The following is a 144,179-nucleotide window of genomic DNA, read 5'->3' on the forward strand; positions in this document are numbered from 1 at the left end:
ACCATTCAAAGCCAAAATTCCAGATATTGCCAACATATCAAGACTTTTGAATGAAATTCCCGCATGCTTCAGGGTTACTTTACAAGGAAAGTTTGGCCAGATTTTGGATCTCCTCTCAATAGATGTTCAAACACCAGCCATCATCGCTTTGGCTCAGTTCTATGATCCTCCGCTTCGAAGTTTCTTATTCCAAGACTTTCAATTAACTCCAACCTTGGAGGCATTTGACCAACTCTTAGGATTTTCTATGAAAGGAAGGACACCGTATAATAGAATTGGTCAGGTACCTGAGGTAGAGAAGCTAGCCCTTGCACTCCACATCCCCATATCTGATGCATTGGCTAATTGGAAGAAAATGGAGAATCTCTTTGGTTTTTGGAGGGCTTACCTAAGAGAAGAAGTAGAAAGGATGTTTATGATACATCATTCGGATGCATTGGCAAACATATTAGCTCTTCTCATATATGGGCTAGTATTGTTCCCAACCCATGAAGGTTTCATAGATTCAGCTGCCATAAGCGTCTTTTGGGCCGTTTGGAAGGATAAACAAAGTTTGGTTCCTCCACTACTAGCAGACACTTTTCATACCTTGCATACTCGACATGAAAAGAAGAACGGAATGTTGATATGTTGCCTTCTATTTCTCTAGAATTAGCTTATCTCATATGTATTCAAGCCTAATGCTCACATCAGTGAAATGTCCAATGGGGATTGGGCAAGAACTCTGGTGTCTTTGTCTAGTAAGGATATCATTTGGTACTGACACAAGCTGAATGTTGAAGAAGTCATTGTTAGTTGTGGTAGTTTCCCAAATGTACCACTAATAGGATCTAAAGGTTGCATCAGCTACAACCCCATGTTAGCTCTGCGGCAATTTGGATACCCTATGCGTGGGAAATCCAATGATAAAGAGTTAGAAGATATGGTTTTGAATGATATGGGAACCAATGATCCAGTTCTACTCCATAAGATCGCCCGATCTTGGGAAAAGATGCATACCAAAGGAACATAATTAGCAAAGAAGAATGGTGCATCAAGGGTTCCTTATTAGCAATGGGTCTAGGAGAGGATCAAAGTTGTGAAGCTCCCTTTTTCTATAGAGATTTCTCTAAAGTCTACTTCACCAGAACCAGTCCTTGTTTCTCTTAAAGAGGTGGAAGAACTTAGAGCCATGGTAGTTAAACTTTGAAAGGAGAAGGAGGATCTGCAATCTAAACTCTACAAAGAAACTGAGGAAAATATGATTCTCAAGAGGAAGAGTAACCAAAGGAAGGAACTTTTGGAGGAGAGTCCTAAGAAGAACAGAATTGAGCAAGATCTCAAGGAAAGAGTCTTGGAGTTCCTAGATCAGGCTGATAGTGGATTAGGTTCACTCCATGATCAGTTAGCTAAGGCCAAAAGAGATGGACATGAGTGGAAGCGTTGGTGTGACCTAGCCACTAAGCAAAAGAAGGAGGTAAGGGAGGAGCTTGAAGCCCAAATCCAAGAGCTGAAGGAGCAACTTCGAAGCTCCGAAGCTGAAGTGGTGCGTGAAAAACGCCTTAAGGAACCAGCCCAAAGAGCCTCTCAAATATGTCCTAAAGCCTGGGAAGAGAAGTGTGATGAGCTGAATACCAACAAGGAGCTAGTTAATTATTGGAAGGAATAGTATAAGTCTCTAAAGAGCCAAATCATGGGTTGGCTAAATCATAGGAAGCATTTGAATGAGATATTGGATGAGTATGAACGCACCATGAACCTTCTGCAGCCAAGTGTTGTTGCATACCGTACGAAGTTGGCTAACCTCATAGAGTTTTGTAATGGCATGGCCATAAACTTACCGTGGAAATTAGAAAATGCTCTAGAGGACATGGATGAAAACAACACTCATCCTTTGGCTCGTGACCTTGTTTTGCTTTGCGAAAGGATGATGTGAAGATTCAAAGAAGAATTGAAGGCCCACAAAGAGCGAGTTGCTAAGAAGACTCTTTAAGTTGTTTGCTTTGTGTTATTTCCAATATTTGTATTTGGTTTAATATTTTGTACCCACTTTGACTATATACTCCGTACTTTTTAGCTTCATGGAATGAATGGGTATTGAGTTTTTGCATCAGCTTCTGACTGTTGTCTTTTGTTTCTATTCACATTACTTTCAAAGTGCATGCTCAACAACTGCAAAGTTTATAAGAATCCCTAAAAATAAATAAACATAAAATATCATAATGCGTTCGTACATACATTCATGCATTCTCCAAAATAAATAAATAAAAACTCATTCCATTTTATCTATCCAGTTGTTACACCCTGAGTCCTCAACACCACTACAACACCAGAGCCAGCGCTCGCCGAAGAATGGCAGATCAAGAGCAAGAGTTGGAGAGAGTAAGCTGAGAACTTGAGGACCTACGAGGAAACATGGGCCAGGTCATGGAGATGCTACAAGTCATTAAGGCCAAGTTGGACACCCAAACGACGGCCGTTTCATAAATCACCGACCCTACGATTGAACCCCAACATGCAAGGACAATACCTACTACTTGGACAGTATACAGTTTATCTTTCGATTTCACACCTTCAATTGAAGGATCCCCTGGTTTTGTATAATCCATTCAGCAGACGGTTCCTCTACCAACTGTCAATGAAACTCATCATGTGGTCCACACGTTTGCACCACCCTTTGTCCATGCACACGTGCAACCTTATTTTGAAGATCAACAACATGCTCCAGATTTTTCTGACGAAGATGATGAAAGGCATGAAGAAATAAGAGGAATGAAAGAGAATTTCCAGATTCTTGAGAAAAGGTTAAGGGCTATGGAAGGTGACGAAGTCTTTGGTGTTGCTGCTAGGGAGATGTGCTTAGTGTCTGGTCTTGTGATTCCCGCAAAATTCAAGACCCTAGATTTCAATAAGTACGAGGCCCAATCATGCCCTAAAAGTCACCTCATTATGTACTATCGAAAAATGGTTGCGCACGAAGAGGACGATAAAGTTATGATACATTGCTTCCAAGACAGCTTAAAGGGTGCCTCCTCTAAGTGGTACTTAAGCCTTGATCAAAGTAGAATTCGCTGTTTCTAAGAATTATCTGATGCTTTCATCCAACATTACAAGTATAACATGGATATGGCCCCAGATAGAAGGCAATTGCTCAGCATGTCCTAGAAAGATAACGAGTCTTTTAAGGAATATGCACAACGATGGAGAAAAGTGGTGTCGCAAGTCGAACCACCCCTTGTTGAGAAGGAGTTAGCAGATTAGTTCATGGATATGGTAAAACCTATGTTCTATGAAAGGATGGTGAGTAGTGTATCGACAAGCTTCTCTGACTTGGTTGTCGTGGGCATAAAAGTCGAGCTTGGATTGAAGAATGGAAAAATGATAACCACCACTGAAACATCTGGTAACAATGTCAAAAAGTTTTCCGAAGGTTTTCAAAGAAAGAAAGAGGGTGAAACAAACACAATGTCTACCAGTCAAAGAAGGAGTCACTCATGGAAGAAGCAACATCAATTTTCTCAACAACAACCAACTTATCCAATGCAGTATATTCAACAACCATATGTGGCAGCAGTCACACCAACTTTCAACCAATCACAAGCTCTTGTCTATCAACATGTTCAACAAGCACCAGTATACCAGCAAGCACCTACGAAACCCGCTTATCAACAGCCAAGGGCACAGGCTCCACGTCCACAAAATCTTCCAAATCAAAATAGGGTACAAAGAGGTAGACCTCATTTCGCTTCAATCCCTATGACGTACACTGAGTTATACCCATCGTTGTTGCAGAAAGGGTTGGTGACTCCCAGACCTTTGGGTCCTCCACCAAATCCTTTACCTCCATGGTACAATAAAGATGTCCATTGTCCTTTCTATGAGGGTTCCCCTGGGCATGATTTAGAGGGATGTGATGATTTGAAGCATATTGTGCGAGAGCTGGTTTAGAAGAAGATCCTTTCATTTCGAGATGTTGGACCCAACGTAAAAAGTAACCCTCTGCCGGCGCATGGTGATGTTAATGCCATTGAGGATGTTTCTGATGTTTGTATAATAAAAAATGTTGAAGATGTTAAAACTCCATTGTTAACACTCCATGCAAGATTGGTGGGAGCTAGTTTGATTGATACCTATCACGACAACTGTGAAGAATGTGTTGTTTATCCAAGAGGGTGTAAAGTGGTACGAACTGATATTCAGAACTTGATGGATCAGGGTGTTTTACAATTCTGTGGTCCTACAACAAACGAGGAAATTTCAATAATTGAAACTTTTTTCAATCTACCAGAACCTGTTGAGATAACTTATCAAAGAAAAGATGTTGTTCATCCATCACCCGTGGTAGTTTGTATGCCTGCCCCCTTTCCCTTCGAAAGCACCAAGGCGGTGCCTTGGAAATATGACATAACTGTGGTAGATGAAGAACCCAAAGATGTTAAAGGTGAGAAAAGCTTGGAGAATGTTGACACCAATATCATAAACATCGCAGGGACAAGCAGAATGACCCCCAATGGTCGGATTTATACTCTCGATTTCAATATAATCCCTAAAGAACCAACAATGGAAGCTACAACTGCAGTTCCTGCCCCAAAATATGGAGCGGTACAGTCAGCGGTGCAATCAGGTGAAGCAATTGAATTTTTGAAAATGATAAAGAAAAGCGACTACAAGATAGTCGATCAGTTACATCAAACATCGTCAAAAATATCTATCTTATCCTTGCTTTTGAATTCCCAAGCTCATAGGGAGGCTCTACTGAAAGTGCTTTCTCAAGCTCATGTTACCCAGGATATAACAGTTGGCCAATTCGATGGGGTGGTCGCCAATATCACAGCTTGCAACACTCTAAGTTTCAGCAATGAAGAGTTACCCAAGGAAGGGAAAAATCAGAACTGTGCCTTGCATGTATCCATAAAGTGCCAAGAAGATGCTCTGGCCAGGGTTTTAGTTGACACTGGATTGTCCCTAAATGTCTTACCAAAAAGGGCGCTTTCTAAATTTTCTTAACAAGGTTCGGGAGATGAAACCTAGTGCACTTATGGTAAAAGCATTTGACGGTTCCCGAAGGACAGTAGTTAGGGAGGTAGAGCTACCAATCCAAATCAGACCGAATGTATTCCCCATTAATTTCCAAGTCATGGACATAAATCCCGCTTATAGTGCCTTTTGGGACATCCGTGGATACATGTTGTTGGGGCAGTGACTTCTACTTTGCATCAGAAAATGATGTTTGTCGTCGATGACAAGCTCGTCATTGTCTCAGGTGAAGAAGCTTTTATCATTAGTCAACTCTCCTTTTTCCGTTATATCGAGGCTGATGAAGATGCCTTAGAGACTTTTTTCCAAGCACTTGAAATAGCCAATGCCACACTTGAGGAAGTAAAGGATCCTGTTGAGAAAACCAGTTTGCCATTCGCCTCTTTGAAGAGCGCGAGTCAGCAGTTGAAAGTGGAGGCCCTACAGGTTGGGGGCAAGTCATCAATGTCAGCGAGAAAAACGATCGTTTCGGTTTGGGGTACAAGCCTTCTGCTAAGGAAGGAGCCCTAGTCCCTACAAAGGACCGCATACAGAGCATACAAGAAATTTTCCTAAGCACAGGATTTATCCATGAGGATCAAGTTGGTGCAGTTGAACACGACACTGAAGATGAAGAAGCATCAAATTTGATATACCGTTGAGAAGCAGCCTTAACAAATTGGGAGGCAGTTGAGATTCCATAAGTTTTTCCTGTTCCAAAGTAATTGTGTTTCTTTTTGTTTTTCAAAATCCTTAGCTCTTCCCAAGGCTAACAAATCATTTGTAAAGCCACTTTAAATTTCAAAATCATTATGACAAATAAAGAGCATTTTTTTCAAATTCTTGTCGTTCATTTATTTGTTTTTCTTTCCTTAAAATGGCAATTCTTTCAAAAACTACAAAAATATTTTTCTTTCTTTTGCATTTTATTTCCACTTTCCAAAAAACCGTCATTTAAAAAACATGCAGAATAATCAATAAATCAGTTGAATCCGGTGACCCTACTACTTCCTATAACTTTGAATTCCCCATCTACCAAGCGGAAGAGGATACTGAGGAAGATTGTGATTTCCCCGAAGAAATGGCAAGGCTGCTCGAGCACGAGTCAAAGGCCCTTCAGTCGCATCAAGAACCAGTGGAGACAATCAACCTTGGCACCGAGAAAGAGAAGAAAGAGGTTAAAGACAGATTGATCAAGTTGTTATAAGAATATGTAGATGTATTTGCATGGTCATACAAGGATACGCCAGGTTTAGATACTGATATTGTTGTCCACAAGCTGCCACTATAGCCAGATTGCCCGCCGGTGAAGCAGAAGCTCCGAAGACCAAGACCTGACATGGCTCTAAAGATTTGTGACGAGGTGAAATGCCGTTTTGTTGCCGGTTTTCTAGTAGTTGTGAAGTACCCTTAATGGGTAGCTAATATCGTACCAGTACCAAAAAATGATGGCAAAGTTAGGATGTGTGTTGATTACAAGGATCTAAATAAAGCTAGTCCAAAGGACGATTTTCCCTTGCCACATATTGACACTTTGGTAGACAACACCGTTAAGTTCGAAGTATTCTCCTTCATGGATGGATTCTCGGGTTATAATCAAATTAAGATGGCTCCAAAAAACATGGAAAAGACCACATTCATCACCCCTTGAGGAACATTTTGCTACAAGGTAATGCCATTCGGTCTCAAAAATGTCGGGGCAACTTACCAAAGAGCAATGGTCACTCTTTTCCATGATATGATGCACAAGGAAATTGAGGTTTATGTCGATGATATGATCGCCAAATCCCAAAGTGAAGAGGATCATATGGATCACTTAAAAAAGCTATTTGAGCGTCTCCGAAAATTCCGACTACGGCTGAATCCTGCTAAATGCACCTTCGGTGTCCAATCTGGAAAGTTGCTTGGTTTCATTGTTAGTCAACAAGGAATTGAGGTAGATCCAAACAAGGTTAAAGAAATACAAGAAATTCCTGCTCCACGTATAGAGAAAGAAGTCAGAGGATTCATGGGAAGTTTGAACTATATCTCTAGGTTTATATCTCATATGACTGCTACGTGTGAACCTATATTCAAGTTGCTTAGAATAGATCAAGAAGTTGAATGGAACTATGACTGCCAAAGGGCTTTTGAGAAGATCAGACAATACCTGCAAGAGCCCCCTATTCTAATTCCACCTGTTCAGGGAAACCACTCTTTATGTCCTTAACTGTGCTTGGAAAGCCAATGGGATGCATGCTAGGACAACATGATGAAACCGGCCGAAAAGAACATGTCATCTACTATCTGAGCAAGAAGTTTACTGATTGTGAAACTCGATATTCACTCTTGGAGAAAACTTATTATGCTTTAGCATGGGCCGCTCGCTGTCTAAGGCAGTACATGATTTGTCACACTACTTTGTTGATCTTAAAAATGGATACAATAAAGTATATCTTTGAAAAGCCTTCTTTAACTAGAAGACTCGCTCGTTGGCAGATGCTACTATCTGAGTATGATACCCAATATGTATCCTAGAAAGCCATTAAAGGAAGTGTGTTGTCTGATTACTTGTCACACCAGCCTGTTGAAGACTACCAGTCGTTGAAATTCGACTTTCCTGATGAAGACATTATGGTAGTAAAAGATTGTGAAATCCCGGGACTTGATGAAGGACCTGAACCCGGATCTCGGTGGAAGCTCATGTTCGATGGTTCCTCCAATTACATGGGGCATGGCGTAGGAGCTGTTATATTGAGTCTGAATGGTGGATACACTCCTTTCACAGCAAGGTTGTGTTTTGATTTCATAAATAATATAGCAGAATATGAGGCGTGCATCCTAGGCATTGAAGCAACAATTGACCTCTGAATCAAAATCCTCGAAGTATGTGGAGACTCAGCCTTGGTGATATACCAAGTCAAAGGCGAATGAGAAGCCCGTGATACCAAGTTGATCCCATATCGTGCCTATGACATGGAACAAATAAGATACTTTGACGAAATCACTTTCCGTCATATCCCGAGAACTGAGAATCAAATTGCTGATGCTTTGGCTATGTTGGCTTCAATGTACCAAGTTAGATTCCATAATGAAGCGCCTCTCATTCAGATAGAGCGGAAAGTTGAGCCTGCCTACTTTCAGTTGGTTGAAGAGGAAGCCGATGGTAAACCTTGGTTTCACGACATCAAATGCTTTTTGCAAAACCAAGAATATCCAACAGATGCAACAACCCTTGGCAAGAAAACATTGAGGAAGTTAGCATTCAAATTCTTCTTAAGCAATGGTGTGTTATATAAGAGAAACCACGACATGATTCTGCTCAGATGCGTGGATGGACACGAATCACACATGTTGATCAAGGAGATTCATGAAGGATCCTTTGGAACTCATGCCAATGGGCATGCCATGGCCAAGAAGATTTTAAGAGCTGGTTACTACTGGTTGACCATGGAATCTAATTGCTTCAATTATGCCAGAAAATGTCATAAATGTCAAATCTATGATGACAAGGTACACGTGCCTCCGACCCTATTAAATGTTTTGACATCACCTTGGTTGTTCACAATGTGTGGCATCGACATGATTGACACCATCGAAACTAAAGCTTCCAATGGTTACCATTTCATCCTGGTTGCCATTGATTACTTTACCAAATGGGTAGAAGCCGCCTCTTATGCTAATGTGACAAAACAAGTGGTTTCACGGTTCCTCAAGAAAGAGATTATTTGTCGATATGGAGTTCCAAGACGGATCATTACAGATAATGGGACGAATCTGAACAATAAGACAATGAAAGAATTATGCGAAAGTTTCAAGATTGAGCATCATAACTCTTCACCATATCGTCCAAATATGAATGGTGTTGTTGAAGTCGCTAATAAAAACATTAAGAAGATCCTGCAGAAAATGGTGAAAACCTACAAGGATTGGCACGAAATGTTACCCTTCGCACTACATGGATACAGGACTTTCGTTCGCACTTCAATAGGGGCAAATCCATTTTATTTAGTATATGGGATGTAAGCAATTCTCCCAATTGAAGTGGAGATACCTTCAATGAGAATCTTGATGGAGACCAAGCTAGAAGAGGCTGAATGGATCCAAAACAGATTTGATCAGTTAAACCTCATAGATGAGAAGCGAATGACCTCTTTGTGCCATGGGCAATTATACCAGAAATGACTCAAGAGAGCTTTTGACAAGAAAGTACGTGTTCAGGAATTCATAGAAGGAGACCTCGTGCTCAAGAAAATCTTGCCAATACACAAGGAGTCGCGTGAGAAATGGACTCCCAATCATAAAGGCCCATATGTTGTAAAGAAAGCCTTCTCTGGAGGTGCCTTGATTCTTACAACTATGGATGATGAAGAGCTCTCACACCCCGTGAATTCTGATGTAGTTAAAAAATACTATGCCTAATAAAAACCTACTAAGTCAAAAACCTGAAAGGACGACTTAGGGAAAAAAGGTATCCCGGTGGATCGAAAACCCGAGAGAGCGATCCAGGAAAACGTTAGGGATAAATAAAAAATGATAGCTCGCTAAGTTGAAAACCCGAAAGGGCAACTTAGTCAAAAAAAAAAGTGTCCCAGTGGATTGAAAACCCGAAAGGGCGGTCCAGGCAAAAATTAGGGGCAAAAGGCATAAACTGCATCAGTTGTTACTGATCGACACAGAAGAATCTGAGGTGGAACATCAATCCAGTTACTCCCCTTAGAAGCAAGGTTTTGGGGAATCATATCTATTAGGGATGGTAGTAGTTATTGGATTCAATGTAAACTTTCCCTCATTTCCATTAAAAGAGTTATAATATTCCATGGAGCTACACCATTTGTGTGCTACCATTCTTAAATAAAATACAAGTTTTGCCTATCAATCATTGTTAATTGTGTTCTTCTATGTTCTTCTTCGTTATGCAAAGTGCCATTTATTTGTTAATAATGAAATTTTGAAACTTGAAAAGAATTAAAAAATAACGTATTGAAAAAAAGAAAAATTGCTTTGATATATGTGAAAACCAAGAGAAAATCATTTGTTTTCCCAAAAGTCTCAAGGTTGTAAAGCACTCCTAGATCACCAACAAGAATCTCCATGAAGCACAACCTATTAATCCCCTGGAAGGATGACCCTCTGGCTAGTTATAACTGTCAATCTTGATAATTCTCCTTTAGATACACCCATTACTTGTACTGATTGGAGTTATTGGTGTTAAGGAATTAGAATCTCTATAAACAGTCCCTATAAACTCCCAGTCTGCCTATCGTAATCATTACATATCATGATCATTCATATATCATGTATAAAACAAAAAAAATCAAATCATGCATGGTTCAAAATGTACTTTGTACTCATTTGTGTTTCCCATTTGGTCTCGTCATTGATTGTTATCCCTTGACCCAAAGTCCAGTTGTGACTGGAACTCCATCCAAAAATAAAAAACAATCATAATGGGAATCCTGAAGAGTTCAGTTGTGACTGGTGTTATTTCCAATCCGATTGTTATGGGTATGTTTGGTTCAGTTGTCACTGATATCTTGTCGGAAATCTAATTGTCATTTGATACCCTTAAAATCTAGTTGTCACTAGTATTATTTCAAGAGTTCAATCATCATCGACGTCTCTAAAATCCAGTTGTTAATGGCATTAACGTCAAAGATCCAGTTGTTACTAGCATCTTTTCAAAATCCCGTTGTCATCGGTATCTATTTAAAATCTAGTAGTAACTAGCGCTCTATTCTTAAAATCCAATTGTTGTTGGCTTTCTCTAAAAGTCCAGTTATAATTGGCACTCCGTTTAAAAATACGATCGTAGTTGGTACCTGATGTTTGGTTGTCGCCAACATCATTTAAAGTCTAGTTGAAGTTGTCACCAATCCGTTAGAAGCTGGTTGTAATCCATTTCTTACGATCCAAGTTCAATTGTTGTTGACACATACAAAGAGTTTAATTACCCTGTTTTTCCTGATGGTTCCTAGAAAGTCATGAGTGACTTTTCATTTTAAGGAATTCCCAGAAGCTTGGATGTTATTCTTGTTGAAAACTCCAATGATGTTGGTTTTGTTTGATTTCTTTGTAAAGAATCATTGTAGCCTTTTGCGTGGATGATCTACTTATAAGAAGACTCCCGTTTATCTTTGTTTTTCATAAATTCCCTGTTAGGTGATGCGTGCTTTTTTGTTGCTTTTCGCAAGTGTACGAACGCGTCAGAGTAATATAAAAGATTATCGAACCACAGAGACCAAGTGTCAATCTATCGTTATCTGTTGTTATGGTGTTTATCAAAGGCAATTAAAATAGGTGTTTTTGTAGTGTGCAATTGAAAAGTAAAGTTTTTAAAATAAATTTAATTAATAAAGACAGGGTCGAATGTAATTCACGTAATCAATTGATAATCCAAGTACTTGCTAATACAACTACTTATGGGCAGTGTTTCCTACTTTGAAAAGAACTAATTTAACAGGAACTATCGCTTTCGCGTATTCAAAACCGAGTTGTACTCCCTAATCAAACTCTCTTATTGTCACTTATAAAAAGGCGTGTATTGCGTTAGAGTAGTAAACCTATTTTTAAGAAATATAGTATCTTGACTAAGTTGAAAAGTATTATAACCTGGATCTCTTAACCAAAAGAGGTTCTTACGAACCAGACTCTAAACTTATAAACGCGTCCGAAAATAGTTTTAAAATCTCTTTTCTTCTTAATGTTAAAATCTCCTAATGAACTAGACAAAGCGCTTTCGCTGTTTTTGAAATAGTTAAAAACAATTAAGTTTAAAAAGACGTTGGACGACTTTCGATCTTACCCAACGGAATTGAAGTGCGGGAAAACTTAATTTGAAAGTTAAAATAGCCCTTAAGTGTTTCTACAAACATTTGTACGGATTACTGGTTTAATTACGATCCTTACATTCTAGCCTTATAAATTTAGCTAGACATGGTAAAGTAAAAGTGCATTAAAATAAATAAAAGTAGTGCGAGTGCGGAAAGTAAATAATTTAAAGCGAGTGCGAGGAAATAAATAAAGTAAAGCGAGCGCGGGAAATAAATATAGTAAAGCGAGTGCGGGAAATAAATAAAGTAAAGCGAGTGCGGGAAATAAATAAAGTAAAGCGAATGCGGGAAATAAATAAAGTAAAGGCGAGTGCGGGAAATAAATAAAGTAAAGCGAGTGCGGGAAATAAATAAATTAAAGCGAGTGCGGGAAATAAATAAAGTAAAGGCGAGTAATAAAAACCAGCTCCAATCGGAGGGCAGGGTAAATTGCAATGCGGAAAAGAAAATGGCGGCAGGATTAACTTCCTTCCAAAGTGCTCCAAACTCGAATACAGACTCTATCACAGACTCAATTACACAATTGTGGTAACACTCCAATGCGAAGCGATTACCACTTTATAAAACTGAATATATGCCTAAGTGAAACAAAGTTGCTTCTGATTTCGCCTTGTTCCAACGTTTGGATCTTTGTCTGCTCTAAGTTTGGGTGATTGTAAAACTGAATTCGCGTTTCTATTTATAGGCAAATAAAAAAGGTGGAATTGACTTGGATGCCCTTCAACTTGAAAATAGAGGAAACCGTTTCCTTCTTGTGGCGCCCGCCATAAGGCTATGGCGCCCGCCACAAGCACAAAGTGGGGCGCCTTAGTGGACGAAGTGGGGAAACGTGGGAGTTGAGGAAGTTGGACTTGGACACGTCATGGCTTGGTCTGTGGCGCCCGCCATTGGGTAGGCCATAAGCACAAAATGCTGAATTTTAGGGTTTTCAGCCCTTTTTCACTCCTTTTCTCGATCGGGGCTCCGATTAAAGTAAAAACCTGAAAACAAAGAAAAACACAGTAATAACACAATAAAATGATAATAAAACAACTAGAATGCATGTGAAATCGGAGTCGAAAATACGTAAATTTTAGTGTGATCAAACTCTCCCACACTTAAACCTTTGCTTGTCCTCAAGCAAAACATTGAAAAGCTCACAAAGGAAAATTTTGCGTAAACGAGTGCTTCAGGTAAAAATTTCAAGTTCAAGTCGGGATAGAGTGATAGGTACTAACTGAGTGAACTAAGGGTATCGTGATGACACTAATCCGCGAATACGGATATAAGCTTCATTCCTATATTAACCAACCCATATTATCCCACAATACCTAGGCCTGCCTCTTTATCTCTTTTGTGTCCTTTTCATTCAGGCGCAATCACATTAAGCCCTTTATCCGTACATGCTTCATAGTAGAGTGGCCTGTTAGTGATTATGATCAAAGCTTGGGATTTCTGGCACATAAACATGTGTAAACCCTTTTATTGGACCCAACCATAGTTGTGGGGGATCGGATCGTAATCCGCCCTACCGAGTTCAGTGCCAGATACCTCTGAACCAACTGGCAGTGAGTACTGCTTTTCTTTTTCTTTTTATTTTTCTTTTTGTAGCAATTTTTTACAATTCTTTGGTTTAAATGACTTTGTGAGGGTCACCTATACCGGAGTTGCCTTTTTGCTTTCTTTTATTTTTTTTGTTTTTCTGGATCATTCACTTATTTGCATCGGTCCCCTACGTAGAGGATGCGTAGGCCGGAGCTGACTGCTAGGATAAACTACTAAGGACTTATACGGAAATGATGATTAAGGCCATGGTATATGGGGTTTCGGAATGATTCCTATATTTACGAAGCTTATGGTGCTAAAACAGATACTGATGTTTCGCAAAGTTCTCCCAAGTCACCGCATCCTTACTCAAAACATATCCTTAAAACCTGAAAGACTTTCGAAATAACACTATTTTCTTTTGCAAAAAAAATTTGGTGGGGCTAAAGGCATGAGGAGGTAGGATTGTACTAAGGATCTACTATATTTGGTGACTCGTCAGACTCATGCATTATACTAAAAAGCAAAATAAACAACTAAAAGGAAATAAACTATCTAAAAACAGCAAATAAAAACGATAAAGGAAAAGCGAGAGAAACAATAAAGAAAAGATGATAGAGTCTCCTCCCACACTTAAATCGAACATTGTCCCCAATGTTTCGAAATAAGATAAGGAAGAGTTACCTGGCAACCTATTGATGACCACTAGTGCCCTCGCCATCCTGAGGCGGACGACGGGATCGGGTACGACGACGGTCTCTCTGATCCATCCTCGCCTGCAGAGCATCCTGAGCGGTCCTCACGTCTCGAAGGTGACCTAAAATGGTACCCTGAGTGTTTTCTACGAGAGCAATGTGTCGCTGGTGGTAATGTTGTTGACGGGCCTGTGAGTCTGTGATCACTTGCAGGGACTGTAGAACAGTGTCATAGGACCTGTCTGTCCTCCGTTGTGATTCTTGCATGAAGTTCATATTACCCGTTATTTGTTGCTGGAGGGTAGAGAGTAGGTCGTCACGCCTTTGCTCACTAGCCAGGTGGTCACGCCACATCTCCTCTGTAATATAGAAGCCAGGAGTGGTACCTGCAGAAGAAGAAGATGGTGCGGTGTGTGGTGGTGAAGGATGATGAGGGGACACATGTGGTACGGGAGATCTCTCTCTCCGATCATATTCATCATCGGTGTTTGGTTTCGCCTCATCAGGAATGTTAGGAGGAAGAGGACCCAAAACAGGTGGAGCATTTAAATCGTAGGTCCAATTCCTCTCATCACGTATATCTCTACGTCTAGTGCAAGGTAGAATAATAGATGGGATGGCTACACCATGAACCATAAGTGTATAACCTCCTTCTCTCCTTGAACGACACAATTTCATGTCTCTCAGAAATTTTAAATTAATTGTGCGAGGAGGTAAGGGGTTTAGGGTAGCCATCTCATTGTTCAGGTTAAGTGCCCGAGCAATAGACGTAATCAAGCCACCAAAAGAAATCGGTCCCGCCTTATTCAGAGTTAAAATCATATGGGCGAGCATAAACGGAACCGAATTAATTTTCCTATTTGTGAGGCTTCCTTGCAGATATAGAAGCTCTCTAGAGTTGACCTTATTTAGATTCTCCCGACCAAAAATAGTGCATGCCAACAGATATCTAAAAACTCTGATAGCCGGGTTATGGATAGTTGAGGCAAGTACTCCTTCAAAAGAGTTAATGGAAGTGTTTGATAAACGCTCCCAAAAGGAAAATACCTCAACAGACCATTCAGAATCCAAAGGGGCCTCACAAATAGCACCTTCCCCATGAGGGATCCCTAACAGACTGGCTAGTTCGTCGGTACTGAGTTGGTATTCAACAGCAAACATTCTAAATTTGACAGTACCGACTGTGCTAGCAGTGTTAGGGCTGACAATATAAATTAAGGAACTTAAAAATTCGATTGTCAACCGCTCATAGGTGGGTTCTTTGTTGATAAAGAAATTATGCAATCCTAAGATGTCTAATAAATGAAAAACGCTATGGTAGATACCTAAAGTATAGAGACAATCTTCGTCAACATACCTTGTCGGGAGGATTTCCCGATTCTGCAACCGTTCAATGATTTTTCTTTGTCTCTTCCCTGGTTTCCCTCCTCGAAGAATGAATCCGTTGAACTCCATTTGTATGCTCTTGAAATGTGGATGTGGTTGGTGAAAAGGTTGGATTTTTACAAAATTCGGTGGATGAAATCGAAAATGGAAAGTGGATTAATGATCTGTGTGGTATGATGGTTAGGAAAGTATGAGCTTTTTGGGGGTTTAAGGACTTTTTTCCAAGGTGAAAAAATGGGTTTTGGAGGTTGTAAGTTGCAAAAATGGTGAAGAAAAGTGGTCTGCCCCGACCATTTACAGACGCTGTGGCGGGCGCCACAGGTCCTATGGCGGGCGCCACAAGGCAAAATCTGGTTGGGCCGGATTTTGGTCCTTGGATTTGGGCTTCGCTTGTCTTTTGGCTTTGAGGGGTCTGGATAGCATTTGTCTTGTGATTCTCCTAGTTTCTTTGACTTGCATAATTTTATAAAAGTAAAGACGAAAATAAAAAATAAAACTGAAACAAAAACAAAAACAGAAATTAAATATAAATAAATAAATAACTGAAAAATTAAAATGCAAATAAAATAAATATAAAACATATATAGATAAAATAGAAATACTAATGTATAGTAGTAGATTTTATAATATCCAAATGCGATAATGTAAAATGAGTAATGCAAATACGATAAATATATAAAAGAGAAATAAAGTGAAATGAAATGGTGAAATCAGGTATTAGGGGTGTCGTCTACCTGAGTGGATTCACGGAGCGTGGGTATCTCCTGTCTGAGCTCTGCGATCTCCTGATATAGACAATCGGCTTCAGTAGTGTGGGTGAGATCAGACACTCCTATCTGTAAAGTTAAGTCCGCCACTTCCTATCTAAGCTCTGCAATCTCTCTACGGCACTCAGCAATCTGGGTGCGTATGTCAAGTGTCTGCAATGAATGATTATTAGAGAGAACTGTGATTCTAGGAGATGGTGGGGTAGGCATGTATTCAGCAACTGGGGGCGATCTCGGCTCCTCAACGGTCTCTCCCTGGCCCTCTAGAGCATAACTCAAATTCGCTGGATCATGCACACTGGTCATCATAGGGTCTGGCAACGTGAAGTAATGGATGGCCTCGCTGTCGACTAACAGTCGGAACTGACATGGATGGAAAGAGGCTCTCCTCATCAATCCTCTGGTCAGACAAAAATCGATGTCCATGGTCATGTATCCACAGTAGGTCCGAAGATGTAACAATTTGCGAGACAGACCTAAAGCGACAGCAATCTGTGTGATGATTCCACCAACATGGATGACTCCTTCGGTGGATCTAGAGATACCGCTGAGATTATTCAATAAAAAGTTCCCACATGCTACTGGACGAGACTGGGATGCGCAAAATAGTAGGAAGATCTCCTCTTCACTCAGTAGTGTCTCTGCATCCTGTCTTCCCAAGAAGGAATGTGCTAATATCATCTGAAAATACCTGAAGGCTGGGTTATGTATGACATAAGATAACTGTGTAGATGGATCCTGGCTTCCGCCACCTGATATATCACTCCAAAACTTCTCCACTTCCTTACCCAGGAAATATCCCAAAGGTGTCTCCGGGATAGCATCAGGAGTAGTCTGGAAACCCAACAGGTCGCCGAACTCTTTCTGGCTGAAGGAGTACTCAACTCCAAAAAGTCTGAAAGCGGCATTCCCATCTGGTCCAGAATATGGGTCGTAGTCGAATGAACTCAGGAACTCTAAAGTCAGGTTCCTATATGTGTTACTCAAGTCATCAGCAAATTCGTCCCAGTGGAGCTGGTGGCTAAGGAATTGGATACTAGGCTCGATACCCAATGCCTCCATACAATGCTGATCAGGGTAACGTGTGGGTGCCATAGGGCGCTGTTATAAAGCAATGTAGCGCTCCCTTTGAGCATTGTCTCTATAAGCAACATGCATGTCATCAAAACCCTGCATCCTGTAAAAGTTAGGAAAGTGATCCTGAAAATACAAACCATTCAAATCTTAGTCTCAATGCAAAATAAGATAAAATAAAAATAAAAAATAAAAATAAATGTAAATAAATGCGAAAGAAAAATGAAAAGAAAAACCATGGGTTGCCTCCCACGCAGCGCTTGTTTAACGTCATTAGCTTGACGGTTAGAATTTATACACCTGTAGTAGTATGAATCGGTGGGTCAATCAGGGTGTGGCGTGAGTAGTATGTTGGAATGTCTCCTCCTTCGTAGAGCTTCAGTCTTTGTCCATTTACAATGAATGGGATACCGATTTGGTTCTTGATTTCTACGGCTCCGGATCTCAGAATCTTGGATACTTTGAAAGGACCGGTCCATCTTGAACGTAGCCTTCCAGGGAAGAGTCGTAACCTAGTGTTGAAAAGGAGAACAAAATCGCCTATATTGAAGTTTTTCTTTACTATTCTTTTGTCGTGATAGGCTTTTGTCCTATCTTTATATATCTTTGCATTCTCGTAGGCAGATTGCCTAAGCTCTTCTAATTTATGAATGTCTAGGGTACGCTTTTCTCCAGCAGCTAAGTAGTCTAAATTCAAGGTTTTAATGGCCCAATAGGCCTTATGCTCTAACTCGAATGGTAAGTGACATGATTTTCCATAAACTAGTTGGTAAGGAGTAGTTCCTATAGGGGTTTTGAAAGCGGTTCTATAGGCCCATAGTGCTTCTTGAAGCTTCTGAGACCAGTCTCTCCTAGAAATAGAAACAGTTTTCTCTAGGATCTGTTTTATCTCCCTATTAGATACTTCTCCTTGGCCACTAGTTTGTGGGTGGTATGGTGTTGCTACTCTATGCCTAACTCCATATTTTCTTAAAAGTTTGTCAAATATTCTCGATATAAAGTGTGATCCTCCATCGCTTACGACTAAACGTGGTGTTCCAAATCTAGGGAATATATAGTTTTTAAATAATTTGATTACTACCCTAGTTGCTTTATTTAATTTTCTATAATCTATACACATCCGCCATCCTCCTTCTAAACGTTTTGCTACATGTTCGCCTTTATCGTTTTGCACGACTGTGATGCCTCCCTTTTTAGGTACTACATGCACAGGGCTTACCCACTTACTATCAGAGATCTGGTAGATTATACCTGCCTCAAGCAACTTAAGAACTTCCTTCTTAACAACATCACTCATTATAGGGTTTATTCTTCTCTGATGTTCCCTAGAGGGTTTTGAATCTTCTTCGAACGAAATCCGATGCATGCATACGGATGGGCTTATACCTTTCAGGTCAGAGATATTATATCCTAAGGCTGAGGGATGTCTTCGTAAAACGTCTAAAAGTTGGTTCGTCTCCTCTTGGCTCAAGGTAGCACTAACTATAACTGGACGGTTCATCTTTTCATCGAGGAACTCATATCTCAGGTTCTTAGGCAGTTCCTTAAGTTCTAAGGTTGGTTTCTTAGGGCATGGCATAGGATCTGGAGTAAGGGATAAACATTTGTAAAGGTTATCATCGATGTAAGGTTCTTTAAAGTCATCATCTTCCTTTATGGGGGTTGATGGTAACTTAATAATTTCTTTTTGTTCTAATTCTCTAACACATTCATCAATGATATCTAAGGCATAACACGAGTCTCCCATCACAGGTGCCATAAGAAATTTCGAAAGTATAAATTCTATTTTCTCGTCACCTACCTCAAACGTCAACTTTCCTTTCTTGACATCTATTATGGCTCCTGCAGTCGATAAGAACGGTCTACCTAGAAGAATTGGTATATCATTGTCCTCTTTGATGTCTGATGCGCTGTCGCGCGCGGATCAAAAACAAGTATTTTTGACAAAACGTAGTTAGCGACAAATTGACTCGGATTATCGTTCTCACAAGGATTCTTGAATGAATTAACCAATGATAGTAACGATTAATAGGGTTTTGGTTGGTTTAGGATTCAATTAAAAAAATAGATTAAAATAAGTGATTATTGAAATAAGCTGTAGCAACAATTTACTAATTCGGTCTTTGCCTATCATCGACTATCGTAATTCCAATCGCAGATTATCTATTCCTATTCGATTATAATATCAACTGATAAGCGCAATTGATAGTATAAGTTGTATGTTCCTATTATCTGAATTAACCAAACGGGATTAAGTTTCATGAATTAAACGGACTCGATAACGAATTAAGCAAACGAAATCGTGACTATAGTTAAGATCACACAATCAATCGGATTAAATCAATATAGCATATGTAAATCGGATTAAGCAAACAAAATACATATATTAATATTGAAAGGAATAAAAAACCTGAATAAGAATTACTAAAATCTTAAGGTATCGGAACCCGAATACATCAAATTGTTTTGATCGATTAGTTCTTCATGAGAATTCTTGCCAAAGCTTTCAAGTCTTTCGTTAATAGTTCTCCTCCTAATGTTATGCGGCTGCTAGGTATATGGAAAAAAAGGAATTTGGTTTACAACCCAACTGGATTGAAAACATAACCCAAGCCCAAAACAAATGACCCAAAACTTAAATATAACTAATGCTGCAACTTCAACGAATTTTCTGGCCCTGTTACAGGCCGAATCAGCTCTCGACTTCTGAATAAAAGTCGTAGATCTTTTTCTTAGCTTTCCATCGACTGGTAGCACGTCTCAATCCGATACTCCTAGCTCAAGATATACTTTTTCTCACGAAAGCTGCTAATGCTGAAAATTAAATACGAAAATTAAATAAGTGCAAAAATAACATAAATTATAAAAACATATTAAAACATGAAAATAAGGAAAGTAAACCGAAGAAATGCTTGAGTACAAACATGGAAGAACGTGCATCAAAATGCACTGATCAAATTCCCCCACACTTGAACTTTTGCACTCCGAGCAAAATGAAAAACAAAACAAAACACAGACACATCAACGGTTACTCATTCTATGCTACAAGTCATCTTCGGTTAAGTTTGCTTCGATAGGTACTAATCTTGCACACTAAGGACATTGTAAGAACACTAATCCATAATTGTGCAGTCATAAACCTCCTGAATACACAAATCAATTCGAATCATATTATTATGTTAAAGCCTAACTTACTCATCATTCTTTTTGCTCTTTTTCATTCAGGCGCAATCACATTAAGCCCGTTATCTCCACACCCTCATAGCAAGGCGACCGGTTAGTGACCCTGATCCTTTTCTGCACGGGGTTCTGGTACTTAAGTGGTCTAACCCTTTGCTTACTCAATTGTAGTTGCGGGGGATCGGACCGTAATCCGCCCTACCAAGTTCAGCACTAGAAACCGCTGAACCAACTACAAAAGAGTCTTATTTCCAACTTTTTTTTAAGGTTCCACAACCGTTGGGTTAAGTGACCGGGTGAGGGTCACCAAACTTAGAAGGTGCATTCCTTTATTTTTTCTCCTTTTTTTTTCCAGAACACTCACTTATATTCATCGACTTCCCTGCGTAGAGTGTGTGTGAGATGGTGCTGACTGCTGAAATAAACTACTCAAGAGCTGTCAGAGGATGAGAATGTAAGGCTAAAACATAATAAAAATTCAACTCAATTTCCATATGCAGGAGACTTACGGTGTTAAAACAATACCGATCTTGTGAATTTTTCCCAAGTCTCTACAAACCAACCTCAAATTATTCTATAGCCTAAAACTTTCAACAAAAATGCAAAAAAAATTTTTTTGAAAGAAAACAAAAATAAAACAAAACAAAGAAAATAAAGTATTGCCTCCCCCACACTTAAAATATGCATTGTCCTCAATGAAAGAAACAAACATAAAATATGAGAGAGAAGAGAGAGGAAAGAACACACCTGAGTAGTCAAGGAGGATAGGTAATCACATAAGCAGCCTTTCCCAAAGAGATATATTCTACATTTTCTTCTTCCAAAGTGGGGTTGTCTTGGAATAACTTTGGGTAATGTCCATTGAACTTGAAATTTTTATTAGTATCTTCGCCTTTTATTCCAGGATCAAAGAATCTTCTAAAAGTAAAAGTGTCAAATGGACACGTGAAGGTGACCTGATCTGGAATGTCAGCCAATGTCCAACCAAATGCCTTTTTATGCTTCCTTAAAACCTTCAAAAGCTTATTTTCTTGATCGAAATCAAGGTTAGAAGAAATTATAGCCGGTAGTTTTTCATTCATCTCTAAATAAGCATATTTCATATTTTCAGGAAGTTGCTTCAGCTCGAGGGAAGGTGGTTGCTCAATAGAAGGAGTGTTTGGGGCAGCCGGGATTTCAAGAGCTTTATCTACATGAACAACTTTATTTGCAACCTCATCTGCAATAAGAATATCAACTTGCAAGGAAACCTCAATTTCAGCACAAACAGAGCAAATTTTAGTTTCAGTACAAATATCACAAGAATAAACATCATCAAAACCTGACAATGATGGAAAATCATATGCAAACAAATCACTACAAGTATCATCAACAATTTCAGAAATCAAATCTATTTGAAAAACAGAATGTTCTTCCAAGGGTTGTTGGTTTGATCCTTGAGCTTGCTGCATGACATTCACCAAAGTGGCAAGCTGCCCAATCTGTGTTTGCAAAGTCTTTAAAGTAGAATCTACTTGTTGTTGAAACTGGAGATTATTTGCAGCCATTTGTTTGACAATATCTTCTAGTGAAGGTCCAGAAGGTGCAGAGCACACAACCTCAAATTCCTTCGGATGCTCATGCGGATCCTCACCTGCAAGACCACTAAACCTTGGAAACAAGTGTATTAAACCAGATTTCAATTCAAAAGGAACCGAAACATCAGAATATTCAATAAAAAATCATTATAATTAACATCAGGAGCAACAAACTGCCTTAATGTTCTTTGATCATCCATGTAATAAAAAAAAACACAGAAATACCAACTATGTCCGAAATAGACAAAAACAAATAGAAAGAAGAAAAACGATTAAAATAAATTCAGAAAAATACAAAAGCACCAAACTTAATCTAATGACGTGAAATAAAAAATTTGAGATTTTTTTTTGGATTTTTTCGACACTATGAAAACAGTAAAAAATTAATTAAAAATAGAAAAACAAGGAATTTGGCAAATTTGACGTCAGAGTATTGATCGCATGATTTTTCTGCTTCCAGTATGTAAAAAACTTATACAATCAAACACAAATTTTCCAAAAATCGGTTTTTTTCTGACTCTAGACGCAACTCCGAACACGAAACTGTAGAAAAATTCGGAAAAATAACATGAAATTGCAGAACAACAAAACACACAATACTTAAAACTAAACTATTGGCTAATTCGACAAGAATCCCCGACAACGGCGCCAATTTTGATCCGCTGTCGCGCGCGGATCAAAATAACGAGTATTTATGACAAAACGTAGTTAGCGACAAATTGACTCGGATTATCGTTCTCACAAGGATTCTTGAATGAATTAACCAATGATAGTAACGATTAATAGGGTTTTGGTTGGTTTAGGATTCAATTAAAAAAAATAGATTAAAATAAGTGATTATTGAAATACGTTGTAGCAACAATTTACTAATTCGGTCTTTGCCTATCATCGACTATCGTAATTCCAACCGCAGATTATCTATTCCTATTCGATTATAATATCAACTGACAAGCGCAATTGATAGTATAAGTTGTATGTTCCTATTATCCGAATTAAGCAAACGGGATTAAGTTTCATGAATTAAGCAAACATGAATTAAACGGACTCGATAACGAATTAAGCAAACGAAATCGTGACTATAGTTAGGATCACACAATTAATCGGATTAAATCAATATAGCATATGTAAATCGGATTAAGAAAACAAAATACATATATTAATATTGAAAGGAATAAAAAACCTGAATAAGAATTACTAAAATCTCAAGGTATCGGAACCCGAATACAGCAAATTGTTTGGATCGATTAGTTCTTCATGAGAATTCTTGCCAAAGCTTTCAAGTCTTTCGTGAATAGTGCTCCTCCTAATGTTATGCGGCTGCTAGGTATATGGAAAACAAGGAATTTGGTTTACAACCCAACTGGATTGAAAACATAACCCAAGCCCAAAACTAATGACCCAAAACTTAAATAAAACTAATGCTGCAACTTCAACGAATTTTCTGGCCCTGTTACCGGCCGAATCAGCTCTCGACTTCTGAAAAAAGTCGTAGATCTTTTTCTTAGCTTTCCATCAACTGGTAGCACGTCTCAATCCGATACTCCTAGCTCAAGATATAATTTTTCTCATGAAAGCTGCTAATGCTGAAAATTAAATACGAAAATTAAATAAGTGCAAAAATAACATAAATTATAAAAACATAAAAATAAGCAAAATAAACCGAAGAAATGCTTGAGTACAAACATGGAAGAACGTGCATCAAAATGCACTGATCAATGTCCATGACAACAAAATCAGTAGGGATAAATAGTTGACCTATCCTAACAGGAACATCTTCTAAAATGCCTATCGGATATTTAACAGATCTATCGGCTAACTGAAGTGACATCTTAGTGGGTTGTAATTCTCCTAAGTTTAATCTTTCACAAACTGCTAGAGGCATTAAGCTCACACTAGCTCCTAAGTCTAGAAAAGCTTTTTCGATGACATGATTACCCAAAAGGCAAGGAATGGAGAAGTTTCCAGGTTCTTTATCTTTCTTTGCTAATTTGTCCTCGGAAATAGCATTGCATCCCAAAGGCTTCGGATCGTCAAGTCTACGTTTGTTGGTAAGGATGTCTTTAAGAAACTTTGCATAAGAAGGTATTTGGGTGATGGCTTCTGTAAAAGGGATTTCTACATGAAGTTTTTCTATAACTTTAATAAATTTTTGATACTGTTTATTGATTTGGGTTTGTTTGAGTCTTTGCGGATATGGTATAGGTGGTTTATATGACGGGGGCGGTACGTAAATTTTATCTTTAGGTTCTTCTCCTTTCTCTCGACCTTCCTGGTTTTCAGATCCCTCTGGTTCCTTTACTTCGTCCGTGGGTTTGGTACATTCCTTAGAAGTTTCGAGTTCACTTAATCTAGAGTTTGGTGGCTCATCATAAGCGTTCCCACTTCGTAGGGTAATGGCATTGGCTTGTCCTCTCGGATTTTGTTGAGGTTGTCCAAGGAATTGTCCTCCAGGTGTAGTTTGAGGGGCTTGGTTTAAAGCTACCTGAGAGATCTGGGTTTCAAGCATCTTGGTATGAGTAACTATTTGGTCAACCTTGGTTCCTAACTGAGTAATCAATTCGTCAACATGAATGTTTTAATTCATGAACTCCTTGTTTTGTTGGGTTTGAGCAGTGATAAAATTTTCCATAATTTTCTCAAGGCTCGGTTTTGGTGGTACAGGTTGCATAGGTTGATTTGATCTAGGGGCTTGATAACTAGGTCTCAGAGGTGCATTATTTTGAATAGGGTTATTGTTTTTATAGGAGAAGTTAGGGTGATTCCTCCATCCAGGATTATAGGTAGTCGAATATGGGGTTCCCTTGGGTGTAGTTCACTTGCTCGGAGTGGGTTTCCTTTAATAGACTGCATTCTGCGGATTGGTGTCCTTGGGTTCCACATATCTCACAATCCGACGAAACTGCGGCTACAGTATTCGGGTTTATGCACATATGCTCTACCTTAAGGGCTAATGCGTCCATTTTAGCCTGCATCATGTCTATAGAGCTTAGTTCATGCACTCCTCCTTGGGCTTCCTTCTTCTCCACTGTCGCTCGTTCGACTCCCCATGATTGATGGTTTTGAGCCATATCCTCGATGAGGGCACTAGCTTCAGGGTAAGGTTTGTTCATCAGAGCACCGCCTGCGGCAGCGTCGATGGTCATCTTTGTGTTGTAATGAAGTCCATTATAGAAGGTTTGAATGATTAACTAATTTTCTAAACCATGATGTGGGCATGCTCGTAACAACTCATTATATCTCTCCCAAGCTTCGAACAGTGATTCTCCATGGTTTTGGGTAAATCTAGTAATATGGTTTCGAAGAACGGCGGTCTTACTCGGGTGAAAATATCTAGCAAGAAAAACTCTTCTAAGGTTATCCCAAGTCGTAATGGAATTGGGTGGAAGGGAATCTAACCATGATAGAGCTTTATCTCTGAGGGAAAAAGGAAATAATCTTAAACGTATTGCCTCAGGAGAAGCTCCATTAGTTTTAAAAGTATCTGCTAATTGAAGAAATATTTTTAAATGTTGGTTAGGGTTCTCGGTAGCGAGACCCGCGAATTGTCTCTGTTGCACTAGTTGCAACAAGGATGGTTTAAGTTCAAAATTATTGGTTGGTATAGTTGGGTTTACTATACTAGAACTAGGTTCTTCGTTAGATGGTTGAGCGAAATCTTTAAGAGGTCTTTGGTTTTGATCTTCGGCCATAGCTCTCTTAATTCTATGAAAGAATAAACGTGCGCGAGCGTAACGTTCAGATTCCACCAGAGGGTATACTAAGCTTAAACTTCCGGTGCTGCGAGTTCTTCGCATCGACCGGCGGGAAATAACCTAAGTCTAAACGATATAACAACAGGAAAATGAACTTTGACGAAATTGGTCCCCGGCAACAGCGCCAAAAACTTGATGCGTGCTTTTTTGTTGCTTTTCGCAAGTGTACGAACGCGTCAGAGTAATATAAAAGATTATCGAACCACAGAGACCAAGTGTCAATCTATCGTTATCTGTTGTTATGGTGTTTATCAAAGGCAATTAAAATAGGTATTTTTGTAGTGTGCAATTGAAAAGTAAAGTTTTTAAAATAAATTTAATTAATAAAGACAGGGTCGAATGTAATTCACGTAATCAATTGATAATCCAAGTACTTGCTAATAGAACTACTTATGGGCAGCGTTTCCTACTTTGAAAAGAACTAATTTAACAGGAACTGTCGCTTTCGCGTATTCAGAACCGAGTTGTACTCCCAAATCAAACCCTCTTATTGTCACTTATAAAAAGACGCGTATTGCGTTAGAGTAGTAAACCTATTTTTAAGAAATATAGTATCTTGACTAAGTTGAAAAGTATTATAACCTGGATCTCTTAACCAAAAGAGGTTCTTACGAACCAGACTCTAAACTTATAAACGCGTCCGAAAATAGTTTTAAAATCTCTTTTCTTCTTAATGTTAAAATCTCCTAATGAACTAGACAAAGCGCTTTCGCTGTTTTTGAAATAGTTAAAAACAATTAAGTTTAAAAAGACGTTGGACTTTCGATCTTACCCAACGGAATTGAAGTGCGGGAAAACTTAATTTGAAAGTTAAAATAGCCCTTAAGTGTTTCTACAAACATTTGTACGGATTACTGGTTTAATTACGATCCTTATATTTCTAGCCTTATAAATTTAGCTAGACATGGTAAAGTAAAAGTGCATTAAAATAAATAAAAGTAGTGCGAGTGCGGAAAGTAAATAATTTAAAGCGAGTGCGAGGAAATAAATAAAGTAAAGCGAGTGCGGGAAATAAATAAAGTAAAGCGAGTGCGGGAAATAAATAAAGTAAAGCGAGTGCGGGAAATAAATAAAGTAAAGGCGAGTGCGGGAAATAAATAAAGTAAAGCGAGTGCGGGAAATAAATAAAGTAAAGCGAGTGCGGGAAATAAATAAAGTAAAGGCGAGTAATAAAAACCAGCTCCAATCGGAGGGCAGGGTAAATTGCAATGCGGAAAAGAAAATGGCGGCAGGATTAACTTCCTTCCAAAGTGCTCCAAACTCGAATACAGACTCTATCACAAACTCAATTACACAATTGTGGTAACACTCCAATGCGAAGCGATTACCACTTTATAAAACTGAATATATGCCTAAGTGAAACAAAGTTGCTTCTGATTTCGCCTTGTTCCAACGTTTAGATCTTTGTCTGCTCTAAGTTTGGGTGATTGTAAAACTGAATTCGCGTTTCTATTTATAGGCAAATAAAAAAGGTGGAATTGACTTGGATGCCCTTCAACTTGAAAATAGAGGAAACCGTTTCCTTCTTGTGGCGCCCGCCACAAGGCTATGGCGCCCGCCACAAGCACAAAGTGGGGCGCCTTAGTGGACGAAGTGGGGAAACGTGGGAGTTGAGGAAGTTGGACTTGGACACGTCATGGCTTGGTCTGTGGCGCCCGCCATGGGGTAGGCCATAAGCACAAAATGCTGAATTTTAGGGTTTTCAACCCTTTTTCACTCCTTTTCTCGATCGGGGCTCCGACTAAAGTAAAAACCTGAAAACAAAGAAAAACACAATAATAACACAATAAAATGATAATAAAACAACTAGAATGCATGTGAAATCGGAGTCGAAAATACGTAAATTTTAGTGTGATCAAACTCTCCCACACTTAAACCTTTGCTTGTCCTCAAGCAAAACATTGAAAAGCTCACAAAGGAAATTTTTGCGTAAACGAGTGCTTCAGGTAAAAATTCCAAGTTCAAGTCGGGATGTAGTGATAGGTACTAACTGAGTGAACTAAGGGTATCGTGATGACACTAATCCGCGAATACGGACATAAGCTTCATTCCTATATTAACCAACCCATATTATCCCACAATACCTAGGCCTGCCTCTTCATCTCTTTTGTGTCATTTTCATTCAGGCGCAATCATATTAGTCTATATAAGTTTTTAAATTAGTACTAAAGAAGAAAGCAATGGTGGAAATTTATAAGTGAGGAAGGGAGTGACGCCGCTTGTAGAAAACGCGACGCATGAAGAAAAGGTTGCACACAAAGAACTAAAGAAGAAAGCTTATAAAGCCCTCTTTATGATTCATCAATCTGTTGATTGAGATAATTTCAAAAAGTCAGTGATGTTGAGTCAATGAAAGAAGCGTGATCACAAAAGAACCCATGAATAACTTCAGATGGAAGAAAGTGAAAGCATAACTGATTTTTTTACTATGGTTACGAAACTTGTGAATCAAATAAAGGTATGTGGAGAAATGTTGACATCAAGATCAGTTGTTGCAAAGATCTCGAGGTCATTGGCTCCAAAGTTCGACCACGTGGTAGTAGCCATAGAAAAGTCGAAATATTTGTCAATATTTATAAAGGAAGAACTTTAAAGGATGCTTGAATCTCACGAACAAAGAATGGTTGGAAGAGTAGCAAGAAAGTCGAAAAGTGATGTGTCTTTGTAGGTGCAATCAACAAGAGAAAATAAAGGCAAAGGGAAATGGTTCGACAACAAAGGTAGAAGAGGCTACAATAATTCGACTGATAGAGAAAACCAACAAGAAGGAAATTTGTCGAACTAGAGAAGACTCGCGTACCAAAGTAACCAAATAGGTGGTGTTACTGGTAGAGGAAGAGGAGAATCAAACAAATCGAAATGAGGTTCCATTATCTTCGAGAGTAAGTGGCAGAAGGGAAGCTAAACTTTAAATACTGCAGAATTGAGAATCAGATTGCAGATATCATGACAAAATGAGTGCAAGTCGAAGTGTTCAAGAAGTTAAGATCTATGATGAATGTAGATAACTTAGACACAATGAATTAGGTGGTGTGTTGATTTTTAATTCCTTGTGTCGAAATAGGTTGCTCGACAAAGGCAAGGAAATGTCAAAATGTCAAAGTATGTGGCAACAAAGATTTTGACTTAGGCTTATTTTATAAATTTAGCTGAATTAAGTTAGTTGGAGTTTTGCTTAGTGAGCAAGCAAACTCAACCTATAAATACGGAGTAACCCCCATAGTTGAAAAAGAGAGAAAAGAGAATACAGTTGCATATTTGAATAAAACTTAAATTTGAAATGCAGAGAGAAATTCTGCAGAAATATTCATTCTCTTCCCCTTTTCTCCAAAACCCTAATTCCCTTTCTTTCCCAATTCATCTTTTCGTTTTCTCTTTTATTATCAATTACGCAACAAAATTCTCTATAAATTTTGATAAATTTCCAATACAATAACGAAGGATGTCTATCCTAAACACACTAGAATTGTTAGCACTTATAAATTGGAATCTCATGATAATTATTCATCTCCAAAGTGACACATTTTTAATTTAAAATTTTTCTAATAAAACTGTCGTATGCATCCATATCATGAACTTTCTATTTTATTGGTCCTTTTCGCCGTAAGTTTAAGTTAGATATGACAGATATCTAGTTCACTTTTGCTACATAATTGCAACAAATAAGAGAACATTTTATACTATCTCAAGATAGTTTTAAAAGATTATTGTAACAAAAAGAAATTGTAGGTTGAAAAGCGTGTCATAGTCACGTTGAAACAGGCGAAGGGTGTGGGAAATAATACAGTATTTTTCTTAGGCGTGGCAATATTTGTTGGGTCATTATATATAATTTGACAACCAGAGGTTTTCGTCCTCAGCTCAACATGATCCAGATTTGTATTTAAAGATTATAAATAATTGTTAATAATTTTGGCATTTTGTTTAAATAAAAAACAAATAACATAGAAAAAAAATGAAGTAGAGGAGAAGGTGCTGAATGTCATGTGCTACCATCACATGTCCCCATGCTGGTGCAGTTGTAAGAAGGCATATAGTAGATATGGAATCATAGATTTGTCAGCAATGGGCTATCAGTTCGGATCGGTCATAGCTGTCTTTTAAGAATTGGGTCAAAGAAATTATGTGTCTCTCCGTTATTTTTTAAGTGTAATTTTTTTATTTGTTACATATTATCACAATAGTTAATCATTATTATTCCTTTTGAAATAATAATTCTCTTTTTTTCTTTAATATCTTTAATCTTTTATTATATTCATTTGACAAAAATATATTTAATACTATCTTAAATTTTACAAGTGACAATTAAATTTTTTTTCTTTAAGAAAGTGACATTTAAAAAAGAACGGAGAGAGTAGTAATATAAACTCGACTATGCATCCATAAACAAACATGTCTTTTCACTATTTCTTTTAGTGAAGACCACGTAACTTTATCTATGCAATCACAACACAACAAAAGTGTCACCACAATTACAATGGTTTAAAAATAACACTATCGAATTTTTAAATGGTGTAGGAAAATATCTAGTGTATTTAAATTTTTGAAACATCGATAAATCTTGTGTTACGCTTTAGATATTTCAATTAATTCGATAAAAAGTTATACTAAATTTTTTGAATAACCTACCCAATATTTTGTGACTCAGTGTATTTTGCAAAATGTGGATATTAAAAAATAAAAGAAGTATTTTTAATATTATGAAAATATGTTAGATTGTCATAAACAATTAATTGATTCAATGGTGATTAACGATGAACTTAATAAATAGGATCACAGTTTGATAATCCGCAACTGCGATTTTTGAAACCATTTAATGATAGAAATAACCCCGAACTGAAGGTTAGGGTGTCGAGTCCAATTGAAGGTTGTAAGAAAGATTCCTCCAAAAAAAATTCCAACTTGGGGACATGTGATGGCTTTGTCTTTAAAAACCCTAAATAATTGTCAATAATTTTGGCATATGTTTAAATAAATAAAAATATAGAAGAAGAAAATGAAATAGGAAGAGAAGGTGCTGAATGAGTTTTAACTATAAATCCACAAACACATGACTAGTTTAGAGATAACAAACCATTCTATCTTAGAGACAATGTCTTTTGCAGCAATAACAGTACTAGCTTTCCTTTTCATCACTTTGACATACTTCTTATTCACATTCTTCTCAAATCCAAAACAGAAAAACAGTAACCACAAAAAGCCACCAGGTCCACCAACTCTACCAATTATCGGAAATCTTCACATATTAGGTAAACTTCCACATCGAACACTTCAATCACTCTCTAGAAAATATGGTCCAATCATGTCCTTACAACTTGGTCAAGTACCAACTGTTGTCATTTCATCTTCAAAAGCAGCAGAATTATTCCTCAAAACTCACGACATAGTTTTTGCAAGCCGACCGAAGACTGTAGCATCTGATATCCTGTCTTATGGTTCCAAAGGGGTGGCTTTTTCTGAGTATGGTCCTTATTGGCGTAATATGAGGAAACTTCTCTCTTTGAAACTTGTTAGTCCTTCCAAAATTGAGAAGTTTGCTCCTATTAGAAAAGATGAGTTGGATGTTTTGGTTAAATCATTGGAGAAAGCTGCTTCAGTGGGTGAGGTTGTGAATGTTAGTGAAGCTGTAGAGAATGTTATAGAGGATATTATGTATAAGATGGTGTTGGGTAGGAGTAAGTATGAGGAATTTGACATTAAGGGGTTGGTTCAACAAGCAACGTCTTTGTTTGGAGCTTTTAATCTTGCTGATTATGTTCCATGGCTTGGCGTACTTGATATTCAGGTATGTATGTGTTTGTTATTAACGTCTATAAGAAAAGAAAGATTGAGTATTGACTTTATTTTATTTTTGAGTCTTCAAAGTATTGTGATTGTGTAATTTTAGTGGAAATTGTGAAGTGACATAAAGAACAAATCTCAAAACCTAAAATTAAGGTTTTAAATAGCAATACACCTTAGATTGTAGCATGATTTTAGATTGTAGTATGTGACTTAATTACATTACACAAATTATGTTGAAAATTAGATGTAGACCCGCTCTTTAATTAATTTTTATTTTTTTTTATCAAATTTTAATTATGTTATGAATTTTTATTTAGTAAATATGGGAAACAAATTTATATTATATTAATTTATTATGAGTTATAATTGAGATAATGATATGAGTTAATCATAAATAAAATAAAATAAAATTTAGGCAAATTTAAATAATTTTAAAAGCTATCACTAAGCGTTTATTTTTTATATTTTTTCTCTTATAGATATTTAATTATAAGTTGTTAAAGATATGTATTTATTTTTAGTTTTACATAAAAAAATTATTTTATTTTAAATTATTATCAAATAAAGTATTCAATAGCTTTACAAATTAATGTGTATAATGTCAAATTTTAGTTATATGTGAGAAATTTAAAAATTTATTATTTGGTTTTATATTTTTTGTTTGATATTATAAGAAAAATATAGAAAATAAATATATATATATTCGATAAAAAAATGTTGTATTCTCTATTATATTTCTAGATCAATTGAGAGTAATTTAATCCTGAAAAATTGCAAAATATATACGTTAGCATTAAAAGTATATTTCAATGATTTCTTTTGTTACTGTGATTTTAAGAAAATAAAACATATTCATTGAACATCTTTTACTTTTGAAATTTTGAAGAATATATTTTATTGCAGTAATCTTAAAGGATTGAACCCCAAACTATTTATCAATATGCAATAAAAGAATATATGTATTATATCATATTTAAAATTTTGCAATGTGATTTTAAATTTCAAATTTTAAAAAAAGTCAATACATATGTTTTAAAAAATATATTTTTTAATTATTTAATTTATATATTTAACTAAATATATATTTTCTAAATTTAATATAATTTTATTTACATCAAATTATATATTTTATATATTTTGTATGTTAAATATATATATTTTTAACTAAATTAAATATAAATTAATTTTATTTTATTTTTATTAATTTTACTTTTATCTCTTTTTATGCACTTGTCTCTTTTTATCTTATAATATAATATATTTTATATCTTTTTTTATTATATTTTAATTTATTAAATTTTTTTGAAAAATTAAATGTTAAACCGATAAAGTATTTAAATATTAGTATTATTTTTTTGTAAAATATATGATAAAGAAGTATCATACCATTTATTTTTTAAAAATTGAAAGATTCTGAAATTATTTTAGAGAGACTAAGTACAAAATAATCAAAATATATTTTTTTTCATTTTTATAATTAAGAAGTTATTTTAAGACAAATATAAATAATATTTTATAAAGTTTATGACAATAATAAATGAGAAAATTAGTTGTATGTCGAAAAACGATTTGTTGCAAGTTAATTAAAATTTAATTATATTTATCTTATAATGTATTTTATTAAAAGTAATAATATATTTTGACCATTTAAAGATTTAAGATAGATTAGTATGATATTTTTTGAAATAAACAAAATTAATAATCAAATATCAGATTATTGTATTTTGTATTTGTCAGGATTCGAATCCAAGATCTTTTTATAAAGGGTAATAATATGTTTTGACCATTTAAAGATTTAAGATAGATTTTGAGAGATGCAACATAGGAAAGTAAATGATATGGAAAAAAAAAGTTGAAATATCGCAAAATAGTTTGGTGCATTGAATTTAATAGATATAAATAGATAAATACCATAACTTTAAACTGCGGTTGTGGGTGCAGGTGTGGTTGCAGTTGCGGTTACAAGTGTTGTGATTAAGGTCATTACAGTTGTTATGATGCGCATTGCGGCCGTTGTGACGTGAGTTTTGATTGAGTGGTGTTTGAAATATATTGTTGAAAAGTACTTAATGTTTAAAAATGTTATTACATTGGAAAGTAAATAGGGTTACGAGGTTCTAAAATTTTGAGATTTTATAAAAACACTTAAATAAACATGGATAAAATTGTATGATTTAATTTCTAAAGCAAACGAAAGCGTGATCTTAAATCACACTGCAGTTGCTGTTTGATGTGGTTGCAGAGGCAACTGCATCCGCAATATTATGGCTAGATTACACCGCAATTGCGTTCGATGCGGTTACAGAGACAATTAAATATACAATATTGTGACTGCAATTAGAAATGCGGAGTGCATTTTAAAACTATGATGTATACTAATCCTTCCTTTCCTTATTAAAAACATATTTTGATTTTGTTTATGGTTTTTAATTATTATAAGATGTGTAATATAAATGAATTGAACTAACTAATAAAGTTCGGTTGGTAGGTGTACATGGACATCCGATATAGAGGTATGAGTTTGAATACGTGACATTCTTAGATCTACCTTTCGAAACACCTAGATAGGAGAAAATTGAAAAAAAAAAGACAATTTATTTAATAATTGAATCAAGTCTAAAATATTTCCCTGTTCACTTAAATATTTCTTTTATCAATTTTATCCTTAATTTTCATGTATGATTATGTTAAGTTCATTGAAAATATTCATTTTGTGTATAATTTTATTTATTAATTCATTTTTAGGGATTAACACGAGCTTGTAAGAAAGTCGGTAGAGCAATTGATGATGCACTAGAGGTGATAATAACAGACCATGAACAAGTTACTAATGTAGACAAAAATCGTCATGAAGATTTCATGGACATACTTCTTTCAATTTTATACCAAACTACTGATCATGAGAATGAATCAAATGATGTCATTGATCGAACTAACATCAAGGCTATTTTACTCGATTTGTTAATAGCAACACTTGATACATCTTCTACTACGATTGAGTGGACTTTATCTGAACTTGTCAGGCATCCAAGAGTCATGAAAATCTTGCAAAATGAAATACAAAATGAAGTGGGAAATAAAAGAATGGTTGAAGAAAAAGATTTGAAGAAATTGAATTACTTAGATATGGTGATTGATGAAGTCTTAAGACTTTATCCAATTGTACCCTTGCTACTCCCTCGTGAATCTAGAGAGAGCATAACAATTGATGATTATTTTATAAAAGAAAAGACACGAGTTCTAATAAATGCATGGGCAATAGGAAGAGATCCTAATGTTTGGTCCGAAAATGTTGAAGAATTCTATCCAGAGAGATTCATCAATAAGAAAATGAATTATCTAGGAAACGAGTTTGAATCAATACCATTTGGTTCTGGTCGTAGGGGTTGTTTTGGGATTCAAATGGGTTTAATTACTGTTAAATTTGTTATAGCCCAATTGGTGCATTGTTTTAATTGGGAACTTCCATATAATACGAATCCTTCTAATTTAAATATGGAGGAGAAGTTTGGAATCACCATACCAAGAGCTCAACATTTACTCGCAATACCAAGATATCGTTTGGTTGATGTTGAGCTTGAATAAGTCTAAGAATAGACTGTATCTGTATTCAACATGATTACTACTAAAAAAACATGCAATATTGTAGGCCTATTAATGAAATCAGTGTAAAATAAATTAATGAATATTGATTGTTTTCAATCTGTTAATGGTCAACGTTGAGTGGAATGAACTTATCTGTTAAATGCCTCGTCTTGTCTTTTACTCAAAGTATTTGTTTATTTTTGTACTACTATTATTACTAATTTCAAAGTTGATATGTGACATAAAAATCTAAAAATGAGATATACAACAAAATTTTAGTTCTAAATTCATAAGCCTTTTTGCATATAGGTTTCCTATTGAAAAAGTTTTTTTTTACAACCCAATCTGTAATTATGTTTTTTGGGATGAAGTAAGGGATTACATGGTCTTACTTTGAAAAAAGAAAATTCAATTGAAAAAATATATTTTTTTACATATTTTTTGGGTAAAATTTTTCAACTTTGTTGTATATCTCATTTTTAGATATGTAATACTAGATTTAAATATGAGTGACAAGTTACATCAGTAACAAATCCAAAGACATGTAATTTTTCAAATTGAAATTAAGATTCATAAAATAAAATTAGGATTACATAGATGAGTTCAACATAAAATGCAACATTACACTTTAATATCCTGGTGGACACTTCAACATCTTCAGAATATCTTCGAACGATCTTGAAATCATCGCTTCCGACTCGAGCGGAACTTTTGTTTCGAAACGGAAATACGTTTTCCACATAGCCATTACACCCACTTGCGTCTTGAGCTCAAATTTGATGAACTCAATCTTCCCTCTGTTGCCAATCGACGGTGAACGATACTCGAGCTTCACAATCTTTCGATTGTCTCCGTAAGGTAGGAGATAATAAATTTCATCTTTGATATCTTCGAGGGAGGTGAAACCGGTGAGCTTAAACGTGCACCCGAGTGTAGAGCTGGAGAAGGAGACATTTGCAACATACCAGTTGATGTTTATTTGTGACATTTGAGACATTTTCAGTTTGTGTAAAATATAACATAAGAACACCTTAATTTATAGAAGTCATAGATAAATATGGACTACTCAATAAGTGGCATGCGGATTCCAGAGATATATCTCCAGAACCACACCCTTTTATCTTGTCCCGAAGATGCATTTCCGGAAATTCTCTTGAACCAGTTTCAAAACAGAACCTATTTTTTTTATAAAAGAACAATTGTTGTTATGGGGAATATATAAAATGCATTAAGACACAATACGAACAATTGTTGAATATATTGCACTTCATTTATATTGAGACACGGTTAAATACACTTATTTCTTCGGCTACACAAGAAATTAAAAAGAATCAAAATATTGGTCGCCGACTAAATCTATGGGTGGTACCCCCTTGGACTTTTATCCATTTTATTATCTTTCAATGTTACTCAATTTCTCGAGCTCTTGCATCATTTCTATAAAATAATCCAGTCAAGTCTCAACTTTTGTTGTTGAGTGAGTCATCCATTTCGGTGATGTAAGTGGTATATGGCATCCCGGTTTCAAGTAAACTTAAACAAAATGACTTGATTTTGAGAGCCACCCAATACACATAATACGATCATTTGAATTTTGAGATGGGGCGATACACAGTGGAAAAAAAGTTTCAAAAAAATGTATTGTGTCAGATCAATACACACTCGATCATACACACATGCTATTAGGTGACCCATTTCAGAGAAGCACGTCCATTTTGTCCCCGGAGCCGGTCTGCTAAGGCAAGGAACACGAGTGTTGTCTTTAAATCTGTGTTCCAAGATTGTGATGCTCCGACCAAATGATTTATGTATCTCATTATGATGGTTTTGAGTCATGTGGTTCACTGAGTCCCAATCTCTACACAAATTTCCCTTACTATTTCTCAACCAATTTTTTAAAGTAGCACGGGCAGACCCAAGTCTGTTAGTTGTTGTATTTCCAAGGTGTCTAACAGTAACTCCATCCTCACACATTCGGTACCTAGACACATAACTGTTATAATCCAACATTTTCAAGAGTTGTTGCATTTCAGTTCTATCCCCCCCTAAACGCTTTGTTAGTTAGGTACCAAATATTATACACTTGCTTGATATTTGATATATTTTCGGGGGGTTTCCGTTTCAATGTTGCAAGTATATTTTTCGGTTGAACCAGATTCAATATCATGTCAGTAACACATTCCTTCTCTTCCGACCTGAGCTGACACACACTAGGATGACCAACTAAATTTTTCACACAAATCATGGTTATGCAAACCACATATCACATTAAATCTCTAGTTTTTATTTGCCAACATGTAACCACACACCTTAAACGAACAGTCACATTTTCTTGAACAAATGTATTCTCTTTTAAAATTCTGGAGAGGATTTCTATATTTCCCGTTTCTTTCACATGTCATTCTCACAAAGCGCATCTTCTATCCGAAACATTATAGGACCTTCCGATAACCACACCAAACCTATGTTTAGCGGCCTCCATACAAATCCATTGAAGCATTTGATCACGAGATTCAAACTCTTGCTCGTTTTTCAATTGCTTCCCAACATCTACCGCCTTCACGACAACACCTTGGACATCCGAAGAAACAACTTGTTTTGGAAAAACATTGGGGTGCACCATATCTAATGAAAATAATTACAACATAACATCATATAAGCGACACTGCTCTAAACAGAGTTGGAAATTGAATACAGACTAGTTCCAGAAATGCATCTCCGAAAAAGTTCATGTGAGTGCACTCTTCCGTTTAGATATGTTTTGAATGATGTCAAAATTAGGAAATAGCGTTTATGTACATTGGACGGTATCATCTGAGTCTAGCCGTGCATTTTAGCATTCTCGCATTAGGAAGCATGCCATCATTGTTGAAAATGGTCTGGAGAATATTTATGCATCAAAATATTGTGTTGAACATGAGAAACATGGTTTTAAGTGAAAAATATTCATTATATATCGACACATACCACTACAGGTCGACCTATAGATGACTTTTTAAAACTTCAGGTCGATACATATATGCTACAGGTTGGCATGTATAATACAGTATTAAAGCCTATAGCTACTGTTTTGTGTGATGACTCCACATGTCGGCACATAGGAGGCACATGACATTGATAGGTCGATACATGACATTCAACAGGTCGACCTATGCCTCGTACAAGTCGACTTATGCCTCATATAGGTCGACACATGACTTCAACAGGACGACCTATACGATGATTTTTTCTTGCATATTTTCATATTTTCTCAAAGTTAATTGCATTCCTTTTTGCTCTCATTCACCCATGCATATATATAATTCACACATGCATCATTCTCTAGTGAGGTTTCTAGAGTCAATAAAACATACATGAATCCAGGATTTCAAAGTATCTCATCATCTTCAATCCAATCTATGCATACACACAATCAAACTATACATAATCATTTTTTGATTAGGTGCCATATAGATTAGGATTAATAACGTCCAATTAAGTTTATTGTACTGAGATTATTGGGTTGCGATCTTTGAGGGATTCAAATAAGAAAACCAAGGTGGGGTTTTTCTTCAAGATCTTTAGGGTTTGAAGGTTTTGAACAAGATTATGCAATTCGGATCCGATCGAGTGAAAGCCTTGAGACTAGGTGTGTTGGCAAGGGAGTAGCGTGAAACGGTGGATCGTATTGACAAATATTGGGTTCAAGAAGTATGCGCTTGGGATTAATTCATCCGGGTGAAAGCCTTGAGACAAGGAGGTCGTGCAAGGAAGTAGCAACAACATGTGAATTGAAGCGGCATTGTTGGTGACTCGATTAAACTTTGATCAAGTTTTTTATTAGAAATTAAAAAAAATTATTTGAAATTAAATATTTTATTGTGATATATATCACAAATTTTAGATTTGATTCAAATATAATTTATTTTCATTAAATAAAGTTTTGAATTTGACTTGCAATTTGTAGCGGTAAATTCATGATCATCAAGCTATGGATAAGCTAGACATCAAATAACAAGAGTCGCCACCGCGCTTTTATTATTTCCAAGGGAAAAGGGAAAAGTACGAACAAAACCCAAAAGTAAGAAGTTTTCAAATCAAAACTAATAAAATGCCAGAGATTACAGGTAAGGGGGTTGGTTACACAGAGGGAAGGTGTTAGCATCCAAAGTGTCCTAGTTACTCCTAGGGAGCCCTTTTTTGTGTGCATATGTATTTTGTACAAATTGATGTTTACAAACAAATAGAATGGGGGGATGAGAAAAGAATCCGTTAATTATATTTTTGTCTTTGACAAGACCTTCGGACTTGTGCCTACGTACCAACATAAAAATGAGGGATCAAAACCTCGTAGTTTGTGATAAAAATTTCAAAGTGGATGCATTGTTTTTAACAAAAATTAAGTTTAAAAGGCACAAAGGCCTAAAAATGGCTTGAATGAGTTAGTTCTTTTTGGCTTTTTTGAAAGTTTAGGTCAAGTATAATTAAGTTCATTTACAAGTTTGATTAAGAAAAGAAGTTTGAAAATGCAATGGCATAAGGCCAAAGTTTCTAGTTTACAAAGTGGTCAAAGTTTAGAATAAAACTAGTTCAAGCAAAGAAGAATTTTTAAAAGGAGGGAGAGATTTTGAAATTAAAGAAGTGGGGAGGAGATGAAGAGACTAATCCTAAGCACAAATTTAAAAGTTAAGAGTTGAAAAGATCTGACCGATGGGTAGCCATCCAATAGACAAGAATGTCTTATGGAAACCCCAAATTCCCTTGGATATTAGAATCAAGTCACAAATAATGCATACAATATTATCTTGAAGAGCAAGGCATCAAATAAAGATAGCTCATCCAAGCTTTAGCCACTCCATGATCTCCTTCAAATCTGCTCATGTAACAGATGAATTCCACAAGTCACGAGTTCAAAATAACAGCTTAACAATGATCATTTTGCAGATGAACTCAAAGGGATCTTCAAAGATGTATCAGATGAAGTTTCAAATTGCAAGCACTTGGTTACATGATAGTTGGCATTGGCCAAGTCCTTAATGCATAGGGATGTTGCCTAGGTTCTAAGTCCAATTGTTCAAGATCAAGCCAACAGTCCACACAATAGTTTTTTAGGGTTTTTGTTTCTTATCATGTACATTGATGGTCAAAGACCACACAAACAAACAAAATATATACAAACAAGATATATCACACAATATGGTCCAAATGGGCAAAGTGAAAATGACATTAAATAAACAATTAGAATGGTATGAATAATGGCAAATGAATAGAACTTAAAAAATTAAAGTGCATTAAAATAAAGGAATTGAAATTAAATGTTAGTTGTTAATAAGTTAGAAGTTAGTATTGTTTTGCTTTTGCTTTTGTTTTAAGTCATTCTTTGGAGAAAACTCAACCCACTTATCACAAGCATGGATCCTTGAGCCAAGACATCTTCCAAAGGAAGGAAAAAAGGCCAAGTTTCCACACAATACCATGAAAGAGCGGAGACTTACAATCTCACTAACTAGAATGTTATGCCTTTTGTGTCAAAAATTTAGCGTTATGTTAAGCAATCGTAATTGTACTTATGTAGAAGTCATAACTATTTGAGGTCGGGCAATAGAATTTTGGTGTTAATGCATGTTAGAGACATAATATAATGGACTATGCTCATGAAACATACCACACACAAAAAGAATATGCGAAAGAGGTGACCTAATCTCATCCATACTCATGTTGATTTTTCAATCAACTAGCTTTAGAACTTTGAGATATCATAGTCCAAATGAAATGGATGCATAAAGAAGGGGAATTAGATGAAGAGGGAGGGGAATGGATCAAAACTCAAATTGGTCAAAGGAGGACTTTTACCAAGTTAATATCATTCATTCATTTTGGAAGATGGAATGTACATTCCATCAATCCCCTAAATTCAATGATATTAATCTAGCAAAGTCAAATCAACCTTGACCAAGGCCCAACAACACAAGTCAAACTTATACAAACCATCACAAGAGGTCAACACAATTATTTGGCATTTATTCAATTTAAAAATACTAAAAATAATGCATTAAATTAAATATGGTTTGTCAAATTCCTAAAACCTCATAAAAACACCAAAAATATGGTCATGAGATTTATCATAGGTCAAACAAGGTCAAAAGACCTTGGAAAAAAATTCAGAATTTTTAAAGACTTAAAAGTATTTTTAAACAATTAAAAATAATCACAAAATCAATTAAATCATGAAAAATATTAATAATGATCCAAAAAATAATTTCAATTCAAAATATGAAAGAGGAATTTATTTAAATTTTTTTGGTGAAGCTCTCATATTTTTTGGATCAATATTAAGATTAATATGAATTAATGAAAATCAAATGAATTAAAACAAAAATCAAAAAATCAAAAAAACGTGAGCCACTTGACCTCCCTCATTAATTGAGGTGGCAGATCAAGTGGACACAAACGCGCGTTCCATGATGGAACCTAGTCAGCACGCCACACACGTGGTAATCAAAACCAACGCCTAAGATTAAAACAATTCAAACAAGATCAACGGCTCAGAACCTGTCCAGCATACCACCGGCGCTGGACCTCCGGTCACCTTCTCAGGAGAGGTCCACCGGACTGGTTCACTCATCATCATCATCAAAATAAAAAAGGAGGATATGATCTGAAAGAAAAATGGCGTAGAGCATGAATCTGACCTCAATATCAACTAACTCCAAATATATAGAAAGATATGAGGAGTTAAATTTTGAGGTGTGTCAACTGAGTCGCTTCGATTTGACCTCAAAGCAACTCAATCTTCTTGCCTACATTGGTAGGACTTCAGACAACCAAAGATCCAAGAGAAATGAGTGAGAATCGAAGAGAAGAAGTTTTCTGAAATTTACCTTCAATGTTGTGCAGAAATGGATCTTGCTTGCTTCAACCTTGATCTGATCACACTTGAGAAGCTTGTAGGAGAGGTTTGGCAATGGTACAAAGCTTTGGATCCTGGAGTTTCTGAATCTCCAAACAGTGAGATTCAAACTCAACTTTCAAGTTGAAAATTCTCAGGTTTTCCTTTGAATTGTGTGGGTTTCAATTGGGGGGCAAAGCTGGTGTGCAAGGTGTGTTTGAATTGAGCTCCAAGGGCCTGTATTTATAGCAATTGGGACTGATATTTGCACACTTGAAAAATTGCTAAATTTGGACATTTCATGCACAAGCTTGCATGGGCGTGTACAAGCCCATGAAGCAATCCAATTTGATCCATGTACAATCATTATGAAGTTCAAATGAGGATTGGATGTCAAGGCAATGTGAAATGTGATTTTTGGCATTTGATTTCTTCCAATCATGCAGACCTGTTAAAGCCATGTGCAACCCTAGCAATCCTTATCTAAAATGCATGAACTTGGGTTCTTTGGAAAACTTAGATCAAGGGGAACAACTTTGATGTTGGACACTTTATCATTTGGAACTTGGATGATGGTGAATTTTGAGGTGGAAGTTTGGAAATTTCAACATGTTGAAATTTTTTCTAAGTGTCAAGCCATATATCTCAATATTCCACCTTTCTTAACATTTTATGTGAGCTTCAAATGAGAAAAGTGTCCTCATCAAAGTTGTATCTCTTTCAAATACTTTCAAAATGGTCACCAATTTCATGTAATTTAGATTTATAATGATAGAGTTATGCATTTTTGAAGTTGAGGAAAATCACTTGTTCAATGGTATAGGTAAAAAATGACCTATAATGTATCCCCATATCACACACTCATAAAAGTTGAATTAGCTTTCATTCCAAACATCAAAGTTTAAGTAGACATCTTGAATTTGATTGTTCAACTTAGAAATCTTTCATCTCATAAAAATTGAGCAAGTTAAGACCTTGGGAAGTTGACTTTCAAATTTGGGTTTAGACAAAATGACCTATAATGTTTCAACATAGGAAATGATTTTTAAAGCAAAACCAACTCTAGGTCTCAACATGAAAGTTGTTGGGAATGTAATTTAGAGTAACGTTTCTCTTGGAATCATTTTCATATGGTGAAAATTGTAGTAGATAGGGTCTAGGGAGACCCAGTTTTGATCAGATGAGTTCATCTAGCCAACCACCATCAACCAACTTGCTAACCTTCAATTCTCTTGACTTTTTAGGCTCATGGTAGATCATATATGCATAAGATGATAAATTTTGAAGTATCCCTTGAGAAATTTGATCAATTGGTGAGATAGCTTGTTGGAGAAGTTACTCAAGATACCCAGTCAAACTAGGGTTTCCAAGGCAAATCACTTCCAAACTCTTGAAGAATACTTGATCAATATGACATGCAAAGATCATTGGGACTCATATATGATGCTTAGAGATTTTGTGGATCAATCCATGGTTGTGCTTTTAGTCATGAGGGTCTCAGACCCTTGATATGGACTTGATAGATAAATGAGGATCATGCCCTACCTACAAAAAGAGTTAGGCAAATACAAAAGCATATTTTTGGTATTTTGGTTAGTAAAATGATAATATACAAGTATGATACAATCACATGGTGCTTGGTGATCTCTCCCAAAACAAACCCAATGAGAGAGGGGTAAGGAGGATGTCAAGGTATGATCCCAATGCTAATGCATATGATTAAATTGCATGAGGGATCTTAGGATCAAAATTGGGGTCTTACAGCTGCCCCTATTTAAGGACATTCTAACTGAGGAGGTGAAGGTTAAAATCTTCGTGTCGACTCAGTAGGATGGGCTTAAATAACAACATATAGAAACAAATTTTGGTCCCTAAGAGACCTCATGATGCATATGATATGTAAAAAACAAATTCTCTATGGGGAAATGTCGCCACAAAGGAAAAAAAACCAGAGAGACAGAAAATCCGCAGGAGCATAACGCTTTATGTGAGGAAAACTCATTGGGGAGACAGAGACTCTAGGGGGATAAAAGGTTACGCATAGGCCAGGTTACGACTTAAAACTGATTGACGGACTAGAGGAATTCAAAAAAATGGAAAGACTCAACCGAGGAAATAAAACATCTGCAGGGCATTACAAGTAGATCAGGATAAAACTGAAGTTCTTGAATCAATGCAGGGAAAAGCGATCTCACTAAGGAAAAGCGCACTCAACTCAACTAGGGAAGAAATAATCTTCAACACAGGAGGAGCAGAAATTCATTATCCACTACCTGCTACTGGGTAAGGAGATAATAAAAGTATGACAGAGAGGACACCCGTCATCGGTTAAGATGAACATATCAAGGATGACTCGCTGGGAACCACTGAAGGAGAATTGCCATCCAAGGCGCAGCGGAATGATCAATGATAGAATCGTTACCTCTTATTTCGATTTAAACCTTTGGTGCAGATCTCTTGTAACGATCAAAACCTTGGATACAAATCCACTGAGCGATCACGAACGTTGAACGATGACAACGTCTCTACTCAGTCCACACGAACGGGTTCCTTCAATCTTAATGTTAGCTGGTACGAATGAAGGCTTAGAGTGAGAGAGAGAGAGGGAAACGAAATTCCAAGTCTTCACTTGAGTTTTAGTCTGAGTGATAATGCTTCTACCCAAGGGGTTCTATTTATAGAACCACTTGTGTGGGCTTCAAGCTAAAAAGCCCACTTAAGTGTATTTTGGCCCATATCTCATAATATGCCAAAAATCACTTAAGTATTTGGTACCTTACCATATTTAGTATTCTTCTTAAGTACACCGTACCTTACGATGTTCCTTAGTTACTCTATCTCTCATCAGCTCGTCCTTTGTGTGTGACCCTGTAGGTTTTCGCGACGTTGGCAATTATGTTAAATCACGCATTTAACATAATAAACAGTGAGTAGTATCTAGCAACACATCACTGCTACCCAAGTCACGAAAATGTCATGTGATCTGAAAAAACCTCCCGTGATAATAATTATGTGTATAATTACCCTTTTGCCCATATTGAACACAAGGTATAGACCGTGTCATCCTTGTCCAGTTCAATATTGGGTCCATAGACATTTATTCTGTTACGCAGGATGGGCAAATTCCATCTAGGTCACTCATGTCCCTCAGCATGCTTTGTGGAGTACCCATCAACTGTCTTTATGGTCATCCAGTTACGGACAATGTTGGATCAACAACAAAGCACTCGACTCTACATCTAGGGTCCATAGTGGTTTCGGGTCGAAGAGTGGTATACACCATTATCACCATGAGAATAACTTATGACACTTTGCATAACTTTCTATATAGTATTCTCATAGCGGGTCAATCCGGTATAAATATTACTCTTAATATTCATACCTATGTTTAAGACTTGATAACTCTTTATCCATGATCCATGAGATGTGATCATCAGTCTACAAACATAATAGTCTCAATGCTTTAATGTTATCCCACTTCACAATAAAGCTCGACTACGGGTACTTTAAGAATAATGTCCTTATGTTTAATGTGATCTCATGATTAAGTCATACTTGATACATTAAACGGACTATCTATTCCAGGGACTTTATTAAATAAACATAATAAAGAAAAAGCCTTTTATTATTAATAAATAATTTGATACAAGTACCAAAAGTATTGGCCTCTAGGGCTTACACCAACAATCTTCCACTAGCACTAGAGCCAATCAGGCATACCCCTAATGCCCATTGATCTAGTATGGCCATCATGCTTCTGCTGCGCAAGAGGCTTTGTCAATGGATCAGCAATATTGTCAAGTGTAGGTACTTTACATATTTTCCCATCTCCTCTATCTATTATCTCTCGAATGAGGTGATAACGCCTGAGTATGTGTTTGGATCGTTGGTGAGGTTTAGGTTCCCTAACTTGTGCGATAGCACCATTGTTATCACAATAGAGACCAATGGGATCCACAATGCCAGGAACTATGCCAAGTTCACTAAGGAACTTCTGATCCAAACAACTTCCTTTGATGCACTTAAGGCAACAATATACTCGGCCTCGATTGTAGAATCAGCAATTGTATCTTGCTTTGAACTTTTCTAGCTCACAACGCCACTATTTAAGCAAAACACATAACCATTGGAACCATTCATATTAAAGCGTGTCAACACTTTGTCTATGTACTCTGACTTAGGCCAAGCATTTTGTGATCTATCTCTATAGATTATGATTCCTAATTTATAGGTTGCTTCACCTAGGTCCTTCATAGAAAAGCATTTCCCCAACCAAGACTTTACTTGTTGCAGGGTAGGGATATCGTTTCCAATGAGTAATATGTCATCTACATGTAATACCAGGAACACGATCATGCTCCCACTAACCTTCTTGTAGACACAAGGCTCATCTTCGTTCTTGATGAATCCATATTGTTTTACTGTTTCATCAAAACGAAGATTCCATGAGTATGTCACATGCTCATCTTGATCCATGAGTAATACATCACCTTGATCTGTTATGAGATATCCATATCTCTCAGGTAGGTGACGTATCCTGCTTGACCTACGCTGGTCTTGTTCTACTTGAGCATGTTGCTCTTTACACAACTATTTGTGTTTCCTACTTTAATTCCTCCATAGGTGTATCAATGCCTTGTGATTCTTGAATTTCATCAAGCTATACTTTCCTCCCACTGGTTCCTTTGGAAATAAAATCCTTTTCAAGGAAAACTCCAGTTCGAGCGACAAACACTTTGCCCTCAGAAGGATTGTAGAAGTGATACCCTCTTGTTTCTTTAGGATACCCCACAAATAAGAATTTGTCAGATTTGGGCTCAAGCTTAGTTGAAATTTGTCGTTTCACAAAAACTTCTCAACCCCAAATCTTCATGTAAGACATATGTGGTTTCTTACCACTCCATATCTCATATGGTGTCTTCTCAACCTTTTGGATGGAACACGGTTAAGTGTGTAAGCTGTTGTCAATAGTGCATGTCCCCAAAAGGAGTTTGGAAGATCGGCGTGACTCATCATGGATCGGACCATGTCTAATAGGGTTCGATTTCTTCTCTCAAATACACCATTCCATTGGGGTGTTCCAGGAGGAGTATGTTGGGATAGGATCCCACACTCTTTCAGATGGTCATCAAACTCTAGGCTTAAATACTCACCACCTCGATCTGATCGAAAAGTTTTAATATTCTTACCTAGTTGGTTTTGTACTTCATTCTTGAATTCCTTGAACTTTTCAAAGGACTCTGATTTGTGTTTCTTTAAATATACATAACCATATCTACTGAAATCATCAGCAAATGTGATAAAGTACTGAAAACCTCCTCTGGCTTGTATGTTCAGTGGCCCACATATATCAGTATGTATGAGGGCCAAAAGATCATTAGCTCTTTCACCTTTTCCTGTGAATGGAGACTTTGTCATCTTACCAATTAAACAAGATCTGCATGTTTCATATGATTCATAATCAAAAGAGTCCAAGAGTCCATCTTTATGGAGTTTGGAAATGTGTTTCTCATTTATGTGGCCTAATCGACAATGCCAAAGGTAAGTTGGATTTAACTCATTAGGTTTCATCCTTTTAGTATTAATGTTATAAATAGGCATTTCAAGATCAAGGACATATAGTCCATTGTTCATTTGTGCAGTAGCATAGAATATTTCATTCAAATAAATCGAGCAACAATTGTTCTTTATTGTAAATGAAAAACCAAACTTGTCCAAACAAGAAACGGAATTAATATTCCTGCTAATTGAAGGTACATAATAACAGTTCTCTAACTGAATCATTAAACCACTAGGTAAAGTCAATACATAAGTTCCTACGGCTAAAGCAGCAACCTTTGCTCCATAGCCAACTCGTAGATCGACTTCACCTTTTGCCAAATCTCTACTCATTTTTAGTCCCTGCACATTTGTACAAATGTGAGAACCGCATCCAATATCTAATACCCATGATGCAGAAGTAGATAAATTAATTTCAATAACAAAAATACCTGAAGTTGAAGTCTCTACTTCATTCTTCTTATCTTCCAGGTACTTTGGGTTGTTTCTCTTCCAGTGTCCGGTCTTACCGTAATGGAAGCAAGTGCCTTCTTTTGCAATGCCTCCACTAGGCTTTAAAGCAGCAACGATGGGTTTGGGTTTGGCAACTTCCTTGCCTTTCCCTTTATCACCCTGCTTGGTGGGCCTTTTGTTCTGTCTCTTTCCATTTCCGATCATCAGAATGGATTTCCCTTTTGACTTCAGATTCTACTCGGCAGTTCTTAACATGGCGAGCAGTTCAGGAAGCGATTTGTCCATATCATTCATATTGAAATTTAGGACAAATTGACTGAACCCATCTGGAAACGATTGCAAGATCAAATCAGTCGCAAGTTCCTTTCCGAGGGGAAAACCCAATCTCTCAAGGTTTTCCACATACCCAATCATCTTGAGTACATGGGGACCTACAGGGGCTCCCTCAGCTAACTTGCCTTGAAAAAGGGCTTTTGAAACTTCAAACCTCTCATGCCTTGCTTGCTTTTGATAGAGCATTTTCAGGTGTTCGATCATATCGAACGCTGCCGTGTTCTCATGTTGCTTTTGCAATTCTGAGTTCATGGTAGCTAGCATGAGACAAGTAGTTTCATTGGCATCATCGACATGCTTCTGATAAGCATCTCTTTCTGCCTTAGGTGCAGAACTAGGAGGTTCCTCTTCAGGAACAGGTTTCTCCAAGACATACAACTTTTTATCATGTTTGAGGACAATCCTCAGGTTTCGGTGCCAATCCAGAAAATTTGTCCCAGACAATTTTTCCTTATCAAGGATTGATCGCAAAATGTTGTTAGAGGTGTTTGTTATCATGGTAATCTACATAAGAATTAATGAAAATATAAGTATCATTGACATATTTAATTAGGCCTTTAATCAAATATGCTCCCACTATTTTACTCAAAACAAATGACCCTCGTCATCTGATTCGGAAAATCCCGTTGGAAGATTTTCTAGTGGGTCGAGATCCATATTTCACTTTGTTCTAAGTCCACGTAGGTGGATTACACAAAACTAGGTTATTTAGGTAGAAACTCCTTCCAATTGTATCTCATACAACTCTCGAAAATTTCAGTTGGGTGAATAACTCCTTATTCTAATCCATCATATGGGTCATTCCCAACTCTTGCTTCTAAACATATATAATATTATTATAATTAAGTTTGACTCATCGTTTTAGCAGTTGGATATTACAATTATCCCATCGCATCTTACCAATATAGAAAATGCACCTCGCGTAGGCGAAACCTACATTGTCCGATACTAGTCTTGATGAGTGCTAAAACTTGGAAAGCAAACATATATAATATTATTATAATTTATTTAGTTAAGTTTGACCCATTGTTTTAACAGTTGGATATTACAATTATCCCATCGCACCTTACTAATATAGAACATGCACCTCGCGTAGGCGAAACCTAGATTATTTGATACTAGTCCTGATGAGTGTTAAAACTTGGAAAGCATAAACTTAATATTTAATTTGAGGGAATTGCAATTTTTCTGATCTCACCGGCTTATTTATCATATAAATCGCCTCTCACATGCATCAACATACATACATACATAATGAAACAGTTATGGCCCCTAGCGCAATTGTTCTCCCAAGCCAATGAGAGAACCTAAGCTAACCTACAACGATCTAAGCTTCTCCAAGCAAGATCTTCAAGGTTGTCCTCCTTTGGCACTGACGTCTTTGCTTTCTTCATATCATTACATTACATAAAAGAAACTCGTTTTACATACGAAGGAGTGAGATGAGAAAAGAAGTTACATTGAGAGATTAAAAGAGAGGCACGACACATAGATCGTATTTTAAAACCCAAAACAAAATAAAGGAAAACTAAGGCCATAACCGATCACCACAAGACAATAATAAACACATTATTATTATTATCAATTTTAATTCTTTTAATTAATTAAAACCAAATAAAAGTTCGACGACCGATCACACTACGTAGAGTTAGCTGGGGGTCCGCTGCCCGGTCAGCGGACGGGGGTCAAGGGGGCAGCGCCCCTTGCGGGGTTGAAGGGGCAGCGCCCCTGGCCGGAATTTTTAATGAACAATTCATTTAAAATCGACGTCGGTTTTCGCATCAACACTTGATACTTTTAAAGCACTGAGTTAGTCGAACGGGTGAATTTTGCCTTGCGTTAACCGGTTAACCATATGAGTTAACCGTTAACACTGTTTGAAATCTGCTCAAAAATTGTTTTCTGCCTTGCGTTAACCGGTTAACCAAATGCGTTAACCGGTTAACACTGTTTGAAAATATTTTGGAAAACTGTTTTCCGTCTTGCGTTAACCGATTAACCAAATGCGTTAACCGGTTAACACTGTTTGAAAAACTTAAAAATTTTATTCCATATTGCATTAACCGGTTAACCATATGCGTTAACCGGTTAACACTGTTCCAAAAAGTGTTTAGAAAGCACAACTCTTGTGCAATCATAACCCCAATCGCATAATTCTCTGACAACACAACCCTTGTGCCGTCACTAACCCTGATACACCAATTTCAGACCGTCAAACACATCTCGATTGTTGATTCAGTATGATTGATCAACACGTCATTGCTTCACCATACTAATGTCGGATCAAGAAGCAAACGACCATTGATCGCTCAAAGGAAAACAACCATTGAGTGTTTGAATGAACGAAACGAGAACACTATATCATATATAATGTATTTTGCATCAGGATTACATATATCATATATATAACTTGATCGATCTCAACTTAATCTTTGATTCATTCTGTCTTTATTCATATTAATACAGAACAAAAACAGTTATCAGATTCATGGTTTTGTAAGTGGCTCTGATACCACTGAAGGAGAATTGCCATCCAAGGCGCAGCGGAATTTAAAAATTTCTCCATTTAGTGATCCTTACGAATGGGCATGATCAGTGATAGAATCGTTACCTCTTGTGGCGATTCAAACCTTTGGTGCAAATCTCTTGTAACGATCAAAACCTTGGATACAAATCCACGAAGCGATCACGAACATTGAACGATGACAACGTCTCTACTCAGTCCACACGAACGGGTTCCTTCAATCTCAGTGCTAGCTGGTACGAATGAAGGCTTTGAGTGAGAGAGAGAGAGAGGGAAACGAAATTCCAAGTCTTCACTTGAGTTTTAGTCTGAGTGATAATGCTTCTACCCAAGGGGTTCTATTTATAGAACCACTTGTGTGGGCTTCAAGCTAAAAAGCCCACCTAAGTATATTTTGGCCCATATCTCATAATATGCCAAAAATCACTTAAGTATTTGGTACCTTACCATATTTCGTATTCTTCTTAAGTACACCGTATCTTACGATGTTCCTTAGTTACTCTATCTCTCATCAATTCATCCTTTGTGTGTGACCCTGTAGGTTTTCGCGATGTTGACAATTATGTTAAATCACGCATTTAACATAATAAACAGTGAGCGGTATCTAGCAACACATCACTGCTACCCAAGTCACGAAAATGTCATGTGATCTGACAAAACCTCATGTGATAATAATTATGTGTATAATTACTCTTTTGCCCTTATGTCTATATTGAACACAAGGTATAGACCGTGTCATCCTTGTCCAGTTCAATATTGGGCCCATAGACATTTATCCTTGTCATACGGTGAACTGGACTTTTTGTGGTTTTAATCGCAATGTCGCGGTTAGCAAGAGTCGCCACCGACTTTTCTTTTATCCAATAAGGAAAGGTGGAAAAGAACAGGAAAGACCTTAATTTAGATTTTGGGTTCGGGAGGTACATTATACAAAGGGAAGGTGTTAGCACCCTTTGTATCCATGGTTATCCATGGGCTCTTAATTGCTCGATCACTTATATTATTTTTGTCTAAAAAAAGTGTTTGTGAATTGTTTGGAAAATTGTTTTGAAAAGAGAATTTAACTTTGTAATGATTCTTGTATGAATGTATACAAAGTGGTTATCTCGTTTAGTTTTGAAAATTGTTTAGAAAAATATAACTCGGTAATGATTCTAGTATGAATGTATACCAAGTGGTGATTTTCTAAAGGTATTTTGAAAGGTGTGAGGTGCGAAAAAGTGTTTTAAGTTGTGAGCCAGCAATTAAGAGTTATACCGACCCAAGGTCTTTACGGGCATTTCCTATCCTTATGAGGGTAAAACTGTCCTTATTATTGAGAAATAAGTAGTTTTATCCTTTGGATGTAAAAGGGTCATCGTAGGGTCATCGATTGGTCATTGAAGGCAACAGTTATGAGGATACCTTAGCATTCGAAGGGACTATCATCATTTAATCGTAGGCAACATCGGAGGGTCATCGAGGGACAAAGTGGTATATTCGAAGGCAACATCCGAGGGACTATAATTTATTTTATGATGATTTAACCGAAGGGTCTTTGCTAAGGGTATCCCCACATTCGCGGGACATGACCGTAATATCGTAATCGTAAGGCAACAAAGAGAGGTCCAAGATCACTTATTCAAAGGCAAAGTTTTACAATTAATTAGGTGATTAGGAGGAATTCTCCCACATTAAAATTAATACATTAAAATTAATACATTAAAATTAATACATTAAAATTAATACATTAAAATTAATACATCAAAATTAATTAGGTAATTTAGGGTGAAAACTCCACAAGGGTATCCCACAAATAAAGTGGAATACCTAGCCAATAACCTTTTCCTGGGATATGTGAACCTTTTCGAAGCTCAAAAAGAAACATGTCAGAATACCAAATCAGGGTGCAATCGAAGATTACACCGGAAAAATATCGCAACAGTAAATAGGATAGGATGAATAATGCATGGCTATGATAAAAACATAAAAAAAAACAGACTAGAAAAATCAGGTACTGTCTCGTTCGCCTCTGCCTCGCCTAGCGAAGGCCAGGCGAACGGCCACGGATTTTGAATTTTGAGAAAAACAGCCCCATGTTAGGAACCTTGAACTTTATGGCATTTTATCACAGGAACAACATGGTCAAACATTCAGGGTATTCAGGCATATTTAAATTCACATACGAAAGCAAATTATATATCAACATTTAATCATGATGCATTATATGTGTAGATATGGCCAATTGAAAGTATAAACAATAGAGATATGCAAACCTGTTTGCCAATTCAAGGTTGAAGGGATTGACCACTTGTGGTATCGGAATGAGTTAGGCGGCGGGAATTGGGCGGCGATGGCTTCGGGGCGGATGAGCTGCCTTCAGGGTTTCTTTATTCTGAATTCTCCGGGTTGGCAGGGTTCCTATGCCAAAGTTTCTATCCGTCCTTCTCTGTTCTCTCTCTTTCTTTTTCCTCAAGGTTTTGTTCCAAGGAAACCTCAGAGTGTTTTGCTTCTCTTCCTTCTTTCTCCAGTGAATCTCCCAGTGTAAACTCTAAGTCTAACTCCAAGTCCCTTTCCTCTACTGAAACTTCAGTATTTATAGACTAATTTTGTGGGTAATGGGCTTGGAATGAGGGAGACCCAAGTCCAAAATAATTTGTTATATTTTATTTATTTAATTAATTAATTAATTAATTAATTAATTAATTAATTAATTAAAAAAAAATTTCTTTTTTTCGTTTTTTTTTTTTTTTTTTTTTTTTTTTTCAGGAAAAATGATGGGTAAATTTTGGGGTATGACAGCTGCCCCTGTTCAATATTCTTGAACCGAGAGAGTTAGGATGGCGTGTATGCCATTCGTGGTCTGGAGGTGGAAGATTATTGAACACTAGAATGCCCCAAAAATTTGCACTTGAGGATCGACAGTTGGTCTTGATGGAGATGGGCTTAAAGATGCCATCCGGGAGGTTTGATGACGAAAGCTTCAGATCGAGCCGTACATTAGGCCAATTTGAAGACATGGGTGCCACACTGGGTCGTACATTAGACCGAATAATGAGTCATCCATTAGGCTGCCGACTTCGCTGGGAAGTCGGAGTGTGTCATATGCTGTTGGGGATAAAGGATCAGAATGGACCATACGCTAGATCGTATCTGAGTTGAAGAGAGAGTCGTCCGTTAGGCTGAATCTGATGATGAAAGGGGTAGTCTTACACTAGACTACACTTCAGAAATGTACCGTACACTAGGTAGCATCTGAGTAGTTGAGGATCCGAATGGGTCGTACGTTAGACCGCATTGGAGTTGCTGGAGCTCAGAATGGATCGTACATTAAATCGAATCTGAGTTACAGAATGAGCCGTCCAGTAGGCTGAATCTGATGGTAAAAGGGAGTAGTCGTACACGAGACTACACTTCAGAAATGTACCGTACACTAGGTAGCATCTGAGTAAGGGAGTAGCCGTATACTAGACTACCATTCAGAAATGTACCTGTCCGAAGGTAGCATCTGAGAAAGGGAGTAGCCGTATACTGGACTACCATCCAGAAATGTACCTGTCCGAAGGTAGCATCTGGGAAAGGGAGTAGCCGTATACTAGACTACCATCCAGAAATGTACCTGTCCGAAGGTAGCATCTGGGAAAGGGAGTAGCCGTATACTGGACTACCATCCAGAAATGTACCTGTCCGAAGGTAGCATCTGGGAAAGGGAGTAGCCGCATACTAGACTACCATTCAGAAATGTACCTGTCCGAAGGTAGCATCTGAGTAAGGGAGTAGCTGTATACTGGACTACCATCCAGAAATGTACCTGTCCGAAGGTAGCATCTGGGAAAGGGAGTAGCCGTATACTGGACTACCATCCAGAAATGTACCTGTCCGAAGGTAGCATCTGGGAAAGGGAGTAGCCGTATACTGGACTACCATCCAGAAATGTACCTGTCCGAAGGTAGCATCTGAGTAAGGGAGTAGCTGTATACTGGACTACCATCCAGAAATGTACCTGTCCGAAGGTAGCATCTGGGAAAGGGAGTAGCCGTATACTGGACTACCATCCAGAAATGTACCTGTCCGAAGGTAGCATCTGGGAAAGGGAGTAGCCGTATACTGGACTACCATCCAGAAATGTACCTGTCCGAAGGTAGCATCTGGGAAAGGGAGTAGCCGCATACTAGACTACCATTCAGAAATGTACCTGTCCGAAGGTAGCATCTGAGTAAGGGAGTAGCCGTATACTAGACTACCATTCAGAAATGTACCTGTCCGAAGGTAGCATCTGGGAAAGGGAGTAGCCGTATACTAGACTACCATCCAGAAATGTACCTGTCCGAAGGTAGCATCTGGGAAAGGGAGTAGCCGTATACTGGACTACCATCCAGAAATGTACCTGTCCGAAGGTAGCATCTGGTCAGATGAAGGTCTAACTTGGTCGTGCATTAGACTGTACTTGAGTTGAAGAAGGTCAGAATGGATCGTACGCTAGATCGTATCTGAGTTGTTGAGGGTCAGAATGGATCGTCTGTTAGATCGTATCTGAGTTGAAGAAGGTCAGAATGGATCGTACGCTAGATCGTATCTGAGTTGTCGAAGGTCAGAATGGATCGTATGCTAGATCGTATCTGAGTTGAAGGAGTCATATGTTGAGCTGAATCAGAATGAACCGTATGTTAGGCTGTATCTGTATACGTTGTACTTGCAATAAATGTCTGGGATGGGCTTAAAGATGCCATCGCTAGGAGGATATCGAAGTGTTGTCAGAATGAATGTTCCCATGAATTGCATCTGGAATATGTATCTGAATCTTGTCTGTGATTGATAAAGGCGTCTGCCTGAATGAGCCTTTTACTTTGACTGTATCAGGAGGATAATTAACCTGCAAAGAAAAGTTAGCTTTATGCCATGTCATGATGCATGAGATGTTTTATGCTTTCGAAAATAAATGCGAATGTTGTATGCATGCGTATGCTGTGAAATGATGCAATGAATGAGAAGTTCTGCTTGGGGACTCTACTGGGGAAAATAAATCCCCATCTACTGATTGGAGATATTCGTGTTGAGGACCCTCTCTCGGCTGGGGGTTCTGATTTCTGTCTGATGGTAGAGATATTCAACAGAGCCTGGCTGGGGATGGATGAGATGATCAATCTGTCTGATGATGCCGACCTCTGTTGGGGAATAGCTGGCTGTGCCGGGGAATACTGCCAACTTCTTCTGGGGAAAAAAACAGGCTTGCTGGGGGGAAGAGAATTGGTAGTGGATTCATTGGAAGCATGATTAGACCTTTTCCTTGATCCTGAAGTAGGGTAGTAATTGCTATTGCTATTCTATGCATGTATTTTGGTAAACATTGGTCATATTCAAATGCACATATTAATTCAAATTAAATCAATGGACATTTACGCAACCAAAACAGAAAAGTAAAAAACAAAAGTATCTTTTTTGAAAGAGGGTTGTATTGATTTTTGAAAGAAGGCCTATAAACAGGCAAATTGTGTACAAGGAGACAGAAATCCTAGTAAGAGGAAATTGTCAAAAACAAAGAGAAAGCTATGCAGAAAAAGTCCTATTGATTTTAAGTCTACTACTGCCATTATGTCTTCAAGCATCTCATCCCCTGCTGTCGGATAGAAGTGATTGGCTTGGTCAGTCCCTTGAACTTGGATGAAAGTTGACTGAGAACGGGACATAGTCATACGCTTTAATCCCTAATTTTTGCCTGGACCGCCTTTTCAGGTTTTCAGTCCACCAGGATACCCTTTTTTGCCCAAGCCGCCTTTTCAGGTTTTCGACTTGCCGGGTGTACATTTTTTTTTATATATCCCTAATTTTTGCCCGAACCCTTTTGGTTCGCCGGGATGCCCTTACTTTTGCCTAGATACGTCGATCTAGCGGGTCTCTTTTATGCGTAGTATTTTTTAACTATGTCCGCGTTCACGGGATGTGGGAAGTCTTCACCATCCATTGTAGCGAGTATCATGGCTCCACCTGAGAATACCTTCTTAACTACAAATGGCCCTTCGTATGTGGGAGTCCATTTGCCTCTGGGGTCAGTTTGTGGTAGGATGATGCGTTTGATTACCAAGTCGCCAATTTGATACACTTGTCTCTTGACCTTTTTGTTGAATGCCCTGGTCATGCGCTTCTGATATATCTGCCCGTGACATACAGCCGCAAGTCTCTTCTCATCCATCAAATTTATCTGATCGAGTCGAGTCTGAATCCATTCGTCCTCGTCTAAGCCCGCCTCTTTCATGATCCTTAGAGAGGGAATCTGAACTTCCACTGGTAAAACGGCTTCCATTCCGTAGACTAAAGAGAAAGGAGTTGCCCCTGTCGAAGTTCGCACGGAAGTACGATAACCATGAAGAGCAAATGGTAACATCTCATGCCAGTCTTTGTATGTTACCGTCATCTTTTGTATAATCTTCTTAATATTCTTATTAGCCGCTTCTACAGCGCCGTTCATCTTTGGCCGGTACGGAGAAGAGTTATGGTGTTTTATTTTGAACTGCGTGCAGAGTTCAGTAACCATCTTGTTGTTCAAATTAGCACTATTATCAGTGATAACTCTTTCAGGAGACAACAAGTTTCTCGAATAGATATTTGATAGAATCCATCTTAGAAATCAATAAAGTGGTATGATTCAACATGTACTGTCTTAGTCGGCGAGCAGCCCAAGCCAAAGCGCAGCAAGCTTTCTCGAGCTATGAGTATCTTGTTTCACAGTCGGTACCTTTTGCTAAGGCGGTATATGGCATGCTCTTTTCGACCAGACTCGTCATGTTGCCCCAACACACCTCATTGGATTTTCTAACACGGTCAAATACATGATTAGAGGTCTTCCTTCAACTGGTGGTGTCGGAATTGGAGGTTCTTGGAGACACTTCTTGATTTTATCAAAAGTTTCCTGACATTCATCATCTCTTGACTGTCCTCAGTAATTTGAAGATAGGTTTGCAAGTAGCAGTCAAGTAGGATATAAACCGGGCAATGTAATTCAAGTGCCCCAAGAGGCTTCTGACTTCTTTCTTGTCTACTTTTAGTACTCAGATCGACAGTTTCAATTGACTCCTCATGCGGCTGTATAGTCCTTTCTTCTTTCAGTAACAGTCTGGCAAGTTCTTCAGGTACTTCACAATCTTCCTCACTTCCATCTTCGGCTTGGTAGATCGGATTTTCGAAGTCATAATGAACAGTAGCAGAACTATTATCAACAGGATCCAGAGTGGATGTGGATACGCAATTTGTTACGTGAGTGTGTGCAAGAAAGCATAGCTTATTTGAAAAATGACAGGAAAGATAAAGAGCGCAATATTTGAATGCAAAAAGTCCATTGATTTATTGAATATGAATATGCTTATGAGAATGACAAAACATTTAACCAAATTTGATACATTGAATAAACAACAAACAATTACTCCTGACTAAAGGAAGTTGGAATAGTGTCTTCAGCCTTCCAATTATCCAAGTTGCAATCGCTATTCACATCTTCTACAGCTTTAACAGTCTTGTCATGATCGGGCATAGGAGCAGTGACGACATTAGGAATATCCAGAGGATCAAATTCAAATTCCCCAGCGTCGATCATATCCTGAATCTTGTTCTTCAGCGACCAGCAATCATTCGTATCATGCCCGGGGCTATCGGAGTGATAGGCACACCTGGCGTTGGGATTATAACGAGGAGAAGTAGTGTTGGGTTTTGCAGGAGGATCTCTGAGGGTAATTAAATTTACTTTTAGCATACCCTGCAGTGCCTGTGCTAAAGTCATATTGATCTTCGTAAACTGCCTTTTTCCCGGGTTAATGTGCCTCACAGATTTCTTGTCCTTTTTCTTCTTGAGCAAGAGAGTCTTCAGTTCCTCCTGCCCCTTGGATAAGTTCAAGATCATCTCCTGGAGTTGAGCATTCTGAGCCTGGAGATCTTTGACAGTTTGTTCGAGGTCCATTTTTCTGTTTGAAGGAAAACCGTGAGAATACTGATCCTTTTAGAGTACCTGTTATGCAATGTCATGTTATGCTATGCAATGTATGAAATGTTTTCAAGGACTTTTGGAATTTAATTTTGCATAAACTACCAAAAAAGAAAGCCACTTTTATTAATAATATTTGATTAATATTCATTATAATAAGAAGTAAAATACAATAAAAGCTCAGGTCTCCCAGGGACGGCTTCTTTTTGGGCGAAGATATGTATTGAGTCTTCGTTCCTCATTAAGCTGGCCGGTGAGCTCTAACACCTTCTTCCTTGTAGCACAGAACTGGGCTTCAAAAGTATCCCTTTCCTCTCTCAACTGGATCCAGGACTTCTTTAACTCTTCAACATCGGTAGGCATATCTGGATAAGGAACGATCTGAGGAGTACCTCCTTCAGCTTCTGGTTCAACAATCAGTGGTCCGACTGCCAGATATGGCATGACAAGTTCACGAGCTCTTGTGCGGACCCATCTGAGATAAGGTTCCATAGGAATAGAGTTTTTCTGTCCTAAAGTACTTCTTTTCACCATGCCCCAAGCTCGCACAAATCTTTGACGGAGACCTTGGGAATCGTTATCATAGTCAAACACCGTGCCTTGTATAATTATTTCATGTGGACCATCTCTTCGAGCACAACCAAACTGGCGTAGGGCTAAAGCAGGATTATAAGTAATACCTCCTCTTATCCCCATGAGTGGTACATTAGGGAATTCTCCACAACGGTCAATGATGATATTGTTTTCTTTGAAATGAGGACACCAACGGATGTCTGAGTGGGAGAGCGACATTATCCTTTGAGACCATCTCAGACTTTGCTCATTCTTCAAGACTGACTGAGGAAGGTGCGAAATAAACCACCTGGATAATAAAGGTATGCAGCACATGAGAGTCCCTTGCCTCTTCATAGTACGAGTGTGAAGGGAATGCAGAATGTCGCCGAGCAAGGTAGGCACAGGGTTACGAGCGAGAAATATCTGAATAGCATTCATATCTATGAATTGATCTGGATTAGGGAATAACACCAAACCATAGATTAGTAATGCTAGAATCTCCTCGAAAGCATGGACATTCATGACTTTTAAGAATTCTCGGGCCTTATTCATCAGAAATTTGGCAAGTAAACCCTTAACTCCACTTCTTGTTACCCAATTAGCTTCAATATCTGACTTTGTCATGTGTAAAGCTGCGGCAACTTTTTCGGACCTCGGAATCTTTTCTAAACCACTGAAAGGTATTTGATCAAGAATAGGTATCCCAAGCAGCTAGGAAAATTCTTCTAATGTGGGCACCAACTGATAATCTGGGAATGTGAAGCAATGATGTTTAGGATCGAAGAACTGGAATAGGACTCTCATCATATCTTCTTTGAAACCAGTGGTAACCAAATCGAGGAGAGAACCATGCTTTTTGACGAACTGAGCCTGATCAGGAAGTTCTGACACTAAATCCTTGAGTTGAGGAGAGATGACTACAAAATTTATCCGGATAGTCTTCCTGGGAGCCATAGCCTTACAAAATAGAGCCAAGTTAAATCCCTAAGTCCTCGAAGTGATTAGTGCAATGTCATAATGTTATGATGTTATGATGTTATGATGTTAGGATGTTATGATATTATGATATTAAACAAATAACAAGCATAAGCAAGTCATACAACAATCATTCCTAGGTTTTAAGGCTTGCATGAGTTCCATAGGTAAGTACCCTCCCCACTGAAGTTTGGTGGGTTCAACCTGTCTTAGAATAGTAATCGGGTTCTAGAAGGATCTCAAATCATTGACCTTTCCTTAAGTCCACTTCAGTGCAACACCAAGTGGTTGACCGAAGCTTCCCTAAAGTCCAATCTCAAAGAGTGTAGTATCGAGTCTCAACCAACTCCAGTCGGAACCGAAGCCAGTTATCTCACTACTTTCTAATGGCCAGGATGAGTCAATTAGGGTTCTAAAGGTCTGGTTAATGCTTTTATGACACCACGCGAATGCCAAATATTTCCTCAACTAACATGAGGAACATCAGGACATCCAAAGTGCCACATTAACCGTAGCCATCATTTTGACCATTCCAGTATACGCCGGACAGTCGCGATGATCTCTTGCTACTTACCTAAGGTACACTAGATCCGGGTGTAGGATCTTTCACTCAAGCATAACATACCCAAGCAATCCCTTAAAAATAAATCAGACAAATTGAATAAGTGATCTTGTTTTTAAGGTAACCTCTCTTTTTAAATATTCCCCAGCAGAGTCGCCAGTTCTGTCATACGGTGAACTGGACTTTTTGTGGTTTTAATCGCAATGTCGCGGTTAGCAAGAGTCGCCACCGACTTTTCTTTTATCCAATAAGGAAAGGTGGAAAAGAACAGGAAAGACCTTAATTTAGATTTTGGGTTCGGGAGGTACATTATACAAAGGGAAGGTGTTAGCACCCTTTGTATCCATGGTTATCCATGGGCTCTTAATTGCTCGATCACTTATATTATTTTTGTCTAAAAAAAGTGTTTGTGAATTGTTTGGAAAATTGTTTTGAAAAGAGAATTTAACTTTGTAATGATTCTTGTATGAATGTATACAAAGTGGTTATCTCGTTTAGTTTTGAAAATTGTTTAGAAAAATATAACTCGGTAATGATTCTAGTATGAATGTATACCAAGTGGTGATTTTCTAAAGGTATTTTGAAAGGTGTGAGGTGCGAAAAAGTGTTTTAAGTTGTGAGCCAGCAATTAAGAGTTATACCGACCCAAGGTCTTTACGGGCATTTCCTATCCTTATGAGGGTAAAACTGTCCTTATTATTGAGAAATAAGTAGTTTTATCCTTTGGATGTAAAAGGGTCATCGTAGGGTCATCGATTGGTCATTGAAGGCAACAGTTATGAGGATACCTTAGCATTCGAAGGGACTATCATCATTTAATCGTAGGCAACATCGGAGGGTCATCGAGGGACAAAGTGGTATATTCGAAGGCAACATCCGAGGGACTATAATTTATTTTATGATGATTTAACCGAAGGGTCTTTGCTAAGGGTATCCCCACATTCGCGGGACATGACCGTAATATCGTAATCGTAAGGCAACAAAGAGAGGTCCAAGATCACTTATTCAAAGGCAAAGTTTTACAATTAATTAGGTGATTAGGAGGAATTCTCCCACATTAAAATTAATACATTAAAATTAATACATTAAAATTAATACATTAAAATTAATACATTAAAATTAATACATCAAAATTAATTAGGTAATTTAGGGTGAAAACTCCACAAGGGTATCCCACAAATAAAGTGGAATACCTAGCCAATAACCTTTTCCTGGGATATGTGAACCTTTTCGAAGCTCAAAAAGAAACATGTCAGAATACCAAATCAGGGTGCAATCGAAGATTACACCGGAAAAATATCGCAACAGTAAATAGGATAGGATGAATAATGCATGGCTATGATAAAAACATAAAAAAAAACAGACTAGAAAAATCAGGTACTGTCTCGTTCGCCTCTGCCTCGCCTAGCGAAGGCCAGGCGAACGGCCACGGATTTTGAATTTTGAGAAAAACAGCCCCATGTTAGGAACCTTGAACTTTATGGCATTTTATCACAGGAACAACATGGTCAAACATTCAGGGTATTCAGGCATATTTAAATTCACATACGAAAGCAAATTATATATCAACATTTAATCATGATGCATTATATGTGTAGATATGGCCAATTGAAAGTATAAACAATAGAGATATGCAAACCTGTTTGCCAATTCAAGGTTGAAGGGATTGACCACTTGTGGTATCGGAATGAGTTAGGCGGCGGGAATTGGGCGGCGATGGCTTCGGGGCGGATGAGCTGCCTTCAGGGTTTCTTTATTCTGAATTCTCCGGGTTGGCAGGGTTCCTATGCCAAAGTTTCTATCCGTCCTTCTCTGTTCTCTCTCTTTCTTTTTCCTCAAGGTTTTGTTCCAAGGAAACCTCAGAGTGTTTTGCTTCTCTTCCTTCTTTCTCCAGTGAATCTCCCAGTGTAAACTCTAAGTCTAACTCCAAGTCCCTTTCCTCTACTGAAACTTCAGTATTTATAGACTAATTTTGTGGGTAATGGGCTTGGAATGAGGGAGACCCAAGTCCAAAATAATTTGTTATATTTTATTTATTTATTTATTTTAATTATTTAATTAATTAATTAATTAATTAATTAATTAATTAAATTTTTTTTCTTTTTTTTTTTCTTTTTTTCGTTTTTTTTTTCGTTTTTTTTTTTTTTTTTTTCCAGGAAAAATGATGGGTAAATTTTGGGGTATGACAATCCTGTTACGCAGGATGGGCAAATTCCATCTAGGTCACTCATGTCCCTCAGCATGCTTTGTGGAGTACCCATCAACTGTCTTTATGGTCATCCAGTTACGGACAATGTTGGATCAACAACAAAACACTCGACTCTACATCTAGGGTCCATAGTGGTTTCAGGTCGAAGAGTGGTATACACCATTATCACCATGAGAATAACTTATGACACTTTGCATAACTTTCTATATAGTATTCTCATAGCGGGTCAATCCGGTATAAATATTACTCTTAATATTCATATCTATGTTTAAGACTTGATAACTCTTTATCCATGATCCATGAGATGTGATCATCAGTCTACAAACATAATAGTCTCAATGCTTTAATGTTATCCCACTTCACAATAAAGCTCAACTATGGATACTTTAAGAATAGTGTCCTTATGTTTAATGTGATCTCATGATTAAGTCATACTTGATACATTAAACGGACTATCTATTCCAGGGACTTTATTAAACAAACATAATAAAGAAAAAGCCTTTTATTATTAATAAATAATTCGATAAAAGTACCAAAAGTATTGGCCTCTAGGGCTTACACCAACAACCACCGGGAGGGAATATTCACTACCAGTTACTGGGTAAGAATAACCTTGCTGGGGAAAATTGCAGAAATAGGATTTATAACTACCAGTTACTGGGAAGAAGACCAAATATGAGAATACCCATCCCCGGTTAAGGTGAACATATCAAGGATAAACTCAAAGGAAAGAAAATCCATCATCGGTTAAGATGAACATATCAAGGATAGTCTTGCCTGGGAATTGTTAAAGAGGATACTCGTTATCGGTTAAGATGAACATATCAAGGATAAACCAACTGAACAAAAAGTAGGAATTAGATCTATCGAATATTGGATAGAAGACCATCAAAGAGAAAATCAGTCACCGGTTAGGATGAACATATCAAGGATAAACTCTGTTGATGGGAAGAGCAAGATTTACATCTACTGGTTACTGGGTAGAAGACCGCAAAGAGGAGGAAACCCGTCGTCAGTTAGGATGAACATATCAAGGATTAGCCCTCTGGGGAACAAAATAGGGATTACAACTACCTTTTTACTGGGTAGAATACCAAGGATGAGAATATCCGGTTAGGATGAACATATCAAGGATATATCCAAATAAGGGAAGAAAATATTCGTCATCGGTTAGGATGAACATATCAAGGATATACTTCCTGGGGAAACGTGAAAACGAATCCGCTGGGGAAAAAAAGTTGCTCTTGCCGGGTATCGGGCAAAAGTGAAAAACATGAGAAGAATATTACTAGTTACTGGGTAACAGGCTCTCAGGGGACCAAAAGCATCTATCTAGGTAAGATCTAGAAAGAAAAGGTCAATCAAGACTCAACCCAATAAGGATATAACTCAAGTGGATTAATTCCATCCAGGTAATCAACTAGGGAGGAAACTAAAACAATGATCATCCACGAGGAAATAACTCAGTGGGGAAGGGAGAAAGGTTAAAATCTTTCTGCTTAAGGGGCCGACACTCTACAATTGAAGGAGGACAGACGCCAGATTTGTACGGGGATAAGGTACCGCCATAACAAAGAATAAGAATCTCAAACAATGAATCAACAAATATGATTATGCAAAAATATGTAATCATGAAATTATATGAGTGTATATGTATATGTATATGTATGATGATTATGTTGGCAAAACGATCGCAAAGGATACAAAGGTGTCGCAAAAATTTGAATCATCGGTACAATCCTCGGTCAATCCACAATAAAGGGATACAACTGGCGGAGAACAGGGAAATCAACATCCCAAAGGCTCAATATTATCTAGGGAAGGAGGAGATCTGTTGAGGAAAGGAAATATTATCGAATATGCAGGGAATTTTAGGTCAACACCATATCAAATGGGTGACAACCATATAGAGGATAAACACAAATAGCTGCTTAGAAACCAGGAGGAAACTCTGACTGGGAGTGAGTCAGATGGCTATTGGCGGAGAGACCAACACGATCTACTGGGGAAACAGATCTTACTCTGCTAAAGATCAAAAACAGAAAATCAACCCTGCTGAGGAACACACAAACTCTGTCGGGGGCTGAATCAACCAACTCAGCTGGGAAAAGTACAGAAGCTCCGTTGGGGATCAAACACTTCGCAGGGGAACTGGATCAACAAACTCGGCTAAGGATACCCGAAGGGTTATCTGCTTGGGGAATCCATTAATGCTCCGCACTTAGGACTTGCTGTTTTTCGAAATGCTGTTGATATTTCTTTTTAATTGCTTTGAAATTCTTGCTTTTATATGTTTAAGAAACTGATTTTGATTAAAAAATTTAAATTCAAAAATGATCATAATAAAATTTAAAACTATTGGCTGAAACAAATAAGAGTAGAAACATTTGGATAAAGGCTCAACTTTATTTAATAGAATGGTAGTCTGTGAATGACAAGACTTCATAGATCTTTACAAAGTTTGAAAATGGTAATTTACATGGAAAAGGGTTTCATTGAATACAATTGACCGCTAATCCTTCTACCAACTCTTGATATCCACGGTGCTTTTGGCCGCTACTGGGGATGATGAAGTGACGTTAACCCTTGTGCTCAACAAAGTTTCTCTGATACTGGACGATCAGTAGCATGCAGTTACTTTCCATAATCCCTAACTTTGCATAAATTTCCCCAAGGTGGGGTACTCAATTTATCGGGAAAATTCTTTTCTATTTTATGTCTCTAATTTTTGCCTGGATCGCCCTTTCAGGTTTTCAATCCACCGAGACGCTCATTTTTGCCTAAGCCGCCCTTTCGGGTTTTCAACTTAGCGAGTTGTTCTTTTCTTTTTTTATGCGAAGTACTTCTTGACTGCACCTGCGTTCACAGGACGGGTGAACTCTTCATCATCCATAGTTGTAAGAATCAAAGCACCTCCTGAAAAGGCTCTCTTAACAACATATGGGCCTTCATAATTAGGAATCCATTTGCCCCTAGAATCTGGTTTGAAAGATAAAATCTTCTTGAGCACAAGGTCACCTTCTCTGAATACACGAGGTCTGACATTCTTATCAAAAGCTTTCTTCATCCTTTGCTAATATAACTGACCATGACACATAGCAGTTAATCTCTTCTCTTCTATCAAATTCAACTGATCAAACCTGGTCTGACACCATTCAGCCTCAGCCAACTTGGCTTCCATGAGCACACACAGCAAAGGAATCTCAACCTCTACGGGGAGCACTGCTTCCATACCATATACAAGAGAGAAAGGGGTTGCCCCTATTGAAGTGCGGATGGATGTACGATAGCCGTGCAAAGCAAATGGGAGCATCTCATGCCAATCCTTATACGTTACAACCATCTTCTGAATAATCTTCTTGATGTTCTTATTTGCAGCTTCAACAGCCCCATTCATCTTGGGTCTATAGGGAGAAGAATTATGGTGTGCAATCTTGAAGTCTTTGCAAAGAGCTTCCACCATATTATTGTTCAAGTTAGATCCATTATCAGTAATGATCTTACTTGGCACACCATAACGGCATATGATTTGATTCTTGATAAACCTCACAACAACTTGCTTGGTTACATTTGCATACGATGCCGCTTCAACCCATTTTGTGAAGTAGTCAATTGCCACTAAAATGAAACGATGTCCATTCGAAGCTTTGGGCTCAATCATCCCAATCATATCGGTTCCCCACATGGAAAAGGGCCATGGGGAGGAAATAACATTCAACAGCGTCGGAGGAACATGAATCTTATCTGCATATATTTGACACTTGTGGCCTTTTTTCACAAACTTGCAACAGTCAGATTCCATTGTCAGTCAATAGTAACCTGCTCGCAACATCTTATTTGCCATTACATGTCCATTGGAATGAGTACCAAAGGAACCTTCATGCACTTCAGTCATCAACAAGTCTACTTCGTGTCTATCTACGCATCTAAGCAGAACCATGTCGAAGTTTCTTTTGTACAGTACATCACCATTCAAGTAGACATTGCCGTCTAATCTCCTCAAAGTCTTCTTATCTTTCACAGATGCCCCAGACGGGTAAATCTGACTTTGAAGGAAACACTGGATGTCATAATACCACGACTTTTCGTCTTCGATCTTTTCTACAGCAAACACATGACCTGGCCTATCAAGTCGCATCACGGTTAAATTGGGAACCTCATTCCAATACTTCACTACAATCATTGACGCCAATGTTGCGAGAGCATCTGCCATCCGGTTTTCATCTCGAGGGATATGATGAAACTCAACTTTTGTAAAGAAAGTTGAAATCCTCCTCGCATAATCTCTATATGTTATCAAACCGGGTTGATTCATATCCCATCCTCCTTTGATCTAGTTCACAACCAAAGCTAAATCTCCAAAGACATCTAAATGCTTGATTCTAAGATCAATGGCCTCTTCGAGCCCTATAATGCAAGCTTCATATTCTGCCATGTTGTTTGTACACTTGAAAGTCAATCTAGATGTAAATGGAAAATGCGTGCCTTAAGGAGTAGTAATCACTGCCCCAATGCCATTACCATATTGATTAACAACTCCATCAAATACCATGCCCCAATGGGAACCAGGTTCTGGTCCTTCTTCAAGCAATGGTTCATCACAAACTTTCATTTTCAAGTACGAGATCTCTTTATCAGGAAAATCATATTGCACTAACTGGTAATCTTCAATCGGTTGGTGAGCCAAATGGTCAGCCAAGATACTACCTTTGATCGCTTTCTGAGATCGGTATTCTATATCAGACTCTGATAATAACATCTGCCAACGGGCAATTCTCCTAGTTAAAGCAGGCTTCTCAAATATATACTTGATTGGATCCATTTTGGATATCAACCAAGTGGTATGATTCAACATATACTGACGCAGACGCTTAGCAGCCCAAGCCAATACGCAACAAGTCTTCTCTAGCATAGAATACCGAGCCTCATAGTCGGTAAACTTCTTAATGAGGTAGTAAATTGCAAATTCTTTCTTTCCAGTCTCATCTTACTGACCTAGAACACAACCCATACTATCTTCAAGCACAGTCAAATACATTATCAATGGTCTTCCTTCAACAGGTGGAGACAAGATCGGAGGTTTAAGCAGATACTCTTTGATACTATCAAAAGCTTTCTGGCAGTCTTCGGTCCAATCGCAAGACTAATCTTTCTGAAGAAGCTTGAATATAGGCGCACATGTGGCAGTCATGTGTGAAATGAATCTTGAGATATAATTCAAGAGGCCGAGAAAACCTCTGACATACTTCTCAGTTTTGGGCACATGCATCTCTTGTATTGCTTTGACCTTGGCAGGATTAACCTCAATACCTTTCTCGCTGACAATAAAGCCCAACAACTTACCAGAACAAACACCAAAAGTACACTTATTGGGATTCAAGCAGAGTTTATACTTCCTCAAACGCTGGAATAACTTCAACAAATGCTCAACATGTTCCTCCTCATCAATAGATTTAGCAATCATGTCATCGACATAAACTTCAATCTCTTTATGCATAATATCATGAAAAATAGTAGTCATTGCTCTTTGGTAAGTTGCACCAACATTCTTTAAACCAAAAGGCATCACTCTATAATAGAATGTTCCCCGAGGTGTAATGAATATGGTCTTCTCCATATCTTCGGGTGCCATCTTGATCTGATTATATCTGTAACATACATCCATAAACAAAAAGACCTTGAATTTAGCACTATTGTCTACCAACATATCAATGTGTGGCAGAGAGAAATCATCTTTCGGTCTAGCTTTATTCAAATCTCTATAGTCAACACACATGTGGACTTTTCCATCTTTCTTCGGCACAGGCACAATATTGGCCACCCATTCCGAATACTCGGAGGTCACAAAAAACCGTCATCAATCTGCTTCTGCACTTCCTCTTTGATCTTCACTGCCATATCAGGATGTGTTCTCCTCAACGTCTGCTTGACTGGCGGGCATTCTGGCTTCAACGGTAATCTATGTTCCACAATCTCAGAATCCAAACCAGGCATATCTTGATAGGACCAAGCGAACACATCTGAATACTCTCGAAGAAGATCAATCAACCTCTTCTTAACATCTGGACACATTCGAGACCCAATCTTGACTTCCTTCACATCATCCTCGGAACCCAAGTTGACTAACTCAATCTTCTCTTCAAACGGATGAATGGTCTTTTCATCATGCTTAAGAAGACGAGACAATTCATCACTCACTTCTTCATCACTTTCCTCCTCGGCCTCAAACACAGGGAATTCAAAATTTGGAGAAGGAGAAGGATCAATGTATTCAATGGGGTTAGAAACCAACCTGCATAATGATTTGATATTTTGATTTTAGAGAAGTGAATTTGTGATCAAATATTATGCAGATGGACAATTATATTATTTATTTATGTTTTTTGTGATTACCATTTTCAGAATAAAGCAAAAAGTCAAAACAAAACATCATAGATGCGGATGAATAGAATTAATTTTATTAATGATCAATTTCAAAATGCCCAAACAATGTTCACTTCTCCCTTAGGCATAGGAGAAGGATTTTTCAAAACATATGAAAGCAATTACTTAGATTGATGCAAAATAACAGGAATATCAACAGCAGTCCAATTGTTGCAAGCCTTTCCATGCGTCACAAAATTGGTGCAGTCTTCCTCTAGCACAGCAGCTAAGTGTTGTTCATTGCCATGAATGAACCCTCTGCTACGGAAGCTAAGTTTCATATCCTCGGACCTTGCGGTTGATGAACCTTGCTGAAAGCCCAGACCGGTTCTACCTTTGTTGTCGGAGACCTCTACCATGCGCCCCCACTTATCAATATTGCCTTCTTCAACAATCTTCCTTACATCTTTCAATGAGGACATAGATTCCCCCAACTCTCTTTTTTGCAGCAATAGATAAGGCTTGGAACGGAGTTCCAACCTCGTCCTCAGCTTCAACATAAGAGAAAGATGACAGGTGGCTAACCAACAATGCCTTTTCCCCGCCAACAATAACAAGCTTTCCATTCTTTACAAATTTAAGCTTTTGATGCAACATGGAGGTAACAACTCCTGCCTCATGGATCCATGGCCTTCCCAACAAACAACTGTAGGCCGGATGGATATCCATTACTTTAAAAGTAATATGAAAATCACTCGGACCTATCTTCACTGGAAGATCCACCTCACCAATAACTGTTTTGCGTGAACTGTCAAAAGCTTTGACGATTACACTGCTATACCTCATGGGCGCTCCTTGATATGATAGTTTTGACAGAGTTGACTTCGGCAGCACATTCAGTGACGACCCGGTGTTAACAAGCACATTGGATAAAGCATCATCTTTGCAATTCATGGAAATATGCAAATCCAGATTATGATTCCTACCCTCCTCATGGAGTTCTTCATCACAGAAACTGAGATTGTTGCAGGAAGTGATGTTAGCCACAATATGATCGAATTGATCCACCGTAACATCATGTTCCACAAACGCTTGCTCAAGAACTCTTTGCAATGCTTCTTTGTGCGCTTCTGAATTCATAAGCAGAGACAGTACTGAAATCTTTGAGGGGGTTTGGAGAAGCTGCTCCACCACATTGAACTCACTCTTCTTGATAAAACAGAGTATCTCATCATCATCATTAGCCTTCAAATTGCTGGATTCACCAGACTTACACTTTGAAGCACTAACTGAATCTACAACAGGCACTTCCACCTCTTTACTGACAGCTGATTCTTCTTTGTCTTTTGGGAACACCGGCCCAAACACACGACTACTGCGGGTCACCTTGGTAACATCAACAATACTTACTACAGAACTGGTCGTAGGCAATTGGACCTCTTGACCATCCTTCATCATTGTTGCATTGTACTGATACGGAACAGCTTTATCGGATGAATACGGGACTGGACCCACTAACCGTATGACCAACGATGATACCGATCTGTTGTTGACGCTGTTACTGTTACTACTATCGTACTAAATCACCACTCTCTCAGGATTCTTGAAAACGGGCACTATGACATTCACACCGTCATCTACATGACGAGATTGAACAATTTGAATCTTGTCTTCATCCATCGACCGCTGGATGTCCCTTTTCACAACCTCACAACCTCTCGGGTTGACACTGCAGGTAGCACAACCGTCATGGTCATGCTCACAATCACTCACCATACAAATGTCCTTGTGCATTGCCAACAAGGACCTCCGGATGAAACGAACATCAAACACTTTAAACTCCCCAGGACAACCGTCCACCATATTAACAGAATAATTCCCATGAGTGGGTAGTGGATTTGCTTTCATGTTTGGTGCACGGTCCTCAAAGGACACCATTCCGCTCTTTATCATATCCGGGTGCTCCTTGGTGAAAAGCACAACGGATAGCAATTCTCTATGTCATGTCCGGGTGCTCCTTGGTGAAAAGCACAATGGAGTTCAGGCCTGTACCACCATGGAAGTGGTTCTGGAATTTGTGGAGGGTTTCTTGGTTGGAGTAGGTTCTTGAGAACCAAAGACGGGTAAAGTTCTGCATAAGTCATAGGAATTGGTTCAAAAGAGACCTTCTTCCTCTCAAAGTTTTGTTGATGATGATTGCTGGTATTGTTGTTGTTGTAGGTGTTTGTGCATTGTTGTGGTTGTTGTTGTTGACGTTGTTGTTGCTGAATTGGTGTTGCTTGATTATTCGAGAATACATGAATGACTGAAGATACTTGATGATTGTGTTGACGGGGTGGTTGCCATATCTCTTACTCGATGATGCTTCCTCCTTTGACAAACGTCCTTCACGGACACCTTCTTCAAGCCTCATCCCCATGTTTACCATTTCGGTAAAGTCGCTGGGGAACTGGCAATCATGTGTTCATAATAAAACGAACTCAGGGACTTCAAAAATATTTTTGTCATTTCCTTCTCCTCTAAAGGGGGAGTGATCTGAGCATTCAATTCTCTACACCTCTGCATGTACTCTTTGAATGTCTCCTTATCCTTCTGAGACATAGACCTCAACTGGTCTCTATCAGGCGCCATATCCACGTTGTACTTATACTGCTTGACAAAAGCTTCTCCCAAGTCATTGAAAGTGTGAATGCTTGCACTGTCCAACCCCATATACCAATGGAGCGCAGCACCGGTCAAACTGTCTTGGAAGTAGTGTATTAACAGTTGATCATTGTCAGTTTGGGTAGAGATCTTGCGGGCATACATCACTAGATGACTGAGCAGACATGTGTTCCCTTTGTATTTTTCAAAGTCAGACACTTTGAATTTCACCGGAATCTTCACATTCGGCACCAGACATGACTCAGCAGCACTTTTCCCAAACAAGTCCTTACCTCTCAACATCTTCAATTCCTTGCGCAACTAAAGAAACTGATCCTTCATCTCGTCCATTTTCTCATAAACATCCGGACCCTCAGACGACTCGGAATGATAAATGGTGTCCTCTACACGAGGTAAGGTGTGCACAACAGGAGGTGGCACAGACATGACCGGGCTAGATGCCGGCATAAAAGCAAAGGTAGATACAAAACCTTCAGGCATGAAGTTCGGCGGCATTCCCCACGGGAATCCGGCAGGCATAGCGGGCGCAAAGTGAGGGGTAGCAGCAGGCATAGTAGAGGTAGCCACCTCTGAAATGACAGCCCTTTGAGGAGGAGGAGTTGCGGTCATTGGAGAAGATTGACTCTAAGTAGCCAACATTGACTCCATCATGGCAGTCAGTCGAGCGATCTCGTCCTTCAACTCTCTGTTCTCTTTCTCAATATGTTCCATGATTCTCAGATGATTGGTGCGAGTGTTGTATCGATGAGTCAGCTTGGCTGAAGCACAAAAGAAACACCAATGAGACATCTGGCAAAAGAGAAACCTGCTTATGCAAAGGATGCATGAAATGCAATGCTTGTTTATTTATTTTTATTTTCAAGGAACTTACTATATCATTTACATATATATATATATATATATATATATATATATATATATATATATATATATATATATATATATATATATATATATATATATACACTTAACAATAATTGCAACAATTTGATATGACCATAAAAAATCTCTTTTCATTTATATAATTGGAAGGATTACGCTGAATACAACTTAAGAAACCAAAAATAAAAAATACAAGAGAAAAGGAGACTAGTCATCCTAATGATCTCTAATAACAATATCAGAAGATATGCCTGAAGGCGCGTACTTCCTTCGAATGCGTCGGATCTCGGTCTCAAAAGAAGCCTTCATCTGAGTCTTCTCGAAGACAAGCCGATCAACAATCTTCTTCCAAGCAACGGAAGGCTGAGGCATGCTAGAAGATAAAACCTTCGGCTCTCTCTGTCTCTTTGTCACTCGGTCTTCAAGTAGCTCAATAAGTGCATCCTTGTCCTTAGACTCCAACTGCAACTCCTCATGCTTCTTGCTCAAAGCACGAAAACGCTCTTCTTACCTATCCTTCTCTTGCTTCATCTTGGCGAGTGCGTCTTCCAACTCCTCTACATCTTGGTTAGGGAGAGTTAATGGCTCAACCACAACCATAGATATAGGTCTCTCACAAGGATAAGGCATCTTCAACTCCAAAGCTCTCTTCTTCACCCAAAGAAGGTAAGCTTCTAAAGCTACACAGTTGCACGGACCAAGCTCGGATCTTCCCTTCCTATGCACACTATGCCAAGCATGCACCATCTTCTGCTTCAAATGTTGGGGATCTTTACCCTCTTGATAGAAAAGACCTTCTAACAAAGTGTTATTAGGTTTGTCTCTCAAGGGGAACCCAAGTTGACGACGAGCCAAAACAGGGTTGTAAATAATACCTCAGGTACTTCTTAGTCTTACTTCGTCCATAATCCATGGTCTGAAAATATTTGCAAATAATACCTCAGTTCCTTGAGATTTTTGTGTGATAAATGTTATGATGCGCATGAATGCATGAATGCAACAATCACAAATAAGGGATCACACACAAGGCAAGCAAACAAAGGTCAAGGGATGAATCAAGTCATTTTCAAGATCAATCATCCATTTTGGTGGATTATGGTTTTCACCTTATCAACACCCAAGTTCCATTGATATTGACAAGACTTGTTGGATCAACCAAGAATCAAGGGTTTGTTGTGAGTCACGAGCATGGAGTCTGGGTAAGAACCATCCCAAAGGAGTGAACTAAGGATAAAAACCTGTAGATCATGTTCTAAAAAGTTCCAAGAGTCTTAATTCCATCTATCGGATATTACAGGTTAAGATGACTGACTCATCGACCCAAAATATTCTCAAGAGAAACTCGTCTGAATGTAGTATCGCGTAACAACTGTTATCAAGTCTACACTTGAACAGTCTTCACACTACGTCCTAAATAGGCCAAGAGGGGTAAATGTTCTACGGTCCTTAGCTTTTCGGACCCAAATTAGAGATAGTAATGCCTAACCACAAATACTTGTGTGACATCTCCAAATCCAAAAGGGTCTCCACTAAGCAGATGGATCTCAAGCCAACTTGTTAAGGACTACTCCACACAAGTCGAACATGACTATACCATCCTCCTATCTTAATTACACTCAAGTTCGTGTTAGAACTTATCTCACCCTTTTATCTTGTTCCAAAGATGCATTTCCGGAAATTCTCTTGAACCAGTTTCAAAACAGAACCTATTTTTTTTTGTAAAAGAACAATTGTTGTTATGGGGAATATATAAAATGCATTAAGACACAATACGAACAATTTTTGAATATATTGCACTTCATTTATATTGAGACACGATTAGATACACTTATTTCTTCGGCTACACAAGAAATTAAAAAGAATCAAAATATTGGTCGCCGACTAAATCTATGGGTGGTACCCCCTTGGACTTTTATCCATTTTATTATCTTTCAATGTTACTTAATTTCTCGAACTCTTGCATCATTTCTATAAAATGATCCAGTCAAGTCTCAACTTTTGTTGTTGAGTGAGTCATCCATTTCGGTGATGTAAGTGGTATATGGCATCCCGGTTTCAAGTAAACTTGAACAAAATGACTTAATTTTGAGAGCCACCCAATACACATAATACGATCATTTAAATTTTGAGATGGGGCGGTACACAGTGGAAAAAAGTTTCAAAAAAATGTATCGTGTCAGATCAATACACACTCGATCATACACACATGCTATTAGGTGACCCATTTCAGAGAAACACGTCCATTTTGTCCTCGGAGCCGGTCTGCTAAGGCAAGGAACAAGAGTGTTGTCTTTAAATCTGTGTTCCAAGATTGTGATGCTCCAACCAAATGATTTATGTATCTCATTATGATGGTTTTGAGTCATGTGGTTCACTGAGTCCCAATCTATACACAAATTTCCCTTACAATTTCTCAACCAATTTTTCAAAGTAGCACGGGCAGACTCAACTCTGTTAGTTGTTGTATTTCCAAGGTGTGTAACAGTAACTCCATCCTCTCACATTCGGTACCTAGACACATAAATGTTATCATCCAACATTTTCAAGAGTTGTTGCATTTCAGTTCTATCCCCCCTAAACGCTTTGTTAGTTAGGTACCAACACTACGCCAAATAAGGGAAAAGAGGGCGCTTATTTTGGCCTATAACAGCGCTTTTAAGCACCCTCTAATCTGGCGCTGGCATAGGTAAAGACAGCGCTTTGTTTTCCTGGAGAAAGCGCTGTCTAAAGTGGCCACATTATAGTGCGCTTTAAGACAAAAGCGCCCTCTGGAGTGGTCCATAAAGGGACACCTTAGAGGGCGCTTTCTGGAGAAGCGCCCTCTAAAGTTGTCAATGTAAAGTGTTTAGAGGGCGCTTTCAGGAAAAAGCACCCTCTAAAGTTGTCAATGTAAAGTGTTTAGAGGGCGCTTTCAGGAAAAAGCGCCCTCTAAAGTTGTCAATGTAAAGTGTTTAGAGGGCGCTTTCAGGAAAAAGCGCCCTCTAAAGTTGTCAATGTAAAGTGTTTAGAGGGCGCTTTCAGGAAAAAGCGCCCTCTAAATTTGTCAATGTAAAGTGTTTAGAGGGCTCTTTCTGGACAAAGCGCCCTCTAAAGTGTTATTTATTTTAAAAAAATTTTTTTGAAAAACAGTGGATATATATTTAATTGGTAACCTGTTCGCATGCTGCAAAAGTGTAAAATTCATATTGATTTCATCCTTTAATCCAATGTTATACACCATTAATCCATTGATATATACAACATGAATCCATTTATATACAACATTAATCCTCCATATATACAACATTAATATATGATTCTTTGATCAACAATATACAACAACATATTCTCAAAGTACTACAATTAAGAGAATAAAACATAGCAACCAACACCCAGTGACCACTGTATCCAAAAGCTGTCTAGTAGTTCTAACCAATACTAAACAAAAACGCCCATCCACCCATGGTGGCAAACATGTTCTGTATATCCAAAAGCTGTCTAGTAGTTCTATCGCACATCCATACAAAATAAGGCTCAACCAAAACAACAGATGGCAGCATAAGTAGTCCCCTGCAAAAAGAACACGTCTAAATGCAAATAACACAAAACTGTCAAAAGGCGATTGAGCAACAAATAGTAAACAATGGCATAAAGTTAAATGACATAGCTAATATTACCTGAATTCCTGCATGGCTGTTAAGGTAAAAATCAAATTCCCTAGGGTGACAAATGCTGGTGTCTACCACGGTTCCTTGGACAATTTAGAACAACAAAATCAGCAAAAAGTGATAAATTCAAATGATAATATATACCAGCTGCGTTGAGAAATATATTGAAAAAACCTGGCATAATATTTCCACTTCTATCGGTCTCTTTGGGGTTGACAGGAAAGAGACGGGTGTGATGTCTCTTTTGGACCACTACAAAAGTAACTTTAGGTAGATACCCATCCTCTATTGAGACAAAAGCCTGATGAAAAAAAATTAAAAATTAAACGCAGAGAATTTAGTGGTGTATTTTATGAACGACAAAGTAACAAGAAATCAACTTTGAGAAGTCCTAAATTCTGCCTACAATACAGTGCTGCAAAGTTGATGCAACAAAAAACATATAACAATATATGGTAAGTACCTGTATCTCTGACCATATTTTTTCTTTGCCAACCTTCAAGTTCGGACTTCTCCAATTATCACATGTAATCGGAATATGTTGTCGAACAAGGAAACCAATGTAACTTGCCAACATTGAACCCTTATCTTTTGAAGATAGAATTGATATATGTTTAGATGGACATGTTCCATTGTCGTAGAGGGATACTTTCAAATATCCAGCATCATCATCTACGCGAGTGAGGCTTGACGACAATAGAGCATCTCCATCTAAACAAATATCCAGCATCATCATTTTACCTGTAAAAAAGAAAACAATTAAAATCAGATGACAAATGTAAAAACAATTAAAATCATAAAAGTCATTTTACCTGTAATAAAGAAAACAATTAAAATCATTTGACCTGTACCTTTTTCACTAAGTTCTCTTTCTTTGCTTGGTTGGAATATGTTCTACATGTCTCTTAACAACACGGACGGTTGGATTGATCCAAATACCCTCATTATGATCATTTCTAATATATGAATCATTTGATATAATATTCTCATCTTGATCATTTCTGGTAAACGATTCAATCTCAACATCAATATCACCTTAATCTCCAGTGTTTTCATCAATTACTTTGTTGGAAAAAAGAACTATAGACCATTTTGTACTTTTCAGATCATTGACATAGAACACTTGTCTAGCTTGAGAGGCTAGAATAAAAGACTCATCTTTGTATCCCACCCTATTAAGATCCACTTGCAAAAATCCTGACTTATCCATTCGAATGCCGTTATTATTTTCAACCCACTTGCAACCAAATATAGGAATCTGAAACTTCTCATAATCAAACACCCAAATGCGCTCGATAACACCAATACGACAATTCAAAAAAAACTGACCTCTTCTTCCACCCACTTTTGACAAGTGTGTGGGCAAAAGGCTTGCCAAACTGAGTATCCAAATCTTTCACCTTTTCAAAAATTTGATCACCCGTCAATATAGGTGGAGCTCTGCCTTGTTCTGTCTCTCCATTGAACGCCTTTCTCCATCCACGGTAGTGATGATTTGAATTTAAGAATCTCCGATGACCGAGAAAGACATTCTTCTGACCAAACTCCAAGCGCTTCCAATCTGTTTTATCTTCACAAACAGGACACGCACATTGACCTTTTATGCTATACCCTGATAGATTTCCGTATGCTGGAAAATCATTAATTGTGCCAAACAACATCGCCCTCAAGTTGAAACTTTCTTTCCTATATCCATCATAAACCACCACACCGGTCTCCCACAAAATCTTTAAATCTTCGATTAAGGGCTTCAAGTACACGTCTATGTCATTCCCTGGTTGTTTAGGTCCAGAAATCAACATAGACAACATCATGTACTTACGCTTCATACATAGCCATGGAGGTAGGTTATAAATCATAATAATCACAGGCCATGTACTGTGTGAGATACTCTGGATACCGTGTGGGTTCATTCCATTAGTAGATAATGCCAAGCGAAGGTTTCTTGATTCTTCTCCAAATTCAGGATAATCATTATCAATTTTCAACCACTGTGGTGAATCTGCCGGATGTCGATACTTTCCATCTATAATTCTTTCATCTGCATGCCAGGTCAAGTGTCTTGAATCGGTTTCACTACGAAACATGCGTCTAAATCTCGGAATAACAGGAAAATACCACAAGACCTTTGCTGGAGACAACTTGTTCTTATATCGCGAGACACCGCATTTAGGACACTCATTTAACGATGCATACTCATTTCGAAACAAAACGCAATCGTTTGGACATGCATGTATCTTATCATAGCTCATGCCAATAGAGCACAACATCTTTTTGGTCTCATATGTTCGATTGGGAAGAACATTATCCTCAGGAAGCATATCTTTCAAAAGGACTAATAACTCTGTGAAACTTTTATCCGACCACCCATTGCCCGCCTTTAAGTTGTACAACTTTAATACCGCAGACAATCTTGTGAATTTAGTGCAACCATCATACAAAGGTTTCTCTGCATCACTTACCAACCTCTCAAACATTTCGGGACAATCCTTAAGATCTCCTTCAAGTGCTTCTGCAATCTCTTCAACTCGATCACAATCGTATGTATCTGCGCCACTATAGTTTGAGGCATAGGTCGTACTATCCCCCGGTTCAACATTCTCGTTACTTTTCTCACCATGCAAATTCCAACATGTATAACTTCGATCAATTCCATGCCTCATTAGATGCGATGTCAACTGAACTGCGTCAACCCGTTTCCCATAACAACAACCCAAGCAAGGACATATCATTCTACTGGGGTCTTCGGCGTGCGCAACGGCAAACTTAACGAATTCTGATACCCCATTCTCGTACTCTCTCGACAATCGATTGGAAGACATCCATGTATTATCCATTACTAATTAGAATAAATAAAAAACAATTTCAGAAGAGTTCAAACACATTCGGACCTAGGTTTCTAATGATACTGGTGTTGACACAAAATCAGATGTTTCATAGGTCGTATAACCCATTGCATCCTTAATCATGGTCACTAAAAACCAACCGTCAATTTCCTAGTGCATCCGCTATCATGGTCGAAACAAACGTAGAAGGAGGAAACGCGCAGTAATAAGGTAAAACAGAAATTGGGCAAAGCTAAAACAAAGCAATAACATAAAACAGTAATTGGGAAAAGCGTGTACCTTTGATTGGTAGAAGGAGGAAACGCGCATGTAGATCTAACAGAGGTGGAAGGAAAACGCCTCAGAACCCTAACGTGAAAAAGAACGCTAATAACAGATAGTGAAATAACAAAACGCGCAGTATGTTATAATTTTAATGTTTACTAAAGGGGACATTAGAGGGCGCTTGTGGAAAAAAAGCGCCCTCTAAAGGGGGCCTAAGAGGGCGCTTATGAAAGCGCTCTCTAAGGCTTTCCAGAAGCGCTTTATAAGCTGGAAATGCACGTGGACTTATAACAGCGCTTTATTAAAAGCGCCCTCTAAGGGTAACCTTAGAGGGCGCTTTCTATAAAGCGCCATGTATTGTTGTCCCTCTATCTCCTCTTTATTTTTTCGTTTCACCTTAGAGGGCGCTTGTGGAAACAAAGCGCCCTCTAAAGGGGGCCTAAGAGGGCGCTTATGAAAACGCTCTCTAAGGCTTTCCAGAAGCGCTCTATAAGCTGGAAATGCACATGGACTTATAACAGCGCTTTATTAAAAGCGCCCTCTAAGGGTAACCTTAGAGGGCGCTTTCTAAAAAGCGCCATGTATTGTTGTCCCTCTATCTCCTCCTTATTTTTTCGCTTCACCTTAGAGGACGCTTTATTACAAAAGCGCTCTCTAAAGTGCGCTGTCTATTGCTCCTTATTTTTCGCTTCACTTTAGAGGACGCTTTTGTAATAAAGCGCCCTCTAAGGTGCGCTGTCTATTCCAGTTTTTGGCGTAGTGAAAATATTATACACTTGCTTTATATTTGATATATTTTCGGGGGGTTTCCATTTCAATGTTGCAAGTATATTTTTCGGTTAAACCAGATTCAATATCATGTCAGTAACACATTCCTTCTCTTCCGGCATGAGCTGACACACACTAGGATGGCCGACTAAATTTTTTACACAAATCATGAGTATGCAAACCACATATCACATTAAATCTCTAGTTTCATTTTCCAACCTGTAACCACACACCTTAAACGAACACTCATATTTTATTGAACTAGTGTATTCTCTTTTAAAATTCCGGAGAGGAGTTCTATATTTCCCGTTCTTTCGCATGTCATTGTCACAAAGTGCATCCTTTATCCGAACCATTATAGGACCTTCCGATAACCACACCAAACCTATGTTTAGCGGCCTCCATAAAAATCCATTGAAGCATTTGATCACGAGATTCAAACTCTTGCTCATTTTTCAATTGCTTCCCAACATCTACCGCCTTCACGACAACACCTTGGACATCCGGAGAACAACTTGTTTTGGAAAACCATTGGGGTGCACCATATCTAATGAAAATAATTACAGCATAACATCATATAAGCAACACTGCTATAAACAGAGTTGGAAATTGAATACAGACTAGTTCCGGAAATGCATCTCCGAAAAAGTTCATGTGAGTGCAATCTTCCATTTAGATATATTTTGAATGATGTCAAAATTAGGAAATAGTGTTTATGTACATTGGACGGTATCATCTGAGTCTAGCCGTGCATTTTAGCATTCTTGCATTAGGAAGCATGTCATCATTGTTGAAAATGGTGTGGAGAATATTTGTGCATCAAAATATTGTGTTGAACATGAGAAACTTGGTTTTAAGTGAAAAATATTCATTATATATCGACACATACCACTACAGGTCGACCTATAGATGACTTTTTAAAACTTCAGGTCGATACATATATGCTACAGGTTGGCATGTATAATGCAACATTAAAGCCTATAGCTACTGTTTCGTGTGATGACTCCACATGTCGACACATAGGAGGCACATGACATTGATAGGTCGATACATGACATTCAACAGGTCGACCTATGCCTCGTACAAGTCGACCTATGCCTCATACAGGTCGACCCATGACTTCAACAGGCCGACCTATACGATGATTTTTGTGTGCATATTTTCATATTTTCTCAAAGTTAATTGCATTCCTTTTTGCTCTCTTTCACCCATGCATATATATACTTCACACATGCATCATTCTCTAGTAAGGTTTCTAGAGTCAATAAAACATACATGAATCCAGGATTTCAAAGTATCTCATCATCTTTAATCCAATCTATGCATACACACAATCAAACTATACATAATCATTTTTTGATTGGGTGCCATATAGATTAGGATTAATAACGTCCAATTAAGTTTGTTGTACTGAGATTATTGGGTTGCAATCTTTGAGGGATTCAAATAAGAAAACCAATATGGGGTTTTTCTTCAAGATCTTTAGGGTTTGAAGGTTTTGAACAAGATTATGCAATTCAGATCCGATCGAGTGAAAGCCTTGAGACTAGGAGTGTCGACAAGGGAGTAGCGTGAAACGGTGGATCGTATTGACAAATATTGGGTTCAACAAGTGTGCACTTGGGATTAATTCATCCGGGTGAAAGCCTTGAGATAAGGAGGTCATGCAAGGAAGTAGTAATAACATGTGAATTGAAGCGGCATCGTTGGTGACTTGATCAAACTTTGATCAAGTTTTTAATTAGAAATAATTTTTTTTATTTGAAATTAAATATTTTATTGTGATATATATCATAAATTTTAGATTTGATTCAAATATAATTTATTTTCATCAAATAAAGTTTTGAATTTGACTTGCAATTTGTAGCGGTAAATTCATGATCATCAAGTCATGGTTAAGCTAGACATCAAATAACAAGAGTCGTCGCCGCGCTTTTATTGTTTCCAAGGGAAAAGGGAAAAGTACGAACAAAACCCAAAAGTAAGAAGTTTTCAAATCAAAAGTAATAAAATGCTAGAGATTACAGGTAAGGGGGTTGGTTACACAGAGGGAAGGTGTTAGCACCCAAAGTGTCTTAGGTACTCCTAGGGAGCCCTTTTTTGTGTGCGTATGTATTTTTTACAAAGTGATGTTTACAAACAAATAGAATGGGGGGATGAGAAAAGAATTCGTTAATTATATTTTTGTGTTTGACAAGACCTTCGGACTTGTGCCTACGTACCAACATAAAAATGAGGGATCAAAGCCTCGTAGTTCGTGATACAAATTTCAAAGTGGATGCATTGTTTTTAACAAAAATTAAGTTTAAAAGGCACAAAGGCCTAAAAATGGTTTGAATGAGTTAGTTCTTTTTGGCTTTTTTGAAAGTTTAGGTCAAGTATAATTAAGTTCATTTACAAGTTTGATTAAGAAAAGAAGTTTGAAAATGCAATGGCATAAGGCCAAAGTTTCTAGTTTGCAAAGTGGTCAAAGTTTAGAATAAAACTAGTTCAAGCAAATAAGAATTTTTAAAAGGAGGGAGAGATTTTGAAATTAAAGAAGTGGGGAGGAGATGAAGAGACTAATCCTAAGCACAAATTTAAAAGTTAAGAGTTGAAAAGATATGACCGATGGGTAGCCATCCAATAGACAAGAATGTCTTATAGAAACCCAAAATTCCCTTGGATATTAGAATCAAGCCACAAACAATGTGAAAATATGGTCCAAATGGACAAAGTGAAAATGGCATTAACATAAACAATTAGAATGGTATGAATAATGGCAAATGAATAGAACTTAAAAAATTAAAGTGCATTAAAATAAAGGACTTGAAATTAAATGTTAGTTGTTAATAAGTTAGAAGTTAGTATTGTTTTGCTTTTGCTTTTAAGTCATTCTTTGGAGAACACTCAACCCACTTATCACAAGCATGGATCCTTGAGCCAAGACATCTTCCAAAGGAAGGAAAAAAGGCCAAGTTTTCACACAATACCATGAAAGAGGGGATACTTACAATCTCACTAACTAGACTGCTCATGAAACATACCACACACAAAAAGAATATGCAAAAGAGGTGGCCTAATCTCATCCATACTCATGTTGATTTTTCAATCAACTAGCTTTAGGACTTTAAGATATCATAGGCCAAATGAAATGGATGCATAAAGAAGGGGAATTAGATGAAGAGTGAGGGGAATGGATCAAAACTCAAATTGGTCAAAGGAGGACTTTTACCAAGTTAATATCATTCATTCATTTTGGGAGATGGAATGTACATTCCATCAATCCCCTAAATCCAATGATATTAACCTAGAAAAGTCAAATCAACCTTGACCAAGGCCCAACAATACAAGTCAAACTTATACAAACCATCACAAGAGATCAACACAATTATTTGACATTTATTCAATTTAAAAATACTAAAAATAATGCATTAAATTAAATATGGTTTGTCAAATTCCTAAAACCTCATCAAAACACCAAAGAAATGACCATGAGATTTATCATAGGTCAAACAAGGTCAAAGGACCTTGGAGAAAAAAATTCATAATTTTTAAAGACTTAAAAGTATTTTTAAACAATTAAAAATAATCACAAAATCAATTAAATCATGAAAAATATTAATAATGATCCAAAAAAGAATTTTAATTCAAAATATGAAAGAGGAATTTATTTAAATTTTTTTGGTGAAACTCTCATATTTTTTGGGATCAATATTAAGATTAATATGAATTAATAAAAATCAAATGAATTAAAACAAAAATCAAAAAATCAAAAAAACGCGAGCCACTTGATCTCCCTCATTAATTGAGGTGGCAGATCAAGTGGACACAAACCCGCGTTCCTTGATGGAACCTAGTCAGCGCGTCACACGCGTGGTATTCAAAACCAACGCCTAAGATTAAAACAATTCAAACAAGATCAATGGCTCAGAACCTATCCAGCACACCACCGACGCTGGACCTCCGGTCACCTTCTCAGGCGAGGTCCACCAGACTAGTTCACTCATCACCATCATCAAAATAAAAAAGGAGGACATGATCTGAAAGAAAAAATAGCGTAGAGCACGAATCTGACATCAATTTCAACTAACTCCAAATATATAGAAAGATATGAAGAGTTGAATTTTGAGGTGTGTCAACTGAGTTGCTTCGATTTGACCTCAAAGCAACTCAATCTTCTTGCCTACATTGGTAGGACTTCAGACAACCAAAGATCCAAGACAATTGATGAGAATTGAGTGAGAATCGAAGAGAAGAAGTTTTCTGAAATTTATCTTCAATGTTGTGCAGAAATGGATCTTGCTTGCTTCAACCTTGATCTGATCACACTTGAGAAGCTTGCAGGAGAGGTTTGGCAGTGGTACAAAGATTTGGATCCTGGAGTTTCTGAATCTCCAAATAGTGAGATTCAAACTCAATTTTCAAGTTGAAAATTCTCAGGTTTTCCTTTGAATTGTGAGGGTTTCAATTGGGGGGAAAAATGGCGCGCAAGGTGTGTTTGAATTGAGCTCCAAGGGCCTGTATTTATAGCAATTGGGACTGATATTTGCACACTTGAAAAATTGCTAAATATGGATATTTCATGCACAAGCTTGCATGGGTGTGTACACGCCCATGAAGCAATCCAATTTGATCCATGTATAATCATTCTGAAGTTCAAATGAGGCTTGGATGTCAAGGCAATGTGCAATGTAATTTTTGGCATTTGATTTCTTCCAATCATGCAGACCTGTTAAAGCCATGCGCAGCCCTAACAATCCTTATCCAAAATGCATGAACTTGGGTTCTTTGGAAAGCTTAGATCAAGGGGAACAACTTTGATGTTGGACACTTTTTCATTTGGAACGTGGATCATGGTGAATTTTGAGGTGGAAGTTTGGAAATTTCAACATGTTGAAATTGTTTCTAAGTGTCAAGCCATATATCTCAATATTCCACCTTGCTTAACTTTTTATGTGAGCTTCAAATGAGAAAAGTATATTCATCAAAGTTGTAGCTATTTCAAAGACCTTCAAAGTCTTCACCAATTTTATGTAATTTGGATTTAGAATGGTAGAGTTAATCATTTTTTAAGTTGAGGAAAATCACTTGTTCAATGGCATAGGTAAAAAATGATCTATAATGTATCCCCATATCACATGCTCATAAAAGTTGAATTAGATTTCATTCCAAACATCAAAGTTGAAGTAGACATCTTGAATTTGATTGTGAAACTTATAAATCTTTCATATCATAAAAATTGAGCAAGTTATGGCCTTGGGAAGTTGACTTTCAAATTAGGGTTTAGAAAAAATGACCTATAATGTTTCAACATAGAAAATGAATTTTCAAGCAAAACTAGCTCTAGGTCTCAACATAAACGTTGTTTGTAATGTCATTTAGAGTAACGTTTCTCTTGGAATGATTTTCATATGGTGAAAATTGTAGGATATAGGGTCTAGGGAGACCCAGTTTTGATCAGATGAATTCATCTGGCCAACCACCATCAACCAACTTGCTAACCTTCAATTCTCTTGACTTTTTACGCTCATGGTAGATCATATATGCATAAGATGATTAATTTTGAAGTGTCCCTTGAGAAATTTGATCAATTGGTGAGATAGCTTGTTGGAGAAGTTACTCAAGATACCTAGTCAAACTAGGGTTTCCAAGGCAAATCACTTCCAAACTCTTGAAGAATACTTGCTCAATATGACATGCAATGATCATTGGGACTCATATATTATGCTTAGAAACTTTGTGGATCAATCCATGGTTGTGCTTTTAGTCATGAGGGTTTAAAACCCTTGATATGGACTTGATAGATCAATGAGGATCATGCCCTACCTATAAAAAGAGTTAGGCAAATACAAAGGCATATTTTTGGTATTTTGGTTAGTAAAATGATAATATACAAGTATGATACAATCACATGGTGCTTGGTGATCTCTCCCAAAATAAAACCAATGAGAGAGGGGTAAGGAGGATGCCAAGGTATGATCCCAATGCTAATGCATATGATGAAATTGCATGAGGGATCTTAGGGTCAAAATTGGGGTCTTACACAATTTATATGATAAAATTTTGATTCAAAATAATATCTTTATGTTTTTATACACTTGCTTGATATTTGATATATTTTCGGGGGGGGGGGGGGGGTCCTTTTCAATGTTGCGAGTATATTTTTCGGTTGAACCAGATTCAATATCATGTCAGTAACACATTCCTTCTCTTCCGGCATGAGCTGACATACACTAGGATGACCGACTAATTTTTCACACAAATCATGGTTATGCAAACCATATATCACATTAAATCTCTAGTTTTTATTTTCCAACATGTACCCACAAACCTTGAACAAACACTCATATTTTCTTGAACCAGTGTATTCTCTTTTAAAATTCCGGAGAGGAGTTCTATATTTCCCGTTTCTTTCGCATGTCATTGTCACAAAGCGAATCTTCTATCCAAACCATTATCGAACCTTTCGATGACCACACCAAATCTAAGTTTAGCGGCCTCCATACAAATCCATTGAAGCATTTGATCAAGAGATTCAAACTCTTGCTCATTTTTCAATTGCTTCCCAATATCTACCGCCTTCATGACAACACCTTGGACATCCGGAGAAACAACTTATTTTGGAAAAACATCGGGGTGCACCATATCTAATGAAAATAATTACAACATAACATCATATAAGCGACACTGCTGAAAACAGAGCTGGAAATTGAATACAGACTAGTTCCGGAAATGCATCTCCGAAAAAGTTCATGTGTGTGCACTCTTCCGTTATATGTTTTGAATGATGTCAAAATTAGGAAATAGCGTTTATGTGCATTGGACGGTATCATCTGAGTCTAGCCGTGCATTTTAGCATTCTTGCATTATGAAGCATGTCATCATTGTTGAAAATGGTCTGGAGAATATTTGTGCATCAAAACATTGTGTTGAACATGAGAAACTTGGTTTTAAGTGAAAAATATTCATTATATATCGACACATACGACTACAGGTCGACTTATATATGACTTTTTAAAACTTTAGGACGACACATATATGCTACAGGTTGGTATGTATAATGCAGTATTAAAGCCTATAGCTACTGTTTCGTGTGATGACTCCACATGTCGACATATAGGAGGCACATGACATTGATAGGTCGATACATGACATTCAACAGGTCAACCTATGCCTCATACAAGTCGACCTATGCCTCATACAGGTTGACACATGACTTCAACAGGCCGACCTATACGATGATTTATTTTGTGCATATTTTCATATTTTCTCAAAGTTAATTGCATTCCTTTTTGCTCTCATTCACCCATGCATATATATACTTCACACATGCATCATTCTCTAGTAAGGTTTCTAGAGTCAATAAAACATACATGAATCCAGGATTTCAAAGTATCTCATCATCTTCAATCCAATCTATGCATACACACAATCAAACTATACATAATCATTTTTTGATTGGGTGCCATATAGATTAGGATTAATAACGTCCAATTAAGTTTGTTGTACCGAGAATATTGGGTTACGATCTTTGAGGGATTCAAATAAGAAAACCAATATGGGGTTTTTCTTCAAGATCTTTAGGGTTTGAAGGTTTTGAACAAGATTGTGCAATTCAGATCCGATCGAGTGAAAGCCTTGAGACTAGGTGTGTCGACATGGGAGTAGCGTGAAACGATGGATCGTGTTGACAAATATTGGGTTCAAAAAGTTTGTGCTTGAGATTAATTCATCCGAGTGAAAGCCTTGAGACAAGGAGGTCGTGCAAGGAGGTAGCAACAACATGTGAATTGAAGCGGCATTGTTGGTGACTTGATCAAGGTTTTTATTAGAAATAATTTTTTTATATTTGAAATTAAATATTTTATTGTGATATATATCACAAATTTTAGATTTTTTTCAAATATAATTTGTTTTCATCAAATAAAGTTTTGAATTTGACTTGCAATTTATATGATAAAATTTTGATTCAAAATAATATCTTTATGTTTTTATTTGGAAAAAATGTATTTATGAAAATTTTGGTTTCCTCTAAGAGATATGTTATTTAATGTATATTATGCTAAATATATTTGGAATCAAATATATGGTTATTATGATTGATGATTGAGAACCATAAAAATATTTTTTTATTAAAGATTTTGATTTTCAACGCTTTATTTGTGGCTAGAGAGTATATATTTAGAAATATATATTTATGTCAATTTTTTGGGAAAGGTAAATATTGTATTAAAATATTATTTTGGTGATTTGATTCTTGATTCTTAATTTTTTTTTTAAAGTTTTATTATCAAATCATTTTATTTGATTTTTAATTATTGTTTTATCTTTCAATTTGATTCACATAAAATTTGCAGATGAATTATAATTTTGAGAGATAAGACAAATACTGATTTGTTTAATATATATTTAGTTATTATATATTATTTATGGTTTTTTTTGGAATATTTTGAATGTCTCTCAAAATTATAAGTTAAAACTAAAGATTTGATACTTTAAATTTTGGATAATTCGGATTTTAGAATTGGTTTTGTTGATTCTAAAATAATTTAGTTAAATAATTATTTGGTGTATATGTGAATTTGTTTGACATTTATTTTGGATATATAAATATTTAATCTTTATCTGATTTGAAGTTAGACATTTAGCATGATTATGTTATTTGAGTTTATTGTTATTAAGTTTTATACAATAATTTTTGTTATCATGCAATTTTGTATAAATTCATAAAAATTATGTTTTATTCTAAATTTGTTCTCACACAAAGGACTTTCAAGAAAAAAATATTATTATCAAACGGCAACCTAAGTAAACAGGTCCTACATTTGTGGGTAGTGCCTTGTAAATTTAAGACTCTTTCCATTGAATTTATTAAAATGTCTAGTAATTTTGATTGAGTTGATTGAATCAACATGTTGCAAAAGTAACCTTTATTGTGTAAATTTAATTCAATCAGAATTATAAAAGAGGTAGTGTGGAATTGTTCATGCAAACTATTATGATCGACCAAAAGGAACACATAGTTTAGCTAAATAATTGCATACTTGTGATGGTAAATATGTGGTAATTATTAATTTTATCTATGTGGATAATGATTGATGTCAAAGACCTCCATTATCTGACTGACCTTATTACTAATGTTTCATCATTGCGTGAGATTACCGTTTACAGTTAATTTGCAATCAAAGATTACGAATTAATGGTGTGTTTGGTATCTTACTTAAGTCTTTTAATTTATCAGTACAAATGAATGTCTATATAATAATTTATTGACATATCAGTAATGATGTTGTATGAGTGTAAATCTTTCAAGTGTTTATTTGATTTCACTCGCATATAAGATAAACATATGACGATTGTAAGAATTTATTATTTATAAATATTAATTGTCTTAAAATAAATACTACTGACAATTGATTTTATTGCCTAAATACTTAATATCAATGATGAATTTGGTATTTTGGTGAGTAATGTTTGCTACCTTTTGTTATTCTCTTTTAAGGTAAATCTAACTTATGATCATAAAATATGTCATTTCCTAATTTTTGATATCATTTAAGATGACACAATTTTTTTTTACATTTTCTTTGTTTAATCTAAGGTATTTTTAAAGCACAAATTCTCATTGGAATGATGACTTTTTATTAAGATTATTAAGCAAAAAAGATATCAGAAGTGCATTATAAAACTATTTAATCTTGCTAAAACACTATAGTTTCGTTAATTAGGTGTCTTTGTCAAAAATTTAGCATATGATATTCTCTTTGCATAATTAAATTTATAACTATTAAAGTTAGAAATTATTCTTTAATAGAATAATTTCATAAAGCGTGAAATAAAGAAAAAGTTGAAGTAAGAGAAAATAAAATAATGCTCATTCGGTAAATACCTCGAAGGATAAGGAAAAATAAATAATAATAATAAAATATGATCTGAACTAACAAATGCTTAATGGTGTCTAACGATACATCAATTTAAAGAGGATAAAATTGGTGAAGATGATATTTTTTTAGTTATTTTTAACTATTTTAGATTATCATTATAAGCTTAAATTTGTATTTAAAAGACAATTTGGTGAATCAATAAAGTTTTGTTTTAATATGATAACTTCTTTTTTTAAATGATGGATTCAATTTGTCTTTTAAATTTAAATATTATTATAGTTAATTCAGTCATGACTTGTGACAATCTAGAATTTTTGAAAAATTTGAGAAATATAAACTTTAGTCCCAAGTTAAAGAATATTTTGAGACAAATATCGTAATGTCTCTTATGAACATTGAGTTTTGGGAAGAGATATGGTCAAAGAACAAACATTAAAATTATAACATACTGCGCATTTTGTTATTTCACTCTCTGTTATTTTCGTTCTTTTTCACGTTAGGGTTCTCACTGCTACGATTTTCGCTACTTCTAAGGCGTTCTCCTTCCACCTCTGTTAGATCTACGACGTTTCCTCCTTCTATTAATTCGTTGTTAGCTGTTCGATTTTGACACCATAGGTATTTTTCTAATCTTCATATTACTTGGTTTCTCTTCTGACGTTCGCTATTGTTCATTTTTGGTTTCATTTTTCTTGGTTCATACATTTATTGAGTATTCTCAACAATAATTATTGTGTTGCAATGCTAGCAATGGAGACTAGGCATTATGGGTTAAATTTCACCAACTGTTCCATTTTTTTTAGTTCTTTATTGTTAACTATGATTAAAATGACTCTTTATTTATTGATTTATTGATGTTATATATATATATATATATATATATATATATATATATATATATATATATATATATATATATATATATATATATATATATATATATATATATATATATATATATATATATAATATATATATAATATATATATATATATATATATATATATATGGTTAGGGTGAAACTTTTTTCGAATTGATGCAGATACTTGTGTCCTGAACCCTATCCGGAGGAGAATTTGGAGTTTCTTAAATCACAGAATATTCGTCTATTTCAATTTGGAATTGAGGGGAAAACGGTAATTTTTTATATTCGTATTCATCATATATGTGTTCAAATGTGTTTAATCATGTTATTTCAATGTATGATGTTTTGAATTGGGTTTTGATTGTTGTTAAAAAGTCTGTGATTGTTTGAATCATTCTGAATTTTGTTAATGAAATTTCATTGAAATCATGAAATGTATGTGTATTACTCAAAGTTTGAATTTTTTCTGTGATTGTGTTATTTTTGCAGATTATTAGATTAGGGTTTTAGGTTTAATTGTATAATTAGGGGAAAAAGGGGGTTTGGGGTTTATCATAAATATGGGTTGGTGTTAGCTGCTAATAATCATGAAATTTGACCTATGTGGATTGGTGATTCATTTTTGGTTTTATCTTTTTTTTATTTTTATTTTAGAGTTAATAAATCTTTGTATTTTTCTGCAGGAAGTTTCTTTACCTATTCTCAGTGATTCTATTATGGAGGCTTTGAAAATTTTACTTGGTATTTGAAGCAAGCTTATTCAACTTTGAAATGCAGATTTTTTGTATATCTTTGTTGGTGTTTCTCTTGTTTGTTAGATATCTAATTCCTTAATTTTGTCTGGTTTCAGATGTGAGAAATCATCCTGTTTTGATTCATTGCAAACGAGGAAAGGTATAAGATTAATCACTTGCAAGTTTATCTTCTCAATTCTGAATTTCTATTTTGAATTCCTAATTGTTTGTTCTAATGATGATTTTTCTTCTGTAATGCAGCATAGAACAGGTTGTGTAGTTGGTTGCTTCAGAAAGATGCAGAACTGGTGTCTGTCTTCTGTGTTTGAGGAGTACCAGCGCTATGCTGGTGCTAAATCCAGAACAACGGATTTAACATTTATAGAGATGTTTGACATCATAAATCTTAGGCAGTGCCTCTACAACATCATCTACCAGTATCAAGGTGCTTCAAAGAAGCGCAGATTGATGTATCAAGGCGAGACTACACAGAAGCCACCCCGTTTGACATCGTTTTAGCTGCTGCACTGGCTATTAACTCCATTTTTGGATTTGGAAGAGAACTCATACTTCAAAGTAATTTTTTGGAGTCTTTGAACATATATCCTTAGGGTTTTTAAAGATCTTTTGAGTACTGCTATTGACATGCATATTCTCAAAGATGCTTTTGCTACTTAGTTTTATTCATAGTTAACAATAAAGAACTAAAAAAAACATACATCTCAGAGATGCTTTTGCTACTTAGTTTTATTTCTTTTTAAGTTATGAATTGGTTGTATATTTAGAATCTTTAGAAGTTAAACGATTATATATCAGTGGATTGTTGTATATGTATGGATTGTTGTATATAAGGCTTGTTGAATGCAATGTGTGAAAAAGGGCTTCAAATTATACAGTTTTAGGTGTACTGCTTCAATATACAGGTTGTCTAAAATAAATAAATAAATATAGCGCTTTTTTTAAAAAAAAATTTAAATAACCACCCACTTTAGAGGGCGCTTTCCAAAATAAGCGCCCTCTAAACCCTTTAAATTTCCACTTTAGAGGGCGCTTTCTAGTAAAAGCGCCCTCTAAACCCTTAAAAGTTTCCACTTTAGAGGGCGCTTTCCAGTAAAAGCGCCCTCTAAACCCTTAAAAGTTTCCACTTTAGAGAGCGCTTTCTTTAAAAAGCGCCCTCTAAAGTGACCCTTAAAGGGCTTAAAGAGCCACTTTAGAGAGCGCTTTCACCAGGAAAAAAAGCGCTGTCTTCACCTATGCCAGCGCCAGATTAGAGGGCGCTTTAAAGCGCTGTTATAGGCCAAAAAAAGCGCACTCTTTTCCCTTATTTGGCGTAGTGAAAATTGAGTGAAAAAGAATTGGTTCTAACTTAATTCATATAGTTGCTATTTATATAGCAAATTTGGACTCTCATACGGATATTATTGTTTTTTCTCTCAATTAAATTAAGAAATTAATTCTTGAAGATCAAACTCAACATCCTCAAGAACTAAAGCATCAAGTGTTATAAACAAATGACGGGAAATATAAAATTTATTCTGTATGATTGAAAGACTCTGTTATGATAGTTGTGACACTTGTTACTTGTTATAAATTTGGAGCTTCATAAGATGGATATCAAGTTAGTGTTTCTTCATGGAGACATTAAGAAATACAATATGGTGCAACAGGAGAAAATTTTGTGTCAATAGATACAAAATTTATGGTTTATGAACAAATAAAAACTATTTATGAGTTAATTGAATTGTCACATTAGTGGTACCATAATATTTCATAAGGTAATTGTCTCGTTTGATTATAAGATGTCTATTATGAAAAATTATTGGGTTTTATAAGTCCAATAAGAGTAAGTTTATGTTCCTAGTTTAATGAGTCGATTTTTATTTTATTTAGTAAGTAATGATATATGATTGTTGTGTAAAACCGATAAATCTCTAACAAAAGTTTAGTGATGAAAGATCTTGGGCACATATCTTTTGTATTAGGTATTTAGATACTTAGAGATTATTCTCAAGGTATCATCCGACTATCACAAAAGATATATATATATATATATATATATATATATATATATATATATATAAAGATGAAAATAAAATGAAATACAATAAACTCAGGTATGTCTCAATTATCAAAGGAGACTGTTGAGTCTCTATCATTATCCAAAATAAAAGAATCTAAAAATTTAGAAAATTAAGTTTTTTTTTTAATACTTTTTCGGATTTTGGGAATCTTATGTATTCTCTTATATATATGTATCCAGAATAAACGTATATATAATGAGATCATTTGGCAGATACGAAAATTCAAAATTTGAATTGTTTAAATGACAATAAGTATTGTTATAGAGAACAGAAGAACTTGTGCTTACATATTATAGATCGAATAATTTGGAGATCATCTGAATATTTGACTCTTATCGTTTTGGATGTCTATATAATGGGCATCCTAACTCAAGAAATGACAATAAGTATTTATGTCACTTGGTTGCATATAGTAAAAGATTTTGAAAGACAACTCAGGCTATATTGTGACATAAGTCAGTCAGATAATGTTTCAACAACTGTTTTATAAAGTTTATAAACTTATAGGTGGTTGTTGTTGTTGATGGATAGAACATATAGATAGAAATTTTATGCTAGCTGAGTTATTAATCAAAGACTTGCCATATAAGGTGTTTCATATGATTGTTGTCACTAATGATGTCCTAGATTAGTGAGAGTCACTCCTTCTTTATGTTTTATAATATTGTTTTGATATCGATACAGACTTTATGTTTAGATTGTCTACATAAATAAAGCTTATGAGGTTATTATTGTTATAACCATTTCTGTATTGTTTGTGCAAATATTGAATTTGAAAACTTCAGTTTGATCTCAATAGATAAGTCACTTGGACCATTTGGAAATATGCATGATTCAGATATCACATTACATGAAATTTTCATACCACTCATCATATCGATCTATATCATCAAGTACATTGATATGATGGTCGTCGGGGTTCTGTCACGTTGTACATCAGTGACAACAACCGTGATGGTCCCATTATTGATGTATGAGGTGGACCAGATTATAAAGTTGAAATCTAAAGATAAATAGAATTCTGATACGCGCCTAAAGAATTGTGACATAATTATTAAAAATATATAGGCAAAGTGGGAGATTGTTGAAATATTTTATAATTTAAATATTATTTAATTATTATATTTCAATAATTATTATGTGGGTATATATATTTTAATTATATTAGATATTTATTAAATTAAGAGGCTTATATACATTTTCGTATTATCTATTCTATTCTGCACTAAAGTATATGACATAATATGTATAACATATATATCTGATTAATTGTTATTGATTTAATTCCAAAATGTAAGACTTGCTATTTTGACAATATAATTTAAATTTTCTTTGATGTTGGTATAAATTTTGTGTGATGCATATAGAAAAAATATTTATAAAACAAATTTTATTATTAAAAAATGTTAATTTTAAAAAAGAAATATTTGTAAAAACTAAAAATAAAAAGACATATACCAACTGCTAATTTCGTATATACCAACTGAATTTACCCGATGGATAAAGTAATTAAATAGTGTAATTAGCCGTTGCTATTGTCTTGAAATTTTGACCAAACTCAAAAGTTGTCGTTGGTATAAGATATTAGAACGTAAAATTACCGTTGATATAACAAATTATAGTTGACGGAAGCAAACGTCCGTTAGTTTATATTTTTTTACTTTTACTAATGGCGTTTGGACCTTTACCAACATATTTTTGCCGTTGATACATGTCAAATTTCTTGTAGTGGTCCGGAGATACATTATATAAAACATAATTTTTTTTTTATTTTCACGTGGTGATTAAAAAACTTATAAAATACATTAAGAAATCCTCGATTTTTTTAACCTACTTCGTGACCCATAAACGTAACCCATAAACATTAAAAGAATCTATTAACATTTAAATAGGACACTTGACCATTCTCTTCTACCAACTATCTCTCCTCCAATTTCCCAACTTCAACCTCTTTACTTAACTTATAGGATGTCTAACCTAAACACACTAGAGTTGTTAGCACTTATAAATTTGAATCATGATAATTCTTAATCTCCAAAGTGACACATTCTTAATTTAAAAGATTTCTAATAAACAACCTCTTGTATGCATCACATCATCAACTTTCTATTTCATTGGTCCCTTTTCGTCCTAAGTTTAAGTTAGAGATGAGAGATAGTTAGTTCACTTTTGCTAGATAATTGCAACAAATAAGAAAACATATTTTTTTTTTACTTTCAAGATGGTTTTAAAAGATTATTGCAACAAAACAAATTGTATTTTGAAAAACGTGTCATCATCACGTTGAATCAGACGAAGGGTGTGGAAAATAATATAGATAATGTTAACTTGTATCATTAGGATACAAATTAAAAAATCTACTATAATAAATTTGTATTAAAAAAATTAATTATATATTTTTATTAAAATCAGTGTATAATTTCTAAAACAATGTTAGGTATTTAGTTTTTAACTTATGTTCCTAAGAAACAAATTAACATTATCCAAATAATATAGTAGTTTTCTTTTGCGTGGCAATATTTATTGATTTCATTATATAATTTGACAACTGGAGGTTTTTGTCCTCAGCTCAACTTGATCCAGATTTGTCTTTAAAAACTATAAATAATTGTGAATAATTTTGGCATTTTGTTCAAATAAAAAACAAATGATATAGAAAAAAATGAAGTAGGAAGAGAAGGTACCGGAGGTTTTTGTCCTCAGCTCAACTTGATCCATATTTGTCTTTAAAAACTATAAATAATTGTCAATAATTTTGGCATTTTGTTCATATAAAAAACAAATGATATAGAAAAAAGTGAACTAGGAAGAGAAGGTGCGGAACGTGATGTTCTACCATCACATGTCCAACGTTGGGGCAGTTGTAAGAAGGCATATAATATATCTGGAATCGTTTAGAGGACTCCATCACAGCTACCATCACATATCCCCTAATTTAACCATAATGTAATACCCTAGTAATATATATATATATATATATATATATATATATATATATATATATATATATAATATATATATATATATATATATATATATATATATATATATATATATATATATATATATATATATATATATATATATATATATATATATATATATATATATATATGAGATTAAATAGTCTTTTGGTTCAGATAAATTAGTGAATTTTTGATTTTGATCTATAATTTTTTTTTAACTTCCTATATCTCACTTTTTTGTTTGTTTTAGTCCCTAAAAGAAAAATCCATAAGAATACCGTAGATTTTTCTATGAATTTTGACTTTAAAGACTAAAAAAAAAATGAAACATAGGAAGTTAGACAATTTGTTTTTTTACAGAGATAAAATCAAAAACTACTAATTTATAGGGATCAAAATGCATTTAAACCAAATATATATTATTTTTTTAGTTTATACTGAATTTTTACAAATAAATTTTGTTTTTTTATTAAATTTATACATTTATATCAATTTTGATATGATACAGATTTTTAGTGAAAAACATATATTTTTTTATCGAATTTTTGAAATTACTATACCAAAATTATAGATTTATACCGACATTTTAGTAATGTCCGATAAAATCTAATTTTCTTTTTTGTATTTTTATATGAATTTAGAAACATATGCCATCATATATTAGATTTTATCGATAATTTTAAAATTGATAGTGGAAAGGAATATTAGCCAATTTAGAAATTTTCGGTAAGAACACATATATACTAATTAAGTTTCGTATATTTTAAAAAGTCAGTTAGGTGAATTTTTTTTGTCGTATAACATAAATTTGTTGATGCAATCACAACACTATAAAGGTGTCAGCATAATCACAATCATTCAAAAATAATACTATCAAATTTTTAAGAGATGTAGAAAAATATTTAGTATATATCAAATTTTTTGAAACATATAAATCTTTTGTTACACTTCAGATAATTTAATTAATTCGGTATTAAGTTATACTTAATTTTTTGTATAACCTAGCCGATATTTTTTGATTGAGAATAAACTTTGCAAAATAGTATTTTTAATATTATAAAAATATATGAAGGTGTTGAGTCCAATTGAAGGGTGTAAGAAAGATTCCTCCGAAAAGATTCCAACATGGGGAGATGTGATGGCTTTGTCTTTAAATGGCATATTGTTTAATAAATAAAAAGATAGAAATAAAAAATGACATAGGAAGAGAACGTGCTGAATGTGTTTTAACTATAAATCCACAAACACATGACTAGTTAGAGATAACAAACCATTCCATCTTAGAGACATGTCTTTTTCAGCAATAACAGTACTAGCTTTCCTTTTCATCACTTTCACATACTTTTTATTCACAATCTTCTCAAATCCAAAACAGAAAAACAGTAACCACAAGAAGCCACCAGGTCCACCAACACTACCTATAATCGGAAACCTTCACATGTTAGGAAAACTTCCTCATCGAAAACTTCAATCACTCTCCAAAAAATATGGTCCAATCATGTCCTTACAACTTGGTAAAGTACCAGCTGTTGTCATTTCATCTTCAAAAGCAGCAGAACTATTTCTCAAAACTCACGACTTAGCTTTTGCAAGCCGACCAAAGACTCAAGCCACTGATATCCTGTCTTACGGTTCCAAAGGGTTGGCTTTTGCTGAATATGGTCCTTATTGGCGTAATGTAAGAAAACTTGTCACTTTGAAACTTGTTTGTGCTTCCAAAGTTGAGAAGTTTGCTCCTATTAGAAAACAAGAGTTGGGTGCTTTAGTTAAATCTTTGGAGAAAGCTGCTTCAGTGGGTGAGGTTGTGAATGTTAGTGAGGCTGTAGAGAATGTTATAGAGGATATTGTGTATAAGATGGTGTTGGGTAGGAGTAAGCATGAGCAATTTGACATTAAGGGGTTGGTTAAAGAATCATTGAATTTGCTTGGAGCTTTTAATCTAGCTGATTTTGTTCCTTGGCTTGCTGCATTTGATTTTCAGGTATGTATCTGTTTGCCCTCAATTTACATGTATAATTATGTTAAGTTCATTGAAAATATTCATTTTGTGATTGATTTTATTTATTTAACTCATTGTTAGGGATTTAAAAAAGCATGCAAGAAAACCAGTAGAGCAATTGATGATGCACTAGAGGTGATAATATCAGACCATGAACAAGTTACTAATGTAGACAAAAATCGTCATGAAGATTTCATAGACATACTTCTTTCAATTGTAAACGAAAATATTGATAAGGAGAATGAACCAAATGATGTCATTGGTCGAACTAACATCAAGGCTATTTTACTCGACTTGTTAATGGCAACAATTGATACATCTTCTGCTGCGATTGGGTGGACTTTATCTGAACTCGTCAGGCATCCAAGAATCATGAAAATCTTGCAAAATGAAATTCTAAATGAAGTGGGAAATAAAAGAATGGTTGAAGAGAAGGATTTGAAAAAGTTTAATTACTTAGATATGGTGGTTGATGAATCCTTAAGACTTCATTCAGTTGGACCCTTACTAATCCCTCGTGAATCTAGAGAGAGCGCAACAGTAGATGGTTATTTTATAAAAGAAAAGACACGGGTTATAATAAATGCATGGGCAATAGGAAGAGATCCTAATGTTTGGTCCAAAAATGTTGAAGAATTCTATCCAGAGAGATTCATTGATAAGAAAATGAATTATCAAGGAAACGAGTTTGAATCACTACCATTTGGTTCTGGTCGTAGGGGTTGTTCTGGGATTCAAATGGGTTTAATTACTACTAAATTTATTATAGCACAACTGGTGCATTGTTTTAATTGGAAACTTCCACATAATGTGAGTCCTTCTAATTTGAATATGGAGGAGACATTTGGACTCTCTGCACCAAGAGCTCAACATTTGCACGCAATACCAAGTTATCGTTTGGTTGACGTCGAACTTGAATAAGTCTAAGAATAGACTTTATTTGTATTCAACATGATTACTACTGACAACCATGGAAAATTATAGGTCTATTAATGAAGTCAGTGTAAAATAAGTTAATGAATATTGATGATTCTCAATGTGTTAATGAACTTATATGTTAAATGTTGTCTTGTCTTTTGCTCAAAGTGTTTGTTTCATTTTTGTACATATAGGTTTTCCATTGAAAAAGTTCTTATTTTCAACCAAATATGTCATTATGTTTTTTGCGTAAAAAAGTAAGGAGTTTTGTTTTTGTCTTGAAGGGTTATTTTAAGTTCGACTTTTTAGAATTGAAAATTTTAAGGCTCCAAAACATGTAGGATGGGTTGAGTTTTAATATAGAGATAGTTCTATAACCATTATATTTTAATAAACCAATGTCTCTTATTAATTTCAATAACTCCATAGTTCATAGATGCTAACTTACTTCTTTCTATGACGTTACTAAATAGTTCTTGAAAATTCATTCTTAAAAAAAAGTAGGATTTTGAAATGTCTGTAAAAATGTTCACTTTGTTTAGAGGATTTTGAAACTTCATTCTTAAAAAAATGAGAATTTTGAAATGTCAGTAAAAATGTTCATTTTGTTTATAGGATTTTGAAACTTCATTCTAAAAAAAATAAAACTCAATTCTAAGAGTTTTACAATATTTTCAAGAGAATTGTAATGTTTTGTTGAAATGTAATGAACTTTTTCATGTTTTTTTTCTTTACTATACAATTATTAGAGATATCTCCTACTAAAATGAGAAAACTCTTTGGTGATCTACAATAATCATAAAATGTTTGTTCTACAACCTTTTAATTAGAATAAACTAGGACATACAGTTTAAGATTCTTTAGTTTCCTGATGACATTTTGATTCTTGGTGAAGGGATTTGATTTAACTTATAGAGTATTATTGATTTTTGGAGGGGTTTCGAGTTTGTGTCAGGATTGTGTAAATTTACATAAAAGCAAGCTTTTTAATATCAAATTGGATAGGGATTTTATGGAGGCAGCTGCAGCCTTTTGGTTGTGTGAGATTTCTTATTTTTAGGTAATTCTATTGGTTCAAATTCAAGAAGGAAGGCTACGTGGAATCCAATTCTTAATAAGTTCCATCAGAACCTTTCCTTGTGGAGAAGTAGAAAGTTTTCGATAAGTGGAAGAGTGGCTTTATTGAATCTGGTCCTCAAATAGTTTCTCCATTAATTTCTTATCATTTTTAGAGGTCTAAAAGTGGTAGTTAAAGAGATTATTAGGTTGCAACAAAATTTCTTGTGGGATGGAGAGGAGAGAAGGAGAAAGATAAATTGGTTAAGTTGGATGACGGTTTCTCTAAGGAAGAAGGTGCACTATTAAAAAATATATCTTTGGTGACACAATATTACAACGACTATTTTTTCATCGTAATCATATCACATTTTTTACGCGCACGTTTTTTTTTATATTTTATTAAAAAAAAATTCATCATAACCGTGGTCGTAGAACTTGAATGACAAGTTATGGTTGTTTCATTCAACTGTGGTTATAATTTCAATATTTCACTAAGGTTGTTTCTTGCAACCGCTGTGAAATTATTTTCACTTTACAAAAATCTAATAGACACTTTATTTCGTTAATAACATACAAGGGTGTCCTAGCAAACGAGACGACAACGATAACATAATCATTTCTGAAAATGAAATCTTTATCATCTTCGACTTACGGTACGTTACCATTCTTCTTTTCTTGTTCTCTCTCTCTCTCTCTCTCTCTCTCTCTATCCCTCATACACACACACACACACACACAAACACACACACACACACACACACACACACACACACACACACACATACACACACACACACACATACACACACACACACACACACACATACACACAATCATTGTGGTAATAGTACTGCTTTTTGAAAGTTTATGTTCTTCGCTAGGGTTATATTTCATTTCTTAGTTTATTTTTTAACATAATGGCAGTGTGATGTGTATTGTTCATGTTGTCCTGTTCAAGTTTTGTGACTATAACTTTGTTCATGTTTTGTGATTATAAATTTGTTCATGTTACAAACTCATTATTGGGTTGTTGATTGTAGTCGTGGTTTTGGTGTTGTTAAAGGAAGTAAATGGCCACAGTCAGTAAGAGAAGGAAATTCTTTTATTCATTAAGAAGACATTACATTTTGGATCCTAAAGACATTAGATAATTTTATTCTTCATCCCATTTTTCTTCCATTGGATCCTCCTTCCTCTTAGGTTGTATCATTGTTGTCTCTATTTTTGCCAACATTGTGACCTAGCAGATGTACCTACTCCTTCTCAGACTTCTGAACCTTTAAAGCTTCTTCAGACTTCTGCTTCTTTTCCTTTGGTTTTTTCTTCACCAGCTTCCTAATCTCATTCTAAAAATCCCTCTTTTGAGTCTTATACTGCTTTGATTTATCCATTTTAGCTAAAGAGTATTGTGATCTAGATGGTTATGCAAACGTCAGTTTTTATAAGAAATCTTGAATAACGTACAATCTGTCTTGAAGACTATGCATCTTAGGAAGCTTTGCCTTCTAGAATCTGACTTTGACTATCTTGAATATTGTGGATAATTGCGTACCTTTTTCTCCAGCCATTGAGATTCCGTGAATATGGATTTAGATTTTTTTTTATATTCTCTTTTATCTCTTTCTTATTTATCTTTTGTGTGTATATTCTTGTTCTTAAGCAACACAAGTGCCTACTTCATATGAAGAACATCAAGAAAGAATATGGGAAAATAACAAGTAAGTATTTTATATTTTGCACTCATAATTTATTATAAATTATAAATTCTTAGGTTATTCACCCACAACTATTATTATTTGAAATTAAAGGTGTTTAAAGTCAAGACACCAAGAGACAAGACACCAAGACAACAAGATAGTATCATTTGTTGTAATGATGTGTACATTATAGGTTATTTTGTGCCATTTTAGTCTTGATGTAATATACAATTTTTGATTCCTAATGGAATTGTGTCATTGATGTAATAAATTTTTTGGTCGAATTCAATTCAAAAATGGATGTATTGTTGTTTCTAGTCTGATATGATTTAGAAATATTCAGGTTTAAAATTTGGGAATACCGTAAAATTGAAAAATATATATAAAAAAACAAATTATATCACAATGGTTGTTTAATTAAACCGTTGTTATAAGTAGCACGCTACCTAACTTATAACCACAGTCTCTCGCCCGTTGTGGAAACCACCATACATACAATCACATGTTGCCTAACAACGGACGTGCAACCATCATTATATGTGTTTCACAACTGTCATTATATGTGTTTTTCGTAGTAGTGGTGGTATTGGAATTAAACATTATGAGCTTTCTAACCATGCTCTAATGTGCAAATGGTTTTAGAAAATCTTAAACGAGAATGAGACTTTAAGGCATGGACTTCTAATTTAAAGGTATGGGGATATTCTAGGCCAAGTTAGTGAGGTTTTTTTAATGGTTTAGGTAAGAAACACTTAATTTGGTTACAACATTTAAATATGCTTGGCAATGATTTATATAATATTTCCATTAGTATCAAATCTTGTTTTAACATGAAAATCGGAAATGGTAGAAGTTTAAGTTTTTGGAAGGTTAGGTGGTTGGGCAAGGAGATGTTAATAAGTGTTTATCTGAATCATTTTTAGTGTGTTGATTTACATTCAACAAAGGTAGAAGATATGGGGTTCTGGACCTGTCAAAAGTGAGACTGGAATTTACATGTTAATGCAACAATTTTATCTGAGGCAGGTTTGAAGCAACTTGAGGATTTGTTGGGTATTCTGCAGGGGGTGTTTTTGACACCGCAGTAGGAACACGAATTCGTTTGGTGGAGGGATCCATACGGGGTTGCATATGTTCTTGCAATGTGTAGTAGCTTATCAAATGTGGATTTTAATTTCTAATTGGTTGGGACAAATTAAATAAGTTAATGCAGAATCCTTGCCAATCCATTTCACACACTTTTGTTTGTATCTTAAAGGTATATTACCTTCTAGAGTGAATGTAATGATTTGGATTACTTCTTGTTGGGTTGTTTGCTTATAGAAAAACATAACTTAATTTTTGTTTTCTCTAAGGTAAACTATATACTCATAAACTATGATAAATAACTTCATGTTTATTAGTGTCTTCTAAAATAATCACTGGAATAATCTTTATGAATATAAACATCATATTCAAATATTCAAGAAATAAAGACATACAAGTGCTTCGCTTTTGAGGATGTATTGGCCAAAATTAAACCTATGGATGTAGAACACGTGGCTAGTGTGGAGACTACTTTTGAAATAAAAGAAGGAGGAGGGAAAAATAATCCTAAGTCGTGCAGAGGGGTTGGGCTTGAAAACTCTTATTGTTGGGGGCATTCACAAGTTGGAGTCCATCTCAAGGAGATAAGGTGGAGATGTCATCTTCGAAAGATTTTTCTGGTGGGTCGATTCTCTGTTGTAGTTCTTATTCTGATTCGACGTGATTCATTCCAATAAGCGATTTTGGAAGAGGAAAGACATTGGCATGGATGAGTAAATGTAGTCGAAGGCTCAATGATTGGGAATTTCTAGTGGTGGGTCTATATCTCAATAAAGTGAAGCAATTACGCTCAGGGAGGCTGAGGATAAAAGAGTAAGAAGATTGAAAGATGCATATAAATATATACTCAATAATTTTGGTGTCATTCAATGTGCGAGGGTGTGGCGGTTATGCTAAGAGAAGAAATCTCCAGAGCATGATTCGAAGTGTGAAGGTGAACGTCTATTTTATCCAGGAGACATGTTGGAAGAAAATTGTTCATATCTCTTAGGTTTTGATGATAACAAAGTATTTAAAGAACTAATGGGTATGCTAAGATATGTTTAAGTGTGAAGGATCACAAACATATTATTAATCATGATTGTTAATATATGTGAAGAAACAATGTTAGTCTAATTATGACTCGAAGTGTGAAGCACCAAACTCTGATGGTTCTGACTTTGGCCTCACGACCCAACTTCTGATGATAACTCAAATTCTTAAAGGTTGAAGAGCATCTAATTCTTACACTGTACCAAAGAAGACTTATCTTATTAAAGCCCGATATTTCTAGACAAAGTCAAATAGGGTTTCATTTTACAAGGCTCAAGGAATAATGTTGTGACATCTTCAGTATGTTCTACCTTTTGGTAGATACCTAGTACTTCGAAAGGTGTTGTGAATAATACCTTTATTTAGTGGACAAAGCTTCAAACAAAATGCATTCTCTAAGATCTCTCTTGGAAGGCTTCTTCACTAAGTTTGCTCGTTATGTTCAAACCCTTCAACGACTCTTTCTCATCCTCTATAAAAGGAAGTTGAAGATTCAAAGGAAGGACACAACATCACAATGCATTGAAAGATCTTGTGCATAACTTTGTCCTATTATTTCTTGTAATTGTTATTGCCTAAGATCTTAAGATTTCTTATCTTTGTTTATCTTAGAAATCTTAAGAGGTTATAAAACCTTTGTGATTGTTGCACAACTGTTATATTTATGATTATGTATCTAAGTATAGTTGTTACCATTACCTACTAAACTATTTGTTAAAGTATAGGAAGTCTTTTGCCTACGTGCTTGAGCAAAGAAGTCTCTTGTCTGAGGACTTGATTAAGGAAGCCTCTTTCTAGGTTTATTGATCAGAAGTCTTTTGCAAGGTTGCTTGAGCATTGAAGTCTCTTGCAAGTGTGCTTGAGCAATTTGTAACTTGTTTGGTTATAGTGAAAAACTCTTGTTGAGGAAAATGGACTGTATTACTCTCAGTTGAGGAGAGGAATCATGATAATCTTTGTGTGTTTCTTGAATTTACTTATGAACATTTTATTTCCGTTGTTGTGATTAGTTATGATATCATAGTACGACCATTATTTAGAATCTGAACTTGATGGTTCAGAAGTGAAATCAATTTTTGGGAATACACAATTTAATCCCTCCTCCTTCTTGTGTATTGTTCTCACCTTCAGTTGGCATCAGAGCACGGTATGTACTAAATAATTAACTGTGGTACATCAAATATCTTGAGAAAAATACTCTTTCCGTAATGGTTGATAGTTCTGAAGTAACTAGCCCCGTTGGAGGATCTCCTCATGGTAATAACAACCATGGTCAAAGTACATCTGGTCAAAAAAATTATACTGCCAGGCCACCAACATTCAGTGGTAACTCCACTGAATTTGAATGGTGGAAAATCAAGATAGTACACTCACATCATTGGTCTAGATGATGAGTTATGGGATATCTGGAAGATGGCATTGACTTTCATGTCAATGGTGTTGAAATGGTTTCTGATAGAAAGTCTCTCACTCCTGATCATAAAAAGATTTCTAGAAAGCATCATAGAGTGAGAGGAATTCTTGTTGATGCTTTACCTTATTTTGAGTATATAAAGATTATTGATAAGTCTCTTGCAAAGACTATCTTTGAATCTCTATGTGCTACGTATGAAGGTAAACAACAATTTTAAGAAGCTAAAGCTAATCTTCTGATTCAACAATATGAGTTGTTCATAATGGAAAGTGATAAGAACATTGAATTTATGTTCTCAAAATTTCAAGTTCTGGTGTCTGGAGTTCAGATCTTCAAATATGATTTGAGTACTCTGTGTCATGATGTTATGAAAAGATGCCAGCAGAAAGTCAGACATATAAAAACATTAAATAAGTAATGTGGTCTTTTAAAAGATAACCTAAATCTTTCTAAAGAAAAAATTGAAAATCTTAAGAAAGAACGAATTTCTTCAATGAAAATTATGTCTGACAAACCTCTGGATAAAAATGAATTAGCTCTTCAGAATTTCATTATATCTGGTCATGAAAGAACCAAACTTGCTTTCGTGATTTATGGAGTGAATAAGAGCCAAGGGTGAGATCTTGGTTATCATCAGAAGTTTTACAATACAAGGACTAATATCTTGATGAAGTCATTAGATCCTTCTTCTTCAAATAGTACTCAAAAGGGATTGAATGCTTACTTTATGTCTGCTGCTGAAAAAGGTAGAATTCTGAACCAATCAGAACCTATGATGAATAACTCACAAATTCTGAAGGATTCAAGATCTCATACTCAAGGGTCAAAGGTTCTAAACAAATTGGAACTTAAACTCTCAAGTCAAAGATCTTGAAACAATCATAACCTAAAGTTATTGTATCTAAAATTCCTAAAGGTTCAAAAGTAAAGGTTAAGACTTATCCTAGACAAACAATCTAAAATAAGTTTAAACCTTACTGTAAACCTAAGGCACAAAGTAAGAAAAAACCCTTTAAACTAACCTCAAGGGACCCATAAAAATATGGGTACCTAAGAATGAAATTATTTTTGCTGCATATATGCTTAAAGGAAAGAGAAAAGCAACAACTACTCCAGAAAAGTGGTTGCTTACAACCTTAAACAAGAAGAACGTCTACATCCTAAATCCTAACTCTGAAGGAGGAAGAAGATGTGGAATTGGAAGAAACCAGTAAGACACAATTACTGATACTAGGAAGACTGAAAGTTTCCCACAAGTGAAACTGGTACTTCAGATTCTTGGTTATGTCTCTGAAGTTCATCCCGTTGTTATTGAAAGAATAATTTGATTTAGAAAAAAACTAACTACGAATAATTTGACTTATAAATTGAAAGAATAATAAGTAATGGGTAAAAAAGCAATCATCATGGAATTTTAACGTGAACTGTAGCTAATAATGTGCCTTCTATTATTTTGCTTTAAGCTTTTCTAATTAGTGTTGTTCATCCCTGCCTAACCAGGAAAGGGGCTTCTACATCGGAACGAGTGATATATAAAGATATTTAAAACATACATTGTCCCGTAAATCATCTGCTAGCTCTTTTTGAAGGCTTTCATTAGGAAGGGTTTATCCTGATGTCATACAAGCTCCATGAGCAACTGACCGGAACATGCATCTTCCATCTCCAGGAATTCCTGTTCAGTACGGCAAATTTTATAAACAATGGAAGCAGCAAATACAAATAAATGCCTAAGTTCTTTTTAGGTCAATTTCTACATGTAATGTATAAGTAAACATGTACATAGACTATATATGTAGTGTGTCTTTGTTCTTGCGATGTTATGAACATAATCGTGCGGTGGTTCTGATATTCATACTTTAGCATGACAATGAAACATCGCTATGTCTCTTTCCAGATACTAGAGAACTAAAGACTTGAGTATTTCCCTTTTGCTTGGAGCAGCATGATCCAAGGCAACCTCCTTTGATTGTTTGGCCTATAATCATTGAACAAGACGGTTTTCTACAAATAAAAACCATAAGAAAATTGAACAAGATGTTCCTCTGGTCTGAAGACAACAGATGTTACTGCTCATCAGCAGCCGAGTACGACCTTTCACGATAACGACATTTATGGATGATTGACTAACAGGAAAGCAAACACTCATGTTTACACTACATTAATCAAATTTGAAGTTTAATTGTTAGAAAAATATCCAAATAACATTCCTAGAATATACATAATGACATTAATCTACCAACATACAAATATCATATATTGTCATTTTCAAAATTCATTAGTCATAGTGAGACTTTCAAATATCATGAAGTATTTAAAGAGAACCATAAATGTCAGCCTATTGTATCCGAATCTGAAAGATATTGTATATGATTTAGTTGGTTATTCTGACTCAAATTATACAGGTTGCAAAACAGATAGAAAAAACACAAGTGGTACATGCCACATTCTAGGTAATGCATTAGTTTCAAAGTCTTGTAAAAAGCAGACATATGTTTCTCATAAGACAGTAGAAGAAGGATATATTACAGTCGAAAGTTATTGAGCTCAAATTCTATGGCTAAAGCAATAACTTTACGATTACAGACTGAATCTAGGATGCATTCTCCTTAGGTGTGACAATACAAGTGCTATCAACCTTACAAAGAATCTTGTCGTACATTCTCGACACTACTCCGATGGGTTCAAGCACTTATTTTGATCAGGATGAATCTCGTGTCTCCATTGATATAAAAAAGTATAAATGCATGAATGGTTCTTTACTATATTTAACTGCTAGTCATCTTGACATTATGTTTAGTATTTGTCTATGTGCTCGATATCAAGCATGTCTAAAGGAATCTCATCTCTCTTATGTAAAAAGGATCATGAAGTACTTAAAAGGAACCGCAAATTTCAGTCTATGGTATTTAAAAGGTATTATATGTGATTTAGTTCGTTACTCTGATTCAGATTATACATGTCGCAAAACAGACAGTAAAAGCACGGTGGTACATGCCACATTCCATATAATGCACTAGTTTCATGATCTTATAAGAAGCAAGATTGTGTTGCTCTTAGGATAGTAGAAGTAGAATATATTACAACTGAAAGTTGTTGAGATCAAGTTCTATCGCTAAATCAACAACTTTGTGATTATAGACTGAATCTAGGATGCAATCTCCTTAGGTGTGACAATACATGTGTTATAAACTTGACAAAGAATTAGGTCATGCATTCTCGACACTAATCCAATGGGTTTAAGCACTTATGTTGGTCAGGATGAATCTGATGTTTACATTGATATAACAAAGTATAAAGGTATGATTGATTCTTTATTATATTTAACCGCTAGTCATCTTGACATTATGTTTAGTATTTGTCTATGTGCTCGATATCAAGCATGTCCAAAGGAATCTCATCTCTCTTCAGTAAAAAGGATCATGAAGTACTTAAAGGGAACCACAAATGTCGACCTATGGTATCTGGAAGATACTGTATGTGATTTAGTTAGTTACTCTGACTCAGATTATGCAGGTTGCAAAACAGACAGAAAAAGCACAAGTGATACATGCCACATTCTAGGTAATGCACTAATTTCATGGTCTTGTAAGAAACAGACATGTGTTTCTCATAAGATAGTAGAAGAATAATATATTATAGTCGAAAGTTATTGAGCTCAAATTCTATGTCTAAAGCAACAAATTTATGATTATGGACTGAATCTATGATGCATTCTCCTTAGGTGTGACAATACAAGTGCTATCAACCTTACGAAGAATCCTATCATGCAGTCTCAAACTAAACATATAGACATCCGATATTATTTACTACAAGATCTTGTTCTTAAAGGAGATATTGAAGTTACATTTATGGACCCACATTATCAATCGGCAGATATCTTCACGAAACCTCGAACTCATTTTCTCTTTGTCCACACATCTCTCATGAACTTAGATAAATTTGGCATTTGTTGTATGGCTTCAAACAATGGTATGTCGGTGTGAAATTGCTGCAATATCTCTATAAATTTACCAAATTGTTGTTCTTTTTTTCATTTCTAATTCTTTAAGGAAAATGTGGTGGTGGTCTTTCTTTCACAAATATTTTTGTTGTGCGGACTTCTGAAACATTAGGAGATGCCTCTACATTAGCAGGTGTCGTATCAGGAGTCTTCAGATTATTTTACAAAGATTTGTAATCCTTGTTGAGGTTAGAATGAATGACTAGTGACTTTGTTTGTTGAGGTTTTGAGTACCTCTTGTACTCTTGTCTTTTTAATATAATCTCATTGCTTATAAAAAAAGAAAAATAGAGAGAAAGTTAAATTTTGCAACAAATAACAAAGCATGGCTCATTTTTTACCTTTAAAATTATGCTGAAAAGCGTGCCAAGTGTGGGAGAAATAATAGGCGTGGACATGTTTATTGATTCATTATACAATTTGACAACTGGAGGTTTTGTCCTCAGCTCAACTTGAACCAGCTTTGTCATTAAAAAACACAAATAATTGTCAATAATTTTGGAATTTTGTTTGATTAATTATAAAACTGTAGAAAAAAAACTGAAATAGGAGACGTCATCTTCACTGTCCCCAAGTTAGTCCAGTTTCACGAAGGCCTATAATAGAGATGGAATCTTTTGAGATAACAAACCATTCCATCTTAGAGACATGTCTTTTGCAGCATTAACAGTACTAGCTTTCCTTTTCATCACTTTCACATACTTCTTATTCACATTCTTCTCAAATCCAAAACAGAAAAACAGTAACCACAAAAAGCCACCAGGTCCACCAACTCTACCAATTATCGGAAACCTTCACATGTTAGGCAAACTTCCACATCGAAAACTTCATTCACTCTCCAAAAAATATGGTCCAATCATGTCCTTACAACTTGGTCAAGTACCAGCTGTTGTCATTTCATCTTCAAAAGCAGCAGAATTGTTCCTCAAAACTCATGACTTGGTTTTCGCAAGCCGACCAAAGATTCAAGCATCTGAGATTTTCTCTTACGGTTCTAAAGGGTTAGCTTTCTCTGAGTATGGTCCTTATTGGCGTAGTGTGAGAAAACTTTGCACTTTGAAACTTGTTTGTGCTTCTAAAGTTGAGAAGTTTGCTCCTATTAGAAAACAAGAGTTGGGTGTTTTAGTTAAATCTTTGGAGAAAGCTGCTTTAGTGGGTGAGATTGTGAATGTTAGTGAGGTTGTAGAGAATACTATAGAGGATATTGTGTATAAGATGGTGTTGGGTAGGTGTAAGTATGAGCAATTTGACTTGAAGAGGTTGGTTCAACAATCAACGGCTTTGGTTGGAGCTTTTAATCTTGCTGATTATGTTCCTTGGCTTGGCACATTTGATATTCAGGTATGTATTTCTTCAAAAATTGTGATCGTGTAATTTCAGCACTTTAATAAGGATTTTCATGATGCGTTTAAATCAGTTTTGAGGCAAAAACTCAATTTATTTAAAGATAAATTTATTAGGTTTATTTTGGTTTTGAATAATTGGTTAAGAAAATTTGATCCGATTCAATTTTATTCCTTTTCATTTATATTATTTATTGGATATCTAGATTATAAATTATATTTTTTAATAAAATTATAAAAATACTAATAAATAATATGTTTGATATAATGTAAAATATATAATATATTAAAAGTTAATATTACAAAATGAGAATAATAGCTTATGTTTGAAACAAATGATATAATAAAAAGGAATAGATTAAACTAAATTAATAAATAGTATTTGTAATATTAAAAAAGTAGAGATGTGTGTTCCCCTGCAAGGACATGGAGATTTAGAGTCTTTAGAAGGTGTATAACATGTTTTGGTGGTGAGAGCTTGCTCACTACGGCGAGAAGTCTTGTACGATTGTTTTTGAGGCTGTTTAGAGGATCGTCTCACGTGAGGTGAGAGACTCTGTTGATGGTCGGCGTTGTTAGAATTGCAAGCGGGCATTAGGTTGATCATGTATGTTAAGATGATAATAAGGGTGATGCTCTTTGAGTTGTGGAGAGTGTGTATGACTTAGAGTCTTTCTCTATCCCATTGAGGGGTGGCGTATTTATATGGATCTCTAGAACCTACGGTTTCCTCAAAAAAAGGCCATCACCCACCTAATCAAATAATGGACGGTTGAATCTTTAATTCCAAGGGAGATGTGAGTCAATAATGACTATGACTTTCTCTTTGTCCAATACACGTCTTATACCACGTTTTTCTCGTGAGACAATACTTCACTCTATGCGACCTTTCGTTATCGCCTTTCAGGCGATACTAGAGCATCGTTCTATGTAAAGTATTTTGCAAATATAACACTACATTATTAAAATAATAAGTATCATCGAATAATAAATTATCATAACATAACATACTAATACAAATAAATAAGTATAAAAATACATGCATGCAATTTGGTTCGATTTGAGCCGGTTTTGAAAAGTAAATATGAAATTCGATCTAAATTTGTCAGCTTTTACAAAATAACAGCTAAAACACATCCAATAATATTTGATATTTTGCGAATTTCAATTTTTTGAATTAATATCCAATTTTTATTTGTATCGGTTTAGATTTTAACATCCTAACTCATATGCTACTTGTGATTAATTACATTGCACAAAACTTATATAATATATAATAACTTAAATTAAAATTAAAATTTAAAATGTTTAATGTAAATGAATTTGATTTAGGTAATAAACTTTATTAAGGGAGAAAAAAATAGAGATAGAGATAATAAATTTTAGATTTAGAGAGTGAGAAAGACCTATAAATAAATAAAGTTATAAATTTATATTAAAAATATATTAAGAACGAGTTTTTTTTTTCTATTGATATTATATGATATTATAATACATTTATTTATGTTAAAACCATGATAATTAATTCCTCAAAATGATCGAAATATTAGTTTGTGTATTCATTTGACTAATCATGTGCGTCAATGTTTGGGTTCTCAATGGGAAAAACATCAAATAAGCTTATTTCAGTGTGATGACAAAGGGGACCTAGTTTACATATTTATAAGATAAAAACTCTAATAGCACACATCACGATCCATCAGAACCCTATATGCTAAACCAAGAATTAGTCTTCAAAGCCTACTACTACTACTACTACTATTATTATTATAATTATTATTATTATTATTATTATTATTATTATTATTATTATTATTATTATTATTATTATTAATAATAATAATAATAATAATAATGATCACTTTTATCAAACATAAGCAACGTCAAATGGATCACATTTACAATATCAACTAATTATGTAAAATAAAAAATTACAATTGAGTAAATCCCACAAAAATTTCTTACATCCTCCCACTTGAAAAAAAAATCAATTATGCGAAAATAAATTTACCAACAAATATTTTGAAAACAACTATTATTAGGTTGACAACACATTTCTTAAACTTGTCGAACACTAAATAAATGATACCAACATGCAACTCTTAATTAAGACTCTACCCAACTAGAATTAATAATATTGAATAGTGGAGGTAGTTATTTTCTTATTGATGCAACACCTTTCATGATTAAAAATATCACCAACTCGATGTCATATTCGTGTAGAGTGTAGTAAAAAAAAATATATCCTCGTGATCCAACAACCATACTACCATTTTCTTTTTAAGTCCCTAATTTCTCTTAAATTCCTTATGGAAAGATAAATCACATGGTAAGATAACATAAAACCTCAATCCAAAATAGTGTTGACCACCAGTAAAGTGATCCCATAATCATTGAGATATAATTTCACATTTAATATATATATATATATATATATATATATATATATATATATATATATATATATATATATATATATATATATATATATATATTTCATACAAAATTAATTTCCCCAAATAAGTTCAAACAAATAATTCACAATAATTTATCAAATATAATAACTGAAATAGAAATTCAACATTATAGAAAAGACAATATCACATTTTAAAACCCCCACTAACCAATAACATTAAAAGAACTCAGAATGTCCATATTTTCAAGGTGAATATTGAAAACAATGTGTCTAAGTCCGTTGGTTAAGAAGTCAACCAACATTGAATTTGTATCAATGTGTTCCGCTATTATAGTACCATCTTTAATAAGATCTGATGGTCTAGTACTTTAATTCCAAGTGATTTGATCCATTATAAGTTTTGTTGTTCTTCATGTGAAAAACTACATCACTATTGTCATAAGAGATCCTTATCACCTTGCCAATGGAGTCAGCTATATGAAATCATGTCACCCAGTTCCTCCACAAGGAAGAAAAACAAACAATAAACTTTACTTTCAAATGAGAAGATACAACAAGAGTTTATTTCTTACTCATCCGAGAAATTGCATTTCTTGCCAACATAAAGATGTATCCAAAAGTCGACTTCCAAACATCAAGGTATCCACCAAGATCTAAATATGTGTACTTTCCGAATTCTAGGTTTCCCATTCTTCTATATGCCATCATATACTCTTTGTTTCCTTGTAAGTACCTCATGACTTTATGGGCAACCATCCAATAATCATTACCAGGAAATGACTGATTTTTTACCTAGGACACCAACCACGAAAGTGATGTCTGATCTAGTACTAACTTTAGCATACTTGATACTTCCCAACTGAAAAAATGTCTATCGTTCATTTATGGTTGTACAACCTCATACTTTAGACATTGGTCCTTAATGAAATTATCACTTTTAACAACATGAATTGAACATGTTTTACAATTTTGCATATTAAACCTCTCTAAGACTCTACTAATGTAAGCTTTTTTAGACAACCCTAGTCCGCAAAGAGATATATCCAGGTAAATCTCAATTTCTAACACAAATGAAGTCTCACCAATATCATTGATGTAAAAAAATCTTGTTTATGTTTGTTTTGTCTCACATACCATACCAACGTCATTGTAAGTATATGCACTATCAACTATATTCTCTTCAAATTCCAAAGATGTGACCACTTTGTCAAATTTCATATCCCAATGTCTAGAAGTTTGTTTTAGGCCATAAATTAATCTCTTCATATTCGAAACCAAATTCTCATTATTACTAATGTTAAAATCTTCATGTTGTTGCGTATATATACTTCATCCTTCAAATCACCAGTTAGAAATGATGTCTTCACATCCAATGAATGTAATATCAAATCATATTGATATACAAGCGCCATAGTGATCCTAAAAGAATCCTTTATAGATACTGTAGAAAATGTTCAGTTGAATTCAATACATTATTTACGTGTGAAACCTTTTTCCACTAGTCTAGGCTTTAACCTTTTAATTTTCCAATCAACATATTTCTTTGTTTTAAAAACTCACTTACAACCAATTTCCCTACAATTTTAAGGTAACTCAACAAGCTCCAAAATATCATTTACTATCATGGAATGCATTTCTTCATTAATGACATGCCTCCACTTTTCAGATTAAGGGTAACTGACTACTTCATGATATACCTTTGGATCAACAATGTATCCTATATCAAATGAATCTTCACTAAGATAAACCACAAACTGATCCCCATAGTAGGCTTCCTCTCTCTAGTATAACTTCTCAAGGGAACAACTTCATTTGTCTCAATAGGTCGTGGTGCTTCATTTATAACAGAAGCCTTAATCCCGACATCATTATGAGAAGAATCTATATTCTCAAACAGAATATTTGTTTTTGTTAAAATGATTGGTAGAGACAAAATAACAGTTAGTGGTGGTGATATGGGTATCGAGTTATATTTGATGGAACAATGGGATCGGCCAAATTAAACTTCAAAAAAATTTCATTTATAGACTCCATAATTCTTGCACCTCCTTCAAAATAGAAAACTCGATACCCATTAGCATAATCTAAATATCCAATGAAAAATCAGTGATTTGTCTTGGGGTCGAACTTCTTTTGCAATAGATTATAAATATTTACTTGTGTTGGGCAATCTCACACTCAAAGATGGTTAATGTTAGGTTTTTTACCTGTCTAGATTTCAAATTAGTTTTGGGAACAAATTTACTAGGGACTCTGTTTAGAATTTAAAAGGGCTATTTTTAAGGCTTCACCCCCCAAATATTCTAGAAATTTATGCTCACTCATCATACTTCTCACCATATCTTTAAGTATCCTATTACGTATTTCAACCACAGCATTTTGTTCAAGAGTTACAGACATGGTCTATTGCAGAACAACTCCACAATTATGCAAATATAAATGAAATGGTTACCTATGTTGTCCCATAACACCATAGTAATCATAATACTCTCCACCACGACCATACCTTACAATCTTGGTCACCTTCCCCGATTGTTTATGAACTTCAATTTTTTTTTAATGAAATAAAGAAAACCATATTGATAAAAGTCATCAACAAATGTAATAAAATATTTATTACCATAACTTATAGGAGTCATTGGCTCACTAATATCAGTATAGACAATTTGTAAGAGTTCAAAACTTCTATTTACATATTTTCTACTAGTTTTAGTAAATTTACCTCTAATGAAATCTACATAAGCACCTAGATCAACAAAATTTAATAAAGGTAGAATATTTTCTTTGGTTAATCTATTCACCCTTTTCTCATAAACATGACCCAAACGCTTATGCTCCAAAGTAAAGAATTTTTCCTCAACCATTGTCCTTTTAGCGACATATTTTTCAATAACAAAGGTCGGAGAAAGATTATTAGAAGTTAACGACAATTTATAACAACCATAAACTAAAATTCCATAACTAATAATTTAGGAGTTCAATGCCATACTTATTTTTCTATTAAAAAAAACTAAAACCAATTTCATTCAACAAAGAAGTAGAAATATGATTTCTCGTAAAGGAAGGTACATAAAATGTATTTTTCTAAACACGTTTAAAACCATAATCTATCCATGTTTTGAACTTTGGACAATCATCAAGTTTCTCATGTCCCTCCTCCTTACACCAAAATCACCAAATAACTCTCTTAAAAACCTCCTACAAAGTGGTGATGACCTATTGCTGGTTTTGGAAATCTTGATATTTGTAAGAAGCGTTTGATGAGTCTTTGTTTTCCAATTGATCTTTCCAAAAATGAGATTTTGGTGTGGAGAGATTGTAGGCTACTGCACTCTTTATATTATTAAGTTTCTCTTCTCCAACAACATTGTATCTAAATCATTAGTTCCTAGAGAAAAGCTCACATCTTTCTACAATTTCTTATTGTTTGATCCATTCAAAACTTCGATAGAAGCGGATCAATTGTTTATTAAAAAACTCATAATAGAGACAAAAGATGAATGCATTAAAATATATTACATGACTAGAGATATAGCTTAAAATAAACATGTTATCATAACGAGACCAATATAATAGTACAATCACATTTAAGCGAAATGCAAAAACTAAGGTCAAAGTCAACAAAATCTCATATGAGTTAATCGGTGGATATATATTGAACTTTGAATTGTCACCTTTAGACCGACAAATATATGCATTCAATACATTCTCCAAGAACTAATCTCAAATAAATTTTTTAATTACTTATTACAGTTTAAAATAATCCTCAAATTACAAGGAAATTTTATCAATTAATAAAAGTGGTCCCACTTTGATGGTGATGACTTATACCAACACATGGCATTTTCTTGCATATAAATTATTACACAATAAAACATATGCATTATTTAAATGCAACTAAACTGATAAAATATCATTTCATTTCACATTCATCATGCGTTGTTTCATACAATGTTGTTAAATAATGCAACAAAAGGAGACAAATAAAAATTAATAAACAAACAAAAATGAACACATGACCATGCATTGTTAACTGGGGAGAGTGAATGTCACTGATAAATACAAAATATTTTAATTCATTTTTCCAACATACTTTTCAATATTATGAAAATCATATAAATGGTTAAATAATCACACAACATACTTTTCAATATTATGAATATCATATAAATGATTAAATAATCATACAACATTTTTTTTAATTAAATTTTTTGAGTATTAAATCTGGATTTGTCATGCCTCCATATTCCACAACATAGATGGTTTTTATAAAGTTATCAAATTGGTTATAATCATATAATATAGCTGGTTTTTAAACCTTTTGAACCACCTAAATTGGAACAAATAAGACCAATTTTTTTAAAAATATAATAAGTCTAATATATTTTACCATTCACTTCAATATTTATTTTATAAATTTTTCCTTCAATTTACATGTATGATTATGTTAAGTTCATTGAAAATATTCATTTAGTGATTGATGTTATTTATTTAACTCATTGTCAGGGATTAACACGATCTTGCAAGAAAGTTAGTAGAGCAATTGATAAGGTACTAGAGGTGATAATAAGAGAACATGAACAAGATACTAATATAGACAAAACTCATCATGAAGATTTCACAAACATACTTCTTTCAATAGTACACCAAACTATTGATCAGGAGAGTGAACCAAATGATACCATTGATCGAACTAATATCAAGGCTATTTTACTCGATATGTTAGTGGCAACAATAGATACATCTTCTAATTCGATCGAGTGGACTTTATCTGAACTTTTCAGGAATCCAAGAGTCATGAAAATCTTGCAAGATGAAATACAAAATGAAGTAGGAAATAAAAGAATGGTTGAAGAGAAAGATTTGAAGAAGTTGAATTATTTAGATATGGTGGTTGATGAAACCTTAAGACTTCATCCTGTTGCACCCTTACTAGTCCCTCGTGAATCTAGAGAGAGCATAATAGTAGATGGTTATTTTATAAAGGAAAAGACACGAGTTATAGTAAATGCATGGACAATAGGAAGAGATCCTAATGTTTGGTCTGAAAATGTTGAAGAATTCTATCCGGAGAGATTTATGGATAAGAAAATGAATTATCATGGACAAGAGTTTGAATCAATACCATTTGGATCTGGTCGTAGGCGTTGTCCTGGGATTCAATTGGGTTTGACTATTATTAAACTTGTTATAGCACAATTGTTACATTGTTTTAATTGGGAACTTCCATATAACATGAGTTCTTCTAATTTGAATATGGAAGAGGAATTTGGACTCTCAATGCCTAGAGCTCAACATTTACTCGCAATACCGAGATATCGTTTGGTTGACGTCGAGCTTGAATAAGTATAAAAATAGACTGTATGTGTATTCAATAAGATTACTACCGATAAAGATGCAATATTGTAAACATTATGTTTTTTGGGATGAAGTAAGGGATTACATGGTCCCATTTTACAAAAAGTACATTAAATTGAGAGAAAAAATATTTACATATTGTTTGGGTAAAAGAGTTAGGATTTATGGATTATGTTAAGTGCTGACTTTTTAGTATGAAGATTTTTCGGCCTGTATTGTTTTGTTTAAATGTCAACAACATTTTTCAAGTTTTTATAATTTTCACACATTAAAGACATGGTGGCATTTACAATGAGTGAGTAACGTTTTGTTCTATCATGAACTAATTCACTTTATCACCATAGATTTAATATTTTTTTATAATGAATGGTTAGGATTGACTACCTACGATATGATGATGACTTATTGTTTTTACAACTAGTCTTAAAACATGAAATAATATATTTTTCACTCGTTCATCTTCATTTTTTTTCTAGTAATTTGTTTTACAACATTCAGTATTTTGGAAAACATTTTTCACTCGTTCATCTTCATTTTTTTCTGGAAATTTGTTTTAAAAATTCATTTGCTAAAAAACATTTTTCACTAGTTCATATTCATTTTTTCCTAAAATTTTGTTTTACAACATTCATTTTCTGGAAAAAGAAATTCAGTAGTTCATCTTCATTTTTTCTGGAAAATATATAAAACATTCATCTTAAAAAATTAGTTTCTTTTTTGAGACAGTCCAAACTTTGATTATTCCAGCCTTCCATAAATTATCTTCATGCTTTTGGTTGAGACTTGAGGGGTTTATTATCTTTGCCATGCTAAAAAATCTGGTCATTTGGATTTGTTAGAAAATCGATCAATCTATCAACACATATAAAGTATCTGTAGTAATCATATTCATCATGGATGAAAGTATTAAACTACTAGTATATATTCAATACATCCTAAATACAAGGAAATCTTCTTGTTGTTTGTCTTGTTCTTTTGTAGTATACATTCAAAGCGTTTTTTATTTTCTTGATCTGCCAAAAAGATATTCTCTCTCCAGTATAGTGTAGAGTGTGTGGCGACCGATTCTGGAATAATCTACATTATGAACAAATCGTTAATGTTGTTATATTCAATTCAATATTCAAAATACATAATGAGTAACATAAATTTAAACTACAACTTACCAAAACATTTTGTGTTGCCTTGTCAGAGTTTGTCACTTTTTTCCCTAAATTGAGGCATCATTAACTCGTCTGAACAAACAGTTTCGAGTACCTTACTAATTTTGTCAACATGATTTAACTTTAAGGGATTTGACACCCTTCCAACCATGTCAGGTGTATATTTACAGATGTTTTTTCTTCATCAGATCTATAAAAAAATGCACATTACCGGTTAGTGTGATTTAAATTTAAGGTAGAAAAAAAGAATTACAATACTTGCATATTACTATGAGACATTTTGTTTCTGAAGTGGGTGATTAGATAAGAAGGAAATATTAGTTGTTTTAATCGATTGTTAAAGTAGAGTGAAATGAATGGTAGTATTTGAAATGCAGTCTGTGAAGTTTGAGTTGTCGTTTCAAAGATATTACGAGACTGATATTATAATAATTATCATCATTTCTGAGAATAATGTAGGAGTATTGTTTGGAACAGTAAAATCATTAATACTCTAAGTAGTAGTTGGCTACACATAATTATCATCATTGCAGAATGGACAATTCAAATCGCCTATCAATGACTGATATTTAATGTTGTCATGACTTATCTATTATCTATAATTATATATCTATAATCTATAATCTATTACTATCTATAAAGGGGATAGAGGATTTTGGTGTGGCTTATTTTTCTTCCAAGTTTGCCCTTTATATAATTTATATTTACTAAAAAACCACAACAACAATAACTACCCACACTCTAGAATTAGGATGAGAAGAAACGGTTACACCAATAATGGAATTTAGTAACAATTTCCTTATACTTTAAATAATGGAATTTAGTTTTTCACAAAAAAACTGCTTCAAGTTATGGGTGGTTTTTTTTCTCATCTTATTTATATAAAAAAATTACCATGAACTCGTATGATTACATAGCAATTTCTAATTTCTTTCTCTATTGCAATAGCAATTTGTATCTTTTGTGTACTACCATTATGGGCAAATTTCTACAGTAATTGGCATTGCTTATAACTACTGAATTTTATACTCCAATTGCAATTAGTATCATGTCGTATAATTACTTTCTGCATATATCACACAATCAAATTTCTAATTAATACCATATAATTTTTCTCACAAATCCACAATTCCAATCTCTTCTTTTTCAATGTATTGATTTGTGATTGAGAATGGTAATCCGACAAGACGACGATATGCGTAGACAACACTACAACACAATTGTTAACAAAATAGCATAACGACCTAACAATGGTACGACGAGTAGTGACGGGATTTATCAACATGTTAAAAAATCATTATATAAATCATTTTATGTAATTTAATTACAATCATTAAATTAAATTAAATTTGTTTTATGTAATTACAACTATTATAGTATAAACCTTTTTTGTGTGCATGAATTGCAGAAAAATACTTAATAATTATTGATCGGATAATGATGATGATTTTTGATCATGTGGTGATTTTCGATCATGCCGGTTTTTTTATATTTTATGATGGTTTATATATTTTTTGAACGTGTATTCTATGATGATTTATATATTTTTGTGTCTATTTTAGGATAGTTTCTAAATTTGTATGGAAATGATGGTGATAATTTATATTTTAATGAACAAAAATGGTGACAATTAATTTTGTTCTTATATTTAAAATCACCATGACAATTATTGTTTATATCAAAATGGTGTATATATTTAAATGGTGCTTATATTCAGTTTTAGTTTGTGCTAAATGTTTTATCATTTATTATATTTGTTGTTGTTGTTTTCTTAAATATTTATCTTTGATTTAAATTAACGTTTACATGATGATATGTTCCTAGATATTATAACATGTATTAAAATAAAATATTAGATCATATAATCAATGAAATATTACACTCCACTTTCCCGAGGTCCATTAAAAAAATGCAGACGTAATTAGATCATGATCACATCTAAGATCAATAACAATAACATGAAAATGAGACAAAGACTTTGATGAAACACTTATTAAAATATTTTATGAAGTAAATTAAAATAAAAAATACTCATTTATATTTTGACGCGTGTGCACACTAAAAAAATGGACAAACGGGCACGTAGTGTTATATAAAAACAAACTGCCTATATGGGAATACACCTATTTGGAGTGGCATATTTTTCTCCCGATTTTACCCTTATATTTTTTAATTCTTTTTCTTTTATTTTATGGGAATACACCTATTTGGAGTGACATATTTTTCTCCCGATTTTACCCTTATATTTTTTATTTCTTTTTCTTTTATTTTATCCAATAATAATAATATGTGGCACTCATACCATCCTACAGTTTAAAAAAATATTTCACTTTATAACTTCTCACGTTTTTATTCCTATTATCAAATTTTAACTCCTACAAAATAGGAATAGCAGTTACAACATATAGGAAATGACAGTTTAATTTTAAATAATGGATGCATTGGCTTACACACATAAAATCCAAGTGTAAATGGGAGTTTCTGTGACATCACCAAAATTTTCACTTTATAACTTCTCACGTTTTTATTCCTATTATCAAATTTTGACTCCTACAAAATAGGAATAGCAGTTACAACATATACGAAATGTCAGTTTAATTTTAAATGGGAGTTTCTCTGACATACCAAAATATTTCCTTAAATATTTCACTTTATAACTTCTCACATTTTTATTCCTATTATCAAATTTTAACTCCTACAAAATAGGAATAGCAGTTACAACATATAGGAAATGACAGTTTAATTTTAAATAATGGATGCATTGGCTTACACACATAAAATCCAAGTGTAAATGGGAGTTTGTGTGACATCACCAAAATTTTCACTTTATAATTTCTCACGTTTTTATTCCTATTATCAAATTTTGACTCCTATAAAATAGGAATAGCAGTTACAACATATACGAAATGTCAGTTTAATTTTAAATGGGAGTTTCTCTGACATACCAAAATATTTCCTTAAATATTTCACTTTATAACTTCTCACATTTTTATTCCTATTATCAAATTTTAACTCATACAAAATAGGAATAACAGTTACAACATATAGGAAATGACAGTTTAATTTTAAATAATGGATGCATTGGCTTACACACATAAAATCCAAGTGTAAATGGGAGTTTCTGTGATATCACCAAAATTTTCACTTTATAACTTCTCACGTATTTATTCCTATTATCAAATTTTGACTCCTACAAAATAGGAATAGCAGTTACAACATATACGAAATGTCAGTTTAATTTTAAATGGGAGTTTCTCTGACATACCAAAATATTTCCTTAACTTCTCAATATCAATGTTCTTATTATTGGCTGCTACAAAAACAATTACCAACCATATTTATCTTTCACCATAACATAAACCTTCATCTCTCACGTGAACCACCACCAACAACGATCCTACGAACATTCACGATTTTCATTTTTTTCATTTCCTCCGGTTACAGCAACAACCAAAAGCACCGCTGAACTCCTGACATCACCGCTGATACATCCAACGGTCAACCTTCGCGATTGAACTGCCTTGCCAGAAACTTCTTGAAGGTACGTGAAATTCTAACTTCTATCTATGACTTCTTTGCTCGAAAGAAACACTGGAATTTTTGTTAGGATTTGTTCATATTTGTATAATCAACTTTTTTCACTTATTTATAGTCCTCCATTATGCAATTGTGAAAGTGGAAAAGAAAAGTGCATTAACAAAAAGAAAGAAGGTGAACCACCACCAACAACGATCCTACGAACATTCAAGATTTTATAATTATGATGTTTTTAATAGTTCCTAATTTATAAACTCTATATTATATTAATTAAAAAGCATTAAGAAATTAGTACCACTTTGTATGTTCATATATTTAGGTACTCATATACCGGTTATTTTTAATAACCACGTTTTACTAATTTGTACCTTCGGACAAATTATTTAAAATACCTTTCACATATTTATTATACCGGTTATTTTGACTTTGTTCTCTCTTATAGAATACCATTTTTTTTAAATTTTAATTTTAAGATAAATTATTTATCAAGTTAAATTAGTATATAGAATGAAAATATATCAAGTTAAATTAGTATATAGTATGAAAATATATCAAGTGAATAATATATCAAGTTATTTATGCTTATTTTTTTAATTTTCATAATTTTTATTAAGCATATAAGCATTTTTTATAAGCATAATATAATGATTATATCAAGTTATTTTCATATAAGCATATATTATTCTATATTACTATTTTTTACTGCGCTAATAGTATATAGAATACCATATCCAGTTATGAAAATAGTATATAGAATACCATATCAAATTAATCTTTATGTTTATTAATAATTTGATTATATGCTTATGTAATTTTTTATAAGCATAATATAATGATATAACTTAATAAAATAGTATATAGAATAATATAATGGTTATATGTTATTCATGCTTATTTTTTTAATTTTCATAATTTTTTTATTTTAATTTTATGTTTTTGTAGAGGATTCGGTATAGTTTCCAGTTGACAATTACATTGATAAAATGAAAAATAATATCCGTCAAATATCAAGTCAACAACAGAGGTCAAGAAGGTCCGAAAATGAAAGGAAGAGGAGACAAAATATAAGCAACGAGCAGAGAGAAAACAATTTGTCGAGACGACGTCAAAATTATAGGCGGCGAAAAGAGCAAGAGAAACAAGCTCAAACATCTCGCCCTATAAACAGTCAATCGAGAGGTTCATTTCAAAATTTTACAAATATGACTTTTCCAAGATCACACTTTCAAGGAACTCATGACAGTGAAGCCGACCCAAGTAGAATTACACATGTTAATGATGTTGCACTTGGTTGGTGATTATCAATATATATATATATATATATATATATATATATATATATATATATATATATATATATATATATATATATATATATATATATATATATATATATATATATATATATATATATATATATATATATTACATTTCATAATTTTGTTCGCTTTCGTCATATCTTATTTTATGCATTTAAACCCGCAGATCATAATTGCACATCACCTAATCAACGAAACAACACGAGTCAATCCGATACAGGTATAAATGATATAGTTCTAAGTATGCGAGTATTAATTTTTACAAATGTATATATATTAATTATTATTTTTGTATCAGATGATATGGATGTTGATGAAGCTTTGGAGGATGCAGTAATATCATATGTTAACATGGACGCCAGAGAAAATGGTGCATTATCACGTCGTCCTCAAGGTATGTTCGTAAAAATATCGCTTCAAATAAATGTAGCATTTGCTCATGTGACATAAAATTTAAAATCATGCAATATTATTAAAATATAATAATTGAAGCATCTTGCATATTTTTTTTTATTTGTATTTTAGTTTTTAGATAATATTTAGTAATCAATATCAAACTCCTGCCTATGGAATCAGGACATGCTTTTCGAGCAAAGCACAATATTGCTCGAAATTTCAAAAATAATATGATGATGGCAAAATCTCGGTTGCCTCATCCATTTACCTGTAGACACTGCAATGCAAGATTGTTTCATCATGAATCACGTGACACGTGTTGTAATGGTGGAAAGGTATCATTCTCACGAGTTGATGCTCCTATAGAATTGCAACAATTATTTTTGGATGGTTCAGCTGAAGGAAAACATTTTAGGCAACATATTCGAAGTTATAACCATGTGCTTTCATTCACTTCAATTGGTGTTCATGTTGATAAGAATATTCTTGCATCTGGTCGTGGTATATACACATTTCGTGCTCAAGGTACTTTTTACCATAACATAGGAGGTTTCTATCCGAATGAGGGTGTCAGGCCGCGTTTCTTACAACTATACATCTACGACACCAATAATGAGCTACATAATAGAATGCAGGAAAATCCACAGCTGCACCAAAATGTAGTTCACAAATTACAGAAAATGCTGCATCAGTTTAATCCTTTTGTAATTAGGTTCAAGCAACTTTCAATACTTCCAAATATCAGTGAATGTAGCCTCATACTTAAGGAGCGTCCAAGTAATCACCATCAATACAATCTTTCAACTGCTGAACAAGTTGCGGCAATTATTGTTGGATGTGATGCAAATTCTATGGATTATGGAAGGGATATTAATGTCATCCGTTGTGATGGAAATCTCAAGAAAGTTCAAGAGACAAAGGGATATTATGATCCTTTACAATACCCTATATTGTTTCCATTTGGGACACATGGTTGGGACATCAACACAACAAATTGCAATGGACGAAGAGTGTCATGTCGAGCATATTACAGTTACATGCTTCAGGTAAATTTGGATTAATTTTAGTAGATAATCTACTTAGCTAAGTGTTGTTTAAAAAACTTTACATTTAACACCGACATTTTTTTCAATCAACTGTAGATTCGCCCAAATGATCAATCAATGTTGTTAAATGCGGGTCGACTGTTGCAACAATATGTTGTAGATAATTATGTCAAAATTGAATCAGGGAGATTAAGGTGGGTTAAAGAGCACCAAGGTGATATACGTTCTGAACTGTACCAAGGTTTACATGATGCTTTGCATGTTGGTGAAACTAATGCAGGTACAAATTCATATAGCATAAATATACAGTTTTAGATTAATAATTAGTTGTACTTCTAATGCTAATAATTCATATATTCTAATACTAATGCATTTCATGAATCATCGTAGAGAACATTGGAAAAAGAATAATATTGCCATCATCATTTATTGGCGGTCGTCGAGACATGACACACCGTTATGAAGATGGCATGGCTATTGTTCTTAATGGCGGTAAACCAGATATTTTTCTAACAATGACATGCAAATCCTTCTTGGAGTGAGATAACATCAAAACTTTTTCCTTTTCAAACACCACAAGATCGTCCAGATTTGCTAACAAGAATATTTCGTTCGAAATTTGAGAAATTGAAGGATGATGTTATTAATAAAGGAGTCTTGGGTAAAGTTAAAAGCTACATGTATGTCACTGAATTTCAAAAGCGAGGACTGCCGCATGTGCATATGTTGTTGGTCTTAGAAAGTAACGATAAGTTGCGTGACCCAAAAGATTATGATAGTATGGTAAGAGCAGAAATACCTAAATTAGAATGTGAACCACAGTTGCATGAAGCTGTTGTAAGACATATGATCCACGGACCTTGCGGCATAATCAACCGAAAGTCTCCATGTATGAAAGACGAACATTGTAAAAAAAGGTATCCCAAACAATTCTTGGATGAAACACGTCAAGACACTGACTCATATCCCGAGTATAGGAGAAGGTTTGATGAGTCTGTATCGTTAGGTAGAGATAGGTCTGTCGATAATAGATGGGTGGTTCCTTATAACCCTTGGTTACTGTTAAAGTATGATTGTCACATAAATGTAGAGATTTGCAGTAGCATTAAAAGTATCAAGTATCTATACAAATATGTGTACAAGGGCCCTGATCATGTGGCTATGGAGGTTCATAAAGGATCATACATGGATGAAGTTCAACAATATGTTGATGCAAGATGGATTTGTGCTCCCGAGGCATTATGGAAAATATTTCGATTCACTCTTTACCGATTATATCCTTCGGTTGAAAGATTGCAGATCCACTTGCCGAACCGCCATCAAGTGCGCTTTTATGATCATCAGCAAATTGCAGATGTGTTAAATAATGAACGCAACTCCAAAACAATGCTCACACAATTCTTTGCATTGAATCTACGAGATCCACAAGCAAGAAAGTATCTGTATAGAGAGATTCCAGAGCATTATTGTTGGAACAAGCGGGGTATGGAATGGCATCGTAGGCGATCAACAAGAAAAGTTATCGGGAGAATATATACGGTATCACCTTCAGAGGGAGATAAGTTTTACTTGCGACTATTGTTATCGCATGTCACAGGTCCAACCAGTTGGGAATATCTTCTTACAAATAACGGCATGACTTTCAGTACATTCAAAAAATCAGCCGAGGATAGGGGATTTCTAGAGACTGATGATAGTATTCGTGATTGTTTGGTTGAGGCTACGAGTCTCCGAATGCCATATGCTTTACGAAGGTTATTCGTGACGATTTTAATATTTTGTGAACCTACTGATGTTAGAGGCCTTTGGAATGAGTTTTTTACACATATGGTAGAGGATTATCAAACAGCTAACAATGTTGTGGAATCAGACTTAACTAATATGTTGTTGAAGGACTTGAATGAACTCTTAAACCTTCACGGTAAAAAGATTGATGATTATGATCTCCCATCTTTACCCCCTAATACAATAGACAGAGGTCCAGTTCCAAGTATCATACAAGAGGAGTTAGCGATCGATATCCCAATGAAGATATTGAATCTATTGCTAAGTTAAATAATGATCAAATGATTGCATTCAACACCATTATGAATGTAATTGTTCAAAAACACAGTGGGGTATTTTTTGTTGATGGTCCAGGTGGAACAGGTAAAACATTCCTGTATAGAACATTAATGGCAAGTTTAAGAAGTAGAGGAGAAATTGTCTTAGCAACTACATCATTTGGTATAGCTGCAACATTGTTACCTGGTGGTAGGACTGCACACTCTCGATTTAAGATCCCTATTGATATTCAACCGAGTTCCATTTGTGGTATTGAAAAGAAAAAGGATCTTGCAAATCTCATTAGAGTTGCTGCCGCAATCATTTGGGATGAAGCACCAATGACAAACAAAAATTGTTTGGAAGCCTTGGATCGATCATTACAAGACATTTGTAGCAACAATGCTCCATTTGGTGGAAAAGTTCTGATCATGGGGGGGGGGGGGGGGGGGGGGATTTTCGTCAAGTTCTTCCTGTTGTAAGAAAAGGTACTAAGGCACAAATGATTTCAGCGTGTATTGTTCAGTCTCATTTATGGAATCATACCAAGATTTTGCGTTTGCGTCAAAATATGCGATCATTGCATGATCAAGAGTTTGCAGAATTTCTTATTCGCATTGGTGATGGTGTTGAACCTACCAAACCAGATGACATGGTGAGGTTACCTTTACATATTGCAATCCCATGGGAAGGTGAACATTCCATACAGGTACTTATCCAACATATTTTTCCTAATTTAGAATTGCATGGTTGGGATGCCCCATATATGGTACAAAGAGCTATTTTGACACCAACAAATGATGATGTCCAGAAATTGAATGATATGATTATCGATCAGTTTCCAGGAGAAGAACATAATTTGTTATCGTTTGACGAGGTTGAAGGAGATAATCATAATTTATACCAGCAAGAATTCTTAAACTCAATTGCACAAGGTAGTTTGCCACCACATATTCTAAAGATAAAAAAAGGTGCACCATTAATGTTATTACGAAATTTAGATCCTAGATATGGATTGTGTAATGGGACCCGGTTATTATGTCGTGGTTTATTTATGAATATGTTGGATGTGGAAATCCTAACAGGAAGCAACGCAGGAAAACGTGCTTTTTTTTTCCTAGAATTAAAATAAAAACATCTGCAAGTGATGGTCTGCCTTTTGTCCTTAGTAGAAAGCAGTTTCCTGTGCGGCTAAGTTTTGCAATTACAATAAATAAATCACAAGGACAAACCATTCCAAATGTTGGAATATATCTTCCACGACATGTTTTTAGTCATGGACAGTTATATGTGGCTTTATCCAGGGGTGTTTCACAGACTACAACAAGAGTTTTAACCAGGGAAGGAAAATTGAAAGGAGAAGATGGTGACTACACAAAAAATGTAGTCTACAAACAAATTCTTTTATCGCACCCGCAGGTATTTATTAAGTACATTGAAAAAATTTCTCACACGTTGATTCCCATTTTGGTTACACGACATACCAGGCTTATATTGTATTATTTATATCATAGATATATAATAACTAAATATAATTTTCTTTTGCTTTAATATACAGCCAAACTAGAACACGATGAAATCTCTCAATTATGTAAGGAGTTGAGACGAAAGAATGTTGAAACTTGCTCCAACATGAAAGTAAGTTATACTTAATCATTTATTTTATGCTTTTATGTTAGATATAAATGGGGTGATAGTTATTCTCACTATTCTTATGCAATAAATTTTAGATAACAGACTATGAAGATAAATGGAACACATGGAAGGATGAACAAAGTATTTCATCCATCGACAAACTCGACAATAAGGTGTATTTATCTTTTCCGTAATATGTATAAAAAAAATTCTTGCAATTTCATCACTCTTTCAGTAACATTTTTATCATCCTCATTGAAACAGGTCAAACGTTTGAAAATTTACTCCATCGGTTGGAGCTCCACAGTGATAACAGATAAAACACAACTTTGGAAAATGGTGAAAAGAGAAATAATATCTCAAAGGATGGAGAGGTTTTTTATTTCTGAATGCATGAATTTAACTGCTATTTGTGGTTTATGTAAACAAAACCATATATATTTACTAAGTCCATTGTTTTCCTTATTTAACAGAAATCCAGGTAATTCAGAAACAAGTCATAACTGTTGTTCTACCAAATCTAGACTAAAACAAAGTATCTCCATTCTCCAAGTATTATTTGTGTCACAATAAACCATATTATATTCAAACGAGTCATATGTTCTGAATGTATTTCTTTTATAATATGACATTTCGTCATGTATTTGTAGTTTTTTAAATCTCAAGAGCGCATTGATAAAGGGATGTACGAAGAATTGATTCGAATCTTTATAAGGTAAGCAAAAGCTATATTACACAACTTACTATTAATTTTACTATCTTTTTCTCTAAAAAAATTCTAATTTAAGAGTCTTACATTTTTTCTTTACTACGGAAAATAATTGCAGAGAAAAAGAAAATACTTCGAATAGAGATTCCATGTTCGGCATTCCTCTTAAAGAACGTCATTGATTGCACAGTATCAATATTACTCTGCATGCTTTGATATAATTTTGAATATCTTTATTTACCATTTTCAAAATGTAATAATATTGTGCTTTAATGCGACCTATAGTAGAAACCTCATAATAAAAAGAAAAACAAATATTTATTTTTCTCTGCTGTGCGCATTAAAAAAAGCGGGCAGACGGGCACAGGAGTGCCCGTCTGAACGCTAGTTATATATAAAGGGGATACAAGTTTTTGAAGTGACCTATTTTTATTCCAAAATTACCCTTTATCTTTTTTATAAATAACTTGAGTGGTTGATATCTTTTGTTGGTTACCAATTGATAAACTAACTTCCATCTCTCAAAAAAAAATATAATATCTATAACTTTCATTAACCGTTGAATGATGACATAAGTTAAAAATCCTATTCTATTTTTTTTTTAATTTTATCTCTTTCTTAATCAACATACTATTTTTTTTTGAATTTTTTTTATTTTATTATATTTCTATCTTACTTTTGATTTTCTATTGTAACTTTCTAATATCAAGTTTTTTTACTTCCAATATAGTTTATTTTAATAACCTCTTACCATATTTTTTAAATTGACAATAATTTCTTTTAGTAACGGTAATGACCGATTTTTTAATAACGTAAACACCTCATTGTTGCAATATATGATCATATATATTTGCTCTTAAAAATGTTTTTTTTTTTAAAACTTCACATAAAAAATTTAAAATAATTGAAAAATACAAACATAAAGATAAGTTTATTTTGCTTTTCTCCATTATCACAAAAATATAAGTTTATATTGGATATAATTTTCTTTTCCTAATTACACTTTAAACTGGTTTGTTTATTCATTCTACTTACAAAATTGTTACCTCACTATTGTATAATAAATAACACATTAAAGTTTTATAACCATGATTTATGTTTAACAAAATTGTAATTGAAACCATCGTTATTTTCTTTTCTTATTTGTTTTTAATGGACATCACCAAAGATAAACTTCAACTATTGAATCACTTGAACAAAAAGTAGCATTGAACAGTAGCACAAGAATTCAAAAACAAATCCTAGGGAAATATACTTCTATTTTCAAACTTTTTTTACAAAATAAATGTGAGACTCGCTTACCTATGAATTTGATGTGTTTGAGGTGCGTCCAAAAATGTATTTCCGAATCCTAAGAATATTTTCAAAATTTCTTAGTGTGTTTTTCACCATTTAAAATGGAATAAACAATTCTTTAAAACTGAGACGGATTCTATTGAATCTAAGTATGGATTCAGCCTAATTTATTAAATATATTCGATAACTTGTCCAATTAAATAGTTTATCATAAATGTATGTTTTTCTTTTTATGAGGTTTCTATTGTACATCGCATTAAAAATAATATTATTACACTTTGAAAATGGTAAATAAAGATATTCAAAATTATATTGAAGCATACAACGTACTATTGATACTATGTAATCAATGACGTTCTTTAAGAGAAATATCGAACATGAAATCTTTATTCGAATTATTTTCTTTTTTCCTTCAATTGTTTTCCGTGGTAAAGAAAAAATGTAAGACTCTCAAATTAGAATTTTGTTAGAGAAAAATATAGTAAAATTAATAGTAAGTAGTGTAATTAAGTTTTTGTTTACCTTATAAAGATTCGAATCAATTCTTCATACATCCCTTTATCAATCCGCTCTTGAGATTTAAAAAGCTACAAATACACGTCGAAATGTCATATCATCCAAAAAAGACATTCAAAACATTTGACTCGTTTGAATATAATATGGTTTATTGCGACACAAATAATACCTGGAGAATGGAGATACTTTGTTTTAGTCTAGATTTGGTAGAACAACAAAAAAAATGTTGGTTAATTAATGTGCTTTTTTCACACAATGACTGTATTTATAAATTTTAGAATTTTAACATTGAATTCAATCTTTTTTTTTTCTTTTGTCATTCGAACTTACCTTTTATATTTTTAAATTTATAATTTATATTTCATACATATCTTTTACTATAATTTGTTTTCAAAATAAAGATTATATAAAATTATGAAAATATATTAAAATAAATGTTGCAGTGAAATAATAATTGTTTTAATATAAGTTTCAAATTATGAAAATAATTATTAAATTATTATCGCATATTTTATTACGCACAATCATTAATAACTACAATATTAAATTACCCATTTAATTAGTAGAGTGTCATATTTTAATAATTATTTTCATAATTTGAAGCTTATATTAATTTAAATTATTTTAATAATTGTATTTTAGTAATGCATAATAAACTTTGTATTACAATAATTAAATTATTAGTGAAATAATGGTTGATCTAATACAATTAAATTATCGTCTGCTTCAAAATATAAGAGTGTATAATCGTTATGGACACTAGCGTTCAGACGGGCACTCTCGTGCCCGTCTATCCACTTTTTTTTAATGCGCACAGCAGAGACAAATAAATGTTTCTTTTTCTTTTTATCAGGTTTGTATTGTACCTCATATTAAAAATAATATTATTACACTTTGAAAATGGTAAACAAAGATATTCAAAATTATATTGAAGCATGCAAAGTACTATTGATATTGTGTAATCAATGATGTTCTTTAAAAGGAATGCCGAACATGAAATCTTTATTCGAAGTATTTTCTTTTTCATTGCAATTATTTTCCATAGTAAACAAAAAATGTAAGACTCTCAAATTATAATTTTTTTAGAGAAAAAAATAGTAAAATTAATAGTAAGTAGTGTAATATAGTTTTTTTTATCTTATAAAGATTCAAATCAATTCTTCATACACCCTTTTATTAATGCGCTCTTGAGATTTAAAAAACTACAAATACATGAAGAAATGTCATATCATCAAAAGAATACATTCAAAATATATCTCAGCTAAGCAACGTGGGATCAAGAAAATCTAATTTGAGCCAGTGGCCATTTTCAAGTCTCCTTATTGCGCTACATTGAGTTTTTGTTTTTACTCCCGTGTCCGTCTGTCCGCTTTTTTTAGTATGCTTACGTGTGTATATCTTTTATGATGTTTTTCACATATGTCATGTTAAAAAGAATATTACTTGGACACATTTCATAAAAATAAAATTAAGATGATATATATTCACTTTCAACATGTTTTAGTAAATTATGACTTAAATTTGAGAAATCAATATTAGAAAAGGCGGAACACCTCTCTCTCTCTCTCTCTCTCTCTCTCTCTCTCTCTCTCTCTCTCTCTCTCTCTCTCTCTCTCTCTCTCTCTCTCTCTCTCTCTCTCTCTCTCTCTCTCTCTCTCTCTCTCTCTCTCTCTCTCTCTCTCATATTTAAGTAATAATTTAATGTAACATATTGAAAGTGAATATTTATCATCTAAATTATATATAAATAAATAAATAAATATTTCTATCTTTTCCAACCAATTTTATCTTTTGTATTATTAAATTTCTCCCTATTTTCATTTGAATATCTATTTTTATTTTCTATTTTTTTTTAAATCTATTATTTTCATTTCATTTCACACTATTGACCAACATTATAAAGAACAACAAAAAAAAATATTGCAAATATAGTCGGTATTTAATTCACTTGTAATAGAGTGTCGGATGCTACGGTGGCCAATAAATCTATGAAATATCATTAAAAAAGAAAGTATTTGCATATAATATTTTGATAATCATGAAAATAATAAATAGTACATAATCAGCGCTATAAGAAAAACACCTGATATCTCGAAAAACTCATCTTATACACCACCATATCTCGAAAAGCATGTCAAAATAATAAATGATCAAATAAACTTCTACACCCCATGTCTTGCTCGATCCTACTTGTCTCAATTGGGAAGCATGTATTAAATTTTTGAAAGACGGTAATAAACTTCTGAATCACTAAATCCAATACTAAGAACATGCACTTTTTTTTTCTTTTTCCTTTTCATTCTCTCTCTAAATTTTTTATTTTTATTTTGTTTTTGATGAGTGTGTTGTGTATGGTAATCATGATAATACTATTTGTTTTAATTAAATTAAATGAGGAAGTTGAATATTTTGATTAGTAACAGTAATCCATGAATAATGGATTGATTGGAATAAAGATATAATTAGAATGAAAATAGGTCAATTCAAAATATCATATCCCCATTATAGATAGTTATAAATACACTAATTAGAATTTATTAGAATTTAAAGTAAGATGTCATAGGTTCTCTGAAATATTTCATTGTTAAATTCTAGGAACCAATTTAATAATGCAAATGGCATATTATAATAATTAAAAATCATATTGTACTTCTAAGTTGTTAAATTCTAAATTGTTACAAATTGTTTCCTATTCTTTTTCTTAGCATCATATCTCTCATATTATTTATCTTAATTTATAATCTCTCTCCGCCTTTTTAGTATGCACACACGTAAAACAATTTTTTGTCCATAAATCTATTTCGATTTTTAACTAAATAGAAAAGAAAGACGGGAAATTATATGAATCAGAGTCAAATATAGATAGAAGGATTTGTAGTAGAAAAAATATCTCAAGATAAATGTCATTAAAATGACAAATAATAATCATTAACCATCTATTATGTAATACTATATGCCTTAAAAATCAGAAATATAATAATGTAAAATAAATTGAACCAACAAACTTAATGAAATAATACACTATATGTTTTAGCAAATTTGGTAATTATAGGCATGTTATATTTGTTCTTTAAAACAATTAATGGTAGAACTTAAAGAAGAAAATTGTGAACATAGATTTAAAAACATCATATAATACAAACAAATAAATCATCAATGAGAATATGCAATAGTTGATCATTACACTAAATCTCAAATAAAAACAAAAAAGAAAACATAGGCATATCTGTCGCTATCATCATAATGAGTTTGTTTCTTCTTGATCATCATACTAATGTTAAATTTGATCAATGTGAAAACATTGGTATCTTTGTGGTAACATTGTGAGAAAATGAGAAAAATATATGTCGTACGGTAATTAATGCCACCAACATGAAAGATCTCTCCTGTTAATATCAATGTATTAGGGATTGACAGCCATATTCTACATTTCTCTTGATAATAGCTTCCATGTTGATGTCACTGAAAATTCAAAATCTTCCCTCTTTTCCTTCTCTTTTTTCCATATCCTTCTCTTTTTTTATCTCAAAAAGTTATTTATATGTTCATGTGCAATAAAACAACACATAAAGGGAAAAATCAATGTCTCATATAACAACACAACTTTAGTATAAAACATAAAACTTAACTAATAATTCCATATATTTTAATAACAATTACAGTCAAGTAAAATGAAATATAATAATTAGAAAGACAGAAAGAAAAAAAAACTTAAATGGTGAAAGTAAAAGTTCAGTGTTAAATCACTTATCAATTATAGATAAATCATTTTCCAAATTTCTCAACTTTCCTCCTTAAAATCAACTTTAAAGCAAGTACGATGGTTTAAGTAATATGAAGAACTCAGAGGAAAATAAAAATCAAAAGGAGAGTGAATTGGGATATAGGCAAACAAATTTAGATTTTACAGAATCAGTTAAAATCTAAATACAATACAAAAAAATAAACTGAACAAATTTTGCAAATAAATAGTAATTTTGTAGATTCAACTGATAACTACTAAGAAATTATATTGATGCATTATTTGTAATTGCTAAATTGAAGAACATGGAGGTTATATTGTTGTAAATTCAAGTGGTAACTACCAAGAAGTTATTATCATATAATTTTGTTTTATTATTTATTAAAAAATTAAAAGATTAAATAAGGGTAATTTTGGAAAAAAATAAAAGTCACTCCAAAACATTGTATCCCCTTTATATATAGATTAAAAATTTAATTAAAAATATAGTTGGTTGATCCTTATTTCCTTGTCTAATTACACTCATAATGATATTTATGCAAAGTTTCTCAATAATTCAAAGTACACTGGAGTTTGACTTAATTCTGAGGATGATTGGATAAGTCTTGTTCTTACTATTAATACAACTACCGGAACTTTCTATGTAGCAACTTCTATTCATGCTAATGTTATTTTGATGACTTTGATGTTTCTTTTAAAATAACCATATTTTTTAAAATAAATTCACAAAAAATAAGGTTTAACAAAGTTAACTCAAAAGTAGTGACAATGAGAACAAATTAAGTTACTCCATCATTAAAAAGTGAATGAATCATAACGAAAACTTCAGTGTTGCTTTCGAAATACGTAAATCAAAGAAATAATAGATAGAAGTTAGAGTTTCGCATAGCTTTAAGAAGTTTCTGACACGGCGGTTCAATCGTGAGGGCTGACTATTGGAGGTATCAGTGGTGATGTCGGAAGTTCAGTGGTGCTTTTGGTTGTTGCCGTCACCGGAGAAAATGAAAAAATGGAAAAATAAAAAATAAAAAAATATAAAGAAAAATAATTGAAAGAAAACTGTAAATGAATGTATAATAAAAGTGGTTAAGGAAAACGTTTGGAAATGGTAAATTTGAAGTGTAAAACGAAACAATTTTCCATCTTTAAGTGAGAAATAAAAATCTATCATAAAAAATCTCATCTAAATCATTATTAAAACTCTTGATAGAAATAAAAAAAATGATGAAACATATGATTGAACTAACCATCTATTAACATGTAAAATTGATTCTTTTGTGACAAAGGTAATTGGAGGTTAAACTTGTTATATATTTTACCAAAAAGAAGAATTTGTTACACATTCATTGTATGATAGTCAAAACTCTAAAATTTAAACAAATTTAAAATTGAATTAAAAGATGACACTTTTTCAAACAACAAAACTATAAAATCGATTCTATAAATAAATATAAAATTAATATGGTGGTGGTTGGATTTATCTTCTATGAATAAACCTAAGTATTAAAATTCAAGAACACAAATTCACTTGTAATCTAATCTTACTCCGATACTTCTCAAGACTTGCAAATTGATATGATGGTGGTTGGATTTATATAGTCATAGATAATTGTAAATCAAGAATAAAATAAAATTGAAGACAAATATAAGAGGAATAAATAGGTAGAAAAAGATGTAAAGAGTAAAGTTGAGAGAGCGAAAAAAGGACATTTTTTATATAGATAAGAACATGATGAGGAGTTGGTATAATGTAACTGCTAAGAGGGGTTGACATAGTTTAAGTGCACAACTTCTCTTTCTCCTATTCACTTTTCTTACACAATTTTAATCAATAAATAAAAACGAAGTAAACATATTAAGATTTGCAAAAAGAAAAAAAAAAGTTATAGTAAAAAATGCAAAAGCTGTTATGGAGATATACAAAATTATATTTTTTTTAAATGGAAAAAAGAGAAGTTATAGGACAAATATAAATGCAGTTATCAAATTAAAAAAAACAATTAATTATAAATGGAAGTTGAGGGCAATTAAGAAATGAAAATAAGTCATTTCAAAATATCTTATCTCCTTTATAGATAGTTATAGAAAAATTCACTTTCACAACTTTTCTCTCCTCCCCACTCTTTCAACATATCTTTATGGATGTAAATGTCTTCTTGTAATAATGGAAAATATCTATATTATTTTTCTTATGGTTTTTTTTATAGAATTTTATACAAATAATTTTGAAAAAGGAAATAAATTCCAAATATTTGTAACGGAAATATGTTTGCCAAATTGATCATTTAAATTTTCTCAGCATAATTTATTTTTTAAAGGTATGAACTTGTAGCAAGAATGATATAAATAATTTCAAAAACTATTCAAAATTGAAGTTAAAAAGTACAAAGAAATACTTACCATCATTTATTGTCATTGTTGTCATGATGTTTATTGCATTTATAATCTTCCCAAGCAAAGCAACGCATGAAAAAAATATATAAATAAAAGTTAAAAGGAGTCTTTAGAATCTAAGCAGCCTAAGAAAACAACAATAAAAAAAAACTAATAATTAACAACACCAATAATAATAAAAAATTGAGAGAGAGTTCTCTTAAAAAAATATAAAAATAAGGATATGCAAATGTAAATAGTGGATGAACCCCTATCAAAATGATATCATCTATATTACCGACTATGGAGAAACCATCTTCATATTGCTTACTAAAATCTCCTTTGAATAAATTTCATGTTATATCATTATTTTCCTTACTTTTTATCTCCACTCTACTCTCTCTCTTGCCAACCACGGTACTCAAGTGACTCTCACAATTCTCACCCAATTTTTTCTTATTCTTCTTTCTAATTTCAATATTTTCTACATCTCCCTTCTATTTACATAAATATATACTTTCCTTTATGCCATTGTGTTTTGAAATTAACAAAATGAGGCAACGGTTCTAATTGTGTTATTGAATTGTGGAAGTTATAACTCCCAATGTCTTTTAATTGGCAACAGATGGAAGTTATTGACCACACAAATTTTTAATTATGATATATTATTTATTAATAAAAATAAAATAAAGGATATTTTTGGAAAAAAATGGGTCAGATCAAACACATGTATCCTTTTTATATATAGTTATAGATTTCTACAGTAATTGGCATTGCTTATAACTATTGAGTTTTATACTCCAGTAGCAATTGGTATTAGGGGTGTTCAAAACCAAACTAACCCAATAGAAAACCGCAAACCAAACCAAACCAAACCGAAACCGCAAAAAACCGCATTTGGTTCGGATTCGTTTGAGTCATTTTTTAATAAAACCGCACGGTTTGGTTTAGTTTGCGGTTTGTATTTTGCAAACCGGACTAAACCAAACCAAACCGCATTATGTTACAACCCAAAGTTCACTTATCCCACATCCAACCCAAACCTCAAACCTAGTATGCCTTAACCTTACAATTACAAACGATTTTCTCTTAATCACACTTAGGGTTTCAATTTCAACCTTCTTAAATCTCTCATAGTAGTATCACACATTCTTCTCATCTTCTTTTCCATGTAGGTCTCGCCTATTCTACTATAATAAGTCCTCTATTATGTTCTTTCTTTTTTTATCTTTTATGTTACTATTTTCTCTTCCAATTACGTTTTTATTGCACTTTTCTTCTCAATCTCGCATCTCTTATGTTCTTTTTTTCATCCTCTCTAATCTCTCATCTCATATGTTTTTTTTATGTTTTATTATAATGTCTTTGATATTATTTTATGCAACTATTTATATTTGTCTTTTATTCCACTTTTGTCTAATCTGGTTTTTTGTATATTGAATGAAACATTTATGTCTAAATATGATGAATTTTGATGTTATTTAGTAATATATGAATGACTAAACACAAAGTTATGTCGTTATTTATAGGAGTATATATGGCTCAATAAAAATATTATAAAAAACCGAACCAACCGAACCAATCCAAACCGCATTGATTTGGTTTGGTTTGGTTTGGTTTTATTTCTAAAAGTCAACCGAATCAAATCGAACCGCATGCTTTTTTCTCTTGCGGTTCGGGTGATTTTTATCACAAAAACCGCCCAAACCGCACCGCGAACACCCCTAATTGGTATCATGTCGTATAATTCTTTTCTGCCTATATCACACAATCAAATTTCTAATTAATACCATACAATTTTTCTCACAAATCCACAATTCCAATCTCTTCTTTTTCGATGTATTGATTTGTGATTGAGAATGATAATCCGACAAGACGATGATATGCGTAGACAACACTACAATACAATTGTAAATAAAATAGCATACCGACCTAACAATGGTACGATGAGTAGTGACGGTGCCAATTAATCGGCCTGGTAGCGGTTAAGAATGCAATCAATGGTGGCAATCATGTGGCTGGAAGAAGAAGGAACAACAAGGCAATGAAAAGTGGTTTGAGTTTTTATTTTATTTTATTAATTTCATATATTTTATTTAATTACAACCATTAGAGTTTGATTTATCAACATGTTAAAAAATCATTATATAAATCATTTAATTTAATTTAATTACAATCATTAAATTAAATTAAATTTATTTTATTTAATTACAACCATTATAGTATAAACCTTTTTTTGTGTGCATGAACTGCAGAAAAATACTTAATAATTATTGATCGGATAATGATGATGATTTTTGATCATGTGGTGATTGTCGATCATGCGGGTTTATTTATATTTTATGATGGTTTATATATTTTTTGAACGTGTATTCTATGATGATTTATATATTTTTGTGTCTATTTTAGGATAGTTTCTAAATTTGTATGGAAATGATGGTGATAACTTAATTGTTCTATTCATGTTTAGTTTTTTTAATAATGTTTATCATAGCCTAATTTATAGCATAATTTTTTGGAGTAATTATCAATATGCTCGGATCATTCTTTGGGTAATTAGCATAATTCCATGCCTGTAAGTTGGAGTAATTACTAATGTTTATGATGGCATGATTCTTTTGAATAATATTTATGATAATTTTTAATAACATAATTATGACTCCATAATTCTCAAAAAGTTGGAATCTAAATAATTATGTCATCATAAACATTAGCCAACATGTAAGATGAAACATTAGCATAATGTTCCAACCTAATATTATTGCTCGGTGGTAGAACTGCACACTCTCGATTTAAGATACCTATTGATATACAACCGAGTTTTATTTGTAGTATTCAAAAGTAAAAAGATCTTGCAAATCTCATTAGAGTTGTTGCCGCAATAATTTGGGATGAAGCACCAATGACAAACAAAAATTGTTTGGAAGCCTTATATCTATCATTACAAGACATTTATAGCAACAATGCTCCATTTGGTGGAAAAGTTCTGATCATGGGGGGAGTTTTTTGTCAAGTTCTTCTTGTTGTAAGAAAAGGTACTAAGGCACAAATGATTTCAGCGTGTATTGTTCAGTCTCATTTATGGGATCATACCAAGATTTTGCGTTTGCATCAAAATATGTGATCATTGCATGATCAAGAGTTTGCAGAATTTCTTATTCGCATTGGTGATGGTGTTGAACCTACCAAAGCAGATGATATGGTGAGATTACATTCACAGATTGCAATCCCATGGGACAGTGAACATTCCATACAAGTACTTATCCAACATCTTTTTCCTAATTTAGAATTGCATGGTTGGCATGCCCCATATATGGTACAAAGAGCTATTTTGACACCAACAAATGATGATGTCCAGAAATTGAATGATATGATTATCGACCAGTTTCCAGGAGAAGAACATATTCTAAAGATGTGATAATCATAATTTATACCAGCAAGAATTCTTAAACTCAATTACACAAGGTAGTTTTCCACCACATATTCTAAAGATAAAAAAGGGTGCACCATTGATGTTGTTACGGAATCTAGATCCTAGATATGGATTGTGTAATGAGACGTGGTTATTATGTCGTGGTTTATTTATGAATATGTTGGATGTGGAAATCTTGGCAAGAAACAATGCAGGAAAATGAGCTTTTTTGCCCATAATTAAAATAAAAACATCTGCAAGTGATGGGTTGTCTTTTGTCCTTAGTAGAAAGCAGTTTCCTGTGGGACTAAGCTTTGCTATTACAATAAGTAAATCACAAGGACGAACCATTCCAAATGTTGGAATATATCTTCCACGGCATGTTTTTAGTCATGGACAGTTGTATGTCATTTTATCCAGGGGTGTTTTACAGACTACGACAAGAGTTTTAACTAGGGAAGAAAAATTGAACGGAGATGATAGTGACTACACAAAAAATATAGTCTTCAAACAAATTCTTTTATCGCACTCGAAGTTATTTATTAAGTACATTAAAAAAATTGCCCACACGTTGATTCTCATTTTAGTTACACGACATACCAAGATTATATTGTATTCTTTATATCATAACTAAATATAATTTTATTTTGTTTTAATATACAGGAAAACTAGAACACAATGAAATTTTTCAATTATGTAAGGAGTTGAGTAGAAAGAATATTGAAACTTGCTTTGACATAAAGTAAGTTATACTTAATCATTTATTTTATGTTTTTATGTTAGATATCAATTAGGTCATACTTATTATCACTATTCCTATGCAATAAATTTTAGATAGGAGACTTTGAAGATAAATGGAACACATGGAAGGATGAACAAACAATTCCATTCATCGGCAAACTCGACAATAAGGTGTATTTACTTTTTCCGCAATACGTATAAAAAATTGTTTATTGCATTTTCACCACTCTTTCACTAACATCTTTATCATCCTTATTGAAACATGTCAAACGTCTAAAAATTTACTCTGTTGGTTGGAGTTCCACAGTGATAACAGATAATAACAGATAAAATACAACTTTGGAAAATGGTGAAAAGAGAAATAATATCTCAAATGATGGACATGTTTTTATTTAATTAATTTAAGAATATTTTTGAATGCATGAATTTAACTTCTATTTGTGGTTTATGTTAATAAAATCATATATATTTACTAAGTCCATTGCTTTCCTTTTTTACCAGAAACTCGGGTAATTCAGAAACAAGTCATAATTGTTGTTCTACCAAATCTAGACTAAAACAAAGTATCTTCATTATCCATGTATTATTTGTGTCACACTAAATCATATTATATTCAAACGAGTCAAATGTTTTTAATGTATTTCTTTGATGATATGATATTTCGTCATGTATTTGTAGTTTTTTAAATCTCAAGAGCGCATTGATAAATGGATATACGAAGAATTGATTTAAATCTTTATAAGGTTAAAAAAACAATATATTACACTACTTACTATTAATTTTACTATGTTTTTCTCTAAAAAAATTCTAATTTAAGAGTCTTATATTTTTTCTTTATTGCGTAAAACAATTTCAGAAAA

The 144,179-nt window shown here is 34.5% G+C and overlaps 6 protein-coding genes and 1 non-coding gene across 9 annotated transcripts in view; all 7 read left to right on the top strand.

The window, feature by feature from the left end:
- LOC127122317 (uncharacterized) overlaps nt 1–649 on the top strand; it is a 675-nt gene extending 26 nt beyond the window's left edge. The window contains exon 1 of the mRNA XM_051052671.1: nt 1–649. This exon is cut by the window's left edge and continues 26 nt beyond it. Within this exon, the coding sequence (XP_050908628.1) occupies nt 1–649 (649 nt within the window).
- Nucleotides 650–25,208: 24,559 nt separating this feature from the next.
- On the top strand, nt 25,209–25,315 carry LOC127123976 (small nucleolar RNA R71). The gene has a single exon (XR_007803628.1). It is a non-coding gene; the product is annotated as a small nucleolar RNA R71 (small nucleolar RNA).
- A 5,478-nt stretch (nt 25,316–30,793) lies between these two features.
- On the top strand, nt 30,794–100,127 carry LOC127118555 (cytochrome P450 CYP736A12). Of its 3 annotated transcripts, none has more exons than XM_051048766.1 (3): nt 30,829–31,011; nt 98,512–99,047; nt 99,147–100,127. In XM_051048766.1, exons 1-3 carry the CDS (start codon nt 30,855–30,857, stop codon nt 99,984–99,986), a joined length of 1,533 nt encoding a protein of 510 aa, XP_050904723.1. In that variant the 5' UTR covers nt 30,829–30,854; the 3' UTR covers nt 99,987–100,127. The 3 variants fall into 3 exon arrangements, with proteins under 3 accessions (XP_050904724.1, XP_050904723.1, XP_050904722.1); XM_051048765.1 differs by having other exon boundaries at nt 30,836–30,969; nt 98,470–99,047; XM_051048767.1 differs by lacking the exons at nt 98,512–99,047; nt 99,147–100,127 and adding an exon at nt 34,292–35,270 and having other exon boundaries at nt 30,794–31,547.
- Nucleotides 90,007–92,538, top strand: LOC127120965 (tyrosine-protein phosphatase DSP3). Its single transcript, XM_051051592.1, has 5 exons — nt 90,007–90,038; nt 91,463–91,556; nt 91,969–92,026; nt 92,136–92,179; nt 92,281–92,538. Exons 1-5 carry the CDS (start codon nt 90,007–90,009, stop codon nt 92,536–92,538), a joined length of 486 nt encoding a protein of 161 aa, XP_050907549.1.
- Nucleotides 100,128–110,872: 10,745 nt separating the features above from the next.
- LOC127118556 (cytochrome P450 CYP736A12) lies at nt 110,873–119,587 on the top strand. The gene is made up of 2 exons (XM_051048768.1): nt 110,873–111,615; nt 118,540–119,587. The coding sequence occupies exons 1-2, from the start codon at nt 110,923–110,925 to the stop codon at nt 119,377–119,379; spliced, it is 1,533 nt and encodes a 510-aa protein (XP_050904725.1). The 5' UTR covers nt 110,873–110,922; the 3' UTR covers nt 119,380–119,587.
- Nucleotides 119,588–127,530: 7,943 nt separating this feature from the next.
- LOC127122318 (uncharacterized) lies at nt 127,531–128,907 on the top strand. The gene has a single exon (XM_051052672.1). It carries the CDS (start codon nt 127,531–127,533, stop codon nt 128,905–128,907), a length of 1,377 nt encoding a protein of 458 aa, XP_050908629.1.
- A 119-nt stretch (nt 128,908–129,026) lies between these two features.
- LOC127122319 (uncharacterized) lies at nt 129,027–131,421 on the top strand. Its single transcript, XM_051052674.1, has 6 exons — nt 129,027–129,317; nt 129,422–129,830; nt 130,454–130,533; nt 130,626–130,703; nt 131,181–131,245; nt 131,358–131,421. The coding sequence occupies exons 1-6, from the start codon at nt 129,027–129,029 to the stop codon at nt 131,419–131,421; spliced, it is 987 nt and encodes a 328-aa protein (XP_050908631.1).
- The last annotated feature ends 12,758 nt before the right edge of the window (nt 131,422–144,179 follow it).

Source organism: Lathyrus oleraceus, chromosome 2 (assembly GCF_024323335.1).
Source record: "Lathyrus oleraceus cultivar Zhongwan6 chromosome 2, CAAS_Psat_ZW6_1.0, whole genome shotgun sequence".
Taxonomy (NCBI): Eukaryota; Viridiplantae; Streptophyta; class Magnoliopsida; order Fabales; family Fabaceae; genus Lathyrus; species Lathyrus oleraceus.

Bases quoted from the DNA above. Each gene is read 5' to 3' on its own strand.
- LOC127118555 (XM_051048767.1), top strand. From the start codon at position 30,813: ATGACTAGTTTAGAGATAACAAACCATTCTATCTTAGAGACAATGTCT. The intron at 31,548-34,291 runs GTATGTATGTGT...ATTCATTTTTAG, and splicing joins TTGGCGTACTTGATATTCAG to GGATTAACACGAGCTTGTAA.
- LOC127122319 (XM_051052674.1), top strand. From the start codon at position 129,027: ATGGCAAGTTTAAGAAGTAGAGGAGAAATTGTCTTAGCAACTACATCA. The intron at 130,534-130,625 runs GTAAGTTATACT...AATAAATTTTAG, and splicing joins AAACTTGCTCCAACATGAAA to ATAACAGACTATGAAGATAA. The intron at 131,246-131,357 runs GTAAGCAAAAGC...AAATAATTGCAG, and splicing joins TTGATTCGAATCTTTATAAG to AGAAAAAGAAAATACTTCGA.
- LOC127118556 (XM_051048768.1), top strand. From the start codon at position 110,923: ATGTCTTTTGCAGCATTAACAGTACTAGCTTTCCTTTTCATCACTTTC. The intron at 111,616-118,539 runs GTATGTATTTCT...ACTCATTGTCAG, and splicing joins TTGGCACATTTGATATTCAG to GGATTAACACGATCTTGCAA.
- LOC127120965 (XM_051051592.1), top strand. From the start codon at position 90,007: ATGTTTGCTACCTTTTGTTATTCTCTTTTAAG. The intron at 90,039-91,462 runs GTAAATCTAACT...GAATTGATGCAG, and splicing joins TTTTGTTATTCTCTTTTAAG to ATACTTGTGTCCTGAACCCT. The intron at 92,027-92,135 runs GTATTTGAAGCA...GTCTGGTTTCAG, and splicing joins GGCTTTGAAAATTTTACTTG to ATGTGAGAAATCATCCTGTT.
- LOC127122318 (XM_051052672.1), top strand. From the start codon at position 127,531: ATGTATGTCACTGAATTTCAAAAGCGAGGACTGCCGCATGTGCATATG.